A 143,855-nucleotide genomic window follows, 5' to 3' on the forward strand; every position below is an offset into this window, starting at 1 on the left:
AGGAGAATTTCTTCGTTGAAGCTCTGGTTTTGAAAGGAAGGGAAACCCCTCAGACAAATTCAAGTACACAGGATTTATTGAAGGGACACAGCAGTCCATCTCCCAGACAGCGTAGACATCTCCCAGGCAGGCCGTCTCGGGGGTGCGGGGTGGCGGGTGGGAGCGGCTCCCCGACCTCCCGCGGAGCCGTGTGGTCTCTGAGCTTCTTCTGCTCCTGCTCCTTCCTCTTTTCGGGGTTTCTTTGGGGAGAATCTTTGTTTTGTTTTTTCAGGTGTACAGCAAAGTGATTCAGTTATACATACATATATCTGTGTATCTTATTTTTAATTATAGGTTATTATAAGATATTGTATATAGTTCCCTGTGCTGTATAGTAGGTCCTTGTTGTTTATCTGTTTTGTATATAGTAGTGTGTACCTGCTGATCCCAAACTCCTGATTTATCCCTCTTCCCCCTTTTCCCCTTTGGTAACCGTACATTTGTTTTCTATGTCTGTGGGTCAATGTCTGGTTTGTAAATATGTTCCTTTGTATCATTTTTTTAGATTCCACATATAAGTGATGTCCTATGACATTTGTCTTCTCTGTCTGACTGACTTCACTTAGTATGATAATCTCTAGGTTCATCCATGCTGCTGCAAATGGCATTATTTTATTCTTTTTTATGGCTGAGTAATATTCCTGTGTGCGTGCGTGCGTGTGTACATACGTGTACGTACCACCTTTTCTTTATCCAGTCACCTGTTGATGGACAGGTTGCTTCTATGTCTTGGCTATTGTAAATAGTGCTGCTCTGAACATTGGGGTGCATATATCTTTTTGAATTAGAGTTTTCTTTGGATATATGCCTAAGAGTAGGATTGCTGGATCATAGGGTAAGCCTAATTTTAGTCTTTTAAGGAACCTCCATACTGTTCTCCATAATGGCTGCACCATTTTATATTCCCGCCAACAGTGAAGGAAGGTTCCAGAGAGTCTTTGCTTTGACGTCTTCTGATGGCTTTGGCTTTTAGCAGCTGTGCTACATGACCACAGTTTTGTTCAAGCATCATCATTTTTCTCCACTAAATCTCATCGTCTTGATCCCAAATTCCTAAGGGAGAAAATCCAGTTAGCGTAACTCGAGTCCCATGTGTGTCTCTGGTCCAGTTGGCAGTAGCTGGGGTAATTGTCAGCTTTCGGCGGGGAGCCCCCTCTGAGAGGGTGTGGCCGGGAGGCGATGCTACGGGGTCGGCTGCAGAAGGGAGCCGTGCACATTACTGGGAGAGGAGAAGGAAGCTATCACAGGCCTGTGTTTTTGTCCTAAGGATCTGGACCTTTCTGAGGGTGAGAATGTGATACCGCTCTTATGGATGCCTCTCCCTCTTTATTCTGCAAGAAGGGTAAGCATCCCACTGGGAAGATGAGACCCCCGGCAGGCACCTCTAATTCTCTCCTGGAGACATGCCCAGGAAGTGGGAAGTCATTATTATTTTTTCAATGAATGTATGGATTTTTATTCTAACTCCAGAAGAAGCACATCAGTGATGGCAGAAGATGCGGAAAATGGAAACGCACCAAAATAGGAGTAAAAAGCAGCCGCGATCCGAGATAACTGCCGTGAACATATTGGTGCGTTTCCTTCTATTCTTTTTTCTGTAAGTAGTAGCCTGAGGCTCCGTGAACAGTCTGGGCTGAAGAGCTATCTTTTGACTCTAATTATGTGTCTTCAGACTCTCAGACTTTAGGGTTGCGTTAAATTTATTCTCATAATTTTCCCTGAACATGCAGGGTTGTTTTTCCCTTGCTCTTTTACCTTCTCCTGGAGGTGGCAGCTCAAACAGAATCAGCGTGGACTAGTCCTCCTGCACTGCCCCCCAACTTCTGTGCAGATCACCCCGTACCCCCACCCCCAGTAGGTTTTTAGCTGCTTCTACTCTTGAGTCCCTTCCACTCCCTTCTTTGGGGATGCTCTTTTTAAAGCCCCAAATCTGATCTCATCTGATCTCATCTCATCGTCACTGAAGAGCCCTTCCAGGTTATCGCTTGCATTTAGAATAAGATAGACGAAATCTGTAACAGGGACCTTCAGCCTGCTCGCTCACTGCTTTGAGCCACGCTCCCCGTTTTTCCAGCTCTTGGACCGTCTCAGTCCTGTTCCCACCTCATCAACACTGTTCATGACGTTCTGAAGAGCTTCCCTCTACTCTTCAGCTGGTTTCCAGAGACTCAGCCTCCAGTTCCATGTGGCTTCCTCAGAGAAGCCTTTTCTGACAGTGGCCCCTTAGAGACCCCCAACACCCCCTTTACTTTTCCTTCACAGCAAGGATCGTAGTTTGCAGTTGTGCACTTACTTCTTTGGTTATTCCATAAGGTCTGTCTCCTGGATGGATATGAGTGCTCGCGGAGGCAGTGCAGACCTGTTTTGGTGGATGCTGTTTCCTCCTCCTGCTGTCACCACTCCCTCCCTCTCTTGCACCCTCCCCTCCCCTACCCCGTGACAGTGCCTGTCATGGATTAGGGGTTCCATGAATGCTTGTTGAATGAATGCATCCAGTGCTGATCTGGCGCACGTGCATAAGCGAAGGGTCCCCACTCAGTAACATATTGGATTTGGGGTCTAGGGAGAAAACATGGGTTTCAGTAAACCCTTGGCGTGAGCAGCTTTCATGGTTCCTGTCAGATGGCAGTTTGTGATTACGGTGCTGAACTTGAACCCTGCGTGCTGAGATGCTGTGTGTAAGGCAGGTTCCCGGGCTGCTGAGCGAGGTCGGTTTTCACAGAAGTATCTGCCCCTGGCTGTGGCTCTGCCACCCACTACTTCCTGCATCCTGTGGGGAGAGATCATTCTAGAGCATGAATTCTAGAGCGTTCACTCTGATGGCCGTGACGGCCTCTGGGATCGGATGCCTCGACGGCGCTGAGCTCGCGGTCCCCGCATCAGCCGGGCAGCCCGCTGCAGCCCAAGTGCAAGGCAGATTTTGCTTCTCTAGAACTCTTGACTACCTTCTGGAGCTGTTTCTGCTCTGGAGAAGCATTGAGTTCACTCAGCAACATGCATGGAAGAGGAATGTGGCCTGGTTATTCTCCTGGGCAATGAAACCAGTCGCTAAAGCGTAGGACCTTTTTTTCCCTGCAGCAATTCGGAAGGTGCCTTCCCAGGCAGATTGCACAGTGAAAGGTGACAGACGCAAGATTTCCAGGGCGATGTCTAACGCTTGGGGCGTCTTCTTAACGACATCCCTGTTAGGGCACCGTCTGACCCCAACAGTGCATGTGACAGGACACTCCCGGCCACCCGAGAACTTTCATCACACCTCCAGGCAGATCCACTCAATTCTGGGCACAACACAGAAGCTCCGTCTCTTTGTAGCTTCCACCTCCTGGTCTTGCTGAGGCCGGGAGGCATCAGCTCAGCCCTGCTCCCACGCGGCCGGGTGGCGCTCGCGACGTCTGCAGGGAGTTGCAGCCGAGCCTGGGCTGGTCAGGCATGTCTGAGCAGGTCTGTGCACCTCCGCGGAGGCCTGCTTGAATCTGTTTGCCCCAAAGACCTCGAGCCTCCTAGAAAGGAGCTGTCTTGGAGGAAGAAACGGGGCGCAAACAGTGGCCCGGTAACCGAGCTTTGCTGGCCGCAGGGTGGGAGCAGTTCTGAGCACTGCCTGGGGTATGGCTCACAGGTGGCTCTGGGCACAGCGCCACTCCCACCAGGCGTCTTTCAGCGACCTATGGAGAACGTATAAAAATGGGATGAGCCTGTTTAAACGCATGCATAGTAGTGACTGGGGAGCCAGTTTGGGACTTGTCTTCACTGTAAAACCCACAGGGGGAGGTTTTGCTGCTGGAGGCCTGTGGCCCTTCGTCCTCGGGGACCTCCAGCACCTCTGCGGTGGCAGGGACAGTGCTGCCAGCAAAAGGCGGCAGGGCTGGTGTCCTGGTAGACGGCTTGGAGCCCGCCAAGGGGAACCCAATGTTGGGTGCCAAGAAAACTGACTGTGTGTGTCTTGGGCATGCATGAGCCACTCCCTAGGGACTCCAGAAAGACTGCAGGGTAGTCAGAGAGGGGCGGACACCCGAGTGAACCGGTGAAAGTTAAGTAGTCGTTACCGTCGTGGTGGGATGCGAACGGGAGGACCCGCACGGCCCGGCCCACCGGCTTCTCCTTTCCTGGTGGCCCATCCCCAGCATCTCAGGAGTTTTTCAGAATCCCCAGTTCTGAGCCTTCTGCTGTTCTCATGACTCGCTTTTGGAACCACTCCAGGCTGTGAGCACTAAAACTGATTGCTCAAAGAATTTTAAGATGTCCTAGGATGAATATGACCTAACATTCTTTTTTTGACCTGGTGAAGTGAAGGCTCCCAGAGGCCAGAAGTGACTTGCCCAAACCCTAGGTGCCCAGTCAGTGGGAGAGTCAGGACCGTCCCCCAGTCACTGAGTCGTGTCTTCCTCTTTCTGTCAGCGGTTGCCTCCACCACTGGGTTCGAATCTGAGTGCAGACTTGGAATGCTGGACAGATGCACCGGTTTCCTTCTCGTGGTTGGCAGGACAGAGCTTTGGACTGTCTTAGAGTTGTGAGAGACGTTTGGATTTGACCTTCTGGCAGGAGGGGAAGCAGATACAGTTTTCCACCATGGAAACCAGTTTGATGGGGTGGCCTCAGCTGGCAGTGCAGGTAGAGGCAGCAGAGAGGAAGAGCGTTTCCGTCTCTGTTGGGAATCAGAGCTCTGCAGGCAGCTCTGGGCAGATTTGGGAAGTGGCTGGAGGAGGCGTGGTCCGATGCGAACCCTGAGACACATGGGCCACTTGTCCACATGGTCAACTCAGTGCTCAGACAGACACTCTCCAAGGAAAACTGAGCAAGAAAAAAATGTCCTGCTATCAACTGTGGTCCCAGATGGGGGGCTGGGAGGGGCTGCCGTAGCCAGCAGAGTTGCTTTGATGTCAGAAATGATAGAGTTCATCAGCCTATGAGGGTCTGTCTTCTGCAAGGATGACACCAGACTCTGAGATGAACTGTAAATACCAGCATTGCAGCAGCAACCCTGCCCTTATGCTAGAGTTGTCCGTTTGCAGTCAAGGTGAGCAAGTAGATTTTGCTTCTAGGCCAAGTCCATTTGATTGATGGCAACAGTGTTGAGAAGGATTCTGAGGCAGAAGTGAGTGTGTGATCAGCCAAGATCTTGTATCAACCTCAGAGAGGAGCATGAGGAGGAGGTTTGAGAATTTGGAAGGCAGGGGACTGGGTCCCTCACGGTGTTCATATCCTAGTGTCTGGAACCTGTGAGACTAGGATATGTTACCCGGCAAGGGGAAGTCAAGGTTGCAGGTGGGCTGCCCTTGAAATGGGAAGATTATCCTGATTACTGGGACGGTCCAATGTGATCACAAGGATCTCTGTAAGTAAAAGAGGGAGATGGGGGACTCAGAGCCAGTGATGTTACGTGAGAAAGAAATTGACCGGCCCTTGCTGGCGTTGAAGATGGAAGAAGCCATATACCAAGGAGTGCAGGCGGCCTCTTGGAGCTGGAGAAGGTAGGGAAACGGGTCTACCCTGGGGGCTCCAGAAAGGAAGCCAGTTCTGCCAACACGATGATTTTAGCCTTGTCAGAGCCATTGTAGACTTGTGATCCCCAGAAGTACAGATGACAGATTTGTGTTATTTTAAGCCTCTACATTGGTAGTATTTTTTTTTTTTTTTTACCGCAGCAAAGGGAAAGGAATACAGGTCTCATTATGTCCAGCCATGACCCATCAGGGAAGCTTTCCTTTGACCTAAAGCTCTGTCTCATTCAGCTGCTCCAGCCTTGTCTCAGGTCACCTGAAACGGGAGCTCTGAGGTTGTTAAGGCTCCAGAATGGTCTCCACGATGAGAAGCTATAAAAGCACCACCATCAGGAAATCTTTCAAAGGGAATCACGCAGGTTTGGCAACTTTTCTACACACTTGCTGTGGTCAGAGTATCCCCGACAGGCAGGCTCCGAGCTGGGCAGCAGGCTCTCGGCCGGCACTGCCCTCCACGCAGCATGGTGACGAGGACAAGCGTGGCCCTCAGTTTGCATGAGGCGAGCACTAGAGGACCCCAGGACATCCTTATAGCTATTTGATGGTTTTAAGAATTCGGAAATGATGGTGGAGAAACAAACAATAACTGGGTGTCTTCTGAATACCAAGCATTTTAGTCACATGATAGCATTTGTTCTCACAAAAGCTGTGTGAGGGATTCAGGTCAGACAAGACCCCATTTTACAGATGAGGACATAGAAGCCCAGAGAGGCAAGGTCATCTTCTAAGTCATCCAGCTAGTAAGCTGAGGAACTGCCAATCAAATCTTGACATCAGAAGCCTGTTCTCTTTCTATGACGTCATGACGCCTCCCAGTAAAGGTTCCTTCCTTTCTTCCAAGAAGGACTCTGGCCCTAGATTATGCTGAGGACACAATCCAAGTGGCCACCACCCCAGGCTGCATCCAGGAGCGATGCACTCGGGCTGAAGCTCTTTGGCATGCCTGGAGCCCAGTGGTGAGGCAAGAGTAATTCTTCTAGAACACAAAAATCTGTGATTGTGTTCCTTTTCCTGGCTGAGCTGGGAACCAGGTGTGTGATCTTGGGAAAGCCAGCTTTATCTGTCTGGGCCTCAGCTTCCTGGCCTGTGAAATGGGGATGATGAACCAGAATCAGGGTTTTCTAACCATTTCTATTTTGGATTCATGCCACCTCAGCTAGGAAGATTTTGTTGGGCATTACTTGCTGCAGTTTACATTACAAAAGCAATTGATTCATATTTTTTAGAAACTGGAAGTAAATCATAAAGTGTGTTTTTCAGACTGTACACACCAGTCTTCCTCCACCCCCTTTCTGGGCCACGAGCCCCTCCTTCCGTCCTTCCACTTTGCCCACAGTTGGAAATCCCTCCATCTGATGGTTTAGAATCTAGCTCTGGTTGTAAGAGGATTGGAGTCGAAGGATATAGATGTTCTGGAAGAGAGGAGACAAGACAGCCTTTCCGTGTTGCCCATCTCTCTTCCTGGAACCTCCCCACACCCATTTTTCTCTGCCTGGAACAGTTATCTCTCTGTGTCCCCCTCGGGCTGCCCCTTGACTCCCCCGTCTCTGAGGCAGCGGGCAGGCGGCCCTCCCGTCTGAGCAGGCCATCCCTCAGCGAGACTGCTGGCGCGGTTATCTTTTATGTCTGGCATGCGCTGTAACACAAGAGTGATCTTGACTTCAGAGATGATCACCTCTCATCTTTTATTCTCCCTTTTCTCCCCTCCTCTTTCTTCCTGCGAGATGATAAAATGACCAGACAAGCCCTCCCTTCCCCCAGGCCTAGTCAGAGCTCAGAGATACTTACTTCTTGGGTAAACAGCTGCAGTCTCCCTAACCAGGCTGCATCACGGTTAAGTAAGCTAAATTCCCCTGGTCTAGTCCCCCATGTGCTGTGGTTTTTTTGAGCATAAAGTGGTCGACATCTTTTGATATAATATGGCAGCTCTGGGCCACTGGACATGGTTAGGCATCAGGCAAAGAGGTTTCAGTTCAATCAAACTGGAAAAGAAGGGCCCTCTCAACAAAACGGCTTTGGGCAGGGGAAAAAAATGCACAGAAAAGTGCATTTGCTCACGGGAGGAACGGAAGAGGGGGATGAGGGGTGTCCCAGGGGCCCGGGGACCCTCCGCAGGCGGTCAGGTCCTTGGGGAAAGTTGAGTCGAGCCCCGAGTCCCTGTGTTTCAGTGCTGCCGCCAACCACGTGCCGACCACAGTAGACGCCAGGGCACCGTGCCTGAACTTGGAGGCCACGCCGTTTCTAGTGGGAGAAACGAGGCGTCCGGGCATCTCTAGGAAACAGTGGAAGGGCAGATTAAGAACAAAGCCTAAGTGGAGACGCCCGGGAGACTGGACGGCCATGTGTGTGCGGGCGGTGGCGCCGTCGGGGGGCAGGGAAGCTCCAAGCATCGGCTTCAGCAGAAACCAAGGCTGGGAGCAGGAAGGCACCTGGTGTCCTTCGTGTCCAGCAGGGAGACTGGGCTGCGTTCTTTGTGCCCAGAGGCGACCGTGGCAGCCGGGGAAGTTCTCGGAAAGCGCGTCTCCGGTCTCTGCATCTACGTCGGGCCCTGGCTTCTCTTTCTTGTCGATGTTCCAGTCACTCCTAAATTCGGTTCCCGTTCTCTGCCTCTCCCTGCCTGCCGGTGCCACCCATGCTCCCAGCCAAGCTGTGACATTTCCCCGAGCACCGCCTGTGCATTTTTAAAGCCTGAGCTGCACTCTGGGGCTCGACTCCTCCTGCCGCCCTCCTTCCTAGAATGTGTGTATGTGAGAGAGGGTGTATTTTTGGCCTTAAATCCCCATTAAAAAGAAACAGCAAGGAAATTGCCAGGGCTGGGGATTGAGGGGCAATTCGCAGCGCCTAAGAAACTGCCCTACTGTCCCTACTGCAGGCGACACTGGATGGAGGCAGATCCGCCAGCCATGTAGCTCTCCCTCTGAGAGCATCCCAAAACCCGGTTCCTTGTTTCTCGTGTTTTCCTCTTCCTGAGCTTCCCCCTCCCTGCAGCCAGGCCTGCTGGGGTCTCCGCTGGGCCGGGATGGTGAACAGCTACCCCGTCCAGACGGAACCTGGGGCTTGCTGCCAAGGGTCGGAAGCACCACACTGGCTGCAGAAGACCTCCAGGCCACCCTCGGCACACGCCCTGAATGTACTCCTTATAGCTTTTCCACTGCCTGCCCGAGCTCTTCACTCCTAGAGACCTCCACCTTGGTCCTTAAAAAAGTCTGCATCCCCACGTTTGTCCCATGCATAAGGCCCTTGTTGCATTGCCAGACTATGTGTGTATTTATAAATGAATAAAAAAGGGAGAGAAAGGAAAGAAAGAAAGAAAGAAAGAAAGAAAGAACGAAAAAATAAAATCAAGAGTAGGATGTTTGCTTTCAATACTTGCCACTGAAATACCAGCCCCTCTGCCCCCCAAACCCAGCCTGCCACCCAAACAATTCTCTCTTGACCTCTTTTCCGCATTGGTCATTGTGGGGGTGCTGGGGGTAAGGCTGTGCCTTCTTTCCCTATGGGGGTTTAATAAGCCATCAGGCATTAATACTCACTGGGGATTGTCATCTCCTTGGGGCAGCAGGTGGGAGCTGAGTTTGATGGGGCTGGGGGAGGCGAAGAGGAGGACACCAGACCGTCTTGTTGGGGAGGCTCTGAGCTGCCAAGGGGGCCCTGGACACCAGCCTTCCGGGTGGTGGAAAGGAAAGCAAGAGGACATGGGGGCCTGAGAAGGAGGAGATGGGCCACTGAGGCCACCGTGACCAAATTTCCAACCGTGGACCTGTTTCTCTTCCTCTTTCCGCACTTGCCCTCGAGGAGCGGACTTGGGGTGGGGCCAGTGGGGCAGTTTTCAGGGCAGGACCCTGATCCCACTGGGACCAGCTGAGCTGTCAGCAGGGCCAAGTCCTGTACCCCTGTGTTGGAAAAATAAGTTGGCTTCTCTTCCTGAGGGGAGGCTGAACATATCTTCTCTATGCCGTGGGTGCCTGGCCTGCTTCTGGAATTCCTGGCCCTGGTTTGGAGATGCCCTGTCTGCAGCGTGTCGTGACAGGAACCCTCACCCCACACATTGGTTTTAAGTGTGCTGAAATAAATGTAATGATTTTAAGACTCAAGTTATAAACAGTCCCCAACTGATGAGGATTCGATTTACGAGTTTTGGACTTTATGATGGTATGAAAGTGTTACATATTTAGTAGAAATCGTTATTTCAAATTCTGAATCTTGATCTTTTCCTAGGGTAGCGAAATTCTGTGTGGTCTTCTCTGGTGATGCTGGGCAGGGTGTCTGCAGCTCCTAGTCAGCCACACGATCTCGAGGGTAACCAACCAACACACTGACCACCATTCTGCACCCAGACAACCATCATGTTTTTCACTTTCAGGGCAAGAGTCAGTCAATTACACGAGCGCCCCTACACTTTAATACAAAACAGGCTTTGTGTTAGATGGTGTTGCCCAACTGTAGGCTAATGGAAGTGTTCTGAGCACATTTAAGTTAGGCTAAGACATGTCATTCTGTAGGTTCGGTGGTTTAAATGCCTTTTCAACTTATGGCATTTTCAACCTGTGATGGGTTTGTTGGGACGTGATGCCATCGTAAGTCGAGGAAGATCTGTAGTGAATCCTGAAATGTTGTATATAGCCGTTGAAATGATCAAGAAATCAAGTGGAAGAATATTCACGGAGCACCTATTGCCTCCAAAGCTTTGGACATAGCGTTGCCCATCCTGGGACTGTTGATGGAAATAGCAGTGATAATGCTGATGGGTACTGTTCAGCCACTGCCTTTTACGTGCCAGGCATTCTCTCATACAATCATGACAATAACCCTTTATCTCCAACTGACAGCGAAGGAAACAGATTTAGTGGTTGAATAACTTGCCCAAGGCTACATAACTCACGAAGGAGCAAGGCTGGGATTCAGGCTCAGCTCCAGGGCCAAGCCCTAAAGTCAAGAAATATGTGAACGTAGGATCCAAGTGGATAGAGAAAGGTGTGGAATTAGATGCTCCGGTGTGTGGTTCTGCCTGTGCACCTGCAGGAGGTGGTAGAGAAAGAAGGTCTTTGAAAGCTCAAGTGGTGAAAGAAGTTTCTGGAAGGAGTTGAGGTTTGATCTGGGCTTAGATGAGCGAAGCGGTGGGCAGAAGGGATTTTCGGATGGATTAAGGTACGCGAGTGAGCGTCAGTGAGGAGATAAGGAAGGGAGGATGGAGGCATGGTTTAGGGAGGGAGTGGGAGCAAAGGCAGCACTTTAATGTGGTTAAATGTTGGAGTCCCCAGCCTTTCTGTGTGTGAATTTGGGCAAATTAATAAACCCTCTAAGCCCCCAAACAGGGATAACGATGGTGAGGATTGGGAGATAATTCACGCAAAGTATTTAGTGTCTAGCACGTGCTAACTATGACATAAACGTCTTCTGCAGGTGAAAGTTTTCTTCCTCATTTGCTCTGTGTTTCTGTGTTATCTTAACTCCTCCCCTGTCTTCAGGGTCCTCCAGCCACCAAGTCCTCAAGTCCGGTTGATCTTACCTTCACAGTATTTGTTCTTTCTTTTCCTTTCTCACTGTCACTCCCCCTCTCCTAGACCCCTGTCATGACATGCCTAACATATTGCAACAGGTTCCTGCTGGCTTCCTGCCTTCAGCCTTTCTCCGCGTCAGCCGACCTTGTACATTAACGCTAGATTGTTTCCCCTAAATCACTGCCCCCTCCATCTTCCTTCCTTGCCCCGAACCCTCCAGTGACTCACTCTCACCTTTGTGATTAACTCCAGACTTCTTCGCTGAATCAACTACGACTTACTTTTCCATTTATTTGCCTCTGTTTCTCAATATGGTTGCTCTTGTTGCCCCATAAACATGCTAGGTTCTTCCCCATTGAAGAGTCTTCAGCCCTGGTTCCTCCTTCGGGCATAGACATCTTTCTCTCCATCTTGCCAAGCCCTTATTTTCCAGGCTGGTTCATTTGAAACCCGTCTGCTGACCAGCCCGGCTCATGAGCTCTCCCTTGTCGGGGGACCACTCTGCACTCTCCCTGTGCCTCGATCATTTGGCCAAAAGCTGTCTGCTGATCATAAACGCTCATGAAAAATGTAAAGTTTCCCCAATGGGGGGCAAATCCTTAAGAGAAGACATTTCACTACCTCTTTGGCCCCCTGTGGTCCTCAGCATAGGGTGGGGCTGAGTATATAGAAGGCACTTCATACATTTAAAAAAGTTTTTTAAAAATTTATTTATTTAAAAATTGGTTTGGGGGAGGTAATTAGGTTTATTTACTTACTTACTTATTTTAACGGAGGTACTAGGGGTTGAACCCAGAACCTCATACACGCTAAGCACACACTCTACCACTGAGCCATACCCTCCCCCCACCCCACTTCATATATTTAAAAATTAATTTTGTTGAATAAAGGTGGTAGTGACAATGATGATAATGAAGAATGGGAGGTGGGAGAGAAAAACCTCTTTTCCAGCAGAGAAAGGGTGTCTCCTGTGGCTTAGGTTGGCCAGTCATTCATACCCCTGGAAACCGGCCGTCTCTTTCTCCTGGTGCCTCTGGGCCATCCTCACTTTTTCCGGCTTTGCTTTCTGCCCTTGGAAGCTGCTCTCTGCCCACATGTCTCTTCCTGGGCTTCCTAGCAGAGCTCATAGCCCTTGCAGAAGGCAAGCTGGGATGGATTGGTGCTTAGATGTAAGTCTTGAATCTGATACCCCATCCGAGGCCCCAGTGGTGGTTCACAGTGGGTCAGCGGTGTTTGTTTAACTTCTGAGCAGATGAGTCTAGAGCGCATGAATGAAGAATGGCATACAGTAGAATACAGTGCGAAGCCTTTCACAATAATATGTGGCCATTTGTTGTATCCTTAATGACAATAACAGCAATTATGGTGATAATCTGGTGGGAACAGCAGAGCGAGGTGAGTGATGGGTGGAACACAAGGGAAACCTGTTTTCATCCTGGGGACTTGGGGTCTTAAGCCAGGCTTTCCATTTTGGGGGGTTTGTGCCCCATACCCAGCTGGCAAGACACGTCTCTCTGATTCAAAGAGGGGGGAGGAATCCCTCCCCAGGGGATCTTGGGGACGTCAAACTGCTCCTTACGCAACAGCCTCCTAATGAGTTAAGTGTAAATGAATCAGAAGCAGATGGATTGGATTGTTCTGGAAATACACCCGAGGTTTAAAAATTAAGGGAAAAAGCATTTGGCAAAAGGCATTTTGGGGTTTGCCAAGACCCAGAACATTTGAAAAACAGTTCAAGATTTTTTTTTTCTTTTTCTTTTTCTTTTCTCTTTGGTTGCAAAACCCACAATGCTGCCTGGAGGCTGTAGAAAGAGATGGGCCTAGATTCTCTTTTCAGAACTTAAGTTCTTCCTGCAGTGTGGGTAATGGACCCCAGACAGAAGACAATGGACTGTAGAATCAGGGACTGATTGTGGCCAGGGGCAAAGCGATCAGCCTCCATTGGCAGGGGAAGGAAGCCCCTTGGGCCTGGCAGCTCCCAGCCTGGGCCTCGACCCTCTGGGCCTGCTCTGGACTGCTACCTGTGGCTTGCAGAGTGCCTCCTGCCTTTCTTACAGCTTGACTCATCTTGTCCAAACTCAGGAAACTCATTATAAAAGGGGAGCGATCTCCAGTTTGCTAGGCGAGAAACCCTGGAAGTTAGCAAACACTAATCCAATAAAATATACAGTGAAATGTTTATTCTAGAAAAAAAACTCTTCAAACATTTTCTTTTTTTTTTTATTAGTCACATTTGGCATACTTGAGCCTTTCCCTGGAGGGGCCAGCTTGCCGAGGGAAAAAGGAAAAAAGCAACAATCTCAAAGGAAAACTCAAGCCGGCAGTTTCTAAATCTGCAGCTGGCTTTGCTGTGCGATTGCACACAAGATGGCAAAGCTCTCCCTGCTCTGGCTTCCCAATAACCACTTCGCAAGGGTTTGCCTGCTTAAATGCAAATGTATGAATCAGATCAGTCTGGGGGCTGATTCATGTTGATAGTGAATCCTATTGTCCCAGGAGCACTAGGTGTGCTCTGTGAATTTAACATGTGGCCCGCTTACTGAATTTCAGTAGAGCTGTCCCATTGTCCCTCTTTCCCCCAGGCATCTACCTGTGAAGCCTGACTCACCTGCATGCCTCTCAGAATCCTGTGTCTTCTAAATGTGGTGACCTTGGCCATTCCCCAGGCGGGGTGGTGCCTGGGAGGCAGTGGCTCAGTGGCCGGGGGCCCCACCCCAGGACTTCTAATTACCATCCCAGGGTCTCCCACTTCCGAAAAGCTGCATAGCTTTGCCACAGCCCTGTCTGGAAAAAGCAATATTGGGGTTTCTCCTGGCTCCTGCTGCTCTCACCCCCCCACCCCTCAGACTGCTGCCCGCCAGCCCCACCTGCCTCTGACTGGTACGGGCGAGGCCCCAGGGCTTGGCGCGGTGAGAGGCTGGGAGCTGCAGCTCAGGCTGTAGGTGGCACGGGCGGAGGGGGAGCGGAGAGCCACCGAATTCTACCCCTCCTCAGAGCCCCACCCGACCTGTTTCTTCGCCTGTTTGTTCATTTACTTCTTCATTTGCTCTGGGTGTTAGATCTTAACCTGACCATTCAGTGAAGACAGGCCTGTTCGCCCCAGCCCACGGAAACAGTGACAACCATTGCCTAAATGATTATCGCTTACAAAGAGCTTTCACATGTATACTCCTGCAACACCTCTTCTCAAAAGCCCACAGAAAGTGTCGGGGCCCTCATATCATCTGGCCACCAGATTGTCCTTACGGAGGGGACGTTCTTCCCAAGATCCCTCAGGGCTGGGTCCAGGGCCCCTTCACTCCTCATGCTTCTGCTTGAGCTCACTGTGTTCTTGATCACGATCTAGTTTGCCCTGAGTCATCTTGTTTACGTGACCCTCAGGTGGACTGTAACTCCTCTGGGACACGGATCCTGTCTTGTAGGTCTCCCTGCCTCACATGCTGCAGAGCAGAGCGTAGTAGGTGGAATCTGCTTCACAAACATCCCATGGACAGGGGAGGAGAGTGAGCTGGGCAGCCCCGGTTCCCAGCAGACAGATCGGCACTGTGTTGCCTGCCCCGAAAGAGCTGCTCGGGGGGGGGGTGGTGGCGGGGTCGGGGGAGGTCTGGGATCCTCCCTGATTGTCACATGACCCCACCCCCACCCCCGGAGTCCTGCCCCGGACTCAGTGCCATCCGTGGTAGCGTCAGCATCCTTCTCATCACGACTCTCCCAAAGCCAGCTCCTGGAGTGGGCTGAGACATAGAAGAGAAGATGCCTGCTTCTAGGTGTTGTCCTGCCCAAGTGAGTTTGAAGCAGAAGCTCGGGAATTGGAGGGCGGAAGCAGCCCCTGTGGGGAGGGCAAGGATGGACCACATGATCTGGGAGCTGGAGCCTGGCCCACCCTGGAGGACTGGGTGACCTCAGCCCCGCTGCCTCTAGTTGTAGTGAGAACAAAGATCCTCTCTGTCCTGCCTGCTTGCCTCCTAACCGGTTTGAGCGAGAGGGCAAATGAGATCCCATTTGGAACTCTCAGGAGGAAAGCCAGTAGTAACAGCAACGATTATGGAGAGGTTCTGGCTCGTGGAGGCTGCCATTGGACAGAAAACAGCTCACCCCTAGGGCAAGCCGAGGCCACCTCGAGGAGCTGGGAGGAGTTCACCCTCCTCTGTGACCCGGGGGTGGTGGAGGGATGGGGGAGCGCGGAGAACACAGCCAGGGGTTCTGTTTCACATGCCTTTCCTTGGATTTCCTAGGTGTGTGGGACCCTGAGAAACTCTCCTCCCTCCCCCTGGTTTCTTCCTCTCATCAGAGAATTCTGGCTTATCCATGTCTGACGTGATGATTCAGAGCAAAAGTGGACTTGTCAGAGACAGGAAGGGAAGATAAGATAAAAATAAAAAGTTAGCCAGTTGTATACGTTTTTCTTGCCTTACTTCCCTCACCCTCTACCCCACAACATTTGCATTCTTGGAAACAAAAATCCCACAGCCAAGCCCAGAGTAGGAGCCAGGGCTCAGGATCCCGGTCAAGGCCGGAGGGCAGTGGAGGAAGTGATTCAGCGCCCGCCTGGGGATGGATGGAGGAGCCGGAGGCCCGGTGGGAAGGCAGGGCTGCGGGCAGTGTGTCAGCCTCAGCCCTGCAGCGGCGCTCAGTCCCCACGCCCCGCTGCAGGCCGGCCCGGGAGCCGCTGTGTGATGGATGGGCCCCAGCTTGAATGGAAAGTCTAGGTTCCAGGGAGACAGCTTAAAAGGTAGGAGGAGAGACACTTCTCACATCTGCAACTAAATTAAAAATTAAATACGTCAAATTCGTTCGTTTACAAATAGAACTGTGACTTGTTACTCGGGGTATTAACAATCTCCTTTTTCGATTAAAAATTTTTTTTTTAATTTTTAATTTTTTTTTTCGGTAACGCCCGTGAAAGACGTTTGTTTCGGTTGCCAACATTTCTGCAGAACTAATGTGGGTGGATTGTGACAGATATAATTTCTCCATCCTACAGTTTCATCAACTTGAGTTCTGTTAAACTATACCCGCTGGGCTTAGCTCCTTTTAAAGTTTCCGCTTTGACAGGTAGATTTATTAGTCTTGAAATTTGTACAAATCAGATGTCACTCGTGGCAACTTGTCAAAATGTCAGTCTGGCGAGGCGGCATGAAAGGCTTTCTGGAGAGAGAGACAGACGCGAGGCAGGCTTTAAAGAACTCCAGCGTGAGCTGCAGGAAGGGATGGGGGCATTGCAGCCTCTCCATCCAGAGGGCTTGACTTTATTAAATATCTCGGGCCGCACCGCGGACGGGCCGTCGGATCCCAGGTCCTTGAGACTTCAGGGCTGACAGCTCCGGAACGATGCCTCCTGCCCGTTACAGTGTCAAGTTTCCTGCTGTGTTATGTTCACTTGGTGGGAGAAGGCTGGGCCTGCTTGCAGCAGGAAGGAGAACAAATCCAGGTCTCTTGGTTTCCAAGAACACTGGGTGGCTCCTTGGTGATGGATGGGTGTTCCAGGGTGGGCTCCCCTGGCCAGAACTCAGGGCCGCCTCCGGGCTCATCAGTGCAGATTCTGGTTCCAATGGGGAGAAAGAGCAGCAGGAGGGAGGGGATTGCACTCAGGTGGGGGGCTACAGGAGGGGGCAACCCCCTCTCAGGCCCAGGAAACCCAGGGCCCCACTTTCTCAATCTGCCGGCTTCCCAGACTTCTCTGGTCCCAGTCACTTAATCAAGGACCCTGTGCTTTGGTAAGCTCCATCATTATCTTAGTTTGACAGAGCAAGAACTGTTATTAATAGTCAGAAAGTTATCTGGATTTTTCGCCCTGGGGGAGTGGGCGGGAGTGCTGTTGAAAGAACTCAGCCAGGGTCTAGACGCGGTTTTCTCCAAGGCAGACTGTGGGAGCCCTGCGGGAAGGGGACACTCAGGGCTCTGCTCCAGGAGGTGCCCTCTCGCGGGGGCCCGGGGGTGGGGTGGGTGGTGGGGAAGAGGCGCTCCTGCTGCTGCAGTGGAGAGAAGATTCTGGTGGGGGAAGTTCTCACTAGATCGTTGCACCATTTGCCCATCTGTCTGTCTGTCTGTCTGTCTGTCCTGGGAAGTTGGAAGACACCCGGGAAAGCCGGAGTGCTGAGTGTTCCTGCAACCCATCTCTCCCACTTCCCCAGGAGCTCTGGGTGGTGGGTCTTAGAGAGGGGGTGGCCTCGGGCTCCCGTAGGGCGGGGCTGAGATCCAGTCCCCTCACTTGGCCCCAGCACGGGGGTTGGGGAGCGGCCAGGCTGACCTTCTCAGTGCTGCCTTCCCATCCTTTCTGGTCCCTCTGTCTGCCTCTAAGATGTGCTGTCTCAGCATCTGGCCGAGGCACGACCCGATTGCAGAGGTGGAGGCTCGCCCTCTCCCACCCCACCCCCTTCCTCATCTCCTTACCTGTTGAATGACTGAAGGCCCTTTTCCTTCACGAGTTCCCCAGAAACTCCTGCTCCCATGCAAACACCTCTTGGAGTGGGGAGACTCCTCCCTACTGGAGACTCGGTGACACACGGCTGAAAGCAAGGACGGATTTTGCGGGGACCCGGATGGGGAGAGAGGAAGTATGAGGACCCGAGGGGATCTGCCCCAGTTCGTGATATTTTCCAGGGTCCGACCTGCTAGGTGCATCCTTGTCCTGTCTCCAGAGCAGGGAGCAAGGCTTTTTAAAGAGAGATCAGAGGGGCAGCAGGGAGCCCCGAGGACCCTCCCCAGGCCTCTCACCTGCCTTGCTCTCTAGTGAAGGGGAGGGGACTTCACTCGGCCCTCTGTCCCCTTGACAGCACGGGTGCCGGTGTTCCTCGGCGGCCAAGTCTGTCTCTGCCAGCAGTGTGCAGTCTGAGGCAGCGAGTGTGTGTGTGTGTGTGAGTGTGAGGGGGGTGGTTTCCTCTCCCTGGGCCCAGGATGTAGTTCTGTTGATGTTTTTGGCTGAGAAGAAGAATCAAGTCCCCCGTTTATCTTCGCAGGTTGGCGCCCGGCAGGCTGCAGAGCTCCGCTGGCCTGCAAGTGAGTGAGATTATCCCAGGTGAAAAATCTCAGGCGTTAAGAGGCGTGATCATGATAATGGCCAAGATGATATAATAACAGGGGTAGCTAGCCTCATAATCCCTTAGGAGGCACCGCGCGTCTTTGAGAGCACTCCAAGCGCGTTCGCATCTGTGATCTCGCATCACCTCAGCCGACTGTGGCGGGGAGAGATGGGGTGGGACAGGCTCGTGGGGAAACTGAGGCACACAGCCCTTGCCTTTCCCTCTGGGCCCTTTGACTCAGCGACATGGCTCCTGCAAGAAGGAATGTTATGTTTGCTATCACCTGATTATTCTGAGCTGCCAGCCTGTCCCTGAGAGTGGCGCGCGCACACACACACACACACACACACATCTGTGGCTTCCAATCCCCAAATGGACCATTACTGAGAAGCGCTTCAGCTTAGAGAGTTGAAAGACTTAATCACCGAGCCTTCCCCCACCTAGCCCTCATTTCTCCTGCGCTGTGCGCTTGCCCCTCATCAAAAGGGAACAGGGAGGAGGCAGATCTAAGGAGGACTTCACAGGGGAAGCCTCTTTAAAAGAAATCACTTTGTGTCGTGGTGCAGGGTGACTTACTTTCATGTGGCAAATGTGTTTTGGCAGCTCCGTGCTCTCTGTTAGATAGATCATTAGAGTGGGGATGGGCAAGGGTGGGAGTGTCTTCCCAACCCCTCCTCCCAGACAGCTCTGCCAGTCCCAGGGAGGCGTCCTGGGGCCACTGTCAAAGGGAGAGCGTGGGGTCCTGAGAGGCTGGGGAGTGGAGTCCAGAGAAAAAGCAGTGGATGCTTGTTGCTTATTGGAGTCTCACAATCCCATGTAGTCGACTTGTCTCTGCTTGGTGATTTCGGGGCAGCCAGCAGGGAGAGAGAACGCTGGGTGCGGGGGGGGGGGGGGGGGGAGACAGGCAGGCGGGGAAAGGCAGGGAAAGAAGAAAGAAAGAAAAAAAAAACCCACCAGCTCGTCTGGCATTAGTTCAGAAAGCTCTCCAACTCACACATCTGGTTCTTATATTTCAAAGTTAATTAGTCATATTGAGGCTGTCTGAAGATAAATTTATCATCCAGAAAAAACACAAACAGTTTGAAAAATGAAAGGAAGTGGGGTGACATGGTTTGACGTTTAAATAAATCATTTTAACATGATTAAAAAACTTGTCCTGTCTGACACCCTGCACTTGGGTACTTTGTAAAGACTTTTTGACAAAGACAAGTCCCTGTTTGGTATACAAAACCCTTGCCATTCAATTACGCAGAATAATCTTGGGCCAATTACTTTTTCTGAGGGACTTCTTGGAGCAGGGGGGCGGCCACAGACGGGCCCCACTCTCTGGGATGATGGCAGGGAGCTTAGGGTAGCTGGTGATTATCCCAGTGGAAAAAAACGCAGATGTGAAGAGGTTGGGGTAACTGGCGGGTGTTTTTCTTTTCTTTTTTTTTTGGAAGAGGAGTGAGCGTAAAGCGAATTCTTAATCCAGCTCTCTCTGATGACGGTTGGGTTTGAACAGGAAATCCTTCCCCGGCCCAAAGAGGAAGGATCCTCTTCAAATGTCTAGGTAGAGGCTTCCACGAACCAGATGTGTCCTGTTCCTTACACCTCCCAGGGCTCAGCTGACAGTTTGAACTCTGGGATGACGGAATTAGGATTCAGGGCTCTCTCTGGCCTGGCTGTGTAGTAAGTGGTGGCCAGATCGGGGTGAGCACGGTATACATCGTGGCGAGTCTGACGCGCTGGTTTGTTCTAGGAACAGGTGCACGTGAGCTGGGGTCTCTATGAGCCCATTCGCACCACCGGCCGCTGGTCCCTCCCTCCCCCGCTGCCTGTCCCATGCGCCTGATGTACTTTGTAAAGGTCACTGGTTCCTGTTCCACGTGATGGCGAATAGCCCTTCCCAGCCCAGCTCAGCAACGGGGACAGACGTCTGGGGCAGTGGTGACGGAGGCGCTGGAGGCGTAAGTGGGTGTTCCTAGGTGTGACTGAGAAGTGTGCATTCCAGGGCCTCCCCCAAGTCTGTCCGGGGTAAACTGGCTCTCGGGAGATATCGATGCACTTTCTAGTCGGTCGCCCGCTCCACGCAGGGAAGGAGTGGTATAATGCAGCGTGAACGCTCTCTCCTGTTAGCAGTTTGGCCTCGTCAGTTTTGTTAATGGGGTAACAAGAGGTGCTGGTTATGGTGCAAAAGTCTCATCGTGTTGGTAATTTTCACTGTAACATGTTAGCAATCTGTCACTGTTTGTTTCCAGCAATACTGGCAAGAGTCTGCTTACATCAGGGGCTCTAATTCTCTCTCCGTACTCCCAGGCTGTTCTTCCTTTCTCTGGCCAGGTAGCTTCCCTGCTTCGCTCTGTCTCTGTCCATCTCACTGTGCCTTTGTGTCTGGCTTCCCCGTAGTGCCTCCCTCCCCGCTGATAACAGATGAAGTGTTTGTATGGGGTGGGGGACACTGTCCCAGGGCAGCCTGTAAGGACAGATTCCAGTCCCGGAGGCCCCAGACCATCATTACCCCTACGCTCTCATTTGTCAGATGGAGGAATGGAGGCCCAGAGAGCAGACGTGAGTTGCCCAGAATGTCACAGTCAGCTTATCACAGTCAGAGCAAGGCCAGGCCTGGGACTCTGGTTTCAGGATTTCAAGTCATGGTACCTTTTACTCTGTGATGAGCAGTGTCGAATGCAAAATTAGGTGGACCCAGACTTCAACTTTCTTGTACATGGGACACTCACCCTGGTGAAGCTAAGATCACACAGAGGGGAAAGTCTCCTTCACTGTCATAATGGAGCCTTTCTCAGCTCAGTCAGGATGGGACGTCAAACCAGGTGGGTTTTTTTTCTTTTGCAATGAGTCATCATCCTACCAGATGCAATGCCCCCATCTCAGGGTCCCCTGTCTGGAATCAGGAAGGGAGGTCTCTCCTTCATGAATCCCCGCCATCAGTGAGGTGGATGCAGCTTCCGGCCCCAGCCCTGGTCACCAGCTGCCCCCAACAGAAGCCCTGGCCATAAATAGCCTTTGCTGGGCCGGGCGAGATGCTCCTGCCTGCCTCCAGGCCCTGTAGCCCGGCTGCAGCTCTCAGAGACCTTCACCTTGCCCTTGTGCGTCAGCTGGGGAGGGGGCAAGATTCATTCCTGTTGGAAGTCTTCCTTTCCACAGCTGGTGCCTTGAGGTGTGGAAGCTGAGAAAAGCCAGAAAGAGCATCACCCTGTCCTGCAAAGATGCCAGATTTCAAGTCAGACGGACTAGGGTTTGAATCTTAGTCCTGCTACTTAGTGGCCGCATGACCTTCCCAGATACAGAAACTGCCGGTCTCGGTCTTCTTACACGCAAAATTGGGGGCTCCTTGTCTACAGATTTGTGGTGGGGAGTGGGGAAATTGTATACACAGACCCAGAATGCTCCAAGGCATCCAGTAAGCCCTGCCCCTCACTCACTGCACAGGCAGGTGGTGCAGAGACTTGCCTTGACCCTCTTTTGAATTTGCTAGTAGCTGCCCTCAAGGTCACAGTGTAGGGCAATGCCCCACTGTGTTCTGGAAGTATGAGGTTATTAAGTGGCCCTGGACCGTAGAGGAAGTGTTCTATTTTCAGGGTCAAGGAGAATTTCCAAGGCAGAGGGACCTAGGGCAGGAAGGAGGCATCTGTTGAGTGGAGGAGAGAACGTGACCACTGAGTCACCAGGGCTGTCGATGTTTAGGGAAAAGAATGACTCTCTGAGTTTCTGTGGAAAGGAAAAAAGGAAAGCGGTGTCCTGACTTGGGCGCTAGTGAGAGCTACCGGCCTGTGCACATTCACACACGTCCCACCAGTTGTCCAGATCTTCCTTGATCGCGTCTAATGAAACCGCCAGCTTTGAAGTCTCAGCACAGCCTCATCCTGCCCTGTTGAATCATAAACACGGTTCAGGGCAGGGACTTGGCTGCCATCCGGGGAAGGGGGCGTGTGCTCCTCCGAGGGGAGCCAGCCGGCCAGCCGGGGAGCAGAACCTGGGTGGGGCCGCCCCTCCCTCTGTTGTCCTTAAGTTGCTTTGGCGCTGCCATCTGCCCCCCTGCCTGCCTGTCTGGTGATTCCTTGGAATTGTGTGTGTGTGCATGTGTGTGTGTGCGCACACATGCACTTGCTTTCTCTGTGATCCAGGTCTCTATTTACAAAATGGGAGGGTCAGAGGGTGGGATCAGTTTATGAAAAAGGAGGTCTGGGCAGGTGTAGTCTGCAGACCTGCCAACCTCTGCTATGCGTGGAGAATCCTTCTTGGGTCTCCGTTTCTTTCTGTAGCTCTTTCCACCAGCTCACACTCATCGGGAACATCACATCATGCCGGTCCCTTCCTTGGGGAGATTTCCAGGAGCACACTGGCCAGAGTGCCTCTCTGTCTTTCCTCTGTGTTTCGCTTTCCTTCTTAGCATTGATCAGATCAGTAACTATCTTGTTATCTGTGTCCTCTCTGGAGCGTGTAAGCCAGGCGAGGGCGAGGCCCTTGCCATCCTGTCGGCCCCTGTGTTCCACTGCTGGAACACCTGAGTCCCTCCAGCACACCTGTTGAGCGAATGAGGGACCCGCACAGTGTGGCCGTTAATGACATCCTCCACCTGCCTCCCAGGGCTTCTGCCAGGGTCAGATGACGGCCGCTGTGAAAGCAATTTGGAAAAGGGAAGAAAATATGCCAAGTGTAAGCCATTAACATCCCTCTCCTGTGGGAGGCAGACGACGTTTCTTTGCCAAAATCTCTCAACCGCCTTGAGGTGAGCCTGGTGGAAACTGGACGCCAGACGAGGGCCTCACTCCCACCTACATAGGGGTCCCTAAAGTGAGACGTCAGGTCACAGAACAATTCAACTCGGCTTTGCTCCTGTGTGTCCAGCGCCTCCTGCGCTGTGATGGGTGCAGGCGTGCAAAGGACGGGATTCCACGTCTGTCCTCGGGAAACTCACAAACTAGGGGGCGAGGAAGACCTGAAAACCAGTGAGTCCTCTTCCAGGGACACGCGCCCTGGCACAGGCAGGTTTAGGTGCTTGTGTCCCTGCGGGGGAAGGAGTGGTTAACCCTAAGGAGATGGGGAGGTGACAGCAGGACCATTCGGAAGGAGAGATTCCGCCTTCTAGGGACCTTGACCCCAGGTTTCTTGAGTTTGACCTCTCCCTGCCCCCACCTCCCCCTAGACTTTTTAGACAGCATTTCCTGATCACCCCCAACATGAGCTTTTAATCCCGCAGACATATGGTGTATCTGTTTATCACTGCAATATCTCAGATATTTTGCCCCTAAAAAACCCCTGCTGAGAATGCGTGTGCCTTTCTGCCCTGCCAGTCCCTTCCGCTGACTCCCGTCAGCTTCTCCAACATGTCCCCATGGCTTGGTAAGGCTTCCCTTCTATGGACAGTCACCAAATATGCAGCCCTGGGGTGGACAAAGGCCAGAACTCAGTGCCCCAGGGTCCTTCCCAGGAGTCTGGTGTGCAGTCTCTAGATTTTAAGGATGCTCCTGGCTCCTGCACCTCCTTTCCTGCTGGGGCATTTGGGGCGCTTTACCCATCCTCCCCCTGCTGCCTCCCTGGCGTCCTTCTGTGTGGCCCTGACATGACAGAACACTCTCACCTCCCCCGCCCCGGCTGGTCTTGTAGGGCTGGGACTCCGTCATCTTCCTGTGGCCTCCCTCAGCTTCCCATTTTAGCAGTACTGGCTGCCCAGGCCACCCAGCCTGACGCTGACTGGCCCGGGATGGATGCAGGCTAGGTCACGTGCTTCCCACGAGTGGCTCTGGTCTCAGGACCATCAGTCTCCTGAGGGCAGGTGCTGCAGCCCGTTCCTTTCTGCTCCCCCCTCTGCCTAAAGCAGCGTTCCAGGCACACTTGTTGGTTGATTGCCCTGTTGTTTCTTTTCTTCGCCTGACTAGGGAAAGCAGGAACTGTTCCTTTTATAAATCTTCCCATTGAATACAGGGTAACGAGTAGGAACTTAAAATGTGTCAGTTGAATGAATTGAATTCAAGAGTGTTTTTGTTTCTCTTGGCACTGTTTAGACAACGTGACATACTCAGGCCCTGGCATCCTGGAAGTTGACTTTGAGAACAAGTGCTCCCAAGGCTTGAATCCATCACCAGCCTCCGGAAGTCACAGTTTCTCAGGAGCAGGGCACTGGCGAGGGGTCACATTCTGTCACAAAGGTGGTTTTCTCCTGGAGGAAGAGCCGTCAGATTTTGGCTCCATCACAAAACTAATTGTTGTTGCAAAGCAGTGCCTCCCAGATTCCGTCCTGGGTGTTCTCAACACCCTCTGCTGGGGCTGGAGCTCTTTTTCAGAGCTGCCTCTGGTTGGGCTGGATTAGCAGAGACATTTAGACATTCTGCTTTGCAAATTACCGGAGAAATTACATCTCTGTCATATTTGAACACTCCGAAATAGGAAAGAATTACTTTACTGGGTGTACCCCCACCCCCGTCCCTCCTTCTAAATGTCTGAAGCTAGCAAAATGTTTTCAAGCAATTTCTCGCCGCTGGATTTGGTGCAACTTGCTTCGAGTGTCTTTCCAGAACCTTTCATAGAAAAGTAATTGTGTAATTAGCTATAAATTAGTAAAAATTATGCTAATTACTTCCAGGTGTGACATACTTTGTGCTTAAAAACAAGGAGCTGTCACTGTAGTTCCCAAGTGAATGTTGGCCCAGGCAGCTTGACGGGCTCATGTGCACATTTACTTCATATTATTTTTTTTAATTATGTAATTTCTGAATAAGTACAAACAGATCCAAGAACAAAAGTACAACAGACAAAATCCAGGAGTGGTTCTTTCTGTGTGTGTGTGCGTAATAAAAAGGAACCTCAGTAGAAGGTTTTTCAGGACTTTTCAGACTCGTAATGAGGGGACCAGAGGTGGTGGGTGGGGAAGTGTTGGGGTCAGAAAGGTCACTGGGATTCCTGGGGTCCTGAAGCCAGGAGAGGTCCAATGGCCCTCTGGGGGTTTGCCCTGTCTTCCTACCCCCGTCACACTTTCAGTTCTGGTTATTAAGGTGATGTGAACCATGGCCCAGATAAAGCAGCCCTCATGTGCTAATGACATTGTCTTCATTTGCATACAGTTTTTTTTTTAAAGAAATTGAGGTCACGCTGGTTTGTAACATTATGTAAGTTTCACGTGTACAACATTCTGTTTTGACTTCCGTATACACTACACCGTACTCACCACTGGAAGTTCAGTTCCATCTGTCACCACACAGTTGACCTCCTTTGCCCATTTTGCACTCCTCCGCCCCCTTTCCTTCTGGTCACCACTATTCTGTTCTCTGTGTCTGTGTGTTTGTGTTTGTTTTTTGTTCCTTTATTATTATTTTTTTTAGATTCCACATATGAGTGAAATAATTTGGCATTTGTCTTTCTCTGTTTGACTTATTTCACTCAAATCCATCCATATTTTCGCAAAGGGCAAGCTTTCACCTTTTTTATGGCTGAGTAGTGTTCCATTGTATATATGTCCCACATCTTCTTTATCCAGTCATGGACAGTGGACACCTGGATTGTTTCCATATCTCAGCCATTGTAAGTAATGCTGCACTGAATATAGGGGTGCATATATCTTATTAAATTAATGTTTTCAGATTCTTTGGATAAATCTCCAGAAGTAGAGTAGGCTGGATCATATGGTAGCTCTATTTTCAATTTTTTTGAGCAGTCTCCATCCTGTTTTCCATAGCTGTACCACCAAGAGTGTGTATTCAGCCCTTAAATGGCACACTACTTTATTGCCCTTGTTTTTCTTGCATGTTTCTCCCCATAATCCTCTGAAGTATGGAGGACGGATGTTTGTAGTGTATGTGGAAGTCTGAAGGACCACATTCTCCTGGGATGAAGTCCAGGGAGACAGAAGGAGATGGTGGGATCTCCTTCCTCTTTTTCTGCTATCATTTTCTCCTCTTCTTCCTCCTCTTTCTTTTTAAAATTCATTCAACAATGATTGGTACCTCTCAACTGTGCACCCACTAGTGAGGTGGCAGACTGTAAATCAGTCAGTCCATCTGTCACTCAGCCATGCTGGGTCCTGTGGTGAGTGCTGGGCATCCAAAGACCAAGGTCATGTTAGAGTTCACTGGTGGAGGAGATGGGCATGAGGAAGTACTCTGTGGGACTATAGGCAGTGCTGTAATTACGGTGGCCACATGTCTTGGGTTTTCTAAGGATAATGCTGCTCAGGTATATATCTAGGCCTTCCTCTTAGATTTGTTTGGTGGGCGGGTTGGTTAAGTGAGTGTTCACCTCCCAGGTTGGCCTGACTGGGACTAGACAGGGCTCGTGCTGGCTGCCCGCAGGGAGTGTCTGCAGTGACACCAAAGCCCTGTTAACTCCAAGCAGTGTCTCCAACTCCCTGGTCAGGGAGCTTGGCCTCCTGACACGGAGTCTGGCCTCAGACCCCTCGGCCAGGTGAGAGATCTTTCCATACATGTCTTCCAGGCCATCACCGCTTGTGATAACTCCTGGAAGAGAGAACTGGAAAGAAGGCCACACATTCCGAAAATGTCTCTGTCGGGGAGGCCCTTCTAGATGTGGTAAAGACTGGCTGCATAATTTGCAGGGCCCAGGGCCAAATGAAAATGGAGGCGCCTTGGTCCACAATTATGAAGAATTTCAAGATGGCTAGGAGCAGAGTCTTAAATGAAACGCAGGCCTTTCTGATTTGGGAGAGAGCGGGAGGCTGTGGGGCCTACAGCTTGATGCCCGGGAAGCTGGCTCGCTGGCCTCTGTGTGGGGGCGTGGGCTGTGGCTGCCGGCGTGCTGGTAACACCACCATCAATGGTGGTGTTAGTGTCTGCTTTCTGCCCAGCGCAGTTTCCAAGTCAGATAATAGTAAGTTTCTACCATGTGACTGGTACTGTTTACAGCATCATGGGCACGAGGGTGGGGGTGGACTGGCTTTTACAAAATCCGTAGAAGATACAGGTTCTCCCTGTAATGTTATAAAGGAGACAAGAGACACAAGCATTCCGTTCCCATTTATTACCATCAGATGAAGGAGTGAAGGCTCAGAGAGGCTAAATGATTTGCCCAAAGTCACACAGCTACTCCAGAGCTGGAGTACTTTCTATGTAACCTGGCCCATGAAATATTGAAAGAACTGAAATATTGAACGAGGCCTGCTTGGTGCGGAGTCCTCGGTCAGAGAACCAGGGACCACTGGTCAGGGTCATGGACTTGGTGAGGGGGAAGAGTTCAGGTTGGGGTGGGGAGTCGGGGGGATCCTGGGGGGTTGCTCTACAGTCAGGGAGGCAGGTCTGACTCTATCAGAGGGGCTGGGAGGTCAAGGGTCTCTGTTTGCTCCCCACTTTCCTTCTAAATAAAGTACCTGTCCTCCAGGGCCATCTCTCCCTTAATCCTAGTTCAGTGTTTTTCAAGCTTTTTGGACCACAGCAACCCTTAGCAAGAAGCATATTTTCTGATGTGGCCCAGTACATACCTGTGTGTACGCGTGTATGCATGTGCTTTTGGGTGTTCACTTACCTTCACGGCTTCGGATGCAATCTGGTGTTTTCTGTTACGTTCTATTATGTAATTAAACACTCAGATTAATGGCACACCAAACGGAGGCACTGCCCTACTGTGAGAAACTGCTTTGACTCCCCTCTGCCCTGACTACGAGACAGAAAGAATTCTTTTGCGCTCAAAGTCCACGCGAAGGAAGGGAGGGCTGTGTCCACAGCGCTGAGAGCCTGTGGAACACTCTCCCTCTCTGTCTCTGGATGCCTAAAGCCCATCCCGCAGGCACCGTCCTGGGCTCTCAGCGCCTCCGACCTCGGGTTTAATTACATTTTGATGCAATTGCATCTTCTCTCCCCAGTGTGAAGGAGTACAAATTCCTTGCAGAGAAAACACCATCCTCCAAGGCTAAGTAAGCGTCAGCACACAGAAGGTGGTGAGCGCTTGTGCGTGCGTTTCCCAAGCTCCTGAAGCCCAGCCCCGGGCCTGCCTTGTGCATGGCAGCTCTTCAGCAGGTGTTTATCGATTGAAGAACTGGTTGAGAATCTCAGAAGCATTTGGACATTTTCCAAGGAGTTGATTTTTTTTTTATATTTGCCCGCATGTCAGAAAGAACCTTTATTATGTGTATAATAGCCTCTTATGGTCTCATGCTTTCTTGCCAGATGCCTTGGGAGTCTGCAGTCACCTCCGTATATCCCTGGTTTCAGTGGCCTCTTGGTGGGACTGGCATTTCGTTGTTCCCTGAACAGGCTCTTGGAACACCACCCCCTTCGTGGCTAGTCTCTGTCTTAGCACATTTCCCCTCTGACTCAGCCTTGCCTTCCAGCCTTAGGTAGCTCTTGGGCTCACACTCTATTGCTTTTTCCTGAGAGAAGCTAGATGGAATGGCAGTGAGTCTGACCCACAGACAGACACCCTCCAACACAACCCGCCCACCCCCACCCCCAGCATGGGAAGAACACGGGACTCAGGGTCAGAGAACCTCACTCAGGCGCCCCCTTCCCCAGGTGAATGACTTGGGGGGAATGGCTTAGTGTCCTGGAATTTCATTTCTCTTCACGTGTCACCCCCAGACTTGTTGAGATGATCCCGTTAACTAACCTGGGAAAACCTGAACTGTAAGGCAGTTTAGTGATACCCGCCTGCGTTTGTAACCTACGTGTGTACGGCCGCTTCACCTGCTCATCTCTGAATTATGTGAATTGTCTTATAACCAACCCTGGTCTACTGGGGAGCTGAGGTTTGTGATGCAGGATTACTCAGCTAACAAGTTATGGAGGTAGAATTTAAACTCAGGTTTTCTTTTCCCCAAGTCTGGATTCTTCTCCTTCTCATCATTACTAAATGTTATATATCAGCCCACTACGTTAATGATTACTTCCTCCAGCCCAGGGATGCTCTTAAGGGAGTGAATTTCTGTTGATGGAGGGATAGGATGGGGACGCAGTGGCTGGAGAATGAGGGGGAAGAAAGGAAGGGAGAGGGTGTGAGCAAAGGAGCTAAGGTAGGAACCACGCGAGGCCCGTGGTTGGAAGCTTCCGGGGTTGTTTCACTGCTGTTTCAGCATCGAGGGTCTCTTGGCAGCAGTGATGTTAATCAACAAACCAATGAACTCATCTTTACTTGGGGATTTAGAGGCTGACCCGGAAGACTCGTTGGCGGGCACTTTTCTCCGGGGTCATTTTGCATGGCCTCACAGTCCCAGACCGCCAGCGCTTGAGGTTGGAATGGGAGAGGTGGGGGACGTTCTTTGGAGAGTCTGTGAGTTTGTGGTAGTTTTCATCATGCTTTCATGTCAACGCAGACGGGGAGAGGGCAGGGTCAGTGTTGGAGTGGGACCATCTTCTCCCGTGACTCAGCCTCCTCCGTGGGTGATACCAGTCAGTGAATTCATTTCCTTCTGTCAGTTTCCAACCTGGTCTTTAAAATGTGCTTTGACATTCCTTGTTCTGGTGAACTGTCCCAGCAAGGCTATGAGGTGGGTTCTAGCACTGCCCTTGTTTCATGGATGAGGAAGTTTGGGCTCAAAGAGAGATTGTGACACCCCCCTCCCTGCCCCAACGTCCTGAAGCCAGGTTTGGATCCATGTGTTCTGATACCAAGCCCACCATCCCCTGCTTTTCCTCGGGTGCCTCAGCTCTTGCAGAAAGGACCAGTAAGAGTGCAGTGTGAGTTAACCTGGGCATTCGTGAATTACCATGGGTTCCTACCAAGGGCTTCAAATCCTGAGGCTCTGGGCTCCTTGGGGGCAGGTCCATGTGGAAGCGTTGGGTTTCCTGTTCTCTGTACTTCCTCTGAAGGCTTGCTCTCCAACAGGCGCAACTCAGTGACCTGCATACCTGTTACTGAAAACTTTTAATACAGGGTCTGTAGAAGCAAACCAGACAGTGTAGAAGCCTTCCTGGCCCCACTCCTTCTTTAGCAGTAGCTATTGTTAGCAGCTCGGTGTGTGTCTTGCAGACACTTTGAGCATGGATGTATGTATGAGTGTATCATATATAAAAGGCTTTTAAGTCAGCAGGATCATAGTATGCATACAACTGCAACTTGCTTTTGCTTTGGAGAACGTTTTGTGAACGTACATTCATGTTAGCACCCACAGTCCTCCCTCATTCTTTTTAATGCATGCCTAGTGTTAATATTTCACTTTACGGACGAGCCAGTTTATTTAACACATTACTGATTGATGGACACTTAGGTGCATTCCAGCTTGTTTCTATTACAAACGGTGCTTCGGCAAGCGTCCTTGTATAGTTGGATAAATTCATAAAAATGATATTTCTGGCACGCAGGATTGGTGCATTCAAAATTTTGGTCGATATGGCCACATTGCTCTCCAAAGAGGTTGTCCCTGTTTACAATATCAGTCTGAACATGGTGGGTTTTCTTGGCATGTGTTCAGTAAACGCGGCGGAGATCATCCCTGACAGTTTGTTCAATTATTATTGGGATTCAGCTCTCCCCTCTGCTCCTCAGGGGTGAGTCCATCACATTCCTGGGTGTTTGATTTAAATCCCTTCTCTGCCCTCCGTGGCTGGGGGACTGTGGGAAGTTTGTGTGATTTCTCTGAGCCATGATTTCCTCTTGGAGATAACACGACCTCTCCTGAAGACATCACGAGCATTTGTCAGACCGCCTGCCCCGGGGGCTGGCACAGCGTTGGTGCTCCTCAGATGTCATCTTTGTCCCCCACGAGAGGGGTCAACTCTAGGCATCGGGCCCTAATGAAAGAGAGTGTGTGGTTTGCCAAAAGGACTCAGAAGGGAAACTGAGGCACAGGCTGTGAATGATTTGTTTGTAGTGGCGGCATAAAAACTCCTTGTAGACCGTCAGTGTCCTGAGGGCGGTGGCTTTGTAGTCCATTTCTGGGTTTTCTCACAGGCCTGAACCCAGGGCCTGGGATGAGGCGGGTGGAATTAGATGTTTGGGGTGGGGGGTGAGCGACCGTCTTAATGGGGGGATGTGTGTACTGGGGGGACACCCTGGGGAGGCAGAGCATCCCTTTTTAGAATCCATGTCCATTAGGAGACATAAACGGTTCTTCTCACTTTTTCCTATTTAGAGAATTTCAGAAAGGAACATCAGTGGGAGTTGGGCAAAGGAAGAGGAAAAAAAAAAACCCAAACCAGCCTAGGCCCAGAAAACCCCTTTTAGACATTGTCTTTGGGACAGTGTTGTGAAGCCAGGAAGTGGGAATCCGGACGTTGTTTGGGAAGATGTGTTGGTAATTTACACTCGGGGCGGAGGCGTGCTTGTTGCCCAAGTGGTCCCCTGGTTGTGGCGCCTGGAGTCCCCACTCTCCCGTTGGGCTGGGGCTGGAAGGGCCACTGCCTGACTCTCCGTGTGACTTTACACCTACTCTTCTGGTCTTTCCTTGCTCTATTTTTAGAAAGGCTTTTGTCCTTCACTGCCCCCAACAGTTGCCCTCCCCACACCGCCGCCTGTCGGCTCCAAAGGCATCTGGTGTCAAGAACTCTATCTGGAGGGCTTGATCCCTGAAGCTGAGGGCTGTCAGTCATACCTCGGAGGTGGGAGGAGGGGAGGAGCGGGGTTGTGCCCTGGGGTGTGGGAGTGAGGCCGGCTAGGGGCCAGGTAACTGGAGCTGCGATCTCACTGTCTCCCATCTCTCTGCGCCTCAGCCTTCCCTTCTGTTAAATGCAGTTAAACTTGCCCTTGCCCCATCGTGAAGGAGCTACAAGGACTGCTCAGACGCTTGACACCAAAGCAGGAGAAATTATAGAGAGGAAATTCCTCCGTCAGTCATTCAAAAAGGGGGTGTGGCATTCATGGCACTCACGGGTCCTCTGGGATGGAGAAGACATGCCAGACTTCTACTCTTCCACCCAGGGGATGGAGCCTCCTGCCTGCCTGTGCCTCATTTATTCACAAAGGACTAAGTCTGAATTCCTTCTCTGCCTTTACTAGCTATATGATCTTGAGCAAGTTCTTTAACTAACCTCTCTGGGTCAGATTTCCTTGTCTGTAAAATGAACACAACACCAGCACCCCCTTAGGTTGTGAGGGGATTTGATATTACCACTGTCTTTGGCTGCATGTGACTATTCCATTTCAAGACAGATATTCCGCGGCCTACAGTCAAGGAGACCATAGATACTATGCTGTAGTCAATGCTATATGCTGTAGTATAGTATGCTACATTGTATATGCTACAGCAATAAACTAGGCTGGCGCAGGCTCCAGACTGCGGAAGCCTCTTTGCTTGCAGTGGGGAAGCTTCAGGAAAGGAAAGATCTTTTTGGATGGCGGGAGGGTTTTTCCAAACTATATTCCATCTGTTCCAGTCCATTGCATTCCATCCTGTGGCGTCAGTGCCATTCAGTATGCTTTCATTCAGCTCTTAGAGAAATCCAGTGACTTTCTCTGATTCAGCCTGAATCCTAAAAGCAAGAGACAGCGATGGAAAAGGCAACTCAGAACCAAGGCCCTGCTGAGGAGCTGCTAAAGAAAAGAGTAAAAGCCTCTGAGCTCTGGCTCCTAACCCAGCCCGCCGTGTCTGGGCTTGGACCACAGGCTGGGGTCCAGAGTTAAAAGAGAAGTCTGGTCTCTTAGCAACATGTTTATGTTGCTTTGGCTTTGAGATGAAAGTGAGGACACGGTTTCCACTCCCGGACAGCTGGGCACTGGATATCGGAGAGAGATGAGGTTAATTGTTCCTTTCTTTAAGTTGGCTGGGGTCCTTTTATTCCTACCTCAACTCTTTTAAAAAAAGGTACAGGCTTATGTGTTACACACACACACACACACACACACACGCACGCACGCACGCACGCACACAGATCCAGAGAAGAACAAGTTAGCAAATTTCCTAACCCGGTCCTCTCTGTAGGTCTGTCGTGAAGGAGTGAAGACCCCTGTGGCTTGAATGTCGGTGTCAGCACTATCAAGTGTTGATTGAGTTCTGGTCCCAGCAGTAAAAAGCATGTGTGAAATTCAAATACAGAATTTCAAACCCTTGAGCACTTCCTGAGCATCTCAATGGCTTTAATAAGGGAAGGGCATCTCTTTGATGGCAAATGATGATCCTTCACTGCGCAAGCACAAATTGGATCATAATTAATGAATTTGATGTACAGTCTTCCTTGCCATGGATAGGAGCTGGCATTTAGTGTCTCTTTATCTCCGTCTCCATCACTTTGTACTCCCCTCTACAAGGGGGGAGGTTGCCGCATGCACATGAAAGGTTATATATTTGTAAGTTCTGTAGCTTAGCGACCAGTTTGGAGAGATCATTTCTCTCTTTCTCCTTCTCTTCCTCCCTCCCCACTGCTAGTATCATTTTGCAAGGCCTGAAACATATGATGCTTAACGGGGCTTAAATGCCGGTGTTCCTGCTGTCAGGTGGGGAGGAGACTAGACGTGCTCAAGTGTGTTCTCACCATTCTCCATTCTTGGTTTCTCCTTTCTTAGCATCTTTCTTCTCTGTCTCCTTCTTTCCAAATGGGGCAGCCTAGGGATGCTGGTAGTTGGACTGATGCCCAAAGAGGGTTACGAACATATAATACTACGTTTTTCCAGAACTGAAGAGGCTGGGAGAGCCACGGTAGAACTTGACTCCTGTCCCTCCTTCATTCAGCAGAGATTTATTTATTTTTAATTCTTTAAAAAATTGTTATGTTTTAAAATTAAAAAAAAATTTGTGTGTGTGGTTGGTAATAATAATTATTATTTTTTTTTTACGGAGGTACTGGGGATTGAACCCATGACCTCATGCATCCCAGTACCTCATGCACGCGAAGCATGCGCTCTACCCTCCCCCTGTCTTAGGAGTCCCATATTACCAACACTCAGGTCGTCTCCTAGGCCAGTTGGGAGTTCCCTCCGCTAATAATCGCTTCTGGGCATCCCTGCCGGTGGGGATCAGGGATGCGGAAGGTGGACTCCTGGCCTGCGCTGGCCCCGGGCCACCTGCAGGGCGGGATGGAGAGGGCTGGCGGTCCCCGCTCTCCTCGGCGGCGAGGACTGCTCCCTTCTCTCCGCGTGGGGTGTGTGACAGGCTGGGAAGCAGCAGACGGCGGGGGCGGCGCCCAGGGCCTGTCTGGCGGCTGTGACAGGCCGGGTACCTGCCTGCCGGCCTCCGCCCGCCCCGCCGACAGGCTGCCTGTTAACTGGGGAGGCGCGGAGGGGAACCAGGGCCGGGATCCGCCGGCTGGGTCCTGGGCTCACCCCCTCCTCGGGAGCCGGGCTGTGCCCGCCGCCTGTCACCTCCTCTGACAAGCGGGGCCTGGCGGTGGGCTTCGTGTTTGGACTTCTTACTTGTAATTTTTTCCCTGAGAAAGGAAGGGCAGACGAATGCGGCCTGTAATTGGGCTTCGGAAGGTTAGGCTTGTCAGAGGAGATGGGAGCAGGGATGGAGGCTGGAGGAGAGCGGTCGTTAGCGTAAGTGTGTTCCACTGAGTGAGAGCAGGGCTTCTGGTCCTTTCCCAGGGCCCCCACTGGGCCGGGGGCAGCTCCCAGGGTGGTGTGTGTGGGTGCACCCCGGCTTCCCGGGGTGGGGCCACCAGCCCCCCTCGGATGCTGCCCCCTGGCCACGATTGTAGACTCTAGAAGAAAGGGGTGGGGTTGAGGAAAAACAGATACACAGGCACCCGGGTCAGGGATAGAATGTGTCTTCCCCACTCACCCCCTACACACACACACACACACACACACACACACACACACACACACACATGCCCGCACGGCAGGGTGAAAGAGGACCCGGCTCATCCATCACGGTTCTCCTCTGCAACTGGCCCAGAGGAGGAAGGGACTTACGGAGGGTCACACCTGCGGTTAGAAGCAGCACCTCAAATCTTAATCTTGGGCTCCGAATGATGTTGGGGATTCTGAGGGTGCCTTTTTTTTTTTTTAACTTCTTTCTTTTCCAGCCAGTACCGATTCCAGCCCACAGATGTGACTAAAATCACACCCTTAGAGATTTATTCATTTGGACTCCAGCTTAGCTCACAATTATCCAGCAAATTCTCCTGGGAGGACTTACATAGTAAGCTCTGTAATTTCTCCCTTAGCAAGAATGAGAAGGGAGATAAAGATATTGGATACCTGGGGGCTAGAGAGAGTGTGTGAGTGTGTGAGAGTGTGTGTGTGTGCGCCCGCGTGTTGCTTTGGAGGAAGGAAAGACTGGTGAGAGGGGAGACCTGGGGGCACAACCCAGGGAGCCAAGCGGCCCCTCCAGCTAATGTCATTGTCTGTAGAATTCAGTCCCACCCCGGCTTCTGGGCTTCTCCTCCCCACCCTGCGGGCAGGTGAGGCCACTGCTGGCCCCATGCTCACGTCCCCACATCCCCACCGAGGCAGCCCCACTGCTCCTGTAGCTGCCTTTCTCCTGGAGTCTGTGTGACAGAATGGGACCTGTGGGGAAAGCAGCCACGTCAGCACCCAGCCCGGGTTTTGCACGCCGGCAGCTAATTAAAGCCAGGAAGGTAATTTATGGCTGAGGGAGAATGTGTGGGAGGTTTGGCTTAGTTGAAATGGCCCCCAAAGAGTTATGGAAAGCTAAAGTGGGTTTTCAGAAGCAAAAGTTAATTGCTCTTCACTTAGCATTTCAGTGTCATGTGGCTCTGAGTTACACACATGCTGAGTGGAAGCCTTTACCCAGATGTAGGGACTGAGGTCGGGAGGTGTGCTGGGAGCCAGGGATTCTGGGGCGCTGGAGGTCCCCTGGCTGTGGATCAAAAGCAGCCCCCCCCCACCAAGGGTAAGGCTTTTACCCGCTCGGGAATCTCAGTCCCGCGTGGGAGTAGGACTAGTAAGCGTTTGTCTCTGTGGCAGAGTTATTGTGTGGGAGAAAGGGGGCTGCTCTGGGAATCAGGAGACTAGGGGAGGGGGGGTGCTCCCCGTTCTGTCCCAACAGCGCTGCCGCAGTCAGTGTTCCCCTCCGTCTAACCCTCCCCAGGGTACATCCTCACCTTCGGCATTTGGTCATTTCTGATTACTTCCCCTGGCTCTCGTGGTGGAAGCTGTTTGTGCCTGTGACCCATTTGGCAGAGGGGAAGACTGAGGGATAGGCTGTCCCAACAAAGGATAATGGAGGGTGTGGGAGTGACTTGCCTGAAAATGGATACAGTTGCCACCTAGAAATAAGAGCATCTCAGGCTCTAAAATGTCCCCTGGACTTTATGGGTATAGCATGGGGGGTGGTGGTGTTAAAAAGCATGAATCTGGGTCACTTCCTCCAGAAGGCATGAAAAATTCTTTCGATGAGAAAGGGGCCAAATAGAAATGGTGCAAAACTGCCTTGCATAGACTGTCTGTATCTCAAGGCTGTCATTATCCTAACTACGGGCATGGATGGTATTAGATGCTAAACATTTTAAATGACTTTTACTATTTCTGTTTAAGGAGGTGAGTGGAGAGGCTCCCACGTAATCTTCCCAGCTACATTTTGTAGGGGAGGGTATTGGGCAGCCGTGGGGCGGAAGAGGCACCACACTCAGGTATTCAGTCCAGGGTGGTTTCTAAATAGCAATGAATTCTGGAGATAGGATGGGGTCACGTCTCAGGTGGGTGTTGACTTCTCAAGTCAGTGGGGGCCAGGAGTCCAGGAGAGTCCAAATTGCTTCTGAAAATCCCTCTATTGGGGGCATCTCTTCTGGAAACTCAGAGGTGAAGAACTCTTGTTTTTCTTGGCATCCTTACTCTGTCATCTTTTTCCTGGGAGTCAGCACAGGGTGGGGTGGAGGAATGGAGATGGTGATGGAGTCAATAGAGAAACTCTCCCCCTCTCCAGTATGTTCCACTGAAGTCATGTAGAGTAAACAGGCATGTTTCACTGCTCATTCTGTTGCCCAACACCAGGACCAACAGAGCCAGAAAGGAAGATATCAGGCCAAAGTGTTTGCAGATAATACAAGCTTGGTGAGTACTTTTTGAATAAGCAAGTGAATCACAGTTCTTTAAAAAATGTTGTCTTGGGCTGTCCCTCCTAGCATGGACGTCAGCATTGTCTGATACATCCATTGTGGACCTGGTTGAGTACAGGGGTGCCTCTGGTTCAAGAACTGTATTGAAAATAATTAAGCTCCCTGGAGACAAGATTTGACACCCAACAGGAATGCCTTAGCACCTCACACATACAACATTAGGTCTCAGGAAGGAGTCACGGGAGCGTTAATCTGCGAGCCTTGGAAATGAGGTTGAATTCCCCGTGCACAAGCCGTCTTCGCAGTAATTTGCAGTAAATCCTGACACTGCTGAGCCTTCTTTTTAAAGGCTTTGCTCTTTTTTATTCAAAAACGTTTCTGAGTTCAGGAGTGTCGGGGCAAACAGTTCTCACTTCCTCTGAGAAGGCGCCAGCCAGCTCAGAAAGAGGTCAGGTTCCCAGGGAAGCTCTGGGATCCAGACCTGATGGGTCTGAACATCCACCAAGGATGGTACTCAGGTCACAGTGTCATCTGCAAACCCACACTGCCTGGGAGTCCGTTGTTTTGCCAAGGGCCAGGTTACCAGCCTGGATATAGACCTGAATAAAGGAGACGAAGTGGCCTTGGGTTTGGTGGATGTGTTTCTAGGGCATCGCCCACTTTCCTGCTGAATGATTGTGGGTGGGAACAGCATCCGCAGGACTCAGGTATCTTTCGCTCTGCCTAGTCGGGGAATGGGAGGATGCTCTCTGGTGATCGGGTCCCAAAGCTACGCTTTTGGGTGAAACGAGAAGCTGGTGTGGCCAGTGATTCTCCGTCTCTCCGGCTCCGTGACAGACCTAAACATGCTGGGTTTGCCAGTGAGGGATTGGGGCGTAGAGGAAGGCGTCAGGGTCCTCCTCGAAGGGATGGAGGCAGGAGGGTGGGAGCGCCTCTGAACAGTTCGGTTTCTGCCACAACGGAGTTAGCAAAGCTAAGAATCTGTTTATTCTTCTGCAACACGGAGATTCCAGTTCAGTCATCCTGGTGTGTGACTCTTCTGCCTCAAAGACTTCTGGCGAGAAAGTTCTAGAACCACATCTCTATAAACTATGTCCAGACTCAGAAGATTGTAGAATTTTATTCTACGATTCAGTGACTCAATTGACTCCCTTAGCCAGAGAGTGGACCAGCCTGGACAGAGCGCAACTCAGAGCGGAGCAGTGCGTCCTAAACCGTTTCCCTCAGGTAAAGACAGAGAGGGGTGGGTGAGAGGCTCTTGGTATGTGATGGCCTGAAACATCTCAGAGCACGTGCTAAATGTTTGAATTTTAGTGTTCAATATGAAAAATTCATCCACGTTTTTGTAGGTTCTATCATAACACACCTGCATTTTAGTATAAAAACCATGCTTTAAATGACCATTAGGAAAAATACCAAGACACACGCATGTTTCTGAGCTACGTCAATTAAAGGCAAAAACACGCTTGCAGTGTCCAGTGTTCTGGAACACTGCCTTAGAAGGGCTGGCCGCCTCTCACTGTCAGTGGCCAGATCATTTTGCCTTCTGAGAATCGATAAAAATGGTGACAGCTTTTCACTAATTTTTGAGCTGCATCGGGGTGGTAACTAAGGAGAGGTAGAAAACGCTCTCCTTCTTGCTGTGAATACTAGGAGATGGAGTACTCAGGGCGCGCCGGAGCCCGGGGTGGGGTCCTCAGGTTTGCCTGACTGCAGGTTGGCCTCCTCTGCCCCGAAAACTGCCCTGCGTTCACTGCAGGACCAACCGGGTTGGCCAGGGGTGCGGACCCTCCAGTACGAACATTCCCAGCGTTACTCCTTCTGACCTCCTCATCCAGCCTCTGTCAGTGGCAGATAGCATCTTTTAAGGAAAATAAATGTGCCGCATTTCCTTTTCCAGCCAATCTCAGCCCTCGACTTCCCTTGCGGGCTACGCCTTCCTGATGTTTCCAAAAACTCAGAATTAAGGTGCCCCAGCAAGTTCCAGAATGCTGTTAGCATTTTTTTTCCCTGACGACGCTCATGGTTAGGGTGCTTTTAGCCTTCCAGTACCGAAATGGCGTGAGAGTAGCCATCGCTGCTGTACCAGTTCTTCCACAGAGCTGAAGGATGCGACGGCAGGGATTCAGTCTCTGCCTGGGCCTGCGATGGGATGGGATTCTGTCCGACCTTCACCAGGTCCTCATTGCCCCAGGCTCCTTGGGGTTGGGTTTCCACTTAATTGTCTCTTCCTAGCCCCGTTGTTTCCCCTCATCTGCAGTTTTCATCTCCCCACCCCCACTTCCCTAACCAGGGTAATTGGAGAAAGCAGGGGTCAGGCCTCGACTGCACGGGAGCACCCTGCCAGCTGCCACATCGGGGGCTTCACGGACGTTCCGTGTTGGGATCTCATCCTTGGGTGGATTTGCCTTTGGAGAGTGACCCCAGCCAACTCTGAGAAAGACAGCATCAGCCCATTAGTGTCCGTTAGGAATGACTCTGAATGCAAGCTTGGCAGCAGCTGCGGATGGGACGGAGGGATGCAGGAAGAAGGAAGAGAATCACAGACAGTGCCAGCCTCTCTCTGCATGGAAATAGCTGGCCGTGGGTGTAGGGATTCAGGTCAGCTGTGTCTCCCAAACCCAGGGCTGCAGCGCACAGTAGGGATGGCTGCTGCTTTTCCTTCTTTCTTCTCCTTCTTCTATTTTTTCTTCCCCTTCCTTCTTCTCCCTTCCCTCACCTTCTTCCCTTTCACTTCCTCCTCCTCCCCTCCCCCCTCTACTTCTTCTCTCTCTCATTGCGCCAAGTGGCAAAGAGCCCACAGTTAACTGAGCTGTTCTTTGGAAATGGATCTGATGAGCCTTTTAATGGAAGAAAATCATCATTATTTCCCAAGAGTTCACATTCCCATAATATTTTTATTAGCAGCCTCTCTTCTAAATAAGGTTCAGTGGATTGATTTTGGTTGGGTTTTCTCATTTTAAATATTCCCTTAAGTTACGACCGTGGATATGGTCCTGTCACCACCATTGTTATTACTGTTACCAGCATCAGCGGCTCCTTTGTAATATTTATGTCGCACTTAGAAAGCTCTCAAAACACTTCAGGTAGATTACTTCATTTGTCCTCGTAGCATCCTTGTAAGAAAGGGAGGGGACCCCATTAGAGCTAAACACTGAGTACAGACCTCTCTTCTTTATGCCTCGGTGCGGACAGCCCCCCTTTGGGGTGTGGCAGGGAGTGAGCCCTCTGCCCCCGTCCTCTGTATATAGTTGTCTTGGTAATGCTGGGGGATTGATTCCAGGACCCTGGAGGATACCAAAATCTGTGGATGCTCTCTTAATGACTGAGCACAATCAGCCCTCCTGTGCTCAGTCCTCCATATCTATGAGCTTGACATCTGAGGATTCAACCAACTACAGAGGGAAGCCTCAGGGGTTGGCCCTGGGTCATTATCAAGGAACCTGGGAGATTATCAAGGAACGTAGCCCTGGGGGAGACACATGACCTCCGGGCTCTAAGGTGGCTGCTGCTCTCTCAGACTCAGCACCCACTTGCTGGTAAACCCAACCCCCCTCCTCCCTCCTGCCTTCCTTGTCTGCTCACTTGGTAGCCTTGAGGAGGAGAGGGGTACTGAGCCTGGACTGATGGCATCAAACGTTGCTGCTGTGCAGGGAAGCCCAGCCACTCTGATTCCTCGGGGCTTGGGAATGCTGCGGAGGGCTGGATGCCGGGCCCCCTGGCCGCTCTGCTGACCATACTGCCAGGCAGGCGCCACCGTCTCCTGAAGGGCTGTCATTGGCTGCTGTGCCCGTCCCTGCGGGTCGTGGCTCTCGGCAGAACCCGCACACTCCCCAGGGCGGTAAGAGTCTTCCCAGAAACCAAGCCTCCTTGAGAGCACACCTCACTGAGAGCTGCCTGACTCTAAAGAAGCAGGGGAGAGCCTTGGATGCACCGTTAGGGCATTTTCTCAGCCAGCTTCCCTGCACACAAATGCATCTGGAACAGTGTGAAACACAAAGAAGACTTTCCCTTGCATAATTCACCGCGCACTTTATTTTCTGTCTTGGGTTTATAAAACAAAACCAAACAGAGCCTAGCTGCCTTTTCAGTTTAATGCAGTGAATACTCACAAGGGCAGCTCACTTCGCTGGGTGAATACGATTCTGTCTCAACTCTCCAGAGGCTCATAGCTGGGGCGGGGGCAGAGGGGGTTAGGCAAACACACGATTAACGAGGATAACAAGGAGCTGGTCAGGAGTGCTTTTATAAAGTCACCAAGTATTATGGAAAAAATAACTCCAACTGGGAGTGTTAAGTCTTCTGTCAAGTCTTTTGTTTGGAGGTAGGTCTTATTTGGACCTTAAATGATTGGTAAGGTTACAATAAAAACACAGTGGAGGGTGGGTCGGGCACTTAGTATAGAAGGAATAGTTTCGGGGAAGGCAGGGTGCTGGGAAGTGAACACCTTTATTCACCTTGTAGTCCATCCTTGGGGACACACACAGGAAGAAGCTACAAAACCAATATCCCCATTCTGGTGTGGGGGAAGGGAAGGGCTGCTTGGTGTGTATGCTTCCATGGGATCCATTTAGAATTTTCTGTTCTTATTTCAGATTGCTTCCTACATTATCTGGACCACAGCTTCCTGAATACATCTTTAATTCAGTTAGGAAAAAATAAAAAGCAAGAATGGAAAACAAGTTCTCTACAGAAGTATGAATGGAAACTTTAAATGTAAACATTGCCCTTTAATCCATTTTGAATACTCCTCCTCTGGAAGGATAAGATACTTTGAAGCTGAGCTGGAAGGAAGTAACTTCTTATCTCACTTTCCCTTGACTGTACCCATGCCAGGCATCACTAATCGAACTCGACACATACTCTCCCTGAGCGGGGCTTCTCCTCAGAGCGCCCTGCTGTCCACACAGCCCCTGCCAATCAACTGGTTGCGCTCCACCACATGAATCCTACTTGCCATTTTCTGTTTTAAAGTATTAAATCTTTACTGCTATCTTAAATACTAAGTACATTTTTATGGAACCCAAAGACTGTCTGAAAGCAGGGAGAAATTTTTTATAACATTGAGTGTAGGGAGAATCTCAAAATATAAGTGGAAGTTGCTGATGGGGCCAGGAGGTCAGGATAAAGATATTCTCTGTCTTTTCTCTCAATTGCCCCATGATTTAACGGTATCAATATTAGATTCAAAGAGACAGAAAAAAAGGTGAGAAAGTATAAATAAAATTTATATAGAAAAATAACCCTTGGCTTAGATCAGTGGTTCTCAATCTGAATGTACATCTGAATCTCTTGCTTACTTATAATGCAGATTCCTGGGCCTCATTTCAGACTAAATCAGAATTTCTGGTCTGGAGCCTGGAAATCAACATGTCTACCAAACACTCTAAGGAATTCTTCCGCAGTACACCTGAGACCAGCCCACAATGCTATGCTTGAGAGCCAGACACTTAAATGATAGGAATGTTTTGCCCTTGTCTGCACCATTAGATGGCTGGCAGAAAATACCACATTCATTTCTCATGGCTGAGCTACCTGAAATTCCATGGCATTCCAGGTACTGGAAAATGGTAGTCATTTGGAAAATGGAAAAGAAGTCTCAGTTTCCAAAGGGATGGGTCATTTGGATGAGCAGCGGTCATGCTTTATGGAGGTCAGTTTTTAAGATGTGTCTGAATTATTATGCATCCATATTATCATTTGGGCTTGGTTTTAAGAAAAACTGAAAGAGAAGAAAGTAGTTTATGTTGACCGATTATCTTGAAATTTCTGGTTATGTGGTCAATGTTTGAATCTACTTGATTTCTGGACATTAGAGTCAAAATAACAAATACACATTGTCCATTTATTCTGTACTGGACACCTCACTAGGGCTTGTCAAACCTAGTCCTTAAAATAATTCTATGAAGAAGTTATCATTGTCCCCAGAAGAAGAAACTGAAGCTCAGAAAAGTTAAGCAACTTGCCTTGAGTAACACAGTGTGGGTCTTGACTCGAAGTGAAGAGACTGCCGGGGCCTTGACAAGGGGTATCACTACCAACTTCCTCGCCAGTCCAGGATGGGCAGAGGGTGGACCCGGCTGGGGACCAGTCTCCTGAGTCTTCTCCTGTCCCCCTGACCTCTTTGGCCTGCTCCTTCCTGGGCCCAAAGTTGCCAGAATCTTTTCTCCTCCTGTCCCCCTGACCTCTTTGGCCTGCTCCTTCCTGGGCCCAAAGTTGCCAGACTCTTTTCTCCTCCTGAGACAGTCCATAGTCTCAGATATTTCCTGTTGGGGGGAACTTTAACACCCAGATCTTCAAGCCAAAATTTAAGTCACCCCCTTCATGCATAATTTACTGTTCCTGGAAGTACTGATCACCCATTCACATCCCACACCTCCAATGGGCTAGGACGGCCGGGGCAGTGGATTTGAAGTTGAAGGGACCGTACTGAACATCCAGTCCAACTTCTTTATTTCCCGAATGAGACAAAAGACCACAAGCGGGAAAATGACTCAACTGAAGGACACCCAGCCAGAGAGTGAAGGAGTTGACACCAATGTTTTCAAATTTATACTCTGAGTATCCTAACAAAACTGACTCCACAGAATTTGTGTGAAGGGGTTGAACTGAGATAGCACAGTCCCTGGCATGGAGAACCGTCCGATGCAAGTTGTCCCCTCCCTTCCTAGAGCTGGGCCCTCCTGCTGCTCCTCATGCCCACATTCTCATTGAAGTCCTGTGCGTTAGGCTTCGTTACCCCTGTGCTCCCCGGCATACCAGGGCGTGCAGGAGTAAGCCGAGCTGACCCCGCTTAATCGTAGCAATAGGGGTGAAATCTGACTTGGCTCGCGTTATGTACTCAGGGAATATTTGGGATTGCCGCCTGCTAGAACCCACCCCACCTGACGCCTAATCCAGTGCTCTTTCCGTGGAAACATGCTGATGGATGTGTGGGGCGGGGACCAGCTACTTTGTAATGCTATGAATACCAGCATGGTGACAGACGCGTAGGAACACATGAGGCCACCGTCTCAGTAGATCTGAAGTTGGCCGGTGTGGTTTTATCATCAAGCATTTATCAAGGCTGCTATGTGCCAGGGGCCCTGCTTACTCTGCGGTGAATATAAAAATGAATAGGATACAAGCCCTGCCCTCAAGAAGCATTTAATTTGACCATCGAGACAGACTTAGACATAAATAATTCAAATGTGAGGCAGAGAGCAATCCACGACTACTCTATTCTACAAAAACCAAAAGGAAGTACAGAGACTTGCCTCATTTGTTGGCATGGTGGGAGGGGGCTGGGCTAGGACAAGGGCAGCCCCCAAATGTCTCCATCTGTTACTGAAGGCAAGTTCGTGTGCCCGACACACTGTGAGGACAAACAAACTGAAATGTCAGAGTTTAGAGCCGAGAAAGGTTGATTGCAGGGTTGAGCAAGGAGGATGGGGTGGCGCATGCCCGAGGAAACCTTGAACTCCCTGAAGGGATTCAGCAAAGCCTGTTTAAAGGCCAGGTGAGGGAGAGGGGTCGCAGGGTGCGTGATCAGCTCGTGTACAGTCCTCTGATTGGGTGATGTTGAGGTAACAGGGCGGTCAACACTGCCAAACCCTAGGTGCCCCTTCTGGGGGCCACGTGCTCTTGATTGTCAAGTAGTTAATTTCTCCCCTTGGGTGGTGGTTTTTAGCATCTGGAAAACTCAGGAAATATACATGAGGTACTGTTATCTGAGTACTTCAGAGAGGAGCTCCAGCAGAGGATTTGAGGGAGGGAATCTGACCCTGGAAAGCCCCACAGGGTCCTGCTCAGTTACAGAGAGACGCCACCACAGGGCCATGCTGTGTGTCCCCAGGAAGGTGGCTCTCCAGCCCTGCGCTCCTTGGCCCTGACTACTGGGCGACCGTAGCTGGGTCACTGTCTCGCTCTAAGCCTCGTTCCTCCAGCAGTTTTGCATAAGCAAGAAAACCTCTTTCAGGTGTGGAGTTTGATGGGGACTGGAGTGGTCCTTTGGTTTAGACGTCTGCTTCTGGAAGGGACTGTCCTCAGCCATGCAGACAGGTAAGAATCTGCAGTCCACGCAGAGAACAAGAAACCGTCGTTTTTTTTTTTTTTTTTTCTAGTCACCGTTTTGTGGCGCGGAGGGGAGCGGCAAGGTCCGGGGTGAGTGGGGCAAGTCGGGACGGGGAGGGGACTTGTAGGTCGGTGCCTGGCAGGGGGAGCTGGGTCACTCAGGGAAAATATGGCCTTGCTTTCCACTGGCAGATTCCCAGAGAAGCTCTAGCTGTTCCCCACCTGTCCCGTGCCCCCCCCGCCCCGTGCTGCTGTCCCCGCCTGCGCGGAGCAGGGAGGCGATGATGAATTTCCCCCAAACGGCATCACAGACAGTCATAAATAACGCTTTGCTCTTTGGTGACGGCACTTTCCATTAGAGCTGCCTGCGCTGGGCTGTTGCTACCCCCAGTCTTCTGCCGGGGACTTGCAGTAAAATTTATCAGCGAGCTTTCTGCACCTAATAAATCATTCCCTCCGGGAGCCATCTGGCAGATAAGGCCAGAACCCACATGCTCTGCAGAGGCGGAGTCGGGGTGAGAGCCACCCTCCGTGGGGCCCCAGGCCCTGTGGAGGGGGACTATCTCCCCACCAAGTCCAGGCCTGTCACACTCTTCCTGGCTTTTCTCAGCAGGCTCAGGGTGGCTGTTCAGACTCTCAGAACTGACTTCCCGCTCCGGGGACGGCCTGAAAATCACCTCCTCCTCATGCTCTCTGCCTGGCAGGTGTGCGTAAGGCCCTGGGGTCTGACGCCAGGCCAGGGAAGGGGTGCCCCAGGGCCAGGCAGGTGCTGCGATGGGAGAGCCTCTCACTTAAATCTTCCTTGACGTCTTCTAGCGTCTTGGCTATAGGCTACGTGGAAATAATCTTATCATGATAAGAAACTTCCTGCTTCGATACAAGACAGCTAGAAGCATCTGGTAATTCAAGGTCAACTTCCCAGGGTCATCCCCACTTTCTCTGAGCAAAACTACCATGATATTAGCGTTTTCCATCAAATATGGGTTCTTTTCATTAATAGACATGAAGGGAGGTTTTAAAACGCGCTGACCTAGAGGTAGAGACTCACAGATTTGCGAACACAGTTCTTTCTTTCTGGCTGGAGGGTCTGTTTTAACACCTGTCTCATAGGAAGCAGTGCCCACTCTCACAAGACCGGATGCAATCCTGCGGGTGAGGCATGCGGGACAGATTGGCTTTCTGGTTTTGGGGTCCGGTGCCTAGCAAGGTGCCGGGCGCACCTATAAGCAATCAGCACATGCGCTTTGAGTGTACAGGGTAGAATGTGGCAGCGGGCTAGAGTCCCTGACGCTGCCACCAACACCAGGTAGAATTAAATGATACACAGCAGTCTGGAGGCGGACCTCTCATCCCCAGCTCCTAGCAGAGTGGACCCTGCTCCTTAGGGTTAACTAGACCCTCTGTCCTGGGCCGGATGTAACCTTGTGTCCTGTCTCAGCTTGATCAAGGGATGCTCTGAGCCTCAGTGTTCTCATTTATAAGATGATAGGGAAAGGCCAGGTAATTTGGGGAGGTCGTTTTTAATATTGTTGCTACTAGAATCTTCTCTGATTTTTCCTTTGCTGAGGCCGAGTTTTTGAAAGGCAGGAAGCTGAATGGTAAAACCAGTCAAAACTCCTCTCTTCCTGCCCTACATGGCCACTTCCCAGCCGAGATAACCTAATATTTAAGGCTCAAAGGTGGGGGCCCCAGGCAGCCAGAGACCAGTTCCCCGAACTCTTCCCGGGGCGCTCTTTCAGCAGGAGGAGCCCTACCAGGCCGCGCCTGATTGCTGTGGTCACACCCCAGGAAGCCATTAAATGGAGCGCCCCAAAGACGCTTAGCTTCACTATGCATTTAATTTGGTGGTAATTGAATTTTGCCAACAAAGATTTGCATGTAATCCGTGATTTCATTTTTCAATTAAAATGGTTTCCTTCCTGTGGATGGGAGGCACTTGGCTCTTTTCCTTCTCACCGCACTTGGCAAACACCAATCCCTGATTTCTTCGGGGGCTGGAGTGAGAGGAGGGGAGGGGACAGGGAGGGGCAGGCCGAGGTCAAGAAGGGAGGTCGGGCAGGAGGGCAGGACCCTGCAGGAGGGCTAGGGGCTGGGTTGATGGGCGGCCAGGGAAGGGCGCCCCCTGTATCCTTGGGGGGCCTGGTAAACGACCTCCAGCTGGGATTTCTGGAGCTCAGTTTCTAGGGAGCTGACAAGGGTCGGGGGTAGAAGGTTTACAGAGAGGTAGGAAGAGCCAACCAGTTCTCCATGGCCAAGCAAGGAGCTGGGAGCAGACAATGTGCTGTGGTACTGGGGAGCAGGGCTGTAGCTGGCTTGATGGAGACCGTCTCTGGGTGAGTGTGGCCTCCGATAAAGGCAGGAAGCAACACAGCTTGCTGGAGAAGAGGGCCCAGAGGAAGGTGTGTTTACGGGGGACAAGGACAGAAAGCAGAGGGTCGGGATGCACCCTCCCACCGCCGACCCCTGAAGGTGCGTGGATTTAGCCGAGCGGTTCCTACGTATGGATTCTTTTACCTTGCTGGCTCTGTGCTTAATTTCCTTGAGTCCCAGTCTCCTCAGCCGTCCAATGGGCATAAATTAAATATCTCTGTGAGTCTGGAAGAGGCTGCCTGCTGGTCTGTGAGGGTCAGCCCGAGGGCAGGGGCCTGGTCTTCATAAGCCCAGTGCCCCACATGGTGCCTGGCATGTGGTCTAGAGTTCAGTAAATCCTGTAAAAATGGAAAATTGGTCAAATGAGATGATGTGAGGGAAAGCATTTTGTAAATCCCTATCCTGTTTTTGGTACTAGTACGGCCTTAGTATTTGTGAAAATGGGATAAGGTATTTGAATCAGGGCTGGGCCAGTCTTGGGCTGAGCCCCGGCTGGGGAAGGTCCGAGGACAAGTGTTCTGGACTGGGTGCACCTCTGGGAGTCAGGTCGTTGTGGGCCCCAGATTGGGGCTGTTTTCCCGGCCTGGGCCCATCCCCTCTGTGGCTGGTGCAAGAATTAGTCTGCTGCCTCGGGCCTGCAGTTTCGCGGCGGTGGGACAGGCATGGAGAGGGTTTGGCACGAAGAGAGCCGGGGCCAGTGCTAGAGAGAGAGAGAGAGAGACAGTGCGCAAGTGAGCAGGGTAGGTCTTTTTTTGGTGTGGTTTCTTTCAAGTAGAGATAATCCCTTCTACCTGGCTAGACAGCTGAACTATTTTCATTTTTATTTTTTCAAATTCTGTAATAAATCTGCCAACCCCGCAGAGCTCGAGCCAAGGGCTCTTGCTTGCTGCATCTGCACAGAGGTCTCGTAAAAATGGTGTCAAATGAAAGAGAAAAATGCATATTTGACACTTTGTCGGCTTCAGGTCATGGTGACTCTCAACTCATCCCCACTACAAACAGTGACCTTCCCCCGGAGTTCCAGTACCTTCTGCTGGCCTGGAAGAACCCTATCTCTGTCTCTCTCTCTCCCGCTCCCTCCTGTCTTCCCCCTAAACGTGCATATTTTGCCTGAGAGGCAGCAGGGCTATTTGTCAGCACACTACACTGGTCCATTGCTTTCCAGGAGGGAGAGGGTGTGAAAGACCCCAGTGCGCATGTGCAGGCAGGCTGCATCCTCCATCCTCCCCACGCAGCATCCTGATCTCATTCTCCCTGGGTGCAGATTTATGTAGAATGTATGGATACGCGCTTTCCTTCTATTGAAGGCTGCCTTGTGTCTATCACAGGTCATTTTCAACCACGGCCTTGGTTGATATTAGCTTTGTTATTACTCAGTAGAAACACCAGCCTTTCCAGTGTTAACCTGCCTCTAGTCTCCTATCCAAATCTGCATCTTGGTCAGAATGGTCCCATTAGGCTCCACCAGCACACCGGGTTCGTTCCCGCCCCTCGGTCTTTACCCCACACAGTTGTTCTGCATCCATTCCGCCTCTCTCTCTATCCTGCCCAGCTCAGTCCTGTCTGCCTTCAGAGCCCACCTCCTCCTTGAAGCCTTCCTGCATCACCCCAGTCTTCAGAGCTCCCTCTTCCCTTGGGACTTGTTCAGCACCTATAACTCCTGTTACTCTCTCCCTTGGTCAAGAATCACACACTGCTTTTTTAGACTTTTTTTTCCCCCTAAAAAGCTGTTCTCACTTTCCCATATACCCATCATTTTCTTATTTAGCAGTTCTTATTCCCTTGTTAGACAGTACTGTCTTACATATCTTTCTATCCTTTCCAGTGCCAAACACAAAGAAGGTGCTTAGTTAATGTTTATCCCCCCCCCCAAAAAAGTCCCCATGTTGGGTGGGGGTGTGGCTCTGGTACGGTGGCTTTATCTTTCTTGATTGGAGCAGTAAGCGAGACAGTCACACCCCGGGGGGAAGGGAGTCTTGACTTGTAGGGATGCTGCCGGTCAGATGTTCCCTCTTGTTTGGACGATGCTGGATATTATGTAGCTGTTGAGTGTCAGGAACAGCTGTGGGGCTCTCTGTATAGACCCTGAGATGCCCGTGTCTCTGATCACATAGACTGCTGAGATTTTTATGGTGATGAGAAAAACTAGCCTTTCTCACTGTGCCCCCTCCCTCTGTAGCCTCCCCTCCCCTTTACAGCCCTGTGTGTGCCCCACGTGCAGTCTGCACTGAATTCAGAGCGGGGAGTCACTAATTTAATTTTCCCCCATCTGTGTCGAGCACTGTCCGACCTGCCATCTTGCTATGCGTCTGCTTTGTGCGTCCCACCTCGAGGCCTCTTTGCGAAGGTGTCTGATTTGTGGTGGTGCTTTGTAGCTGTCACGGGTTTCTTTGTTGGTGGTGTCCCTGCTGCTGCTCCTGTTTCCTTGCAGCCTGGTTTTGAGCGGAGTGTTTGAGTAGTAAATATGGTTTACACCAACTCAGTGGGAAATAATGGCATTTATGTGCTGAAGTTATTTCCAAAACCTATGATATGTGTATCCAAATAGATCCACGGCAGGGCCCCGAGACTGGGGAGAGCAGACTCAATAAAACCTTCGCGATGGAGTATAAACAGGTGTCTGAGACTAGGGCTAGGCCAGGCGGTTCAGACAGAAGTACCTTCCCCCCCTGCTGTTGGCTCTGAACTGAAGCTGTACCGTCAATACTTTGCTTAGCGCTGGGGGACGTCGGAGATATTTTTGTGATCCTATTTATCGGCTAAATGTTCACTGACATCCTTTTGTGCATCTCACATTGAATTTCTCCCTTTTCTCTGTACCCACCCTCAATGGTTTTAAACCTTAATTGCCCTGGATTCGGGTATGGAAAAAAAATGTGCCAAGAAACCACGGGATTGGCCTATTAAATGGGCCGCCCTCTCCTCTTCCAAATGGCTTCCGGGTTGGGGGCCCATATTGGGTGAACTTTCTGAGCGATGCCTCTAAGCTCCGTCTTGGAGCTGTCGTCCTCCTGGTGGAGAGCCAGGAAAGAGAGAGAGAGTCGGGAATGCTCAGAGGGGAAAGCCGGATTGCTCCTGACAGATGTGGCTCTGGCCTGGGAATTTGGGAGGTGTAGGTTTCTTGGACTCCTCTACTCTTGACTCCCTCTCTGTCCTCATCTCTGGAGCTCGGAGAGCACTAGTCCCCACCTCTGACCTGTGTCGGGAAGTGGAGGTTGCACCTTGACCCTGGAGGGAGGTCTGGATCGCCAAGGGGTCAGGCAACCTTTTGCTTCTCTGAGCTGAACGCCACGTGACAAAGTCATGGGAAGGGGTTTGGATGGTTCTCCAGCTTGTAAATGCCAAGCAGAAATCTTGTTGCAGTTCCTAAATGCCACATTTCGGCGTGTTTATTGTTTCCCCCCCTAACGGGAAAGATGGTGAATGAACTAATAATTCAGGAGCCGAGAACATGTTTATTTGATTTTTAGAGCTTTAGCAAATACAGTGTGTACAAAACCTTGTGCCAACAGCATGCATAATTCCTCCAGGAACGGGGCTGATAGAAACACAAAGCTCGCATGCTTCAAAACGGTAACCAATATTTACACATCTGAGTGACTAATTCTCTCCTCCGAGCAGGAGAACAATGGGCATAATAGTCAGGTACATTAATGCAGAGCATGCCTGTCTGGTGACTTGGATATTTGACACATAAACAAAGTTGGAGGGTTGGGGGGGACGAGGAGGGAGAAGTGGAGGCTTTTTATCTACCTGTGTAACCATACACCAAACAGCAGGTTACAAGCGCGCTTGGAAAATGCTGACCCGATGGCGTGGGTACCTCCCGAGCAGGATCCGCACGTGATTTGCGGCGCTGCGGGAGTTCTGGAGCTGACCTCATTAGCGGCGCGTTTCCTGGCTTGTTAGCATCATATTTGTATAATTTACAGCACCTTCGTTTTTATGGAATGTGTTTCTTGTAGAGTGTAATGGCAGCAATATATTTAACCTATCGTGTTTAGGAATGCTTTTGCTGGAGGCGGCCTGCAGATATAAAGGGGACATTTTCCCCTCTCCTGCGTGGGCCTTTTAAAAAATTTTCATCTTGGCTCACTTGGCTGCCACATACGTGTGTGTGTTTGCATGTGTGTGCATGCTTATGCGTGTATAAATATATGCGTGAGAATGCCTGGAAGATGTAAAAGGGGCCCTGGAGGTGTGACTCTGTCTTCAAGGGTTATCCTTGGTCCCTTGGCTGTCTCCACGGCCGGTGGACTTAGCAGACCTTGAAGGCCTAGGGGCTTTTGTGCAAAAATGACAGGACAGAAAAATGGAAAGAATATGTCACTCGGGGAGAGATCCTCTCCAAATGCATTCTTATCTCCGAATAAAAATAAAGCCTATGGACAGAGTTGCGTACATGCTTTTCCTCCCTGACCTGTGTGAAAAAGATAGAAACAGCCGGGACCAAATGTTTGAAAAGGGGATAACGTCTCAATTTGGAGGGCACTAAGGGGAACGTGGGACTGGGAGCCTGGAGAGCTGATCCCATCACCTGCCCCGCTGCTGATCGCGACCTCGGGCAAGCTGCTTTCCCGTCTTTGGTCACAGGGTTCACTACAAAATGAAGCGACTGGACAACGGGGTCGTCTCTCTCTGGAGTCTGAGGTTTCTGTCACTTGTCTATTCTGTTCCTGAAGGCGGATGACGCCGAGGCTGGGGTTCTCAGCCACCGGATCATCTGAGTGGTGTTCTTGAGGGTGACTTGCAGTGACCCAGAAGAGAGAAACCCAGCTCTCCAGGAACTGTCAGTGTGTCTCAGTGACATCTGTCAGGGGGCCAAGAAGGTGAATAGACTAATAATTCAGGAACCGAGGACACGGTCGGGGGAGTTTCAGAGCTTTAGTGAAAAACTGGCGCCAGAGTGTGGAGAGCTGCATATTTTCTTCCCATAATCACTTGTTGGCCTAAAGAGAAACTGACCTCAGGGGCAAGATAAGTAGGTAGGCCCTGGACTTTGTCAACCCACGATAGAATGATAAGAAATTAAGTCTATTAAAATGACCCTGGGCCCAGGGACAAACTGTATCCAACTGGCCAGGCAGGTTAGGGCTCTTTCTAGCTCGACCTCCGACCCCCCACCTCCCAGCATCTGAAGTTTTTCTGCTACCGATGTCTCCTCCAGTGGCCCTCCCTCTTCTCACTGATTTGAGAGAATTTGGGTTTTTGATTTTACTCGCTAGCTGTGTCCCTACAATCCCGGAGTGGCTGGAGTCTACGGCAATCATTCAAAATGCCAAACGTGTTTAGAGCCAAAATTTGAATGTATGTTTCTATTCAGAATTTAAAGGCAGCTGGCTTACTGGGCTATTTGCAGGTACCTCGTGGTGAATCCGTTGGCAAACAAAAACAATTGTTTTGTAAAATCTAATTTGAACTTCCCTGAATCCTGGAATATTTACTGCACACTCATTAGACTGAGGCATCCAACCACAATTGTATAACATTCCTGCCTTCAAGGGGCTCCTCTTTGAGCTTCCTAATTTGGATTTGCATATGATTTGCATATGCATCTTAATACATATAATAAAATGTAGACGGTTTCAATACCCAGGATTCACTCATGAGTTTGGTTTCAAAACTCTGCAAAAATTAGATCTCTATTATAAACGTTTATTCAAAAACTCTTATATAAGTTGCTCTTGACTGATTTGGTGACTGGATTGTCTAATGTGATGATAAAAAAGGGTTGTGAACCTGGACTCAGATTAGTGGAACAGGTGTGTGGTGGCAGAAACTCTTTCTCTTCTGTTAAAATAGATGCCACATTTTTCCCTCCTCCTCTCTGCCTCTAGTTCCTCCACTTTCTCTAGCTCATCCCAACATGTCTCTCCTTCTTGGGATGTAGGACTGTGACTTAATGTTCATGCTTTCCTCCATCTGTAGTCCACCTGGACTTACGCATATCCAGATCTCCTCCGTCTTAAAAAAATGCTACCTCCGCCGTCATCTCTAGATTAGCTACCTCTTTCTTTCTCTTTCCAGTCACAACTTTCCGAAAGACCATGGTGTACTCATCATGTCTGTTGCCTTTCAGTCCGCTTGGGTGTGGCTTCTGCTCTCCTCCATGCCCTTGAAGCTTCTCCCCAAGGTCACCAATGAGCTCCAAGACACCAAACCAAACACTCAGCTTGAGTGCTTCCTGCCCAGCACTGCCCACTCCTTCCTGGAACATCACCATCTCCTGGGGGCTGCTCACCTTTCTGCTTGCTTCTTAATTTGCTTCACCAGCTTGAGTTTGGGTACCTGATCCTCCTGTTGGGATCCTTAGGGTTTTGGCCAAGTCCCTGTTCTCCCACTGTTTCCTCTCTTGCCCACACTGTTTTCTCTGTCACAGCTTCCATAGACTTATGTTCTGAAAGCTCTCCAGCTCTTCTGAGACTCTATTTCCAGCTTTCCACCAGACAGCTCCACTTGGCTACTTGGCTGTAACAGAGAGAATATGAAATCCGGTGGCTTAAGTAAGAGTGAAGTTTACTTCCCTTTCACACCATAGTCCAGAGCGTCTGGCCATTCCGGGGAGGGCAGGTGGGGCTGTTCCACGAAGCCGTCCAGGGACTTAGGGTTTTTTCTATCTTGTGACGTCACCATCTGGGGTGGTGTCCTCTTTCACAGGGTGCACATGTCTCCAAAGCACTGTGATCCCGCGTATAGGAAGGGGTAAGAGGAAGCTGAGGGCAACCAGCTCCTTTTCTGGAAGTGAGACAGTGGTTGCACATGGCACTTACACACCCAACCCACGTGCAAGTTGCAGGCTAAGCTGAGGAATGTGGTTCTGCGTCCACCCACCATAGAATGATAAGAAATTAAGCAAATCTATTAAACTGAGCTGAGGCCCAAGGACCAAGTTTATCCCACTGATCAAGGCTTTTTGCTCCTTCTCCTCCCTGACCCGCCCTAATGAGTACTGGGAGGACAGTTAGCAGTCTCTGCCACCAACCAGCACAGCAGACTTAACATCTCCCAAACTCCCCTTATCATCTGCAACTTCCTCTCTTGAAAAATACCATCGCCATAGCCAGTTGCTCCAATCAGAAACCTGGAAGCATTCTTGAGTTCCCTCTTGCCCTCACTGCTGCACAGCTAATATTTCTCTAATTCTAGTCCTTTCATCTGTAAAAAGAATAGTAGTTACTATGAGCCAGGATTTTCTTATCATTATGACAACTTTGAATGCTCAGTTTATACATAAGTTAGCTGAGGATCATAAGCATCAAGAAATTGGCCTTAGGATGTGGTCATTTACTCTGTGTCAAACTTAAGATTCAAACCCAGGCCTGTCTACCTCTAACACCTGATTATTTTCCACTTTGTAACCCCGCTCATGTAAAATAGAGATGACAAAAATGCTGAATCTTTGTAATGTTAATATTAGAGTCAGTGCCAGGTACACATTTGGTACTCAAAATAGTGTCTATTATTAATTATGCCTCTGGTAGTACAGAACATCGTATGGTATATTCCTATTAATCAGAGTTGGAAGAGCTTTGACATGTACTAACCATTAAGAGCCCTGTTTGGCACATAGTGATGCCCAGTAAATGCTTGTTGACATGTTAGAGATCCACTTAAAGTCTGCATTTATAGTTGAATTCAGTTCCTTCCACACCCCCACCACCAACACACCTCTCTCACCTTTGAAACTTTTGGGAAGGTCTGTGAAATGCAGTAGGACAAGGAGCTATGTGGGGTGGTTTTATTGGAATGGCTGGCTTTTTTTTTTTTTTCCCCTTCTCAAAGTACATTGGGAGAGATCAACTGGTATGGCCTGGTAGGCATCTATCAAACTAACCCTTGATAAACAGACAATAACTATAAGCCCTGGGCAAAATTAAAAAATAAAACAAAACAAAACAGCCTCCAGAAAGCACAAGTGACACTTGGAAGAAGGAACTAGTATGGGATAAGCTTCCCATTTATTCTTGCCATTAGCTGCAGTCAGCATCACACGGGTCAGCTAAAGCACCTGTAGGAAACTTGCAGTCTTTCTGGCCTAGGGAACTAGATGACAGAGTTTTGGGGGCAACTACAGTTGCTAAATATTAACTCCACCCAAATCTCTGGGTCAAGAATGCGTGGGGCTGAATCCAAGCAGCTTGGCTAAAAATAGAAGAACTGAGATTTCAGCTGTCCCCCAAGAGACAGAATTTGCAATTTGAGTTTGACCAGTTCTGTTGCCTTAATAGTTATTATAACAACAGCAACAACAACAACAACAACAACAACAAACAACAATAACAACTTCACACTCTTCAGCCGAATGTAACAATTCAGAGTGCCTGCAACCCAGCATTCACGTTATCCGGAACATAATCCAAAACTACTCAGCACAGAAAGAACTAGAAAAGTGCCACCTGTTTTCAAGAGAAAACACAAATCAATGAAGACAGACCTCTACTTGAACCCAATGTTGGAATTTTAAAGATAAAGACTTTTAACGTAGTTATTGTAACTATACTCATTATAAGAGAAAGTATGCTTGAAATAAATGACAAAATATAAAATTTCAGTGGAGAAATAGAAATTGTTAAAAAGGAGAAGTGAAAAATAGAAGTAAACAAATAAAATATCTAAAGTAAAAAAAATAAATTATCTGAAGTAAAATTCACTGAATGGACTTCAAAGCAGAATGGAGCTGACAGAGAAAGAATCAGTGAACTTGAAGACGGATCACAAAAATTATTCAATCTTAATAGAAAGGAAACAACAAACAAAAAGAATAGAACTTCAGGTACTTGTGAGACAATATCAAAATATCTAACATATGTTTGCTTGGAGTTTCGAAGGAGGAGAGAAAATGATGCAGAAGAAATATTTGAAGAAATAATGAGCAAATAAATTCCAAATTTGATGAAAGACACATTTATACATTCAAGAATCTCAGCAAACCCCAAACAGGATAAATAAGAAGAAAACCATGCCTTACCCCATCATAGTCAAACTGTGAAAAACTAGAGTATAAAGAGAAAATCTGGAAAGCAGACAGAGAAAAAGGACTCATTATACATAGGGAGACAGTGGTTTGATAGAGGCAAGAAAATAATAAATCATGGAAGGTCATGTTTGGAGTCATTAAAAAACAACAACAAAACCCTGTCCACCCCAAATTTTTGTTCAGTAAAAATTATCTTACAAGAATGAAGGCAAAACAAAGACATTAAGTGAGTTCATTGCCTGCACACCCACAATACAACAAATGCTAAATGAAGTTCTTTAGATTAAGAAGAAATGATATCAGATGGAAAAGCGGATCTTCAGGAAGGAATGAAGGGCATCAAATGGTAAATATCTGGAGTAAATAAAAAAAACATAATTTTTCCTTTCTTAATGTCTTTAAAATACAACATTTAAAGCATAAATTCTAACACTGTCTTGTGGGATTTATCACAGAGTAGATGGAATTTGCGTATCAACTGCCACATAAAAGATGCTAAGAGTTGGTAAACTGACCTATACAGTTGTGAAGTTTTTACATTTTGCATGAAAAATTTCAAAAATAATAGTTCAGTAAGTCATGCACAAAAGCCAATAGATGAATAGAAGAGACTTATTTTTCTTTGCCCCTCTCTACTGGAAAGTCACCCTGATTATTAGTCCTTGGTGGGAAAACAGGGAATGCTTTTATTCACTCATTCACGCATGCATCCGTCAATGGGATGTTTACTGCATAGCCATTAGATTTTCAGGTACTAGGCTAGGCTTAAGGATATAAATAAAATGGTATGTGGTTCTTGCCTTTGAGGAGCTTTGTCGTTCTCTCCCATGAATTGATGGTGAGGTCTCTCCTGACCTCTACATTACTGGGAGTCTTCCATTTTTTCACTTTTTGGGCCATTTAGGGAAAGGGAAAGTGGGCTCCTCAAAACACACAATTTCTAGATTCAGGTAATAACTAACAGGCGCCCTAAACATGGAGAGTATGATGGTTGCTGACATCATTTCCAGCTGTGGTGTGAAAAGCCCCAGTGAGGTCAATGGAGCGATGACGCCCTTGGAGTGGGAAGACTAGGTTCCAGTCCTGCCCGCTGCTCCTTTAGCTGTTTGACTTTAAGCAAACCACTTAACCTCTCTGAACCCAAGTTTCATCATTTGCAGAACTGGGTAGTAATTTCTGCCCTTACGCTTAAAGGCAGTGAATCCAGCTTTGCTTCCTGAGTTCCAGGGTCCTAGTGGCTCAGGGGGACCACATATCAGACTTAAAAAGCACTTTCAACTAGGTGTTCTAAAACCAATTCTCCAACTGGAGTCTTGGGGAAAGTGACTGTTTTCTTGAAAGTTTATGTTCCTGATTAGATTTCGCTTTCCTGTATGGTTTAATTTGGTGGAATAAACACAGGCTTTGGTGTAAGACAGATCTGGATTTAAATTCCAGCTCGGCATCTACTAGTCTTAGTAACCTTGGACATTATACTTCAGTTTCCTTATCTGTAAGATAGGGTAATAATGCTTGGATGGTGTGGCAGAGATGACCAGCAGTCCATCTGAGATTCTTGATTCTCTCCTAGAGTGCAGAGGGCATCTCTGGTTCTTATCCATCCCTTGTGAGCAGAAGCGATGCAGTCCGCTTTCAGAGCCAGCCCATAAGAAAAGCTCCCATGGATAAACTCCCATGTTGTTTCTCTTGCAGACTTGATGCAGGAGAGCACAGGGTTGAAGATGGTGGCGCCACAAGATGGAAGGATGCTGGGCCGTTCAATCACTGCTTGGGGGAGCATGACCTCACGCATTAGGGGGGCCACTCTAGACTTAGCTGAAGTGAGAAATAGACTTCTACTGTGTTGGGGCTATCATACATTTTGAGGGTTTATTTTTACAGCAGTACTGTAATTAATTGAGAAAGCACCAGTCCCATTAAGCGTCAGGTGGGTACTGTCTGTCACATGGTAGGGTTCAATAAATAAACATGCCCTTCTGCTTGACAACAATATTTTTATCAGATTGGATGAAAAGAGTCAACATCATTTTTGCTTCTGTTGTATTTTTGTCAACTAGGCATGTGACTCTCATTTTCTAAAGAAGCAAAGCAGTAATACTAACCTCCCTTCGGGGGTCACTGAGGAATAAGTAAGTTCCAAGCGGTGATGGGAAAGCGTCTGGCTGAGAACAGTTCAGAAATACCAGACAAGAACTGGATGGGCAGGTAAAACCAAATTAAACTCAAAACAAAACCTTTCTTTGAAGCAGCAGGTGTTCTCGAGCCCTTCTCAGGCAAGGAGCCCATGTTTGTGGATGCTCTTTTCCCTCAGAAGTCTTCCAGGGAAGTGTCCTCAGTGCTGGCTCTGAGAAACGTATGTCAGTCCTTTGACAAGAAAGGATGGACTTTGGCTTTTGGCTGTGATGTCAGCTCAGGCTGAGAACTGGGGGATGGAAGACTCCAGACCCAAACCCAGCAACCATCCTTGGATGGGAGCTCAGGGCAGTAAGAAAGGGCGCTCTCCCCTGCAGCCCATCTGGGTGGAGGCTTGCCTGTGGTGGGTGGACGGGGTGTTTCCACACTCACCACTGTCTGTCCAGACCCTGGCCAGTCGCCCCTGACCCTCCCTCCCCAGGACATACCCAGGGCTCCTTAGGTTGTCATGGCTACCACTGTTCGTCCGGGGCCTGCTCCCACCCCTGTGAAAGCTTGGAATCTGATTTGGCAGGAGCCACATGAGGGCCAGGCCCAGGGGCAGGCTCTGAGGTGGGCCTTGGAGAAGGCAGCAGGTTGTGAAGAGCAACAGAGAGTTGAGATCTCTCTGGTTTAAGAAGACTGAGTGTTAGACGTGAGCGAAAGAAGGGGAAGGAGGAGTTGCCCGCCGAGGGTGGTGCAGGAGACCAGTCCGCCTGGGGAGAAGGCTGGCGATGAGGAGCGTGGGGGCTGTGGTGGCCGAGTGGGTGTGTGTGCAGATTCCGAAGGCCAGGCAGAGAAGGTCCACGTCCGACAAGGGACAGGGATGCCTCCCAGCCCTGTGCGCTTATGTCCCCGCTGAGCCAGCGCCCACCTGGCAGGGATGCTGGGGGTGGAGCCCCGCCGCGGCTCCCGGACTCCAGGCCCCGCCCCCCCACCCGAGCCTGCGAGCGCGGGCTGGTCAGGGCATCCCCCGACGCCTCCCGGGGATGGCCAGTGCAGCCTGGCCGCCCCTTCTGCTCAGCACACTTTCCTCCCCCTCCACTCAGCGCGTCCTCCTTCCACTTCAGTTCAGCTCAGCCCGTCTCCGGGTCCCTCCCTCGCCTCCAGGCCAGCGCCAACCATCTCTCCAGGCAGAAAGGAGGTTGGGATTCAGGTAGCCTCCTCTCTGCTGCTGCTTCCGAACAGAGCACTGCCTCTCCTGCTTCCGGTCCTCCGAATGGAGCCCGTCACGGCTCCCCCATCTCTGCAACGATTGGACCAGCCCATCGCGCACTCAGTAGCCTCCCCTTCCGACGGTTCCGATAGTTCCGTCCTGAGCAGGAGAACTCAGCTTCCCCCACGCCTCCCAGTTCTAGCTCCCTTCTGCTCGATCACCTTGCTTTTGTTACCCCAAGTCTCTCTCCTCTCTCTCTCCTTACAAATGGCTTTGCAGCAGCCCTGGGAGTGTGCGGCGTCACCAATAATGTCTCCATGGTTCCTTGTTAGGCGCACTCTAAGCAGGAAAGTGACTGGGCCTGACAATATAATTTACATTGCTGTATAAAACTATCTGTGGAAGCCAAGCTAATTTGTGCCAGATTAGGCTATTTGTCTCAGCCACTGTCTAACAGCACAATCTATCAGAGGGCTGTTTTCAAATATCGCTCTTCAAGCGTGCCCTTGAGAGGCAGAAATTGATTGGGATCTTAGAGAGCAAAATTACAGCAATAACTTAAAAGAAACAATAATTACTGAATCATACCAGTGTCAGCACTCTGCAAAACACGAAATAGCCATCAAGCCCCCATCCAATATATTCTGAAGCGAATTTATTGAATGGAAAAAGCAGTTGAGTGAGGGCTTTTCCGCGCCCCCCTCCCCTCCCCCGGTACATATGGTTATCTCAAAACCGCAAGTGAATGAGTCGATAAGTCTTGTCATTGACTGCTCCATTTTCCCGGAGTCAGAGGCGATCCATTAGCAGCCTCCTGCTGCAGCCTCTCCCTCGCCTCCTCTCTCCTCCTCTTTCCCCATCGCCTCTATTCATTTGCTAGTCTCCCCTCTTCAAGCAAACAAACATGTATAACTAATCATCTGTTAAAATGCAGAGGGCCCCTAATATATCTCCGCAGCTGAAATCCTTTAATGGGTAATTAATTGATCCTGTTCCAGAGGAGTAATAAGATAATAAATTAGACAATATTTCACTCAGTCGTGTCAGGCTCCTAGCTAATGGCGCTGTAGGGCTCTGCTGAAGGATAATAAATTAGCCAGAAATTAACTGCTAAGAGCTTTCTGCAGAGAAATTGGCTGACGAGCGAGTCACACGTGATGCAGGGCCTGACTGGGGTGGGGCCATCCCTGTGAACGTGAACCTGGGCTTGGGGGGGTGCAGAGGGCGATGGGGTTATACTCCCGATCCCAGAGAGCCGGATGGGTAGCGCTGTGAGTGTGCCCTCTGACCTATGACTCTTGCCTTGCACACCTAGCCGGTCCCTCGGAGCTGTCGACTCATGCGCTTGTGAGCTCTTGAGCAACTGTATTCCACGTTGTTGGACTCATCAAGTTTTTATGGGTTTCACCCACTCTGAGCAGTATGTCCAGCAAACAACCATAGCCACCGGCTCCATCATCTGCTCTCTGAGCGAGAAGGCAGTTACGGAATGAGCCTTTGTGCAGAAGAGACTCACGCTCTGTCACAGCAAGGGTGTCATCAAAATTAAGCAGAAAAAAGAGTAGGGAGAGAAGGCGTGAATTCCATTTTTTAATAGGTAGGAAATATTTGTTATAGGATAGGATGGAGAACTTCTCTTGGTTTTGTAAAGGAAGTCAGAGAGGATGATGGCAATTAATAGCCAAGATAAGAACTTAGACCCAGAAGGTCAGGTGGGCCTTTGCTGGAGGACGTGGGAAGTCAGTTTGCCAAGTAGGAAGGGCATGGATTGGAGTGGGAGGCTGGAGGGAAGTCAGTATATAATGAAGCACTGGGGCTGTGAGGTCGTCTGAACTCTCCTCTGCTCTTTACCTGCTGTGTGACCTTGGATAGGTTACTTAACTACTCTGAACTTTGGTTTGCTCACCAGTAAAACAGTGTTAGAATGAGAAGCTTCTAGTTCTGTATCTCACCCCCAGGAGGTGCTATGTTAATGTTAGTTATCATGTGGTGGGCAGTGGGGAAGGTTATTATGGACAAGCAAAGGGGATGGCAGCCAAGGCAGTGGGAGGAGGAGTTGGCAGTGGGAGAAAGTGGGCTGCTCCCCTTCATCCAGAATAAGGACCAGATCACCCCCACCCTACCCCTACCCTAAAGGTTGTCCAAACTGAAGAGTGCTCACCTTCTGCCAGACCACTTCTGATTGCTATGGGGAATGTGGGTGGATCCATCTTCTGAGGCACAGTGAAGATGGCACTGGGGGTTGAAGGCACAGCAGAGCTTGATTATTTAAATGAGAAAATGCATGTAAAACATGCCACCATTCTGCTCACCATTATCAATGGCAGTGTTACCGAGTCCAGGCTTGTACTGCTCACCGCATGACAGGCCAGTAAATCAAGAGATGAGTTGTTGGGGCAAGAAATAGCGACTTTATTCAGAAGGCATCAGACCAAGAAGATGACTAGTGTCCCAAAGACCCATCTCACCCGAGTTAGAATTCAGTCTTCCTTTATTCTAAAAGAGAAAGGTGTGTGGCTGGCTGTTGCAAACTTTTTGGTGCCAAAATCCTGTATTCTTGCAGCTGCCCACATAGGTCAGGTCACAATGTTTCTGTAAATCACCATCAAGATGAATGTTACTCTCTGTTCTGCAACTTTGAGGATGGGCTGTCTTGTATATGTCAGGCTACAGGCAACGTTCTTATAGCAAAGGCAATAGAATACAAAGGTTAAAGTAAAAGAAATGGACCCGATATGGAGTCAGATTTGTTCTTTCCTGTTACAGTGGTACTCCTCGCCTGCATCTCCCTGCTCTGCATCTTCCTGGATGATGATCCAAGTGGGGACGTGCTCGGAGGACAAGGCCCTGCACAGTCCCTGGTGGACTTGGGGCAGCTGGAACCACCTTAGGCAGCCCCCCTGCCGTTCTCTTTTGGAGGGAGACGCTGGGCCTCTCCCAGGACCTAGAGCCTGGGGGGCCATAAGCAGAACAGGTCCAGCTGGAAGCTGTACTCCGTGTGAAAGCAGGCGTTTCCCTGGGTACAAATGGCAGAGTAAGTCAGCTCACACAGTGGGAGTCCATTAACTGACATTTGTTTTAAAAATAAACATGTGCTCATTCATTCTTTATTCCTTTATGTGCAGTGGCTTCCTGGCTCCTGCCAGCCTGTGCGCTTCCCTACTTCCCTAGCAAGGCCTGGTTCTTTGTCCCTCAGACATCATCGCTGGAAGAGGCGCCTGGGTCACCTGGTCTACCCTCTGTCCCAGATTACTCATCCTCGGTCTAGGACTAACGGGCCCAGGGAACAGCTGAACGTATTTCCCGGCCCAGTGGGACAGCTCTTTAGATCATCAGTGACCTTTATATGACCCCTAAGCCTTCTCTGTTTTTCAGGCCAAACTTGCCCAGCTCCTTGGACCCGCGTCCTTTTGTTTTTATTGTGAAGTAGAACATATAAAAAGAGAAGTACCCTGAATCTATATGTGCAGCTTGATTAAGAATTATAAAGCCAGCACCCACTGATGGCGGAAATGTTGGTTACTGTCCCTGGTGCTGTCACCCTAATCAGAACTCGCCCTCCCTCTGAAGTAACCAGTCCTCTGACTTCTGTGAAAACCCTTTCTTTGCTTCCTACATAGATTTAGAATTTATTTATTCATTTATTCCCAAGCTATAGGGTTTAGTTTTGCCAGCTTGAACTCTCTACCTGGAGGAAATCATACGATACGTATTCTTTTGTGCTCTCATTACGTTAATAAGATTCACCCATGTGAACCTTATTTTTCTTGATCTATAGGTTGCATGCATTTTATATATACCTGTTGATACAATCTTATCCATCTATTATAACTTACTGACTATTCCAGTCTATGGATATACCATAATTTACTTGTGTGGTCTGCCAGGGACGGACTTTTGAGTTGTTTCCAGTTTGGGGCAATGACAAACAGGGCCGCGCTGGGCATGGTTCTCAGGATGCACATCCAGGAGCTCAGTGCTGGATCCCAGGGCAGGTGCATCTCCTGCTTTGCCCAACTGGTGTCCAAATGATTGCCTTAGGTCGCCACACAATCAAGGGGTGCTCCGGTTCCCATGGTAGACCAGAAGGTGGGCTGCAGGAGTTCCCCCTTCCAGAAACTCTTGCAGCCCAGGTCAGCCCCCTGAAGGTGGCCCCCATGCAGAGCCGCCCTGGCTCTAGGACACGCCCTCCCGGGACAGTGTGGATCTGAGGGCGGTGGGTGGGGCCAAAGGCGTGGCCCGTCTGGACCTCTTCCTGGCAGCTCTGATGGGCTCCAGAGCTCACCCTCCAGGCTTTGAGTCAGGCTGACTCCTCTGCTCTTCCTGCTCCTTCCCGCCCCTTTATTAGAGGCTGATCCCCTGTAAACTTCTCCCACCCTAGGCTCCCTCTCAGAATCAGCTTCCTGAGCGCCAGTCTCTGACTGCCCTGCGGCTCCGCCTCCTGGCCAGCCTTTGATACCAACAGACTCAAACTTTTGTCAATCTGATCGCTATTTAAGGATATCTCATTGTGGACACGCACACGTGTTTCCTTGGCTAAAATTTCAGGAAGTCAGATCTATTGAGTATAATTTACATACAATGAAGTCCCTCCTTCAGAAGTGCGCAGTTCGATGACTTTTGACAACGGTGTACTGTCATACAGTCACCATCACAATCAACACGTGAGCGTTTCCATCCCCCACAAGTTCCCTCATGCCTCTGCAGTCGGTCCTCCATCCCATTGCCTACACATCATTAATACGCTTTCTGTCACTGCAAATTTGCCTTTTCCAGGTGTTTGATACATGGAATCATCCAGAAAATACTCGTTTGTGTCTGGCTTCTTTTACTTACCAGGCTGCTTATGAGATTCATCTGTGTTTTTGGCTGTATCAGTACTTGGTTCCTTTTTTACTGCTGTGTAGTATTCTGTTGTATGAATATGTCACAATTTATCCATTCTTCCGTTGAAGGGCGTTTGGAATATTTCCAGTTTTTGGCAATTACGAATAAAGCTTTTGAGACATATTGTACAAGTCTTTTTTTTTTTTTGTGGGTACATGCTTTCATTTCTCTTAAATAAATACATAGGGGTGGCATTGCTAGGTCATAAGGGAGGTGCAATTTTGACTTTAGAAGAAACCATGAAACAGTTTTCCAAAGTGGTTTCACCATTTTACACTTTACATACCAGTGGTCTGTGGGAATTCTTGTTGCTTCCCAGCCTTGCCAACACTTGATATATTCCGTCTTTTAAATTTCAGCAGTTCTAATGTTTGGTGTGATACTGCATTTTAATTTATATGTCCCTGGTAGCCAATGATGTTGAACATCTTTTCATATGCTTATTGGCCATTTCTGTGTTGACTTTGGTAAAGCATATGTTTAAATCTTTTACCTGTTTAAAAATTTACTTGTTTTCTTACATTGGAGTTGTCAAGATAGATTCTTAATAGATATGTGTTTTGCAAATATTTTCTCCCAGTCTTTATACCTTATTTCCGTAAGAGTATCTTTTCAAGAGAAGCTTTTAATTTTGATGAAGTCCAATTTATCAATTTTTTAATGGTTTGAACTTTTTGTACCCGAAGACTTTTTTTTGTCTACCCCGAATCATAAAGATTTTTCTTATGTTTTCATCTAGAGGTTTTATAGTTTTATCTTCTTATTGTGCATTAGTTTGTATTTTGCTGATTTCTAGTGAGAGTGAACACTTTTTCGTAAGTTTGTTTGCCATATGAATTTCCTGTTTTGTGATATATCTAAGCCTTTTGCCCATTTTTCTATAAAGTTTTTATCTTATTGACTTGAAGGGAATTTTACATATTCTGGAAAGTGTCTTTTGTTAGCTTCATTCATTATTTATATCTTCCCCCACTCTGTGAGTTGCCTTTTCAATATCTTTATGGTGTCATTTGATGAATAGAAGTCCTTAATATTAAGGGATTTGAATTTATGTTTTATTTCCTTTATGATTAGTGCTTTATGTCTCCCATTTAAGAAAGTCTTTCCTACTCTGAGGTCACATTTTATTATCCTATACCAGAGGTTCTTAACTTTCTCAGTTTATGGCACCCTTAACATCTCAGTTAGTTTTTCATGGTATGCTTAGAACAAAAGAATTCCCAGCACTTCCATTTATTTGGTAGTTAGATCCAAACAACTTGCCAAGCATTTATGTTCTAACTACTTTTAGTCATATGAAAAGATAATACACATACGAAGAAAAAATAGTATATTTTTCATTTTTCAATAATTGCAATCATTTCTAAGGGGATATGTGAAACTGGTGGTCATTATACAACTTCTCAAACCTTGGAATAAGGTTTCCTCATTCATGCTGATTTTTAGGGGGGCATTTGCTTTTAATTACAGCAGCTACTGAAAACCCAGCTTCGTAAAGAAATGATGCCATTGAAGGCACTGCAGGTTGATCTAACGTTGAAACCATGCAGAGCTAATCATTTGTGTCGTGTCTGACAGGTGTCAAGTCTCCCTGTGTTTCCCTCAAAAATTTAAAATATCCCATGGCACCACTGTGAATTCGATGCAGTGTCCTAGGCTACCTTGGTGAATAGTTTGGGACTCATGGTCTACATTCTGTTTGAAAATCTCTGTTGTTTTGCTTTTCATGGTTATGTCTTAATGCATCCTGATTTGGTTTTTGTGCATGGTGTGAGTTAGAGATCCAATTTAATTTTTTCCAGATGGATATGTAGTTATCTCAGGTCATTTGTTGACAAGTCCTGCCCAATTTCTCAATGATCTACAGTGGCATCCCCGTCACAGATAAAGCATCCATATGTGTGGAGGTCTCTCCTGTACCATCACTACATTATCTTAATTACTATAGATTTATAATAAGTTGTTATCTGGTAGAGCATTTTCTCCTACTGTTTATTCCTCTTCTACAGTATTTTGCTTAATCTGGGCCTTTTCCATTTCCATATGAATTTTAGAATCAACTTAAGTTCCAAAATAAAAAAAATCCCCTTGGAAGTTTTATTTAAATAGTACTAAATCCACAAAAAAATTTGGGAGTATTTAAAACTTTATAATATTGAGTCTCATAATGAATGAATATTGTATAACTCTGTTTATTTAGATCTTCTTTGATGTAGTTTAGCAAAGTTTTATAATTCTCCCTGTAAAGACTTATTTTTAGATACTTTGTTGTAAATTGTATCTTTTAAAATATTTTATTTCTTGTTTGCTGGAACATAGGGATACTAAAATTTTTTTCTTGTCTTTCTTAATTTTTAATTAACTAAGTAATTAATTATTTTTATTGAAGTATAGTTGATTTACAGTATTATATTAGCAAAGTGTACAGTAAAGTGATTTGATTATACACATTTACACGTATGTATATATCCATATTCTTTTTTCAGTTTTTTCCATTATACTTTATTACAAGATATTGAATATAGTTCCCTGTGCTATGCAGTAGATCTTTGTTGTTTACCTATTTTATGTGTGGTATCATTTTTTTTTTATAATTTCAAACTTACAGATAAGGTATAAGAGCTCCCATATATCTTTACACCAGATTCACCAATTGTTTACATTTTGCCCTATTTGCTTTATCAAATAAAAATATACACATATTTGTAAATATATATGTATAGTCAGAAATTATTGCATTAAGTTACAATCCAATGATAGTGTATTCATATCCCTCTTGTAGACCTGAAAGTAGCCTACATAGATCCCCTTTCATTTTTCTGAAATGTATTGATCCTTGATTTATGGACCTGTATATAGTCTAGGTTGGTGAATGTTCCATGTGGCATTTGAAATAGTTTGCTGTCATTGGGTGGAGTGTTCAATGGATGACAGTTTGGTGAAGGTGGCTGATAGTGTTGTTCATCCCTTCTATATTATTTATTATTTTGTTTAGTTCTACAGTTACTGCGAGGGTGGTATTAACCTTCAATTATCATGACTGTCTATTTCTTCCTTTATTTTGTGTTTTTCCTTCATGTAGTTTGAAATTCTGTACTAAGTACATAGGGATTTATGATTGTCACATCTTCCTGATAATTGAGCTTTTAATCATTATGAAAAATCACTCTATTTCTGGTAATGCTTCCTCTCTTGAAATCCATTCTGTTTGTTATTAATACAGCCTCTCCAGGTTCCTTATAATTAGTGTTTGCAATGGTATATCTTCTTCTGTCAGCCTACTTTCAATTCATCTGTGTCTTTTGATTTAAAGCACATTTCTTATGCACAACGGATAGTTGGATCTTGCTTTTACAATCCAGTCTGACAATCTCTGCCTTTTAATTGGTGTGTTTAGTCAGTTAACATTTAATGTTATTATTGATAATGATTTGATTTAGGTCTACCATTTCAACATCTATTTTCTGTTTATCCCTTCTGCTTTTTCTTTCCTTTTTTCTTCTTTTTTGCCTTCTTTTGTGAAAAATCAAAGCCAAGTCTTCCTTCCTCCCTCCCTCCTTCAGTTTCTTCCTGACTCCCTCCCCAACCTTTATGTCTTTTGCATCCTTAAGATATACCATTTGTATTATTTTTCAGAAGTTTCTCTAAGGATTACAAAATGCCTCCTCAATTTATCAGAGTATTTTTAGAATTAATGTTTTATCACATAAAACTTCAGAATCTTGCAAGAATATAGTTCTATTAACTTCCTCTCTCTTGAGTCTTTTCTGCTATTGACGTTGTCCTGCAGGTTACTGAAGTTCTGTTCCTTTCTCAAAAACGTTTTCTCCTTTTCCCTTCAGATTGGATACTTTCTAATGATTTACCAGTAAGCTCACTGACTCTTACCTTCTACTGTCTCTAGGATGCTATTAAGGTTGTCTAGTCATCTTTTTGTTTCAGATATTGTAATTTTTAATTTAAAGTTTTCCATTTGGGTCTTTTCTGTAGTTTTCATTTCTCTACTGAGACTTCTATCTTTTTTCATTATAGCATTAGCTGTTTAAAGACTTTGAACATATTTATGGTGGTTTCCTTAAATTTTTGTCTGCTAATGCTAACATCTGGGTCATCTAGACATTAGTTTATACTGACAAGATTTCTTCTCTTGACTCTAGGTCACATTTTTTTTTTGTTTATTTCCCCCTGCCCCTCCCCTGTATAATAATTAAAAAAAATTTATCAACTAGACATTGTTGATGGTAAGTTGTAGAGACTCTGGATTTGGTTACTGTTCTTTGAAGAATGTTTATTTTTCTTCTAGCAAGTAGTTAACTTGGTTAGGCTCAAACGCCAAACTATTTCCCCTGGAGCAGGCAAGGGTTGAGATCACAGTCTTTTAGCCTTACAACTACTGTTTCCCATTGGTTTCCTTAGAATCTCTCCTATAGATGTGCAGTTCAAGGACTGATCAAGGATTTGGGTGGAATTACATGTCGATTTGGAGGCTGTCCTCATGCCTCACTCTTTTTGACAATTTCTCCTCTTATCATTCAGCTGTTCTGGAAGTCCATTTCCTGACTCTTTTAAGCCAGTAAGTCAGAAGCTTTCTGTTTGACGTCTAGATGTCTCATGCTTTATGGACCATAGAATGTGCTTGGGCAAAAACACACCCAGGGGAGTTCCCTTCTTTTGAGATTTGACTCTTTACCAGTGTCTGATCGCTTTTGATTGCCCCCTAGTACCCTCAGTAGCTGGTTTAAAAATATTTTATAATTATCTGTGGGAGTGTTAGTTCAGTGCAAATGACTGTCTTGTCTTGAAGTGGTTTCTATGATTGATTTTTGTGTGCTGATTATATATAGAGGAATTTAAAATTTGGGGGGCATTAATTCTAAGAATTCATCTGTAGCTTCTTCTAGATGTTTATGTGCATAATTATTATCACATATAGTGACAGTACATTTTCTTCTTTTACATTCAATACCCCTTTTATTTCTGTGTTTCATCTCACTGCATTGGCTGGCACCTCTAATACAATGTTGAAAAGAAACAGTGATAGAAGAATCTTTTATTTGGCTTATATATCAAAGGGAACATTTTAAAAGTTTAACCCTTAAATACTATATTATTTATACTTTTTAAAATAAACTGTCATTTTAAATCAGTGATTTCTATTCCTTATGAATGGACATTCAGTTTTGTCAAGTACATTTTTCTCCATCTATTGTGATGTTTGAATGTTGTTTTCCTTAATATGTTAATGTGTTGAATTACACTAATTGGTTTTCTAACATTTAATCAACTTTGCATCCTTGGAATGAATCCAGTTTGGTAAGATTTATTATCCAGTTTAATATAGTGCTTGATTCATTTTATTAGTGTTTTGTTTATAATGTTTGCATCTATGTTCATGAATGAAGTAGAAATATAATTTTTCTTTTGTATTATCTTGTTAAGTTTGATATAAAGGTTATGCTAGCCTCATATAATGAGTTAGGAGGAGGTTGGTTATGATTGGAATTATTTTTTCCTTGACTAATTGGTCAGACCTGCTGATGACACCATCTGGGTTTTTTGGTTGCTTTGTGGAGAAATTTTTGACTTCTGCTTACATTCACTTTAATGGTCAGAACATACAGGTTCTGGCATTTCTTGGATCGGTTTTAATAAGACATACTTGTACTGGTTATTAATCTGCTGCCTTTTATTTCCAAGGCACTCTTGTGGTTTCTGCTCTGTGATGCCAGTGCCAGGACCCGACTCTGTAAACAAACTTTCCTCTTTGTCACCTGGGTTCCTGTTAGCTTCTCCATTCAGTAGGAAATTCTGGAAGGAGCTTGGAAGGCAGGAAGAAAGAAGGTACTTCCACTTTCTTAGTTACTTCTGTACTGTCAGCAGTGCTGAGCAAGAACATGTTACCCTGGAGGCAGCAATTAATTCTGTTCTTCAGCTGCTTCCAGTTAATCCTAGAACCAGGCTTACTGTCACCCTTCAGAGGTACTACCAGTAGCTGAGATCTAAGTCCCAGCTGTCCAGCCCACTGGGTTCCTCTCCTGAACTCAGGAGGAGCCCGCAGCATCCAATTGTGCCCTCTCCTTAAGTGGCAGGAGCCCAGGACTTGTGAGGGTCCTACTTCAAACTTCTAATTTTGATAACCACCGCCTCTTCCTTCTCCCCAGCCTTAGTGGTGTTAGCTTTTTCCTCCAGTTATTATCCAGATGACAGCTTAATATTTCCTCCAGTACCCTATAATCAATTACATTTTCGTCCTGTTGATATACCTACTGTGGTCTGTTTTCCCGATTGGACACTGGCTGGTACAATACTTGCTAATGGAAGTGATCACAGGAAGAGGACCCCCCAAAATGTCTGGGCCTGATTTCTTTCTTTCTTTCTAGCCTTAAACGCAATGCTGATCTCCTTGCCAATGGCAGACGGTTACTACTAATCCACAGCATGCAGTGGTAGTATGATAAAGTTGTCACCCATAGCTGATTGTGATCACAAGCTTATGCACCAAGTGCCTTGGGGACTTCGTAGCTACTGGACTTGATGAATCTGGCAATCATGACAACAGCGACCCCGGGTGTGGAATAGCTGCCTCCAGCTGCACTGGAGAATCATGTACAGACAATGACAAGTTTAAAGTCTCAGCTCAAGTGTTCAGAAAACCAGGGTGTTTTTATAGATACCCAAGAAGAATCTCTTACTGCACAGTACATCTTGATGAAAATTAGACTTGGAATTTGGTTGTGTGGACTGTAGAATGATATCATAAGTTGAAGTCACAGATCCACCAAGTTTCTACCTGGGTTGACTTGTTTGAAACTGAGATTTGACCCCCAGGTCTCTCTAAGTCTCTCTTGTTAGCGGAAGCAGCCTGCTCTTCTAGGGCCAGTGTGACCAGCTTTCCCTTTGTTTCTAAGACTGGGTCATAACCTCACCTAGAGTGGGCATCTTGCAAAGGATGCCTGTTCTCAAGCCTCCCAGACCCCACCTCTGTTGTCTCTATCTGACCTGAAAAAAATAGCTAATACTCCAAAACAAATGCAAGATGTTGTTAATTTATATCGGCATAAATCTGGGTGGAACACATGTGAGGATGGATGCTAAGGGTGTGAAGACAAGGAGAATAGAATAAGGAACTGGATCAAATCAAATTCAGTATATAGGCGTACCTACCAGAGATGATGGATCTAATGTTAGAAGTGCCTCTGAAAATTAGTTTACCTGATTGATGGCTGACATTTTGAATCAACAGTGGCGCATACTCAGAGACGTTGAAGCATCATGTGTAAGGTTGACCCTAAATGTTTGATGAGATAGAAACATGGGAATGGATTTGTCATATGAAAACTGCAGACCCTTCCTCCCCACTGCCACTCTATCCCATCCCCCAAGAGGCCCTAGGCCTTCCCTCTATTAAGGGGAGAAGTTAAGCGTGGTGTTCTCACCACTGTATTAGTGGTAAGAACACCAACATATTTGAAAAGTATTATTATGGTGGCTTCCTCTGTACACATGAGGAGATGCAGCTACTAGATGTGTTCCCTGGTTTCCATGGAGATCCTGGAAAATGACTGGCCAAGGAGTAGCTTTTAACTGCTAGAGACAAGGTAGACACAACTACTGTAACGTTCAGGAGGAACAGAGAGGCAAACGGAGTGACCTGCTGGTGTCTTAGGCCATGCCTCATTGATGACTGTGTCCCTAGGAGTGAAGTCGGTGTCTGGGCAGCCTACTAAAGTATTGCTTTCTCTAGGTAACGGAAACAGTCTAGCTCTGATGTCCAGGAACTTAATTTGACTGCGCACAGTGGAGAGTCTTAGCTGCTTACCTAAGTGTGGAGGCATAAGCCAGCTTGCAGAGCCTGAGCCCCTGGATTGAAGGGGAGGCTGGCCCCCTTGAGGACATCAGCCCCGATGCACGCACACTCTGCTGTATACAACGCGGCTACAACCATCGTCTGTAAATACTCCTCCAAGCCGCCCCCACGGGGGTCTTTGGCCACTTACTAGGCTCACTGTGCACTGGCTGGGGAGCGGGGGTATGGAGGTCTTCAGACTTTCAGGGATTTACTAGACCCTGAATTGGCTCTGAATCGACACTAGTAACTGGATGCCCCAGTGCTCCTGGGACCCACTTGTCAAAAGTGAGAAGTTCCTGTGATCAGGTGATTAAAGGACGTTTTGGCATAAACCCATCTCACAGAGGGCTCTGGACCCTCTCTGAAGTTTTCCTCTTTGTTCCTGAACGTATAGATGGAATAGACACACTCAGTAATTGGGCAGAAACCTCACATTGGCTCCCTAACCCTTGGAATGAGGATCATTGCGTGCTGACTCTTCCTGGTGGTTTTGTCTTGTCTCCCCAGATAAACGCTAAGCTCCTGAATACGGTAAATTTCACTCAACTGACTCTCCACCCCACCGAATGCTCGCGAGGGTGCTTCAGTATTAGGTACCCAGTATGACTTTATTGAGAGTAGTTTTCTGAAATCCAGTCAGTATCTCGAAGTATTTAGCAGACATTACTAATTTGTGGGGTGGATGGAAGAGGATAGAGGGGGAAATACCAGCTTTAGGAAAGAAAAGTCAGAGTCTTTGCCCTTCCAGGGTCTGAGTCAGGTTCCGAAAAGCATTTACAGACACCTTCTCTAATGCAAGACATGCTATTCACATTTACAGTCTAAAATCTCATTTAACCTTTACAACATCTCTGTTTTATAGTTGGAGAAACTGAGGCTCGGGAAGGTTAAGTACCTGGTTCTGGGTCACTCAGGAAGTGGCAGGACAGGGGTCCAAACCTAGGTTTTCCTACTCAAAATATTAGGTCTTTTCCATGGTACCCGAGTGAGTTCTTTGGCAGGCCATTTTGTCTTACTTTTTTATGCTATAGAATATCACCACTCCTAGGAAAAGTAAATACTTTTTGTCTTTTCAGTAATTATATTTAAACCACTACCTTGACCTGGGGGGATGAGAAGGAGGAAGAAGAAAGTATTTTCGCTTTCCCCCTGGGCCAAGTTTTGACCTGAGATTGCTCCCTTTACACTGGATAGCCCGCAAGATAAGCAAGGAACATTCAAACATGACTTGCAAAAAGACTGAGCATAATAAAAGGGAGAGAAACCTAGAAATTGATCTGAAATTTGATAATCTGCCTTGTAAGAAGTGGTTTGCCCTTTGTCACTCGGGCCTGGCTCTCAGGGAATTGTCCCTTCATGCCTTTTGGCCTTTCTTCCCGGCGTGCTTGCAGCTCACTGTGGTCACCTGGAAAGCTCGTCCACACGTCTGCCGCCCTGCCCCTACCCTGCCAAAGACCACAGCTGAGATGTAAAGCCCAGAAGACAAGCAGGGACCTTTGGGTCCAGAAGGGCTGATGGAAAAGAAGGCCTGTGTCCCAGCTGCTCTTTCCTGAGTGAAGTCTTCCCTGTTCCTTGGTGATCTCTCTTAACTGTGGCCTGGAAGGTCCTGTTAAGAAAAGCTATCTCAATATGACTTGAGAGCTCCTACAACTCACAGGAAATCTACATGCACTCTGCAAAGGATGCGTTTTTGTGGTACTTTGCCACACTTTTCGTCCTGGTACCCTAAGAGGAACTCTGCCACTTCTTAGGATCAAGGGCATAGAAATGGCATAGCTTGGACCAGATTCTCCTAGAGTGTGAACTATTTCCTAAGACAGCTTTGGGAGCTGTACTGACTTTTTTTTCAGCCCATTAGCAATCCATTTCTAGCTTTGAAGCTTTGATCTCATAGGTTCAGCAGATCTGGTCTGCTGTGAAAGTAGGAAGCCCTGGTCTGTTGTTTATTTCTTGAGAGGCAGGATTTGCTAGCTACCACCTCAGCTTGCTGATGCCAGGTTCCACCAGCCCTGTGACTTCTTTGCTGGGGAAGGAGAGCCTTACCAGCTCTCCATCCTCGGTATCTTTTTTGGTTCAAGGAAAAGACCTGGGCATCAGGTCTGGAAGGCTGTCCAAGGGCTACTGGCAAACTCACTTGGCATTCATTCTTCCCTTATTCCTGCTTCCATTCTCAGGGTACTGGTGTTTAAGTGTTGCCTTCTCAGGGACGTTTTCTTTGTCCACCCTGAGATGTCCACCCAGACCTGCTGACACTGCAAATTCCCTTCCCTCTGTATTCTCCATAGTGTGCATGAACATTCGATGTAAAAACATACGTCACCTACTAACTTTATTGTGAAGACTCCCTTAGCTAGAATGTCCTCCCTGCCTAGGACAATGCCTGCCACATAATAGGCACTCAACAAATGTTTGCTGAATGAATAAATGGATGAACGAGTGAACATCCCATAGTTCTCAGCTGTCTATTGGCAAAAGTATTGGTTAATTGCTATTTTATCAGGAACCTTATTATGAGGCTTCAGAAGAAAAAAAAATCTTTTAACATCTAAAAGAACATTAAGAACATGTTATGGGTGAGAGGAACCTGGAGTGAGTGTCAAGAGATTTAGGATCATGTTCGGACCACGCAGAGAACTAGTTGAGGACCTTGAATGCCTGGTTTAATTCAGTGCACCCTTGGCATTCACAGATTTATTGTTCGTGAGCAATCTTGAAGGTCAATGCTGTGTGATAATTTGTACTTTTGTTGAGGTGTGAATTTGAGTTGCCTTGAGTCTTAGACACATGTTTCTTCATAAGGATCGTTAGGCTAAAAAGTAACAGAAATTGGTTGGAACAAGTTTAAATTAAAAAGTGGCTTAAGGGGAAAAGGGAGGTGTGACAAGATACAGCTGGACATCAGGAAGACTGGAGGAGCAAGGACATACAGGTTTTCTAGATGCTCAAACAGAATCTGTTACGTGAGACTTAAGAATTGGACCTATGCTATCATTTCTTCAGTGAATGTTGACTGAGTGCATTTTATGAGTTCAGTGCTGGCTAAGAGGTAGTGAGATTTAAAAGGAAGCATCAGACTCTGTCTTTGCTCTCAAGAAGTTCACTGGCTAGTTAAGAGACGAGATGTTCCCCAACGCAGAACACCAAGTGTGTGTGGCAGACGGAGTTTACTCATCCTGGAAGCATTTCACATGATTCAGAGATCCCCGTGCCCTGGGCGTAAACTCAGGAAGGCTTTGTGTAGGGGAAAATGGTTTATTTATTTATTTTTCTTCCAGGAACCATAGAGGTTGCATCATAGACAGAAGGAAACTTGGGGGAGGACAGAGTGAACAAAGTCTTGGAGATGTGAATTAATCTGGTAGCAGCAATGAAGAACAGAAGGAAGGCAATGGGGAATCCTCACGAGAGGAAGGACCCCAGGTTGGGCAGGAGTGAGAGAGAAGTTGTGCCTAGCTAAGGAAGGGCTTAAAAAGCCAGGCTGACCAGTTGAATCTTAATAGAGCAACGTGGAGACCCTGTAGATCCTTTGACATTTTTTTTAAACTTTTAATGAAATATTTCACTTAAACAAATACACACACGTGTTATAAAGGTGTTTGTGTAAAGTATAAAGAATGAAACCAAAAAAAAAAAAGGAATGAAACCAAAATCTGTATTTGCTTTATTCCACTTAAGAGTTAGAACACAACCAATATCTTTGAAGCCCTTTTGGGTCCTCCTTCTCCGTAGTTACCTTCCCTATTCCCCGAAAGTGATCATTATTCTGAATTTTATATTAAGTATCCTCCTTGCCTTTGGGTTTAATTTTTTATCATATATACATCAAGTTTCATATGATCTTCAAATTACATAACTAAACTTCTACTTTATTTTGTGCTATTAATCTTCTTTTTCTTTGCTTCCTTCCCCTCCTTATTTCTTGCCTTTCGAATTGTTGGTTCTTAATGTTTTTCCTCCAGTGGTTTTGGAAATTACTCACTCTGTATTCATTTAAAGGTTAGCCTTTAAATTTTACTTTGTGCACTGAACAGTCTAAAATATATCAGCATCTTAAGCACACTTCCCTCAAGAATGAGAATATTGGAATGCTTTATCTCCCACCAACCCCACCTCTCCAGAACCGCCCATACATTTTAGTTCTTGTTTTTAAGCACAGAGGATTATTACTTTTATTTTGTTGGTATGCTATCATTTTCATTACTCACAATTCCTTCTTGCTTTACTGCCATTTTTTTCCCTAGGATTATTTTACTTCTTAAAGTAAGTCTTTTAATGAGGATATCTTGGCAGTAAAATACTTCTTGTTTTTTAAAATCTGAAAGCAACTTGAAATTCAGATTTTCTGGATGCACTGTTCAAGGTAACAGCTAATTTTTTCCCAGCATAGTGAAGATACTATTCCATTATATGCTGACTTCCATTGTCACAAGTGAGGAGTCTGTTGTTAGCCTAATTATTATTATTTTTTTTATTGTATTTACATGTTTGGTGATCAATCTTTTCTTTTGGATGTTTAAAAAGATTTTTTCATTGTCTTTGCTGTTCGACAGCTTGTTCCTCCTTGTGTTAGAAAACTTTTTACTTGCGCTCTTGTTTGTGTGAACATAATCTTTGGGAGTCTGGCTGGAAGCATTTTATTCCAGAAATGTTTGTATTTGCTTCTGTTTGGAATTGAGGGCACTACCAAACTAGGATCACTTTAATTTAATTTCTCAGCTGGAGGTTTCCTTTTCGTGGGGATACTGTGAATTCAGACTCCTGACCCCCAGGGAGAACAGATCTAGGTTACAAATTCTAAAGGAAATTTAAGTTATGTGTGTATATATAATATATATATATGTATATATATATATAGCCACCAGAGAGACAGTTTTCCTATGTTGGAAGGCTGCATTTATCCTCTGTTTGCCCTTCCAGTGAGAATGTAGCTATCTGTGGCGTTTACCTACTGAACCTTGCATGAGGCCAAGGTGTGACCTCCCGTTTCTAATTCACAGCTAAGCCACGTTAATCTCTAAAACTCTAGGCCTTGGCATTTGCCTGTGGCCATCACTTACCCTTCTTGTTTCAGCTCACTCTGTGTTTGTTTGTGTAAGTAATGTAGGTGGCCCTTGGAGATGGCCTTTTTTTTAAGAACACATAAATACATTTAAAAGCGTGTTTGCTGTAATTTATCCAGGATCTAAGTGTTAGGATCAGAAGATATTTTTAGAATGCTTAGTCCGCTATGTTTATAGAAGCAAAGTGCCATTGTAGACTCTTATGAAGGGAATGAAAATGGAAACAAAAAGTCCTGGACCAGGAGTCAGAAGCTGTCTTAGTTTCATTTTCCTGAATTCTAACTCTAAGACTAAGATCCCAGGAAGCAATTGAAGGAGTGGGGAAAAGGGGGCAGCAATGGAAGAAAAGCCAATGAAGACACATTAAGCAGTGGGTTATTGCTGTGGGCAACTGGCTTGCAATCCTGCTGGGACCCTCTGTGGATCCATGTGGAATGCCCCTCAGAGCTGTCTTCCTAAGGGATAAGGAAGTGTAATATTTCTACATCTGTGCACATCCCCCTTTGGTGAGTTATATGCCCAGCATTTCTGTCCTTCTTTGCAGCTCAGGAAGCTCCCAGGGCACTAGAGAGAGCCCTCAGGCAGTGAAGGAGAGCTGTGGTCCCAGGTGGGGAGCTATCAGTGCTCCTGGGGACTGTCCCCTGAGGTGGCAGGTAAACTCAGAAGTATGCTAAGGAGATATGTGGTGGGTCATCGACAGTGTCTGCTACAGAGATGAGAATTCAAGTCTTATTTCTGGATCTCATTACGTGTCTTCTGCAAAACACTACAAAAACGGCAAGAGCTATGATGTTTAAGGAAGATTAATACAAGAACAATAAAGAACAGGAGTTGGCAAACTGCAGCCCATGGGCCAAATCCAGCTGGCCACCTGTTTTGTAAATAAAGTTTTATTAGAACACAGCCCATGCATTTATATTTGTCTGTGACTGCTTTTACACGAGGACAAGCAGGGTTGAGTCACTGCAACAGAGACCGCGAGACCCACCAAGCCTAAAATATTTGCTATTTTGTGCTCTCAGAAGAAGTCTGCTGACCCCTGACTTAGAAGGATTAACCAACGAGGACTCCACTGCCAGGGAGGCGAATTTGGGAAGTGCTATAGATTTCCAGACGTGAGATGTGGAGGGCGATGACCAAGGTCTGCTCTGAGTACCTAGTCAACGCCTCCCCTTTGCATGGAGAACTCTTTGAATTTGGAGAACTGCAGTGAAGGGATTTTCAAAACAACTGCAGGGTCCTGAGTTTGGGATCATCATTAGACACGAGGATGGTAGGACATTGCCGAGAGGGGCAGGAGGGAGTGAGGGAAGGGGATGCTGATGAGTTTGCTTCAAGAAGGCGTCTTAAGGGCAACTGAGATGTTCAGTTTCTGAGTCAAAATATAGCACTGAGGTGAATGTTGGAACTGCGAGGCAGTTGCGACCGGGCTGCCCGGGGACCTCAGCAGGGGGACAGCCCCCGAGAGCACCGGGAGGCAGCGCGGTTCAACTGCGTCACGGCTTCTACCCGCAGGGCCTAGAGCCGCCCGCCCGCTCTTTTTGGGGAGCTCCAGATGTGGGGACTCTCCGGAGAGGGAACTGTTTAGTTTCAGCTACTTCACAGCTTAACAGCAGCAAGATCCGTGACTGTCAAACAAGCTTGTTTTTTCCCCGAGCTTCTGTGACTTGAGAACTTGCCACCTGACACATGAACACACAAACAGCCATGAGGGCGACGGGAGGCATCCCCGCTGCTGCCTTTGGTCCAGCACAGCCTGCTTCCCCCGTTTTTCAGGAGATGCTGCATTGATGGATCATTTCTGGGGCAAGGTGCTTGGCAGAAAGGCCTAAAGGATGTAGAAAATGTAGTCAGTGCGCACACATCTGGCCCGTCTTTATCAGTCATAGGGAAAGTGGGTTTTTTTTTGGATCCAAGGCTTTGAAAACTAGGGCATCTTATTAGAGAGGGCCACAGGTGGTGGGGCATGGAAGGGACTCAGGAATGCACCAGAATTTCAAAATTCAAAAATAATTTTAAAGTGTAATTAAAACAGTAGGGCTTGTGTTTTTTCTTTTTATTTAAGTTTATAGATAGGAGAATATTTTATAAAGGGGGACAGTAGACTATGGGAGAAGACCTGGATTTGAGTCCCAACTTTGTTCATAATAAAGTTTGGTCATAATAACTTTGTGACCATGAGAAAGTGGCTGTATCTGTTTGTTCCCAGTTTCCTTCTCTGTTAGGTGGGAATGGCTGTCACTGGGAAGTAAGATAACACATAGGAAAGGGCTCTATAAATATATTGTTCAAATTGTAAGAATGAGAAAAGAATATGGGAGGTAGAGTTGCTATTAATTGCTCTTAGAGCTAAGAATGGTGGTGCGAGGCAGTGGTCTATTTCTTTCTGTTCGTTATCTCATCCAGTCTTCATGGTCATCCGTTTGATGCAAGTGGTACTACATTTTCCCTGTTTTACAGATGAGGAAATTTAAGAGATTTGAAGCAACTTGCTTAAAGAGGTTACGCAATGAGCCTAACGTATGATGTGGCCTTGCTGGCCTTACACACCGGGCTCCTATAGGTACAGAGCATAGAACTAGATGGGGAGGGGGCGGGAGATAAATAAGATACAGTTCTTGCCCTCCAGAGGGCATCCATCCAGGAGGGACAGAAAGACCAGAATGCCTGCTCCTTGGGGTGGGTAGGGTGACTTCTTTCTTGTTTTTAAAATTCTCTTAGAGCAGAGTGCCTGGCACCCTGAACGCTCATCTGTTGTTCGTTGAACCAATCAGTGGACATAAATAATTTTCATAGACCACAGAGACAAATAAATGCTCAACGAAGGTGAACACAAAGGGAGTGGTGGCCTGCGCAGATGAGGGAAATCTGAGAGTTCAGATTTGGGGGCTACGTGGGGGAATGCCTGGCTCCTCCTGGGGTGAGCCCGGGGAAGGGGCCGTCCCCTCCCAGCGTCCCTGTCTGCTCGCCCTTGGCTTCTCCTCACCCGTCCTTACCCTTTCTCTCGGAAGTGGCCTGGGACTAAAAATCAGCCTGGCCAGCAGCAGAAGAGCTTTGCAGACGAGATTAAAAGCAAATCAAAGAAGAAAAATTGTGGCTTGGTTTATGTCTTCCTAATTAAAACCCCGCCAGTCTCCCTTCTTTTTCTTTCCAGCTAATGTTACACTAACGAGCTGAGTTTAGTGGCATTTATGTAGATAAAAGTCCCAATGATTGATCTCAATGGCTTGTTAAAATTAGTTTCAGTCCACCATATTGATTTAATTCCATTGCTTGAAAGTGCTAATTAATAATGATAATAAAAGTGTCTCGGCCCATTATTATCAGTGGGCAGGCGGTGGAGGGGTGGTGGAGTCGGGGGGAGAATTGCTGTCTTTAGTGTCACTTACTCTGTCGAGGGGTGGCCTTTTGAAAGCTGTCAGAGAGGACAGGAGGCTGGTGGTGGGGGCAGAAGCACGTGCTTCTGTCTCTTTCTGGTAGATTCCTCCTGGTGAGGCTAGAGAGGCTGCTGGGAGGGGCCAGAGCTCCCCGGAGGATGCTCGGGTCCTGGGTGAGCCCTGGGTGAGCCCTGGGTCTTGCTTGTTCTCTAAGCCTCTTGGCTCCCTGCCGAGCTGGGGGTGCTAGTTGCCTGCTGGTTCTTGAAGGAGGTCAAGGGTTCAGACTTTAGACTGTTCCAGAGGGTGATGAAGCTGAAGGGGACAGGGTCAGAGGGTCATTGTTTTGCATACTGGTGAGCAGCTTCCAGGGATGTGAGCTGGGAACCTCAGCCACGCAGACCCCGAGTTGCAGGGAGCCCAAGATGGGAGGGAGGGATCTGGGGCAAAGAGGTCACTGGAGGATGAGTTTGTGGTTGGGGTGGGGAGAAGGGATTTAGAGAGCAAGGAGAGAAAGGGTCCAGGGAAGTAAAGTCAAGACTGTAGAGTTAGCAGTCTCTCCTAAATGAATGAATGCGTTTGGCATAAAAGAAGTGTGCTCTCCTGAGATAAAACCCCGTGCCCCTGGGAAGGGTTCTGCCAGCCACTCCGGGCAATAAGGGCTCGGGGTGAGGGAAGGGTAGTGCCAGGAATGAAAACAGCGCCTGGAGAAACGAGCAGATATTTTAAGACAACGGTAATGGCCTTCCCAGCACTGATGGGAAGACATGGGGTGGGGGCAAGGGGGAAATGGCTCTGCATTTGGCCAGCCCTGCCTGCAACCCAAACCTTCCTGATTCGCTGCAGACCACCTACTGGACCTCAGTCTCTCTCCCCCCCTGCCGCCTCTCCCCAACAAAGACTGCATCGCATAGAAGCCCAAGTTCCATTAACAACATATGATGTTCCTGTTTGAGCAGTTGGAGGCCTGTCATTCCTCCTCTGTTGAACTTTATGACCATCAGTGGTTCATGGTTTGTACTTTGAGAGCCAAGAAAGGAGTGGAAAGAGCTTTTCAGTCCCTGGGGATGTGGTGGGGAAAGTGGGATGAGAGAGATAACAGGTCAGAGACCTGCAGCCTCTGGAGGGGAGGGGCCAGGGACCCACGGAATCAGCGGAGAGAGCCAGCAACCGGGGGACCAAGAAATGACCTTAATTCCGAGGCAGGTTCTGGATCAGCTGGTAGCTACCCCTTCTCTGGGCTGGGCTACTGGGTAGGAATTAATGCGCTTAAGGAAGAAGTCTGTAAGGAATGCAGCTGTTGGGTCTGGCCATTCTAAGCATCATCGTCTTGAACGTAATATCCAAAGATCCACCTGAGGGAGATGGATGTATGTCCCTGGAGGTGTTCTGTGTCAAAAGACCTTAGGAAACACCCTCCTCACCCCCAGAAAGATTAATTGAAAGCTCACACTATAGAATATATGAGAGCAAACCATATATGATTTACTCTAGAGTTAACTCAGGCATAATTATATGCAATAATTACATGGTGTAGTTCTGATATTAATTACAATCCATCCTCATTAAGGAATTAACCAAACTGTGTGTGGCTGCCGGGGGCGGGGGGGGGAGGAGGGGAGAGTTTTCATTATGATTTACTCTCTATTTTTCTTTTTCCAGATTATGCTTTTTTTTTTTTTTTTCCCTCCTGCGTTTTGTGTTATGCTTGTTCCCCTAGCGGTTTGGGTTGGGACACTGTGTTTCTTCTATTGAAGTCCTTATTAGTAACCAGAGAAAGTCGTGTGTCTCTGTGATGCAATTCCTCCAGGTTCACTTAAGACTCTTTATCAGGGACACTCTTAAGGAAGGATGCTTCCTCCAATGCGATCAGCCACATGACAACTGCTAGCTTTGCTTTCTGTGGGATTTCGATTTGAGTGATCCTGGCTTTCTGTTTCTCACTGTCTCCTCCTTGCCTTCTGCCCCTGTATTCAGCCTAGCACCCCTCCCTATGATAGGGCGAAGGGGGTTGAGCTCAACTCATTTTGGGGGAAGAGGAACTTCCAGATTGCTTCCAAGCTTAGAATAGATTGTCTTTGGAAAAAACGTGGGGGTCCATATGCCTCCTAGTAACACAGCTCGGCATCCTCCCCGCTTCAGCTCAGGATGGTGACTGTTAGCTAGTACGTACACTGTGCTTGGATGGGGTAACAACGCACTTGGCTGAAATGGGGATGCTGTGGGGATCTTAAAATTAATTTTTCCACTTCTCTGTCTTTAGGTAGAAGCCATTATTTATGTTTTCCAGGGTCTGGAAATCCCAGTGGGATGATGGAGAACATGAAGCATTCTGTCATCTCCCGGTACCCTCTACTGTTCCTTTCCACTTTGCTGCATCATCTTTCCCTTTTCCTCTTATGTTTTTCACTTTTGCCCTCTTTTTGCACAATCCTCGCTTACACATCCTCGCTGAGGCTGGCATGGGAATGGTCGGGTGGTCCACACGCAGCCCACGTGCAGAACGAGGTTGTCCATATGCAGCAGGGCTGGGGCTGGGGGACATTAACCAGGAGGATGGGATGCGTGCTGCAGTGGGTTGGGTGCTTTCTTGTTGTGACTTCTGACCTAAGGAAAGGCAGACTCACTTGTCCCTCTTGGCAAGGTTCGGGCGGCAGCTGGGGACGAAGTGGTTTCCAGTTGTAATTTTGAAATAGCCCGTCATGGGTTCTCCAGTCAGTGGGGTAGGACACAGAGCAAGGTGTTCCAGCTGAGAGCTCAGTTTGTAAGTTGACTGGCCTCAAGCCTGGAAGTTGAGACTCTCTGACCATACGCGGTTGAGGACACGGTGGAGGGAGTCTGGTCCTGTTCTCGCCGGCTTTAGGCGCCTTTCAATCCTCAGTGGGCACATAGATGGTCATGGGGCGGGGAGGGGAGAGGGAATTCACAGAGAGAGAATAACTTAGACATCTCATCCAATTTGGTTCATAAACGTGAAAACTGAACTTGTCACCGGATCCATGGAGTAGTAAATCCTGGCTGGAAAACTGGAAGCAGAGAAGGCGGTCAGAGCTCGATGGTCCTCAAGTAGAGTCAGAGGTGAGGAGCTGGCTGTGGGCGTGAGGCAGGACAGCCCAAGAGAGTCCAGAGTGGAGTGGATGGGGCACACAGCTACCCAGTGGGCTCAGGCTGGGCTGATGGCATAGGGGTAAGCATCCTCTTAGACCAGGGTTCTTGGCCATTGAAACCGTTGGACTTGTGTAGTGAATCAGGCTCAAGTCCCAGTGCAGGGTGACTGCAGCTCAGGGGGCTTAGGGAGACCCTGGTGTGGTTGGACGTGGAGGGGAATCCAGACAGGGGTGGGGCCTGGAGCTGCCCTCCAGACTCCCTGGAGCCTGTGGGGTACATCTCTTCCCAACTCCAAGTCCAGTGGCGTTGTATGCCAGAAGGTCATTAGCTGGAAATCAACCAGGGTGAGAGTCTGTACGCCGCAGAAAGCAGCAAAGGCCACACCCCAGGGCTCTTCGCCCTGGAGCGCTGGTCCTGAGTGTTTACCTACCAGAAGGAGAAGCTCTTTTATGCCTCCCTAGTGTCAGGGGAGTGGGTATCATTGTGAGCTTGATTCTGTGCAGTTAGCTCTACAAATGCACAACTGGAGGCATGTCTGAGTCCGCTTGAGGAGCTGGGAGGGGGAGAAGCCGGAGAAGGAGAGACGAGGGGCTGGCACCAGATCTGACAGCTGCAAAGGCTGTCACCCGAGGTGGTGCTAATGAAGGCTGCTGAAAGTAACCGTCAGCAACCCTGCTTTTAGCATCTTGGCCAATCGCCTCACTCTCGGTGTGGCGTGTGGGCACCGGCACACGCTGCTGGGTAGTGAAAATGGATACAGGCCTGTTGAAAAACAAATTGGCACCATGCACGGGAACTTAAAACACGCATGCCCTTTGACCCAGTAATTCTCCTTCTGGGAATCTGTCCTAAGACATTAATCCTGAACACATTCTCATTGTTTTGGAAAATCTACAGTGCAAAAAGATGTTAGTTGCAGCTTTATTTAGGTTACCAAAAGGTTGAAATGAATCTAAATGTCTAACCAGAGCAGAATGGTTAAGTCATTTAGGGTGTATCAGTAGATTTTTATGCACTGATTTAGAAGGAGATGAAGAAAGTTTATGAACAATATGGAAATGCTGATGATAAGCAGAGTACAAAGCTGGACAGCAGCATTTTTCCAAAGTGTCTTTTTTGGGAATATGACCCCTGTCTCACATATACTGGGGAAATGCTTGGTACCCTATGTTCCTCTCAGGACCTCCCTGTGCATGTCAACACTGAAGGTTCGGAGAAGTTCTGTGGTTTAACCTACTGCCTCTTGAACTTATTTCACCCCGGAGTCCTTTATCCAACCAACATCTCTTACCATCCTCAAGCAGTAGAGCACTACAGAGCAGGTTTGAGACATCATGACACTCTGAATGGTTATAATTCCATCAAAGTGGCCATCAGGATACAGAGGAAGAAAAGAAAGGAAACAAACGACAAAATGCATGTCGGGACCAGGGATAGGAATGAGTGTGAAAGAGTTTTAAAAATCTTCTTTGTGTGTGTGTGTGTGTGTCTTTGCCAGAAAACCTTTAATATGCATATATTTTATTAAAGAATTGGATAAAAGCCTCTCTCCAAGCAAGTTTGTGTCTTTCTGCAGTTTATAACATGTAAGATTCAGAACTGATGCATCCTGACTAGTGGATAAAATGTCCGTATAATCCAGTAGGATATTTGATAAATAAAGAGTCTCACGGCCGGCATTTATTATAGCACGGTGACAACGTGAGAGTACGAATGTGGATTTGAAATCAATGTAGCTCATCACAAGTAAAAAGAAACAATCTTAAAAAAAACACAAGTGAACACCTACCTAATAGTTAAAGGTGTGCAAGGCACAATTAGAGCACTTTCCACGTATTAACTTATTTAATCTTCACAGCAACTCCACGAAGTAGGTAGTACGCTCATCCCCATTTTACAGATAAGCAAACTGAGCCATGGAGAGGTTCAGTGGCTTGCCTGCGGTTCCAAGCCTTCTGTCTCCAGAAACCGGATTCTTTCTCAGTACCCAGAGCTGCCTCCTGCTGAGGGACCAGTGAGGACACTGTATCTGCAGACAGGATTTCACGGCTGCTGATTGAACTTAGCCACAAAACCATTCCTGCTGTGAGAGCGATGGGGCCCTTTCCTCTTCGGTTGGCAAGCTGGGACCACACCAGCCGTTCACTTCCTCTGGCCGCCTCCTCTGGGATGTGAAGGTCAGACAAGAGGAGGAGGGGGAGCACGAATCTCCAGTTCTGGTCCCCACGGGCCTGGAAGCTGGCCTGGCTCCTGTAGCTCTTCCTGTGGACTCTGGGAAGGACCCCGTGTCTTCCTTCTCACACATCTTCCATTCCATCCACTTTATTTTTCAAATTTTCTTTAAAAGGGTGTTAGGATGTGATTGTATGTCTCTCTGTGCTGATGTTTTTGGACCAGATTCCACCCATAGATGGGTTGAACAGAGAGAAGCCCATATTGACTTAAGTTTAGAGACCGGTTTCAGATGGTTGAGATGCCCAGAGGCAGAGGGATGGGCTGAATGCCCTTTCAAGGTCACTTCCATTCTCCGTATCCTGGGGACTTTTGGATCCCAGGTCTTTGGGGAATCTGGCTGACCAGAGTTGCCACCTAGAATCCAGTGTTGTCCTGCCTGGATGGGTGAGACAGAGGGGATGAAACAGGAGAAAAGAACCCTGTTCTGCACAGATTTTAGAGTCAGCCATTCCAAGGAGACACATTTGGGGTTGGTGCATCCATGCCCTTTTCTCCTTAGATGACTGGAGAGGACCAGCGGGGCATTGTTCTCTCAGAGTAGAAGCCTCTCATTGGCTCGAAGCCCATTGCTAAATCAGTGTGGCCCCGCCCATCCCTTTCTCACCCTTTCTATGATTTCTTCCATGTTTCCCTTTAGCTGATCAGCGCCAAACGGAATGCAGTGCCCAGCTGGGGCTGGGTCCAGATTCTCTTGGGATGGCTGCTTGCTAGACTGGTGTTGTTTCATCCATATTGTCTCATCCTACCCTCATATTTACTGTCCTCAACGGATGCATACCTCCCAGCGGGCGTGGTCCGCCCCCAGCAGAGCAGCAGACCTTTCCTGACCGCTCACATTCACTCTGCAGGTGCTGCTCTTTTCCGGGGAGATTTTATTCTCTCATCCTTTTCCCCGTTTTTGAATTCTCCCCCACTTACTTGATGGTATCATTTTTCCCCCTTTCTCATAGGTTTAAAATTTTACGATGATGACTCCTGAACTTCATTTGATCTGTTTTGAACCAAGTACCCAGTTTGTCAAATCAAACTTTGGATTAATTTAAAATTTGTCCCCTATTTCTGGCTCCTGGACCATTGATGACTTTGATAAAGACCGTTTGGAAAAGGGTCTTCCCTAGAGCAAAACTTCTCTGCAGGCAGAACTTTGTCTAGATTGTTGGCTTGACAAGAAAAACGGGACCAATAGCATGATGACCCCAAATGACTCTCTTCCCTGTAAGCAGAGTGGGTGAGACAGAGGGAGACTGAGGCACACAGACGTGAGAGAGAGGGGAAGACAGCCTTGCACAGAGTCTTTCTTGAATGGACCCTTGAATGAAACCCAGGCCTTTGGTGCTCAATCTGCAATTTTCTTGGGTTTGCTTAAATAAGTCAGCCCAAGATTCTCAGAGAGTTGGGAGAAATGGCCAATAGCAGAGTAGCTAGAGCGTGCTGCAAAGAAATTGTGTGGTCCCCATTACGGTTAGGAACAATAATAACAATTATGATAATGATGATGGTGATGCCGCTGATGGTAATGACGGCTGCGATGACAATCTAATGATCAGACAGCAGCCCCGACTAAGCCTGTCTTCCCCCAGTAAGCAGGAATCTGTTTCCTTTTACTGTTGGAAGCAGGTCTCCCACTGGCTGCATTGCCCGTGACCCCAGGCTCCCTAAGCCACCAGGGCCGGGAGGGACAGGTCAGGGAAGGCTGGCCAACAGGCTTTTGGCCGGTAGAGGGGAGGCAAGTCATTTCCAGTCCCGTTAGTCTTGACTGAAAACAAAGTGAGGGTCCCCGAGTTCTCCTATAAACGGTAATGATAACACAATTATCATGCAAAACAAAAATTAAGTTTAATGGTGCAAAGCCAGGGTGTACTGGGGAGGTAATTCATATTAATTATGTTTGGATTAAAAGCTTATTTCTTTTGTTAGCATCTGCAAGTAGAAACTTAGCTGTTAGGGGGAAAAAATCCCGCATATAATTACGGCCTTTTCTGGAGGAGCAGAGTGTTGGACTTAATGGAGCGTCCCTGTTCTCTTCAGGCTCCCGGAGAACGGTAATATTTCACATTTTATGAAACACAGAAGAAATAAATTACAGGTTTAATGATAAGAACTACTTGGGCTCATAATGAAATCTGATTGGCCAGTTAATCCACTGAGACCCTCAGATGTGAACCATCCAAAAGGGGCAAAAATGATGAAAAATGAAATTAAATGGAAAAAGCTTCACCCGCAGCCTCTTTCGTGGAGGCTGGGGAAGCAAAGAGCACGAGGGAAGCCCTGGGGCCTAAGGGGAAAAATCACCATCCTGGGGTCGGGGGGAAGTGGAAGGAGTGGGGGAGTTTCCCTCCTGCCTCTGGTGATTCCTACAGAAACAGAGCCAGGAGGCTTCCGGCAGGAGGAGGAGGAGACCAGAGGGAGGAAGGCGATTTCTCCTGGTGGAAAGCTCCCAGGCCCCCAGCCCCGCCTTAAACAAGAAAAAGGCAGAATGAAGGCTAATTGGAGTCGGCTGAATTGATAACACTTTTTCACACCCAGGAAATATTTTGCTCAGGGAGGAAGGTCAAGGTCTCTCGTTCCAAGTTCAGGGGGTTAAGTTCTTCTGGGCTTGAGGTGTGTTCCCATGAGGCACTTGACACAAAGCTTTCCCACTGGGCCAGCCTGGTCTCTGCCCCGCCTTGGGGGACAGACCCACTTGCGTGGGGTCGAGCTCTGTGAAGGCTTTTAATTATGTTCTGAGAGGCAGCCGCGGCACAGCAGAAAGAATTTACGCTTTGGAATAGGACCGGCCTGGGTTCCAGCTCCTGCTCTGGCATTTATTTGCTTGATGACCTTGGACAGAACACTTCTCAATCTCAAGTTCCTCACCTGCAACTGGTTATTATCTGAAGCTTCAACGAGAATACTGTGCGTGAGAATTAAATATGCGCAGGGCTTGTGACACTCAAGATGCTCAGAAAATGAGAACCGTGAGCATTACTACTGTGACTGTTGTAAAGATGAGAAAAGCTTCTTGTCCTGGGCAAGGCCCGTAAATCAGCACATGCCTGCAGGCCCAGGGGGCAATCAAGGAAATAACTTTATAGGAACTTAAACGATCGTTCTAAGGCCTCTGAATCCTCGGTCACTGACAGTACCATCTTCCAGCCAAGGCACGGTCTCCCTGGATTTCATACATGCAGGAAGTCCATGAAAGACTCATTTTTTGATGTCAGGAGGATGGAACTGCATGCAAACTGGAGCCAAAGATGGCATCTTCCTCTCGCAGGTGTCAGATTACTAGCTGTCCTCATCAGCACGCTCACCGCTGGTGCTCGCTGTAGCTACTGCCTCTGGGGTGAAAATACATGGGTGTGGAATGGAGGTGACAGTGCAGAGAGGGAGGAGCACTCAGGGTGCTCGCTTCCCCGCGTCTTTGCCATCTGGTCCTAATGCCAAGACCACACAGAGTACCAAGGTGGCGGGTGAAGATTCTGAGGACTAGCAGTGGTGGTTTGCTGAGTGCTTCAGATGTGGCATATTGGCAGAGGTGGGGGTGAGTCACGGGAACTTTGTGGAGGGAGATGGAAAAGTAAATTCCTGGAGCATCATATTATTAGACAGGTGGGTCTCAGCTCAGAACTTGGCACTGTGCACCATGACATAACGCTGGGCTCCAGGGACCTCTGGGAGGCGTGGGAGGGTCCCGTGGATTTCTGGGGGACATTTGTAGGGCCCTGTGCCTCAGGCCCTCTCTGGTGCTGCTCTTGCCCTGAGTCTCCTTGGAATGATTTGTGTCTGCCCTGGCTTGGTGGTCTCAGCATAGCCCCTCTGAATGGCAGACATCCAAGCTGGACAGACCTTGAGTATCACCTGGTCCCGGCCCCTCACTGCACAAATGGGGAAGCAGCTGTAACCCGTGGACAATGCCCACACAGGCCTGCCACATGCAGGGACTCAGTAAGTGATAGGTGTCTCTTTTTTCTTAAGAAACTTGCCCAGGATTCCATAATGGCCAGGTTAGAAGTACCATTAGCCCAGTATTTTTCTCTTTTTTCCCCCCCTTCTTTTTAAGACTCTTTCTTTAGAGCAGTTTCAGGTTCACGGCCAAATTGAAAGGAACGCACAGAGATTTCCCATATTCCCCTCTGCTCTTACCAGAGTAGAATCTGTGTTACAGCCGATGAACCTACATTGACTTGTCGTTATCACCCAAAGTCCACAGTTCACATTAGCATTCACTCTTTAAAAAGTTTTTTTATTTTTAATTTTTTTGGAGGGGGCAATCATTAGGTCTATTTTTATTTATTAGTAGTTTTTGTTTTATATGGAGGTACTGGGGATGGAACCCAAGACCTCGTGCATGCTAAGCACGCGCTCTGCCATTTGAGCTATACCCTCCCCCTGCTAGTGTTCACTCTCGGTGGTGTACATTCTGTGGGTTTGGGCAAATGTATAATGACAGGGATTCATCATTATAGTATTATACAGAGTAGTTTCATTGCCCTAAGAATCCTCTGTGCTCTGCCTGTTCGTCCTTCCCTGTCCCCAACCCCTGGCCACCATTGGATCATTTTGCTGTCTTCATCGTTTTTCCTTTCCCAGAATGTCAAATGGTTGGAACCATAAAGTATGTTGCCTTTTCAGATTTTCTTTCACTTAGTAATAGGCATCTAAGTTTCCTCTTTGTGTTTTTATGGCTTGATATCTCATTTCCTATTTTTTTTAAATTGAAGTATAGTCAGTTACAATGTGTTAATTTCTGGTGCGCAGCACAATATATATATATATATATATGCATGACTGGGACAATATATATATATTTATACATACAAATATATACACATATATTTGTTTTTTCATTAAAGGTTATTACAAGATATTGAATATAGTTCCCTGTGCTGTACAGAAGAAATTTGTTTTTTTACCCATTTTTATATATAGTGGTTAGCATTTGCAAATCTCAAACTCCTAAATTTATTCCTTCCCACCCCTTTCCTCCCCGGTAAAACCATAAGACTGTTTACTATGCCTGTGAGTCTGTTTCTGTTTTGTAGATGAGTTCACTAGTGTCTGCTTTTCTCTCTTTTTTTTTAAGATTATACATATGAATGATATTATATGGTATTTTTCTTTCCCTTTCTGGCTTACTTCAGCTCATTTCTTTTCAGTGCTGAGTAATATATCCCACTGTCTGGATGCACCAAAGTTGATTTATCATTCACATACTGAAGGACATCTTGGTTGCTTTTAGGTTTTGGCAGTTACGGATAAAGGTGCTTTTAAATATCCTTGTTTTTGTGTGGACATAAGTTTTCCACTCCTGTGGGCAAATACCAAAGAGCATGATTGCTGGATTGTGTGGTCAGAGTATGTTTAGTTTTGTAGGAAACTGCCAAACAGTTTTCCTAAGTGGCTGGACCATTTTGCACTCCCACCAGCCACGTATGGGAGTTCCCATTGCTCCACAACCTCACCAGCATTTGCTGTTGTCTGTGTGCAGGATTCGGGCCATTCTCACAGGGGTGCAGTGTACCTCATTGTTGTAGCGCCCCCGGGGCTGGCTGAGCACCCAGAGTGCTGGTGTTTCATGTACACTGTCACATTGAACTCTCTTCAAAACCCTTAAAATAGGGGTCATTTTCCCACTTCGCTGGTGAGAAAAGGAAGGCTCAAAGAAGTTAAATCATCTGAACATCTCCCAACTCCCAGTTTAGAATTCTCTCTACTACATTAACTTCAGGGTTGAGGACAATTGTTTTATTTTTCAATATAAATTGTTTACCAAAAGGCCTCTGATGCTGTCAAGTGGACATCTGATCTCATCATCTATGACTCTCCCACCTCGTTCACTAAACTAGTTACAAACCCTAGTCTCTTCTAGTTCTTCCACACTCGGTGTAATGCACCTCACTCCTCCACTCCAGGGTTTTTGCACTGTGTTCCTGCTGCCTGGCACACTCTTCCCCCAGGTCCCCACATGGCCGCCTCCCTCAGTAAAGAAACACCCAGCACCTCTCCAGTGACTCCCTGTCCGGTGCTCTGCTTTACTGACTTCACCGCACTTACCTCTACCTGAAATGCCCTTAGTTGTTTAAGAAGATAAACTCCAAGAGAGGGGAGCCCTCCTACACTGTTGGAGGGAATGTAAGTTGGTACAGCCCTCATGGAGAACAGTATGGAGGTTCCTGAAAAAACTAAAAATAGACTTATCATATGATCCAGTCACCCCACTCCTGCACATATATCTAGAGAAAACTGTAACTCAAAAAGATAGATGCACCGCAGTGTTCATAGCAGCACTAGTTGCAATAGTCAAGACATGGAAGCAACCTAAATATCCATCAACAGCTGACTGGATAAAGAAGATGTGAGATATATATATAGATAATGGAATGCTACTCAGCCATAAAAAAGAATGAAATGATGCCATTTGCAGCAACATGGATGGACCTAGAGATTATCATCCTATTAAGTGAAGAAAGTCAGACAGAGAAAGTCAAATACCATATGACATCACTTATATGTAGAATCTAAAAAAATGATACAAAGGAATTTATTTACAAATCAGAAACAGACTCACAGACATAGGAAACAAACTTACAATTACCAAAGGGGAAAGGGGCGGTGGGATAAACTAGGGGTTTGGGATTAACAGATACACACTACTATATAAGATAAACAACCAGGTCCTACTGTAGAGCACAGGGAACTAGGTTCAATATCTTGTAACTATAATGGAAGAGAATCCAAAAGAAAAAAATATATGTATATGTATATATATAACTGAGTCACGTCGTGTTCACCTGTATCATTGCAAATCAACTGTAATTCAATTAAAAAAAAGAACACAAACTCCAAGAAGGCGAGGAGTGTGTTTTGATAACTGCTGTGTCCACAGTGTTGAATGAGGGCTTGGCACAGAGTAGAGACTCAGTAGATCTTTGCAGATGAGTAAATGAATGAATGAAAGAGAGCCAGTTCTGTCTCCGCTTCCATTGTCGGTTGCGCTTCCCCGTCCTCCTCTTGAGTTAGGTCCTCTTCCCGCAGCTGCACAGCTCCTGTGTGTGCAGGAGCCCACATCTTTGCACGGAGGGAAGTAACAGGCAAATAGTTACAGGCACTGCCCCCTGCCCTTCCTGCTTGCGTGGCAGAGGGCTGGGGACACGGTCTTCGGCTGCAGTAAGAAGCGATGATCGACATGCCTGTGACAAATACACTGCTTTTCCCTTTTGGTCCTGATGTTGGCAGGCATCAGTCACTTTTTCCACGCTGTGCTCTGGCTGAGGAGGGACGAGGCAGGGCTGGCGGGCTGGACCCCGCCCCCTTCTCCCGCTCTCTTCCCTCCTGCTGCCCACCTGACAGTGGTGCAAGGTCAGGGATTTCTCCCTGCAGATGGCTCCCTTGTTCCCGGAGGAGAGCCTGAGGGTGAGTGAGGGGGAGATCTTCCTTGGTGAAGCGACCCTCACCCCCAGATCTCCCTCAGGGACACAGACCATGGGATCAAGCAGTCACACTTCTGCACGTGGCCACCTTCTGGGGCTGATGGAGGTGGAGGGAGGGAAGGCAGGGAACTATGCCGCTCTCAGGACCCATGGAAAAGCAGACATGTCATTAATGAGGGGAGAGGCATCTGTGAAATAACCACTCCACACACTGAACGCTGAATGTGAGGTTACTGGAGCCTGTGATGGGGTGGGGTTTTACTGCACTGGGGAGGCTAGAAAGAGCTTCCCTAAGGAAGTGACAACTGAGTTGAGATCTCAAGGACCAGTTGGGAACTAAACAGGGACAAAGGGAGGGTGAGAGTTCCTAGTGGAGGGAGCAGCCTATGCAGATGGACAAAAAGAGGAGGATGAAGGCAGGCCAGGAGGGCGGGACCGAGAGAGAAAGAGAGAGAGAGAGAGACTGACTCAGAGAAGTTGGGGATGGGCAGACGGGGGTAGTAGATCATGCCAATGAGGAGCCATTTTAAGTTTGGACTTGAAGCAAACTTTAGTCAGGAAGGTAGTAGGAAAAAAATCTCTTCTGGTAAAAAGGGCTTAAAAACTCTCCTCCCATAGCCCAGTATTCAGAACCCTTTGGCTCAGAAAGAAAATGCAGCTTGCAGGGGTTTTGAGGACAGCTTGACCCTCACAAAGTGCACAGTCAGCATTTTGCTGAGCACAGGGGAAGTGAAACCACTCGCGGAAGTCAAGTGACTGTCCCACTGAGGGACGGGGCAGCTGGGGGTGGCAGGTGGAAGTGAGCCTGCACTGAGGCTGGCAGACCACGGGAGGTCTGTGTGTGCTGGAGTCAGACGGAGCCCCACAGTGGGGGGAGGAAAGGAAAGCGACCTCCGAAAGAAGCAGATAGAGCAGAAGGAGGGAGGGAGGGAGCACGGGGGACAGAGAGAGAGAAGGAGAAACAAAGACATTTCCTCTCCTTTCACGTCTTGATTTTCCTGCCAGTTTGGCAAAAGCTAACAGGAAGTCCACAGCTAAAGGAGCCTGGGAAATGTAGCTTGCAGACTTCCAGCCCCATCATCCTAGCGGGCAGCTGTGGGACTGAGCAGTAAGTAGCAAAAAAGGTCCACACTAAAAGCTCAGTTTTGTTTGGGTTCCGTCTTGCAGTGAGCTTCGCAATGACTAGTTATTATTATGAGGCTATTGTTCTAGTCTCAATGGATCTTTCAAATAATCACTTGGACCCATACTTTCCTCTAAATCAATCAGTAGCTTGACTAGTCAGTGGGATTATTTAAGTCCAAAGTACTGTTAAAGAGAACATGTACAAATCAGATTTCTTGAATTATTCCAATGAAAGAAAAACGCATGTGTACTATGTAGCAGTAAACCATATTGGAGGAAAAGAAAAGAAAAAACGTGAGATCAATCTAAGTGTTTAATAATAGGTCATGCGCTGAGAGAATGAGTATATTATTTTGACTACTGTGTATCTATGAAAAATAATAAATGTCGGCATTATGGAACAAAACCCCCATTCTTTCAGCCAATATATATTGAGCACCTAGTATGTGCCAGGCACCTTAAGTAATGACAGGCATAAAAAGACAAATGGGACCTGGTCACTTGTTCTTATGGCGCCCATAATCCCATGGAGGAGATGGTCTTATAAACATGAAAAAGCGTTTACAAATTACATGAGAAATTAGAATGGCAAATTTTTATGTCTCCAAATTTTCTATAATGAACATGTATTATATGTAAAATGAAAGTAGTAAATTCTTGTAATACGGTCTTTTACAACTATGTAAAAAAATATAATTATTGGAAGAGAACACAAAACAGTGAAAATAGTTGTGTTAGGGTAATCCTTCTGTGATGGTTAGTTTTATATGTCTACTTGGCCAGACTACATCACCCAAGGATTTCATCAAACACTAACTGTGAGGTTGCTGTGGAGGTATTTTGTAGATGTGGTTCACATCTGCAATCAGTAGACTTTATGTAAAGAGATGACCCTTGATAATATGGGTGGGCCACTTCCAATCAGTTGAAGGCCTCAAGAGCAAAAACTGAGGTTTCCCCGAGGGGCTTTGCCTCAAGACTGTAGTATCGACTCCTGCTGGCTTTCTAGCCTACTGGTTGGCCTTATAGATTTCAGACTTGCCAGCCTCCATGGTTGTGTCAACCAATTCCTTAAAATGTACTTCTTTATTTCATACATGTTATTATTATTATTATTATATATTATTTAATATATTCATATATTATATATTATTATTATATGTTTATCTATTACATTTATTATTTCATATATATGAAAATTTTCATATATGAAATTATACATATTATTTCCTGTATGAAAAATGCACACACACATGTAAATATCTCCCATTGGCTCTGTTTCTTTGCAGAACCCAGACTAATACACTCACTAAACTGTTTCTTTTAACCAAGCCTCAATTTAATGTTGGTTTTACCCTCCATCATTCCTTTGTAGCCTCTGCTGTCCTTACTGTAACTAGACTCCTCTTTGGTTATCTTTCCTCAGCCCACCACCAACTTCTACCTCTAGTTGGCCCACGGATTCCCAAAGGCTGCAGGGGCAGAATTTAATGGCATTGAAAGTGGGAACGTAGTAGCTTGCACCGTGTCTTTTTTCCCTTCCAACTGGCTACCGAGCAATATCAATGGCTGCTCTCAGTCTCAAGGCCGGAGCAGCCCGTGACCTCCTCCATCAACCCTTCATTAGGTCCCGAGAGCTGGGCTCCCATCAAGACAGCCTTTTAGGTGACATGGCGCAGTGTGGCTGAGACGAGCCCGGAAGTCCCAGCAGCGCTGGTGACTGTGCCGCTTTTGTGGTCTTTTCGTCTCCATCTTGCCTAAACGGGGGCTGGAGAGTGACCCCTAACAGTTCCGTTCTCCAGCCCAAAGCATAGTTTGTATTTCTTGAGAGGCATGGGCTCTGTCCAAAGGTACAGGGTCCAGGGACAGAACATTGAATTTCGGTCTCAACTCAACTACTTTCTGGCTGTGCGACTATATCCAAATTACCTACCCTCTCTGTGACTCCGTTTCCTCACCTGTAAAAAGGGGATGTTTATTCAACCGAACTTGTGAGGTTGCGGTGATGGTGTCAGAATGTGAATTTTCTAGTGCATAGCAGGGGTCCCCCCAAATGGCCCTCACTATTGCTAGATCCCTGAGGGCGAGGGTGGACTTTGGAAAAGATTTTCAACGCATATCAACACTCTAAGAATAGAGATCCTGGTCCAGCCCCATCTTCCGGGTCTGACTGAAGGTAAAGAGTTTATGCTGGCCAAGCACACTCAACCCTCAAAAGAAACATGAATTTTATTGTCATTTGAGATCACTACCATGTTAGCAGAGACAAGAGATTAATCAGCTCTACAAGTAAGTAGATGAAATTCACCAGCACACAGAAATTTTGTTTTTGCAGCTTTCCTCTTTGGTCAGAAGGTGTGCAGTCCGTAAATAAATAGCCCTTCCCTGCCCTCTCTATTCAGCACCCCATTTATAATTATTGTGGGCAGGTGGGCAGGTGCCTCTTGGTACTATGACAGCCAGGTTCTCCTAGGCCAACGACTCAGTCCCGGCCACCTTTCACATACCTGCATGTGGATTGTCCACTTAACGAAGCATCTGCCAGGAAAGTTTTAGTCCCAACCTGGCTTTCTCCTAGCACCCTGCTCTCTCTCCCTCTTCTCCCTCCCAGCTGATGTATGCTTAGGAAATGCAAACTAATTTTAAAATTCGCTGGAGCAAAACATGATTAGAGTGGTTAAGACTGCTGCCCAAAATAAAAATCAGCTAATGCATTTCATATATTTAGATTTCCAAAATTAAGTAGAAATGATGCTTAGTTCATCTAAGGTGTGGGTTTTATACACATCGCCCCCATATCTCTGTGAATTGACCTTGCTTTTCCTGGCAGCAGTAAATTTGGTTTGCCCATAAATGGCCTCACCTTTTCCATATCCCAGGGTGATGTTCACGCTCATCCTGCCGAACCGAGGTCACAAGCCCTGTTGAAGTTGGTGGAAAGGAAACTCCTCTGTATTGGGGAGAAGACAGGAGACACTGTGGCTCTGTGTAAACCAAGGCTCCCCCATTCGTTGGTCCCTCTACCAAGCCTGGCCAGACAGTGAGGGATCCAGCTGGGGAAAGGTGCCCCAGTAAAACCAGGTGCTGGCATCCAAAGAGATACAGTCAAGTCTCCAAAGATACGCTGCTGCCTTCAAGGAGCTCACAGTCTCTTTGGGGAGATGAGATTAGCATAGCAGCCTAACACATATTACAGAATAAAATTAATTGCTAAATGGTGTGGCATAGATTCTAAGGAGAAACTCCAGGGAGCGATGATCAGTGAGGACTGGGTTTGCTCTCATGATGGAGGAGGCACCTGAGTTAGGAGCAGGCCAGATCATGGGAAAAGGGAGGGCATTTCCGGTGAAAGAATCAACCAGAACAAATATCGCGATGCAGAAATGAGCAAGGCATGGTGCGTATGACGAGAGAGGTCAGTCTGGCCGGACTGGCAGCGCTGTAGATGGGCATGGTTGGAAAGACCGGTGTATTAGACTCTTTTGGTTGCAAGCAACAGAGAATAATCTGATCTACTTTAAGCAAAAAGGGGAAAATTTTTTTTTAAGGATACAAGGATAGAATATAAGGATTGAAGGAAATTTATTTTAGGGGTACAAGGGAGTCTCATGGGACTTGAGACTTTAGTCCAGCTCACCACAATTTGAACTTGGATATATTAATATATTTCATGGTGAATTTTTACCCTTATACTTTTAGTTCTCCATCTTTCCCAACTTTTTTTTCCTAAAATTTTTTTCTCCCTAAGAAAGAGGCCCATTAGGGGGTGGGGGTATAGCTCAACTTTAGAGTGTGTGCTTAGTAAAAAAAAAGCTAATAAAACAAAACAAAACAAAACAAAACAAAACAAAACAAAACAAGAGAGGCTCATTCAGATAACACATTTTATATCTTTGTATTTTCTTTCTTTCTCCTTCTGTTAACCAACCTTGGTACTTACCACTCCACCCCCTTTTTTTTTTTAAATTGAACTGCAGTCAGTTACAATGTGTCCATTTCTGGTGTTCAGCACAATGTCCCAGTCATACATATACATACATATTTTCATCTTCATATTTCTCTTTTAGTATAGTAGGAGAATACCCCAAGCATCTTATCTTCTGGTCAACACAAGAATTCCTTTATGTGGTATTGAAATCCAGCCTTTGTTTGAATCCTGGGGAGCTCACTGCTCTGTAAGGCATCTCATCTCATTGTTAGCTTAGTTGTTAGAAAGATGATAGCGGTTTAATTGCGGGACCCCCACTTGATTATATTTTACATCAGAAGAGAGCTTTAAGTTTGTCACTTTCTTGCTCAAACTCCCCAAATGGTGCTCAACCATCTTGTAAGTTAAAAAAAAAAAAAAAGGAAAGAGGGGAATTTGTTTTAAGGCTACAAGGGAGTCTCATGGGACTGAAGTGGCTGGTGCTTGGAAAGTCACACCAGGATCCAGGAGGCTCTGACTGTGCCCTTTGTCTCCACATCTCTGAATCTGTTTTTCCATCCTTGTGGCATGTTGTCACTGCCCTCAGCATCCTGGGCTCTCTGATTCCCTTCTAGCCTACAGGCTGTTATTCTATCTCGATTCCAAATTCCTGGGAGAGAGGGAACCCAAGTGGTCTAAGTTTTGTCCAGTCAGTTATGATGGCGCGGGGGGTTACGTGGTGTGAGAGGAAACAGGGCGGCTGGTGCCCCTCCTAGGGTTAGGGGTGGGGCAGCCCTAGAAAAAGAGGAAAGAATTGATTGGCTAAGTGAAGAAGGTTGGTCAAGGTAGACCTCCTGCAACTGTTCCTGCCAGTCTTTGAGAAAAACTAAGTGAAACTATTTTGGTTGTCTGGGATTCGTGACGGTTAACCTCACTTTCAGAGAATATTGAAAAATTCAGATTTTTAAAGCAGGGGAATTGAGTTGTGATCACTCACTCCATAAAGAGGATTATTCCCTTTTGGGAGGACATATCAGGATTCCTTCCCACATCAAATGATCTTTTCCCATTACGCCTCTAATTTCTCTCTTCTTCTCTGCAATGCATCTGCTTCCCTTGATTTGGGGACCGTCCTTCAGTGGAGTCCAGGATCCCTTCCCCAGCACCCTCCATGCTGGCAGGACCTAGGAGGGAGTGATGTTCATGGCGTGTGGCCAACGGCTGCCCACTGGCTGGAACCTGAGCTTCCTGAGGGCAGGGATGGACCCCCCATTACTTTGTGACCATCCAGTGTCTGGCGCGTGCCATTCACCTGCCCAGGCTCACCAATGCTTATTGAGCTGATGGGTAGAACCAGTTTCCAGAGAGAAGCAATTCTTAGCCAAGAAGTAGCTTAGGGAGAACATAGCTTTATTGTAAGTAAGGAAAATAATAGTAAGAACTCCTTTTCTGCCAAAATGTTATATATGACACTGCTTCTTGTGGTCCTGCCAGCAGTGTCTCTGAGGGGCTGGATGACTCCAACTCCTGTTGGGTCTCAGGGCACCCTTGAACTTGATCCACCTCAAACAGCATTGCCCCGAGATCTTATTTACATTCCCTTCCCAAAGGGGAGCCCTGAGCCAAGCAGACCCAGGTGCCGCCTCCTCCCTTTGGGAAAGACAAGGACGGCTCCGGGCACCAGAGAGAAAAACCTCCTCCCTTTCACGGCAGCCTTGAGGAGCCTGGGTGTCAAGGAGGAGGACTGGCCGCCCTCCACCTGCCGGGCCCCGGGCTCAGCCCTCCAAACAGAGGCCCGGGGTGAAAGGCTGCCCACCCTGGCGAACTCCTTGCCTTGGATGAGAAGAAGGCGACAAATGAGACAAAATGAAAAATATAATGATGCATATTATATTAATCATCCTCCCTTTTTCTGACACCATAAATCTTCTCTTTAAACTCCTGGTGGCGATTGCATCATCCCCCTCTCTCCTCGAAACAGCACAGATTAAGATAAAGTGATGGTGCTGTGTCAAAGAGAGCTTTACTGCCACACTTGGGATACAAAGAGAGAGGTTAATTTATCATCACTGGGGAGAACTGACAGAAGAGAGATATACTACCGAAAGGGGATTTAGCACAGGGCCAAGAAACTTCACACTATTTTTACCATCTGTCACATGCTCTAATAAAGCAGGGCAAAATATGAAGAAAGGAAAAATGAACTATCAAACACTGATGTAATGCAGCCCATAAATCTAATTTAATTACTTTGCATGGAGACAGGTCCTCGAGTCTGTGTGAATATACTGGATTTTCTTGGCAACTTAACAACTAAGTGTTTTAATAACATCACACTATAATTTATTCTGCTTGAAACACAAAACCCCTTTTGTGAGAGTTTCATTTTTGAGAACTGTTAATTTTTTCGGCTAATGTCAAAACTGGCATAAATTCACATGTGAACTTGAAGCCTGACTGTGAAAAAGGCTTAGGTTACTGTCTGCCTTTTTATTGCTGGCACTCTTCCCCCCTTCTGCATGCATTAGAAATAATTGGCCTTTGTTGATGACTTAGGTGAGGAGAGTTGTCTTGCAATTAGATTTTAATATAATGACAAAGGGTGTGGGAGAGGGAAATCTTTGTAAAATACAAGGAGGTAAGAGAATGCAGCGGGGATAAAAAATAAATGCCTCATTTTCCAGCAGAACAGCCAATTCCCAAATGCAGCATCCCGGGAACCAGGCTGTCCCCAGGACCAGGAGAATCTCACTCCGGAGGATGTAAGATCTCTCAGGGCAGAAGAGACGCTGGGAAGGCAGGTCTGCCCTAGAGGGAGCCACCGGGAGCAGAAAATAAATCAAAAATAAAATTAATATTCATCGGGTGTCTTCCCGAATTTGGATGCAGTTACAGAAATTATTGTTAATAATGAAAGCCATATATCAAAGGTTATAAAATTCATCTGTGCTAGGACACTATTTTTTTAGGCTTTGTTCTGAACCATTAAAGATGACATATTGCATTTGTGTGCCTCTGTGTATAATAAGATACATTTAAGCGTGATTCTAACCTAAACTGGCAATTTTGGCATTGAACCCGAGTTCTTAAATGGGGGCTATGACACTCCCGTCCAGAGGAGGTCATCTGAACCCATCCATTCTCTCCTGACCTCGCTTGGGAGGGAGGGCAGGATGGATGGGTAATTAATTTGTTAGATCATAAGCGATTCATGTTGGGAAGATAAAACTCTGAGTCTCTTGACAACTTCAATTGAAATATAATGGGGGGTAAAATGGGGGAAAAAAACCCTATTCCGCCGACCCCTCCCCAAACCCCAAGCTCTCACACTAAAAGAAAACCAAAATGTTGAGATATACAGTCTGCTGAAGTTCATTTCTTTATGCCTTCAGTCACACTTAATAAATCCTTACTCTGTGGAAATCTCTGTAGGACGCACTTTGGGGGTATTTGCAGTCTGGCAGGAGATGCATTGGACAGAAAAAGGCCTACAGTTTAGCACATTCTAAGAAAGTTTAAACTGGTGGGCAGTATCGCTGGAGTTCATGGGAAGGGCAGGTAGAGCGCTGGCCATGGTGTGGACTTTGGATAAAACAGAAGTGATTCATCTGGAAAACTCTAACAAGTATGAGAGCCATCAGGAAATGGACCACATATGCATACTGTTGAATATTTATTGAATGCCACTGGTGATTTGGTATATGTTAAATATCTAGATGGATTCAAGGGCCTTGAAGCCAGGAAACTGAGGTGCAAAGTTTTTCAGAGAAGTGCTTTCAAATACATTTCTCCTCATGCTTTTTTTCTTTTTTTTTTTTAAACCCTGAGGTTCATATTCCCCTGTTCAGACTTGGAAAACGCTCAATTCTTGTGGTTTCTTGTTCTGTTGAATTTGCGTGGGAGAAAAACGTACAGCCTTGAACTCTGAATGAAGCCCAGTGTGAAGACTGGTGATTTTCAGCTGTGCTATTTCAAATGCTCTCATCGGTATTTTTAAAGACTTCCCACATATTCGGTTACTGACCTGGGGCCTGGAAGAGAGAACATTAAAAATTACAAAAAAAAAAAAATCAAACCACCAGTATTTACTTATGAAATGACTTGGTTAGAACCCAGCAATCCAACGGCCTTAAAATTAGTGTACAAATTGAGAGTTTGAAGGGTTTCTCTTCTGGCATTTTGATTTCCTCATCTGAAAAATGGGGATATTAATACCCACCCCTCCTGGGCTGGTTGTGAGAATTAAACACGCCTGTGTGGGTGAAGCATACACCACACTAAAATGATGGCTGCAATTATTATTTTATTATTATTATTTTGAATCTGCTCCCCCTCCTTCTCTTCCTTGCTGCATGTCGAACCGCCCACTCCCTGGCCCCTCCCCTCCCCGGCGCCCCCTCCCCACCCCCCACCCACTCTGTTAAGTACTTTCTTTGCAGACCTGCTGGCATCCACTTCATTCAGCCTCCCCCTTCTGGCCCAGCTGCAGACTGCAGCCATGTCACTTAAAAAAAAAATTTTTTTTTAATACCTTCAAAATAGGAAATGTAAAAAAAAAAAAAAAATCACATGGGGTGGACCGAGGTTGTTTTCTGGAAATGAACTTTTCAATGGAAGCACTGGCGGAAACAAAACTCTGTTATGCTCTGGGGCAAAAGACGAAATTACAAGGGAGTCTGGGTTCTCAGGAGCCAAGGAAAGACTTTCCAATCAAGGCAGGTGGAGAGAGGGGAGCATCACAGTGTGTTAAAAGGCCAGCAAAATTTATGGTATTGCCTCCTTTAATTGGTAACCGTTAGCCCAAGTGCCCGACGCAAGGTGAACTTGACCTTTCCTATAAAACAATTGTACTTGAACTCTCCCTGCCGCTCCGAGGCTCTTCATATTCTTCTTGTAACAGGTACCTTGCTTTAACCTTGCTGGTCAAGATGACAGATCATTTACATTAACAGATTCTGCGGGAGCGCTCTGGGTTGGAGCTGGCAGTGCATTAGCCCCAGGTGACCCTGGCCACCAAGAGTGAGGACCCGAGGAGAAGCCCAAACAGCCAACACTGCCACCTGGAAGGAACAAATTTCCAGCAAACACCTGAATACCCCCCTGGTCCCTGTTGTGGCACCAAGAGAGGCCAAGCCACGCTGAATCTTAAAAACTTGTCTGCACATCTTCCCAGTTGCTTGCTAATGTATGTTTTGTTCATTCTTTTATTCAGTTAGGCATCAAACATTTGGTGCATCCTTATTGTGTGCCAAGCATCATGGCAGGTGCTGAGAAGGCGAAGAAGGGACAGATTGGCTCTGCCCTTGAGATGCACGGAGCAGAGGGAAGGACACAGACACAGACTCCCTTAATTGCAATACGACGTGAAAACCACAATATGCTAAGAGTCTGAGCAAAGTTCTGCGGGCGTGGAGGAGACCCTCAGAGAGGAGTCAGGGAAGGTTCCTAAGGGAACCGTTGGAGCTGGGAATAGAAAAATGAGCAGTATTTGTCCCGGGATTGGGAGGAATTGCACTTCTGATGGAGGGCACAGCATAAGGAAAGTGACTAGTCTGCAGGGGAGCCAACCTGGTCGTGATCGCTTAGAGGCCACCGTCGTCTGCGACTTGCTGTTATGTGAGGTCACAGGCAGGCAGTGGGTGAGTAAAAGAGCCAGTAAACGTGGAGCTGCCCAGTTGCCTAGACCTCATTCTTCAAGACCAAGGGTCCGAGGAGCAGAGAGGATGAGAAGCTCTTTGCGTTCTGCCCATCTGCACAAGCACTGGCACCCGAAGGTCTTGTGAATGTCATCTGACCTCCAGAAGGAGACCCCGAGGATTGGTGGCCCAGCCTGGCAGTGTCCCTCTGGACAAGGAGGAGTTTGTTTTGATGTATCTGGGAGGGGCTGAAAGTCCCCACTTGTGGCCAGCGCATTCCTGCTAACTGGAGCAAAGCACATCATCTAGGTACCCCAGGGGGAGGTCATGGTCATGATGGACACTTACTGAACACTCTCCCTGGGCCCCCCACTGTTCTAAGTGCCTCACCGAGTCCTCACAACAAACCAAGAGAGCAGGTCTGTTGTTGTTTTACCGTTTCACCCAGGAAGAAACTGTGGCATAGACAGGTGGGGTGACTGGCCGCCCACACAGCTAGTAGCAGAGTACCATTCTGACTGGCCCAGAGCCCGTCCTCTTAACCAACTTCCGGTACCCACCCAAGAGAGTGAAAGCACCACGACGCACGTCCCATGTGAGGTGCTTCATTATGTGCATCATCTCACCGTGTCATCCGCACGTCACCTGTGAGACAGCCATCATTTTACCCATGAGGAAACTGAGGCTCAGAAAGATGAAGTAACTTACTGCCAAACAGCTGGTAACTGACAGGGGTGGCATTTAACCCTAGGTGTGCTGGACTGCACAGCTGTTGTCCTTGCCATGCTTCCATGATGAACGTCCCAGAAAGCATCTCAGTAGACGCCGTTCCTTTTCTGGCCAAGAAGGCAGACACTGACGGTGCATTTCACTGAACAACCACTTCCCTCATGAACAACCATCCAGGAAACCCCTCTCCGCTCCCTGCTGGACTTCAAGGCTGCTCTTCACGGCTAAGATGGTATATTCTGGACATGGGGGATTTTTGCCTCCCAAATTTTTCCCAGTAGGGTGGAGGCAAACTCCATGCAGTTACGGTGGGTAGAAAGTGAGTCATATATACGAGAGGAACCTTATTTTAACAGAACTCAAGAGCCAAAGTGAGCTAGAGTTGTTCACCTTTAGAGAAGGAATAGTTACAGACTTCCGTTAAGTAGGCAACTCCAATAGCGTGTTTAGAGATAGGATCGGCAAACGTTTTCTGCAAATGGCCAGATACCAAATTCTTTACTCTTTGCTGGGCGTATGTACTTCTCACACTTAACGTCATGTGTCTCTGCCACATTACACTTAATGTCATGTGTCCTGCACAGTAGTGCAGAAGTAGCCATGGATAATTCGTAAATGAATTCTCATGGCAATGTTCCAATAAACTCTTATCTATGGACACTGGTGTGTGAATTTCATGTAATTTTCACATGTCATGAAGTATTCTTCTTTTTCATTTTATTTCATTTAAAAAACTTTTTTATTGAAGTATATAGTCGGTTTACAATGTGTCAGTTTCTGGTGTACAGTATAATATTTCAGTCATACATATACATACATATATTCCTTTTCATATTCTTTTTCATTATAGGTTACTATAAGATATTGAATGTAGTTCCCTGTTTCTTCTTTTGATACTTTCCAACCACTAACAAGTGTAAATACTATGTTCAGGTCACAGGCCAGTACAGAAGCTCACAGTGGACCGGGTTTGACCCAGGGGTTGTAGTTTGTATGGTTTGGTTTACGAAATTGTATTAGGTACGTGTTAGAGAATCCAGCGTGTGAATCAAAACACAAGCTGCATCTCTTATAAACCCTTTAGATAGTCACCTACGTTTTGGGAAAATCAGTGCTTCATCAATTGAGTCCTTTGAATACACTTGCATGCCGGAGTGCACAGAAAGACAGAATCATACTCTGCTGAAGTTAAATTGACATTTTCCACACAAGACAGACTGAAGATGGATTTACGGGGATGCTTGATAACTCTCCTGGGTTTGACGTTTGACGTTTGGTATGACCATTTGCTTTTGAGTTTTTATTCTTTGGAAAAAACATTCTACATGGAGTGTTCATGACTCCAGATAAAGTGTTGTCTGGCCAATCTTTAGATGGATGAGCAGTACCCCCCTTGGTATCTGAGCTCTTGTCTTCTCATTAAGGACCTCACACTCATTTTCAGGGTTTTCCTCTATCTTTTTCAATCAAGATTGGAAAGATGCCATTTCTGAACGCCATTCAGTAGCTCTCGGGGGAGCAGCGGTAGCTCTCTGGACCGTGTCCAACAAGGAGCTCCATTAGCTGAAGGACTCGGGTCTTGATTAGCTCAAAGAAGGAGGAAAATTTGGGATTTGGGGGCGTATGCTGGAGAACAGTCCCCCTGACGTCCTTTCCAGTGACGTGTTCTTCCTTCTAGTCTTTGGTTTGCTGTGATGGTTGACATTTTCTCTAGAATTCAGGGTGAACTGGGGTCCAGATTCTACAGCAGTGGTTTTGTTGGACCACCTGCCCCCCTGACCCCTCTTACATCACTGTTTTTGCATTACCTTAAAAGAGTAGAGAGAATGAACTTTCTTGGTCTTTGGTGTCCCTGGTAAGACTTGCCCTGTCCTGCTGGTATGTGTGGGCTGGGCCCAAAGGGTTGAGGGAGACTCTGGGGCTCAGACGTGCCCTGACCCGGGAGGACAAGGACACTGGCAGGGGGGCTGTGCTGCTCTGGGATTCTGCCTACCCACCTCTTACTTTCGTGCCTCCTGCCCAAAGAGAAGACCTGTCGTAACTCACCGGCCACAGGTGGAAGAGGTACCACGTGGGCCTGCTCTCTTGGCATCTCACTGCCGTAGGAAACTCAGTCGAGGCCTTTCACAAGGATGGCAGCGTGGATTTGTTTCTGCCAACCCCCCTACCCTACCCACTCAGGGAGGGCTGGCCAGGGGAGTAACCTCAGGTCAGAATTTGACTTTGTAACTGGAGCTTTTCCTTCTTCTGGGCCCCTCTCCTGTCTCTGTCTTGAGGTGGACAGTGTGGAGGGACAGGCAGGTGGGGTTGGATGCTCCAGGACCAAGTGATGGAGAATCCAAGCCACTGGTGCAGACTCAGGGGTGTGGCTCACACAGTGCGGGAAGGAGGTCACCCCCTGGCTTCAGGAGCCATACACACCGATGGGCGTGGGGGTGGGGGTATGTGAAGTTCCAGATCCTGGCTACTCATGGGTCACGGCTGAAGCAGAAAATAAGGGAGAAATGGCTGCGTCTTGCTACATGCCCTGCCCTAGTTCCTTACGTCCCTGTAGCAGTAGGGCTGCCCAGGCCCGATTTCTGTCTCTGTTTCTTCCCCCTGCAGGACTCCACTGGCTCTTCTGGGCTGATCCCATTTGTAGGAAAGTGAATTCCATCTTTGGGGTATGTTTTCAGAAGTACCTGAGGGCTCCTGCGTCAGTTAGTCATTGTCACAGAGACACTGTGTAACAATTACGCCAAACTGAAAGTAACATTCATTGGTTCTCACGACTCTGCAGGTCAGCTGGAGCTGACCGAAGCTGGGTGGCCCTAAGTTGCACTTTGGTGGGTCTGTCTGGTTCCCATCCTTGTGTTTCTCGTCCTCTTCAGGGGACCAGTTGACTGGCCTGGACATGTTCCTTGCATGGCAATGCCCGATGTGCAAGGGCACAGGTGGACATACTCAAGGTTTACTGGCCAAAGCAAATCAATCACATGGCCAAACTCAAAGTCAAGAGGCTAGGAAATAAGACTGGCCCCAAAGGGGGGGCGGGTACTGACAAGTTACACTGATACAGTGGTGGTTGCAGAATAGGGCCCCAAATATAATCTATCATAGGCCCCCATCAAAATATCTCCCCCCAAATACCTTTGACATGGCTTAAAATCCCTCCGATTCAAATTACTCCTTTGCTTTAAAATATTATCTGCATAAGGCCCTTGTGAGAGGTAGGACATTTATACATAGCGCCTTAACTTTTCAGCAGCTTTAGGCAATTAATCAGTAGACATAGGGGTTCAGAGGGACTGGGTATCAGGACAGAAATATTCTGCAGGGAAGTCGGACCACACGAGATAGGGTGTTCAGGAGTCACCCTGCCCTGTCCCTTCCAGTCCTTGGTACCTTCTCCCTCTTATATTCTCCTTCACCAGGTGAGGAGAGAGCGACAGAAATTCTTCATCTGCCCAGAGACGCATACATCATTGCAGGTGGCTAGCACAGTCCTAGGTTGGAAACCTTCAGAAAACAGCAGTTAACTCTGTAGGAGCCACATCCTGGGCTTTTCCGTGATGTCAGACTGTGTGTCTCTTTTTGTTTTCTGTTTGGGCACATGGAACACGTGAGGGTGGGTGGGCGGCGGCGTGGGAGTGTGGAGGTCTGTGTTTGTATGCGTGCGCTTGTGTTCATGTTTCTGCCAATATGCCTGTCTCAGTCACGCTCCAAAATCTGTCTTCTTAGGCTGGGAACAGAAAGAGGTTTTCACTATTAGACAATATTATCATCAAATAGGTTTTTTTTTTTTTAAATGTGAGTTAAGAAGATCTGACTCCTTCTGAATACACTTAAGATGAGTGTGTGTGTTGTGTACTGTGTGCCATGTATCAGGGGTAAGGTATAAATAGAGAGAGATCTTCCTGCTACAAGCCCTCAGGTTCTATTTCTGCTTCTACCAAAATGAATTTAGTAAATTATCTTAGAAATTATGCAGTTGTGGAAAAACTGCATATCCTAATTAATTACATATTACTTCTAATAGTAAGGGCTTTCTGTCTACATATCCATCCACATGTAATTTTTAGTCTGTTTAGTACTTTGTATGGCTGATCTTTTTTTTTTTCCCCACAGGTGGGGGATGGGGAGGGAGGATGGGCTGATGTTCCTTTGCTTGCTCGGATACAATGAATCTTTCCATATTTAAATTCAGTTGTAGTTCGCAGCTGGGTAGATTGGTTCCTAGTGAATACACCACCCTCCGTGCTATCCCCTAAAAAACCTCAGAGCGTGTATGCATAAAGGAGATGGTAGATTAGGTTACCGGGAGAGGAAATGTACAAATGTACCTTTGCAAGAAGATGAACTGATGGTAGCAGCAAGTTGCTGATGGAGGCAGTTTGTGTAAGAGCAGGGCCCTCGCTGCGGGGCCCATCTGTCTCCGCTGTCACTGTCTCCCTGGCTGCCTGTGCAGCAGGCGAGCGGCCCTGGGCTCCCTGCTTCCTCCTCCCTGCACATGAATCCTGCTTCACTGGGCCCCAGAGGCATGAGCTCCAGGGGAGGGAAATTAGGAAGGAGCTGATAAGGTGGCTAAGGATCACCTTTCCAGAGTCCTTTTGTGGTCATTGGAGATCCGGCAGGCACCTTCCTCCGGGCAGGTGGCATCGCTTCTTGGCCACTGCTCATCTTTGGCCAACATCATGGCCAAAAGCCCCTCCCAGGAAATCACGGTCTTCCCCATGCCTCTGGGAGCTGGTGAACGCAGGATGCAGGGGTGTTAAGACTCACTCGCATTTTAGACCTTTTCAGATTGTAGTTCTCTGTCTTGAGACAGCGTTAACAATGTACACGGTACTAGTAAATATACAGCAGTGGGGGCTGGCAGCTAAGAAGCAGTTCTTTTCTCCTCCTGAATCTTCCCCTCCGGGTGCTTCTCAGTTCTTTGGTTTTGCTTCTATTTAACTCTCTCTCTCTCCACACACACACACACACACACACACACACACGCACCACACACACACTCCAAAGTCTCATTCCACAGTTCCACCTCCTCCCCGTCTCTATCCCATTAAAAGCAACACCAACCACCCTCTCCCAGCCCTCTCCAAGGTAAAGTACCAGAGTCCAGCTCTTATGCCATATTGTGTGTAATTATAAATTCTTGTAAGGTGGACACATTATGATGAAGTTGTGTCCGTGCTGAGTGTGAAATTCGCCTTTACCTTCTCACTTAGGAAGTGGGAGCACTGATACCTAGAAAGGATGTGGGCATTCCACAGAGGTGAGATTTAGCCCTGTGGCTTTCACAGTTCTTGGGAAAAACTCTACTCCTTGAGGTGGTTGTAAACTTTCCGATGATCCGGGTTACTGGCTAAATAAGCACATTTATTTTTATAGGCGAGTCACTGTCCTTACTCACTCCTCTGAGTTCAGCTGCTTAAGAAGAGGCCCCCTGTCATGCTGTGTGGGTTCAGGGAAGGGCTGTCTTAAGGCTGATCTTCCTCTGCTGTTCCTAGTTTTACTGGGTCCCAGTCTCAAGGCATCATAGCATGAAAGGGCTCCAGAGGAATTTGTGAAATTGTGCTGTTGAGGGAACATTTCAGTTAGCTCAGAAGCCAGGAAATCTGGGGCGGGGGACCAAGCTGATGGGGAGTGGGGCAGGAATGGGTCCAGGTCGGTTGCATTTCAGAAAGTCCCTTCTGCCGGAGCACCCTGCCTTAAGGCAGTGGCTCTATACTGGACACAATGACCTTTCTTCAGCTTTGCAGATGGGTAGAGTGAAACCTGGTGGTTGGGATGCTGGGGTCAGAAGGCCCTGTGACCAGCATGCAGAGGACAGAGCCACGACTTCTGCTCCCAGCCTGGGCTCTGGTCCCTGGGCTCAGCAGGCTGGGATGTGCACCCCTTTGGGTGAAAGCATCACCTGGGCAGTGTTTGCTGTCGTCTTGGTCTTTTTCTACCTTTCTTCAACACGGGGCCGGCACATAAACCACAGTTGCCATCCCACCACCTGCAAGACTTAAGTCGTTGAACGTACCCCAGGAAGCGCATGCGCGCATCGAAGCGCACGCGCATCGAAGCTCCCGCGCACGCGCACCAGACACACACGCGCGCGCGCGCGTACACACACACACACACACACACACACACACACACACACAGACAGAAGTTTTCATATTAGTTTCCTGAGTTCATGGATAAAGTCCAGAGCTGCCAAAGCTCCCACTACTTTGCCATGTCACACTAATAGCTTCCAGATCCCATCACATATTAAATTCATGCGGCTTCAGCGAAGCCATCTATTTAATGCAATTCGCTAAATGCCTGCGCAGCCCCGCTGACAGTGACATATTAGTTTTGCTGCCTTTTGCAATCTGATATCTCTGAATTTGCCACCGTACTAAAGATTTGATTAATGTGGTTCCATTTGGATGCAGTAATTGGCTGCGACTGTTGTAGAAAATAATCAGGCTTTCATTCCTTACAAGTGCACGGACATGCTAATGAGAGAGTGGGTTAATTAAGCCCGCGGCAGAAAGCGACAGTTACTGATGACTGTTATGACAAACCACCGACTCGGCATTTGGGAGCAGGACAGCAAATTTGCACTTTATGAAATTACAGGAAAACTAGGACATAAGGAATAAATAGTTACATCTGTTTGGTGAAGGGGTGGGGGGAAGAAAGAGGGGCTCAGGGGGAAAGAGAAAAGAACAAGCAAAAGACGTTCTCCCCAAGAACGGGGCTTGGTGGCAGAGTTCAGGAGCCGGTGGGAGAGGTCCCCGGTGCTTCAGTGGGTGCTGTTGATCGTCCTTGAGTGACGCACCCAGGCCAGCTCTTGGATGAGGGACTTTTGGCAAAAGGACTGCCCAGTAGCTCAGTTGCCTAGAAACAGAAAGAGATTTGGGGAAAGAGAGGGAGAGGTGAAGGGAGGGGCAGAGCACACCTGCTCGGAGCCCTCTCACCTGTGCTTGCACCTGGATGGAGCTGGGGTCCCGGGGAGGTCACGTGGCTCTTTCCTCTTTCCCCAGAAAGTTGGTCTCTCCACGTTTAGGGTGAATCAAATGCCCGGAATCTCTTTTGTTAAGCTTTCAAGTCGCTTTCTCTCCCCACATGAACTCTGGCTTCTGGGTTTGACACTCAGAGCCAAACCCCAGCTCCCTTCTTTGCCCTGGGAAGGAGTCCTTCAGCTCTGCTGGCCTCCTTGCCTCTCTGTTGTCCCTTTTTTTTTGTCTCTCTAAGCCATTAAGTTCTCAAGGAACTGAGATTTCTGGTCACCCTCTGGGGTTCTGCTTGGTACATGGACTTTAAATGCTTCATCTCCCCTCAGCCAGCTTGGGGGGCCCAGGATTTCTCTGCTGAAACCTAGCATTGTCTTCTTTATTTCAGTTGACATTCATCTGTTTCCAAGCATTATTTATTGAGCACCTAGTAGATATAAAGCACTGTGCTGAGTATGAGGATGAAACAGAGATGAATCTAATTTGCACCCTGCCTTTCAGGAGCTTATAGACAAGTTGGGGAGAAAAAAACCACATCACCGAGGCAGTAATGGTGATGAGCTGTGAGAACAGAATAAATGATGACTCTGTGGAAATCTGCAGGAAGGAGATCACGTGTCCAGGCACACGGAAAGGTTTACAGAAAAGGAGGCTGTGAACCTGGGCAGTGTCAGAAAGGGCACAGCAGGCAGAGAATACACCAGAGCTAAATGATGATGGAAACAACCAGAAAAAATGGGAGAAAAGGGAGATAGAGCTGGGCAGTCATCTGAGGACAAGTGGCAAAGAGTCTTCAAGGTCTCTAAGGAGTTCCAGTTTATTCTGCAAGTGATTGGATATTTTTTGAGTCCAGAATGTCATCATCAGAGCTGTGCTTAAGAGAGATGCTTTCAGAAGCAGGGGTGTGGTGGAAGGCATAGGGTGGAGAGGCGTGGGAAATCACAGGAAACCAGAGGTCATCAGGGAGGCTGGCTGGTTGTGCACAGGAGCAGGGTTGGAGACTGAGTGGGAGCGAGCCTTCTCAGTGTGGCGGGCCACACTGTTAGAGGCATTGTCCTTTCAGGCTTCTCTTGAGCTCAGAGCTGGAGAAGAAGGATTTCTGGAGGAAATTCTGAGCAGAGCCAGCTAATTATCACAGTTGAAATTTTCTCTGATGGAGAGCATCCTCCCATACGTGAAAAGAGGAATATTCATGGAAGACACAGGAATTCATATCTGCTCCTGTGTTTAAGAAAGGGTGCAGTGGAAGGCTCAGGTGGCAAACTTGTTGAATCCCTTTGCAAAAATCCAAATTCACAAACACCCAGTTTATGGATGACAGTTCCAGAAACTCCACTGAGGTGCCACGGGAGGGCATGTAGCCATTGGTCAGCCATTCTTTAGGTGGTCAGGTCATCAACTGTCCCACCTCCCCATCACCACCCTCTGCTATCCCACCAAAAAATACTAACAGTTTACATACATGAAATACATTATCCAACACTGATAGCTGCCGGGAAAGAAGGACATTCTGTTTGTTGAGGGTCGACTCCTGCTAACACCTCACATACTTTATTTGTTATGATCCTTTACCGATGAGGATACTAAGGTTCAGAGATGTTAAAACAGAAGCCCAAATGTGCATAACTAGTAAGGGGCAGGCAGGGCCAGGTATAAAGACTGGATCTGTCTGATGCAAATACTACGCTTTCTCTTGATCCCCGAGAATGCTTATTACATGGGAACTTGGTCAATTTCTTGAGTGGGACCAGCTTAGACTCAAGTGCAGCATATGTTTATCCTCAGGCTCTGGTAGGAGCCTGCCCTGCCCCTACCCGCCTCTCATACCCTCCAGCACAACAGGTACACGCTCTCTAAAGAGGTGCTTAGACGCTTGAAGCCCAGGAGTTTTGCAGGGCGCCATGTTCTAGGTGCTTAACGTTGGTTGGTGTGTGGAAGGGGTTCTCCTGTTCCAGCCACATATTATTTAGAAAGACTTTCACAGAGGTCTTTGCTCTTGGCTGGAAGGAGACTGGAAAGTACAGAGCCAAAGAAGCAGACTTTGGCCAGCAAGGTGGGATATGTCATTGGCGAGGCTTTTCTCGTGTTTCCTGAGACTGAGCCACCCTTCTGGGAAAAAGCCCCAAGAAAGCGGGGGGCAAGTACCAGAAATCAGTCTCTAAGTAGAGCAGGTGCCTAAGAAATGGAAAGGAGCTCGTCCCCAATCATCAGGAGGAGTCAGCCCTCGTTTGCTGTGTTAGCTGGAGCCTCCCAGACCTGCCAGCCTGCATCTGGGGGAGCTGCTGCAGCCTGGGCACCGGGGCCTGCCTGGGCGCCTGTGATTGAGACCAGAGGATTTTATGGTCTGAAAATGGCTTGAAAGTTTGTTTGGAATTACCCAGAGCACATTTTCGACACCTAAATTGCCGGCTTCCTATTCGTTAGTATCTGCAGTTTACCTCAGTACCAGTCTGCTCTCTCCCTCAGCACTTCCCGCACGCCTTGGAGTTTCCTCTTGCTTTTGGAAAGGCTCCCGGGCTTTTCTCAGATGCCACTCCCTCTGTGCTGGCGTTTCACCCTCTTTATTTATTCTGGATTGAATAGTGTTCTCCTGAAAATTTCTGTCTGCCTGGACCCTCAGAATATAACCTTTTCTGAAAATAGGGTCTTTGTAGGTGTGATTAGTGGAGATGAGGTCATGCTGGATGAGGGTGGTCCCCACATCCAATGGCTGGTGTCTTTATAAGAAGAGGAGAGGACACAGAGGAAGGGGGCCACGTGACGACAGAGGCAGAGATGGGCTGGTGCAGCTGTAAGCCAAGGCACACCAAGGCTTGCTGGGAGCCGCCGGAAGCTGGAAAAGGCAAGGAGGAGCACCTCCCTAGCGTCTTCAGCGGGACTGCTGATGTGTGGACAACTTGATTTTGGACTTCTGGCCTCTAGAGCTGGGAGAGAATACATTTCTGTTATTTTAAGCCACCCAGCATGTGGTCATTTGCTACTACAGCCGTAGGAAATTAATCCCGCCGTCGGAACAAATATTTCCTTTTCAGTGTAGAAGCATCACTTCACGAATGGAAACCCAGGAAAGTCTGTTCTCTCTCTTCCCTGAGCCAGGAACTTGGGGTTTGTTGGGTTGAAGATCCATCCATTTCTCATTTCTTCCTTTGTTCTGTTGTTCAGTTCCCAAGTCCAAGTTCCCCCCCTTCCACAAGGCTGCAGAGAGGATGTCCTGGAGGTGTGGTACCAGGAGCAGAACCATGTTGTGTACAGGAAATGAACATATTCTAAGTTCCAGGCCTCTTCCGAATCTATATTATCATTTATCCTTCTTAAAAAATTGGTCTTTTTGGAGGGGATAATTCGGCTTATTTATTTTTAATGGAGGGACTGGGGATTGAATCCAGGACCTCATGCATGCTAAGCACATACTCTACCACTGAGCTATCCCCTCCCTGCCCCCCATATTATCATTTATTCTTACACAAAATGGTCACCTAACAAATGTTTGATGCCTGACTCGGACTTTGGATGACACTTCCCTTTGTGTTGGGTGTGGGAGGTGACTGGCTGTGTTTTCTGCCAATCGCAGCTCTTCCTCCTGCCCTTCTTTTTTTTTTTTTTTTTTTTTTTCCCTCCTGCCCTTCTTAACACCAGCGGGAGATGCTCCAGAAAGTCCTGTGTGGTCCTCCCCAGGCAAGGTCCTCCCTGACTCCCTTTGTGCACCTTCAAGCCTGCCCCTTCCACCAGGCCTTCCCTCCTCCCTGCCTTGTGCCCCTTTTTTTTAAAATTGTGAAGGTCTCGCTCCTGTGGGCCGTCAGAGGGGCTCTGCACATTTTATACCTGACAGGACCTCTCCCAGAAACCCCGGAGGGAGAAACACCGTTAAAGTGTTTTATGTTGGGGAATAGGTTGGTTTCTGTGCAATAAAAACCAAAGCATTGAACAAGCAAGCTCCTGGTAATTTCTGGGACGGAGGAGATCGCTTCCATATGCCGGGTGGGCGCTTGCAGGCCAAACCGACATCTGTTCCCTTTGTTCTGTCAGAGAGCAGAGCCAGGAGGGGGTCTGACCTCCCGATAAACCTTCAACCAGAACCTTCTGCTGAGCTTCAGGGAGCAGAGGGGGCTGGGGGAGGTCAGAGGGCAGCAACATCTGGCAGAAGGAGGGGTCAGCGTGGAGGCGGGCGAAAGTGTAGGGGAGAGGAGTTGGGGCCAGGGCCATCCCTCTATAATCAATAAAGCCAGCTACCAGAGGAGATCAGAGAACCATTCATTAACGAGCTCGTTAAGTGATTGATAGGCTTAATTTTCCTGTCAAATGTGGACTTCCCTTGTAAACATGTCAATTGAGGAAAGTTCAAGCTTGTCACTTGGATTTATGGCTGGAATAACATGTAGGTGGAAAAGAGAGGGCAGGTCCCCAGTGACCCACACTGGCTGCTAGGAGATGGAAAGGCCAGTGTATCCAGGTGCCTCCGAGACCCTCGGCTTTTCTTCCTACAGCTGAGATAACAAATCACAGCCTTGGTTCTCACTCTCTCATCCTCCAAGGAAGGAAGACGTGGCGATCCTGCCACTACCAGCCCGACCCCCACCTCCGCACGGGCTGTCCCCTGGGTTATTTGCTGATTTGCCTGGACGTCCCGAGGGACATCTCAGTGTTGGAAAGACTCACCCAGGCTGTGCTCTTGGAAAACGTTTTTCCTTTTCCTCTCTGGTTCTCCTGGAAGATCAAGACTAAATGAAAATAGAAGCTGAAAGCCTGAGTCGTGTGACACAAACAAGCCATCAGCTCCTCAGTGATCTGGAAAATTGCTGGCGGCACTCGGGGGGCAGGTTGGAGGGGAGGTGGGCACAGGGGGAGTGGCCTGCTTGGAGCCAGTAGACGGCGGGTGGAGGGCAGCTGCAGCCAGCAGCCTGATGTGTGGTCCTGTGGGGAGCCCACTTCTAACAGGCTCCGTTTACTGCTCCGTGTTAAATCGGCCAAGCACAGCCGCCCTCCCCAGACGTATAAGAAATGCAGGCATGAGACAAGTGAGCATTTTCGGATAATTGAAAATATAGTTCAACATCCACTAGAACCCATTAGGGTTATGACCACAAAGCACTGGATATAGCAGACAGGCTGTCTGGGACCTGGCTGGAGTCTGCGTTCACCAGCCCGGTGATGGAATTTGGTCTTGGAGATGTTCTGTCCTCTTCAGTGTTAAAACATCCTTGGTCATATCCAGATGGCCAATAGGCATATGAAAGAAGATGCCCAACATTGCTAATTATCAGAGAAATGCAAATCAAAACTACAATGAGGTATCACCTCACACCAGTCAGAATCGCCAGCATTAGAGGTCTTCACACAATAAATGCTGGAGAGGATGTGGAGAAAAAGGAACCCTCCTACACTGTTGGTGGGAATGTAAATTGGTGCAGCCACAATGGAGAACAGTATGGAGGTTCCTTAAAAAACTAAAAATAGACTTACCATATGATCCAGCCATCCCACTCCTGGGCATACATCCGGAGGGAACTCTAATTTGAAAAGATACATGTACCCCCAAGTGCATAACAGCACTATTCACAATAGCCCAGACATGGAAACAACCTAAATGGCCTCTGACAGATGACTGGATAAAGAAGATGTGGGGTGTGTGTGTGTGTGTGTGTGTGTGTGTGTGTGTGTGTGAGTGTGATGGAGTACTACTAAGCTATGAAAAAGAATGAAATAATGCCATGTGCAACAACGTGGATGGATCTAAAGATTATCCTATTAAGTAAAGTAAGTCAGACAAAGACAAGTATCATATGATATCACTTACATGTGGAATCTAAAAAAAGATACGAATTTAATTTACAAATCAGAAATCAACTCATGAACATAGAAAGCAAACTGTGGTTACCAAAGAGAAAAGGAAAGGAGGGATAAATTAGGAGTTTGGGATTAGCAGACACACACTACTATATATAAAATAGATAAGCAACAGGATTCCGCTGTATAGCACAAGGAACTTTACTCAATTCCTTGTAATAAGCTATAATGGAAAAGAATCTGAAAAAATACATATGTGTACATATATGTATAAATGAATCGCTTTGCTGTGCACTTGAGACTAACATTGTAAATCAACTACACTTCAATCAAAATAAAATTGAAAAAAATTTAAAAAATCATATACTTGGTCTTGTGTAATGTGCTTCCCTCTCTGGCCTGGCTGTGGATCCCCCGAGGGCAGGGACCTCTGTCTCTCTCGCCTTTGTATCTCCCCCCAGCATCCGGTAGAGGGCCTGAGTGCAGAGCTGTTGCCCCACCAGCTACACATGTGCCCGGGAGCGCACCCCTGCTGGGCTGGACCCCATCAGCCCTCACAGCCTGTGTTCTGGGACACCAGGGGCTTCATCCCTGGGTGCAGGGAGAGTGGGAGGCAATTATCTGTGGAAGTCTTGCCCCTGCAGCACGTAGCAAATTAGTGTCCCTGTGTGTGTGCGCGTGTGTGTGTATGGAGGTGGGGGGTCAGCCAGGTTCTTACAAACGACAGGCCCTCTGTAGGCCCTCCTGGCCATTGTATCATCATGTATCATTCTTCATCCGGAAATGTGCTACGCCCGGAAGTACATACCAAAGTACAACTTCCTGCAGTGACATCAAATGTGTTAGGCTTTCGATCCTCAGGCAAGGAATCAGGAGGGACCCCGGCTCCTCTGGTCGCTGGCTCCCCTTTGATGTTCCCCTAGTTCTTCTTCTTCCCGAGCTGCCGGTTTGGTTTATTCGTCTAGGCTTGCTCGGCCTTCGGCATCCTGGAGGTGGGGCAGCAACAGTGGGGACCACGCTAACAGCAGAGCTCTTCTGTTCCCTTTCACCTGCTCCCTGATCAGCGCTCTGCAAACACGGCCCCTAATTCCGTGACAAACCCACAGCACCCCCCCCGCCCCGCCCCCCCTCCCAAGGCCGTGCAGGGGGATGTGTGTCAGGATGGAGCCTGGCCAGTCCCGGCCTCCGGAGGCCAGGCTTGTAGATAACTCTGCTGCTCTGTTACTTCAGAGCGTCCACGGCCGCGCTCATTTTCTGCAGCTGGAACATGTAGGGCATATTGGTCAGAAGTCTGTATGTTTGCTTTTGTGGTGGGATCTCTGGGCACTTAATGGCAGGGATTTTCTGAAATATTTTTAGGTGCAGACCCGCAGGGCCATTTTTCTTCCTTATCTCCGTGCTAGTGTATAATAGGAGCTGTATTATGGCTCTAATGTACTCGAATTGAGCTTCTGGAGGGATGCCAGGACCACGTTTGGACAAAAAGCCCTGTTGGAAAGACTTGGGTGGGGGTGGGGGCTGGGAGGCCCATCGGTCACAGAGCCGTCTCTTGGCAGGGACCCGACCCTCACTTTCCTTTAACGCAGTCAAGGCCCTGGAACTCAGGCTTCGATGGCCTCCCTCCATCTAATACTGCATCCCAGTCCATAATTAGTAATGATTATTATTAAAGTTATCTCTGCTACTTACTGAGCATCTACTACGTGTCAAGGACAGCCCAAGCTACTTTGCAAATGCTCTTGCATTAATCATCACAGTAACACTGTCCTGTAGGGAGTCTTGCTGTCTCTGTTTACAAAGAAACTGAGGCTCAGAAGGTGGAGGTACCTTCCCCAGGGTTGCGAGGGTGAGGGGGGCTCACCTCTAGAGCCTCGTTGGCAGGCAGACAGCTTCCCATACGCTCTCCTGTCTCCTCAGTCCTCTCAGCTGAACCTCCCGTACACAATCCATTTCCAAATTGAGGGGAGCACAGCACAGAGCCACGCCCCCAACTCCCGTCCCACCGGCTGCTCCCCTCTGCCCACTCCCAGCCCAGGTGTCCTCTTGTTTTCTGACCTGGTGTCTGGTCAGGATAGACCGCAGATTCTTTGCACTGTGATGGGACAGGAGGAACGGGACCCTGAGCTTTGCCTGTGTGTCTGTGGGGCGCCGGCAGCGGGCTCTGCCCAGGGCATTGAGGGATTCCTTCTGTCTCTAGAGATCAAGGCCAGAGGAAGCAGACATGCCTCATTAACTAGTTTTCTCAGCCTATAAAAAGCAGTGAAACCTCTTGAGGCTTCCAGACCCCGCCGCCCCCACCCACGAGGCTGCTCTGCAGCACCTTTCCGAAGCCCTGGTACTGCTCTGGGGGCCTGCTGATACTCAGATGTAGTGCCCAGTTTTGGGTACCAGTTTCCTCTCTCCCAGGACGTTTCCTTTTGGGGAAGGAAGCAGGAAGATTTGCCCTGTGTTTAGTAAAACACATCCTTCAGCCTTACTCAGCCCTCTGTGTCCTTGAACCAAGGCATTTTCATGGTAAAGGAGACTTTGATCAACGGCCCCATTTCCAAGGGACAGGGATGTTCTTTAACTTGCACGAAGCACAATCCCTGTCTGTGCCGGAAAGTCCCAAGCTCCGCGGTGCTGGCACTGGCCCCTGGGAAGTAGCAAGTGAGATGAATAGGGAGCCTAGAGCGAAATCTTTGCTTTCATGCAATTTAGTTTCTCTCTACTACTTGCTTAAAATTCTGCGGAACAATTAAATCTTAAAAGTGTCTTGTGAATGCCTTGGGCTCCCTTCTTCAGTTTTATTGATTGTATTTGATATCACTCACAAGAGCGAGAATTTTTTTTTTAAACATTTAATAAAACCGTTTGGTTGCAACCCAGAAAGAGAAAAATCCACAAAGCGAAATAGCATCTAAACTCCAGGAGCAGGCTCAGCTCAGCAAGCGGAAAAACCTCAGGTTGTTCCATCCACAACCTTCCTCGGGTCATCTTTGATCAAGGCCTTGGTTGGACTGAGTGAGGAAATAATCTATGAATGAAGGCTGGGTATTCCTGCCTCTGAGTAATGTAGAGTATCTTTGGGGATAAAGCAGAGAATAAATACTCCAGACAGAAAAAGGCTCAAGGGCCCTTTAAGAAGACAGATGAGCGAAAACGAATGAATATAAGGACCTTCTTTCTCTTCTCTCCACCCAAGCAGGTTACTGATAACTGATTTCCAGGTAACACTGGGAACACACCCTGAATTGGACTTATAACTTCCTGTACCAGGGGATCAAACTGAGTGACTTAATTCCACGTAATTCAGGGGCAAAGGTCTCATGGAAGGTAGAAAACCATCATTAGCAAGCATTTATTTCATTTTTATCTGGTCCCCTCTTAGCAAGTGGTTCACTCATTCTTTTTTCCAAAGGCTTCTAGACGGCTCAGCTGAGGAGGACCCGAGTGAATCCACAGCCTCGGGATGGCTGATTCAGCCAGGAAGTGCTGTCTGAGCTTCTTTTTAAAAACCTAGATGAAAAGGTGTTTGAGAATAACAAAATGTAAGAGCTGCCTCCTGTCTGTCTTGGAAGATGGGCCACCTGCCCACTCCATTTCAGCATGGAGGTGTCACGAGAAGCTTCTAACGCCAGGCCCCTGCAATGATGGAAATGATGGTTTCTCAGCAAAGGCGGAAATGGAGGAGCGAGGAGGAGGTGGAGGAGGAAGGCGATCGCTCCGGGCTTTGATGGCCTTGTGCTTTCAAGTCCCGAGAAAGAAGGATCCGAGCTGTAGCATTCAATACAGAGCTGCAATCTCTGGTGGGGGGTGGGGGGATGTGGCACATCTGCCTTTTATAGGTTTGGAATGAAAAATGCTTTTAATTAAGGAGTGGAATTGGGGCTTTCAGTCTTGCCGCATGCTCCGTACCTGTCAGACCTGCTGGATGGAAGTGGCATTCTGACCTCTCACCCACACCTACTGCAACCAAAGGACTCCAGGGAGGAACTGTGAGCACCTGAGAAAGTCTGAGGGAGCTTGTGGGGCCACAGAATACACCCGCTCTCCCGCCCCATGCAGAGAACCCCTCTTCGCCCGCATCATGGGTGACTTACAGCCTGATGCCAGATGCCCGACTGGAGGAGGAAGGGTGGGTCCGTGTCACTGTTGCCTGTGGACAAGGCTGAGAGCCAGGAAGGCTAGGGGGACTCAACAAAGCTAGAAAAACAAAGATGAAAAATCAGGACAATAAAAATAGAGCATTTAAAAAAAATGACAGTAAAAATTTAGAAATAAAAAATTCAAAAGTGAAACAAAACTAAAAGGTAACACCCTGCCACAGTATTCCCATTTGGTATAAGCCCCCCCACCCCCTCCCCAAAGAACCCCCACCGCAAGGAAAAAACCTCTGTAAAGGGAATGGAAATTATTCTGTGGCAGTGACAGCTCTCGTGGGCGACACCAGCCGCGAGGTTAGGTGGCATCTCTGAAATTTCAGGAGCCAGCCAAGGCAAGGAGCTACCATAAGAAACCACCACTCTCTCCTGGTGATAAAAGATAGATGGTTGCCTGAGCTCAGCTTCTCTTTTTATCCCTATTTTTTTTCCCCTCCGAATGCCTCTTAGCTATAAGGTACTTCCGTATGAGATGTGAGTCCTTCTGTAAAGTACTGGAAGGAGCTCCTGGGAGTTAAGTCACGAGCTAGTAATCCTTTTGGCTAGTTGGAGCCAGGCCTCAGAGCAGCAGAACAGCCCGTGTACCATCTTCATGCTTTTCAGGCCCAAACATTGTACACATTTCTAAGTGCAGTCCCTTTGGTTGACTCATCTTCCTTTCTGCCTTGGAAAATCTCATTTCAATCCTTGAAGATCCAATGAGGGCTGCATTAATTCCTTTCTGGGCCCTAAGTATTCACTACCCCCATCCCCTTATAGGTTAATAAAAGTTGAAAACAATTTTTTTGAAAACAATACGACCTTAAACACATGCACGCTGAAATTAACTCCCCTCCCCATTTCTAATGAAAGTTTTGAACTGTTTTTTCCTGCCCCCTCCTTTCGCGCTCCCTCCCTCTCTCCTGTGTTTCTGCTTTGCTGGATTTTAAATGTTTAACCCGCATATCGGTACTAGCTCTAGATTTGGTTCTAATGTGACCTGCTGGGTAGAGGTTCCCCCTTTGCTAGGCAGAAACAATTGCTCCTCTGTTGTGCCTGCGAATTGCAGCCCTCCCACCCCTCCCTCCTCTTCCCTTCCATCTTTCATTCACAATCTAGAGGATGTAGCACTTATCACATTGTATTACATTGAGCTCTGTCTGTCTACCTTGATCTGCCAGCTGCTTCAGGGCACAAATGTTACCCTTCTTTGCATCTCTAAGTTTAGCACAGTTCTTGGCTCCTGCAAAATGCACAATAATTGTTGAAAGGGACCGAATTCAGAGCAAGGAATGAAAAGAGTCAGAGGAAAACCATGGTAGGTTTCTGAAGTCTTTAAAAAAAATTTTTTTTTAAGGCACCGTCAAAAACGGCTTCCTCCTAATGTATTTGTTTATTTTTTTTGGAGGGGGTGATTAGGTTTATTTCTTTGTTTGTTTGTTTATTTATTTACTTAATGGAAGTGCTGGGGATTGAACCCAGGACCTCATGCTTGTGAAGCATGCACTCTACCTCTGAGCTAGACCCACCCCCACCATCCCTACCACCCCTACCCTCCTCATGCCCTGGGTTTTGAAGTCTTGGTGGAGAAAATTGATGGACTCATGGACTGAAGTTTTATTGTTGTTTGTAAAATTATTTATTCATTTACTTATTTATATTGAAGCATAGTTAATTTACAATACTGTGTTTGTTTCAGGTGTACAGCAAAATGATTTAGTTACATATATATTATTTTTCAGATTCTTTTCCATTATAGGCTATTACAATATATTGAATATAGTTTTGTGTGCTATACAGTAGGTCCTTGTTGTTTATCTATTTTATATATGGGGGTGTGTATCTGCTAATCCCAAACATCTAACTTATCCCTCCCTGACTTTCCCCTTTGATAACCAGAAGCTTGTGTTTTATGTCTGTGAGTCTGTTTCTGTTTTGTAAATAAGCTCATTTGTATAATTTTTTATATTTCATATATAAGTGATGTCATATGATATTTGTCTTTCTCTGTCTGACTTACTTTACTTAATATGATATTGTCTAGGTCCATCCATGTTGTTGCAAATGGCATTATTTCATTCTTTTTTGTGGCTGAGTAGTATTCCATTGTACATATATATATTTATCACACTGAAGATCTATTCTTGATATTCTGCCACCGTTGAAGACAAGGATGGTGTAACTGATCAAATATATCCCCTTATGTAAATTATCATATCATGTCATTGATACTTACATGTAGATATACCCCCATAGTACATTGTTCACCATGCAGAGAGTTAATGAATAAATTAAATTATATTGGTTTCATTTTCATCATTAGACTTACTGTTTTTTTATGATTATGTACAGAAGATTGTTGACTGATTTTTTATCACATTTTGTATCAGGTACTGCATTACAGCCAACAGAAAAAACTGCTAACATTTATTGAGCCCTCATCATGTGCCAGACATTCTTTGAAGCACTTTGCAGATATTAACTTACTTACTGGATGCAACAAACCTGTATGCAGCTCAGACATGATCTGTAATTGGTGCTATATCTTGCGTGGCTGCAAATAAAAATTTCATAATATCCTATAAGCATATGGTGAGCAATACAGTTAGGAATATGGGTAGAAGAGATTTAACTATTGTGATGTAGTGAGAGTATTTATCGAATCCACACCATCACGAATTCAGTTTGGTGGCTTAAGAAAAAAAAAGTTGCTATTTGGGCCCATACACTTTATAACTTGGGGAAAATGGGGTCCAACGTCATTGCCGTGGGGTCAATCTTGGGTGGAGTCTCAGCAAGAGAGCGGGAGAAGGAAGAGGGCCCCACCCTTTGTCATCCACACGTTCTACTCGTCTGTTGGGAGGGGAGGGAGCCGTTCAGCCCCTTTGGTTCATCTGGCTGCCATGATGATCATGGGTCCACATGTTAAAAGAATAGGAGGAGCCACGACTCAACGTGGACTTCCTTCACTGAGCCCTTGGGAGGGATGTTTACCTTGCCCTTTGCCATTATCTCTCGGTGATAGTTCTTGCTGTTAAGTCAAAACGTGGAGGTTGAAAGATCCACAGTCTCAAGGAGGCTGTGATGCCTCACTTTTTGTTTTTGCAGTTGGACACACAACAGGACCTTAATTCATGTTCATTGAGTGAATCAGCAGATTTCTCTCCAGCCTACACTGGCCCTGTGATGGCAATTTGCGGTCTTATTATGTTAGGTTCACACCCTATTAGTATTTATTTTGGTTAATAGAATGCAATTAGGGTGTAATCATATCAGCAGCTTTCAGATCATGTCAAAAAAATAAAAGCTATTGAAATACCAGTGCTAATGTAAAGTGATGGAAAATAGTTACTGTACTGAAAGGCTTGCGTTGCGTTAGGCATGGGGAGAAAGTTGGGGAGTGGGAGGAGTGGGGGATAGGGTCTTTGGCTTCTTCGCAGACTGCTGTCTGAAGGGCTCCTGGGCTCAGGGATGCCTCTGTGTTCTCTCCCTGATGGGGCCATGACACTTTTAAACTTCCTTGAGACAAAGTTCTCTGTTTGGGCGTGACCTAGAAGGTGGTCTTGAGATTGGTAATGGGAAGACAGAGATGGAAAGCTAATTCCAATTTTTCTCTAAGTGGCTGTGTGTCTTAGGCGAGCCTCCTACCCTCTCTGGGTCCTTAGTTCTCACCTGTCGAACAAGGAGAGTGTCCTAGATAATAATAAGGTCCCCTGGCTCTGTTATTATATTTAATGATACTGTGACTTCTCCAAGCCTAAGCTGAGCTATGGTGCATGTTAAGCTGAGCCCATTTTTTTTTTTCTTACTGGCTGGTGCAAATCCCAAAGCACTTCAGCCCCATGAGAAGTGTTGGGTACCATTCAGTGCTTGCAGCTCTGTCTAACAGATCTTCTAGAACCTGGGTGGTCAAGTGTGGGCAAATATTTGCTTCAGAGGGTATTAAAACTATGATGCCTGGGTTGGTCACGCTTTCCCATGCTGCAGCCCTTTCCTCAGCCCCTTGGCTGACCCTGATTCCTCCACCCATTGAGGTTGGGCAGGTAGAAGATTCTGGAAATGAAGCCAAGTGAAGAGGAAAGAGTGGTCCAAGAGCCAGGTACCATTTTCCAGTGGTCCTTTCGTTTGGGCGTCTCTGGCTCCTTCGTGGAAGGGTGCAGTGACATCTCCAGGCCCTGGTCCAACTTCCGGATTCCTGGGTGTCTCTGAAGCCTGGCCACAAGAAGACAATTGTTTGGGGTTTGCAGGGGATGGGGCCGGTGGTGCAACCCCGAGGAAATAATTAACACACATTTTAGAGGAGAAACTTGCAGCCGGAGCCACACTTGTGGTGGTGCATACATCTCGCAAAGAATTGTTATTTAAGCAATAATCCTTGAGAAATTGGTCGTTACCCGCATTAAACGACTCAGCCCATTGCCAAGGATGGTTAACGCTCTAATAAACTGGTCATTAACTGCAGTAACAATGAATTTCGAGGGGATTATTGCTATTATAAACCTTAATCAATGGTTTATAACAGCAGTAATGTGGTCCTTTCTCTTAATGGTAAGTAGGGCAGCTTGCGCCATCGCCTTGAAAATGTTTTTGTGGTGGTTGATGAGTCAGAGGGGAGGTCTTCCCAGGACTGCCCACCCTTCCGGAACACAGCAGGGAAGGCAAAAGACACCCCAGGGGCTCTTGACTGCCCACGCTCTGTACTGCAAGGATCAGGTGTGGAGTCAGGAGCGAGAGGTTCTCTTCCAACCCCCGTGGTCCTTCCCCATCCCAGACCCAGCAGGGCTCAGGGTGTGGGGATGCTGGGGTGGGCCTGTCTGGCGAGAGACTCAGAACTGAGATTGTGATTCAAAGTGGGTCTCCTCATGGGTGGGTAGTGATAAGGAAGGAGAAATGACCACGGACTTAGGGGCAAGGAGTCTGCTCCAGGTTCAGTTCTGTCGCTAACTGGTGATGTGACGCCAGAAAAAATGGTACCACTTTCATGAGCCTCTGAAGGGTGGCGCTTGGAATCAATCCCCTCTCAAGTCCCTTTCTGGGATAGCACTCTGTGGTTCTCGTAATGTTGGCATCTTATATGAGTTTGCCATTATTAACTTACATAACCCTGGGTATTGTTCTTAGTTGTTTGCATATATTAACTCATCCAGTTCTCACAACAACCCTGATTCTGTTATCAAGGACCCTGAGGCAGAAGAGACTGAGAAACTTGTCTGAGCCCATAGCCAACCCCAGGTGGAGCTGGGGTTTGAACACAGGAAATCTTCCACCTTACACTCTACCATCTCTCTAGAAGTCGCCCTTCATTATTTAATTTGACCCTCACATCCTTTGAGGTAGGCTGGTTGGGGCTACCATATTGGTTTTACAAATGAGGACATTCAAGGATCTGAGAAATAAAGGGACTTGCTCAAGTTGATGCAGAGGGTCTGGGTCCTACCCAGGTGGACCTTCTGCTTCTGGCTGTGGATGGGCCAGGATGCTGCGCCAGGAGCTTCCAGACCAGGAGTGTCTCTCTCCAGTGATGTGGGCTGGGTACATGTGGCACATCCGATGCCAGGCTGCTTGTCATTGGGATCGCCTCCAACAAAAGGAAGGGGCAAAGCTCATCCCCTCCCACATCGTTGGAAGCATGCCGAAGGAGACAGGAGTTCTGATCTTTTTTCCAGTCTGGCTTAGAATGCATGGGAAAGTGGACTTGCAGTAGACTTTGGGTACTAAAATTTTTTTCTTTATTATAGAAAATAGAAAATATACATCAAAGGAGAGTATAATGCGTCCCCATCTAATCATCACTGACATCAAATCATGACCTGTCTTGTTCCATCCAACCAGCTCCCCCATCCCTTCTCACTCTGGATTATTTTTGAGTAAACCACAGGTAGCACACCATCTCATCTGTTATCACTTCAGCATGCATCTCTAAAAGTTAAGGATTCTTTAAAACCATAATCACCATACTGCTGTTGAATCTTAAAAATTAACAGTAATTTCTTAGTATCATCAACTATGCAGTCAGACTTCAGATCTCCCAGCTCATCTTGTAAATGTATTGGGTTTTATTCTTGCTCCAGCTTCTCACGCGCTCTGTGACCTAAGACAAATGCCTTCCCGGGTTTGTTTCTGTTTACACATTCTGTAGTTCAGGGTGTGTAGTTGGTGCCCCTTCTCTTCCATCCCTGGGCGCTGAGTGGCTGAAAGGAGGCTCTCACTGGAAGGTCCTTCAGTGGCAGAACCTCTTATGAAGCCACATTGTCATGCCTGGGTCTTCTCTGCAGACCCAGGGAGAACCTTTGAGAAGATGTCCTCTTTTGAACTTGACCTTCCTCTCTTCTGGCACACTCCAGAGGGCAGACTGGTTCTGGGGATGGAGGCAAGGAGAGAGCAATCATTCACGCCAGCCCTGCCTCCCTGCCAGGCAGCGTGTCTGCAGAGGAAACAGGAGCATCTTTGTGAATTTTCTCTGGGAGAGGAGCAGAGTTGATGCTGGCTGCAGAGAGACCATCAGTAAAGTGATGCTGCCCGTTCACAGCTGGCTTGGGGTAATCTGGCCCCACTGAGTGAAAGATACTCCATTCTCCTCTTATCCTTGGTCTTGTGGGTTGTAACCACAGTCTTGCCACTGCCCCACTGAGACTCCACTTCTTCATGGGCAAAGTGGGAGGTGCCCTGGAAGGGTGTAGAGGGACACCTGGGGGCTTTTCCAAACCTCATCTTTTCTTCTGGAATTTACATGGCTGGGAGTGAAACCTCTTCCCCTGCGTTTTCTCTCCCCACCTCCCTCCGTCTCTACCCACCGTGAGAATTTCAGGACTAGAGGATGGCTGGGGTCACTTGATGTGCTAACATCCTAGGAAACAAGGTTTTGCTGGACTGAGCAATGTGTTTCCTGACCTGTAGGCTAAGGGCCGTGTTTGCTGGGCAGTGCCTCCTGGGGCAGGAGGTTGCCCTAAGTGACCTTTGATGGAGCTCTTTCTTCTAGATTTTTTTCCTGGTGCTTCAAGTTCTTTCCTGCGAGATGTATTTACCTACAGTGAAGGGCACTTGGGGATGCTGAGCAAGGATAAGTCATAAATACAATAGACAGACCAGGGCATTGAAGTAGGGGTGCTTCAACAATGGGAAAACCCACCAAATACCTGCTTGCCCTTTTCTCTTCTGGACTGAATGGGGCTGTGGGCCAGGACAGTTGGCCCAGTTCATGTGCCATTCTCCCATGTATGGTGCAGCCTGCCTCCGCTCCCCCCACAACCCTGGAGCCTCACCCGTCTGGGTCTTGGCCACAGATGCTCTGCTGGGTGGTTCAGCCTCGGCGCCCAGCTACCAGCAGGCGGGGTTCTCTGGAGGGTCTGCAGTTCCCACAAAGTGTCTTTCCTTCCCCAGGTGGGGAACGTTAGAGGGTTTATTCCAGGCACACATCTAGAACCCCTACCCTGGGCTGACTCCCCCTCTCCAGCCCCTGGGCCACATCTGGTGGGGTCAGTCTTGCCTGGCTGCCCCTTCAGGCCCTCCCTAGGGTCACCAGGCTCCTGTTGTTCCCTTGTCCCCAGACGTTACAGAGAGAAGCCAGTTAGGCCAGGGGCGGAGGGTAGGGGTATAAAAAGACTGATCGGAATATAAACTGAAAAGTTTACTCTGTGCAGCACTGAAATAAAAAAGCTCATTCAGAAAGTTAATGATTTATTTTATAGTTTCATTATCAGGGTCACATTACTCAATAGCATTTCAAACATGTCATTTGTACAAACTATGGTAATTAAAATTTATAACATACTTCATCAGCAGCATATGAATCTTTTAGCCAGCACTCTGCTGTCATATAAACAGTGTAATTTCAGCTGCAATTCACCCTTTATTGGCTCTCATTTGTGATTTAACAGCCATCAATGACTGTGCTATAAAGAATAAATTAACCATCCGTAAACCTTACGATGACAGGGACAGTCAAATAGACTTAAACGCCTTCCGCCCAGCTCTTGGGGCCAACGGAGAGCAGGTGAAGGCCAGGTGGCACCAGGCCCTCCGCTCAAAGGACTTTCCCGCCTCCTGCGGCCTCCTCTCACTGGGATGCCTCCTGCCTGGCAGTCTAGCTGCCATTCGCTGGAGTGTCAGCTTTTCTGCTCCCAGAAAGGGGAGGTGGAGGGAGAAGTGGTCCCTCCTCGGACCCATTTTGGGAGGTCTGTGCACATGTTCGGGCCAGAAGTATCATCTACTTGTAACTGTCAAGTGAGAACATTTGGAAATGTCGGGGGGCCTTTTTGGTCGCCCTGATGACTGGGGCGGGGAACCACTGGCACGTGTGGGTTGGGAATCAGAGATATGAAAGCCTGCAGAGAGCAGGATTTGACCTCCTCCAAATGCCTCTAGTGCTAGAAACCCTGGCAGGCCAACGAGGAGACAGGCCCGGGGACGGCAAAGGCCGGCTGTCCGGGCGCTCAGGGCAGAACCAGAAGGAGAGCCCAGGACGGGCAGCCTGAAGGTGACAGCTCCTCCTGGGGCAGGTCCGGCTGGCGCCCAGGGAGTGACCGTCAGGATGGATCGGGAACATTTCCTCCCTGAGGGCCATGCTCCTTGGCGCCCTCTTGGGGTGGGGGTGGGGGGGTGGTCAGGGCGCTCCTACCAGGCCCCACGGGCGACACCACACGCAGCTCATAAATGAAGTGGATTGGATTTGTTACCGAGACGTCTCCAAGGAGCCTGGGTCATGCAGGCCAATAAAATTGGCCTCATAAATTCATCCTGACAAGCAGGATTACTCCAGCCCGCTGAGGTCACCTTCCTGCCCTGATTTATCGCCAGCCTATGGGTTAATGATACTGTTTACTGAGCGTTCCCTTCTGGTTTCTCGACTTCTCCTCCCTTTCTGGGAGCAGATACTGATCAAAGCGTCCCTTTGGAAGGGTGTGGCGGAAACCGGAGAGGAGGGGAAGGAGGACAGGGGTGGGGCATTTTATTCTGTGCTGTTTTAAAGCAATAGATGCATTTTCTCTTTCTGAGGAGCTCCCTACAATGCGTCCCCTCCAGGGCCCCTGTTTGGAGGGAGCTTTACCTGCAAAGGGGGGTCTGGGGAGGAGTGGATGCCCTCCCACTGGCACAGGTGTGTTTAGGACATTAGAGAAGTGACAATTTTGTTCTTCCTCTGGCCAAGCCGAAGGCTACTCCCCCATGGGACAGTATGTGTCAACTGCTTAGACACGTCATGGAGTCTAGTGTTGCTATGGAAAAGCTGGTAGAGAGCGCGTGCCTGTGATTTCTCTTGTCATGACCAGAGGGTGTAAGGTGGTAACAACACGGAAAATCCTCACCTGGATTTTAAAGTCCCTCCCAATTTATCCCTTCCCACCCCCTTTGCAGATACTAACTACTATCTATAAAAGAGATAAACGACAAGGTTCTTCTGTAGAGCACAGGGAACTATAGTCAATATCTTATACTTACCTATAATGAAAAAGAATATGAAAAGGAATATATGTGTGTATATGTATGGCTGACACATGATGCTGTACACCAGAAATTGACATAACATTGTAAATTGACTCTACTTCAATTAAAAAAAAAATAAAGTCCCTCCCAAACCTGAAATTCTCTGATGCCACTTTTTTCCCCCATTGAGAACTTTCACGTGTTAACTTCTAGGCTCACTGGCTACAGCTGGAATGATCAAAACCAAACCCAAACAATACAATGTAAAAATTCACTTGGTGGCTCTTTAAATGTTTCCCTTCATATAGCAAGTAGGCTGGATGGGGGAGTCAGCCTGAGTTTCCTCCTCTGTCTTGTATCAGCACTCCTGACGGGCTGGGGACTGAGCACTTGACCCTGGCACCAGAAATAAACAAATGAAATCGGAAGCCCTCAAGCATGTGACTTCAGGGCTTCAAGGCTGACTTCAATCAGGAGGCCTGGGAAAACTCGGTGGCGGAGCTCCCGGTGGGACATAGTATATTTAAATAAATTAGCAAATGATTATTGAGCGATTTCTCTGTGAGTTTCAAACCTCCGGAACTAGACATTTTCTGCTCCCAAGGTACCTACACTACTGAGAGATCAGGATGAATGACTAGTCAGCGAATTTGGGGGTGTTGATGGAGGTACAAAGGATAACAGGCAGACCTCGTTTAATTGTGCCTCAAGGATACTGCATTTTTTTTAACAAATTGAAAATTTTTGGCCACCTTGCATTGAGCAAATTCACCAGTGCCATCTTTCCAACAGCATATGTTCACTTCATGTCTCTGTGTCACATTTTGGTAATCTTTGCAATATTTCAAACTCTTTGATTATTATTAAGTGGATTGGATTATAAGGATCTGTGATCAGTGAATTTTGATGTTACTACTACGACTCGATTAATGCTCAGGGGACAGGTAGCGTGTTTTAGCAATTTTTTTAAGTTAAGGGATGTACGCTGTTTTCTTAGACATAATGCTGTCATACACTTAAGAGACTACAGTATAGTATAAACATAACTTCTAATGCGCTGGGGAACCAAAACGTTTGTGTGACTTGCTTTATTGGAATATTCGCTTTATTGGGGGGGCAGTCTGGACCCAAACCTGCAGCATCTGCTTGTGTTGTGAAATTGTCTATATGTGTGTGTGTAGTGAAATAGAGGAGGGAGAGAGCGATTCCAACTGGGGCAAATCCTGGATGTGTGGTTTGGGGCCGGGCATATATTTATTCAATCACCAAACCCTTCGGAAATCCTGCTTCCAACCAGGCGCTGGCTCCCCAGGGTTGGAAAACTTTTCTTGGCTGGTGCTTTGATGGCCGTGTGAGTCCTAACCCTTCTGGGTTCAGGTGACCTTCCTCTGCCCCCTCTCCGCAGTCTCCTTTCCCACTCTGGGCGCTCATCCAGCCCTGCTGATGTGCCCTGGGAGAGCCTTCAGAAGACAGAATCGCTTTCAGAGAGCCTGGGCCTGCGTCCACCATGTGAGGGCTGAGGAGGGCGGGGCTGTGCATCCTCGAGGCAGGGAAGGGATGCTGCTGGTATCGGCCAGAACTGCCCCCGTGTGACCCTGCCTTGCCACAGCCCCAAGCATGCATCTGGTGACCTCAGAGGAGGGAGGGAGGGAGGAGAAGAAATGGGGAGATGGGGTTTTTACTGTGTGGAGAGTGAGCTGGACTGGCACAAAGAGCCCATCAATTGGCTTCTAATGATGATCAGCCCTCCCCGCTGCTCCTCCTCCCTCCCTCTGCCAGGGTGCCAGGTGATGGCCAGGTGATGCTGTAGGTACTTTCACAACTGCTTCCTCACTTCTTGCACAGCACTCTGACATTTTTAGTTTTTTGTTTTTGTTTTTAAACCGTTGGGGAGGTCCACTTAGAGAAGCTAAGCGGTGGGATCAAGGTCACATGTCTAGTAAGAGATTTGGGCCAGGGCAGGTCTGACGCTGAAGCTCCTGCTTTTTGGGGATGATCGCGTGGCTTTTGCCTCTGGTTTCTGAGCACCGTGGGAGGAGGCGTTCTCATTTATCTCTTTTACTGAACCCATGTATTAACTCTGTGAAGTTGGGGTTACCATTTCGAACGTACCAGTGCAGAAACAGAAGCCCGGCGGCTCATATGGCTTGACCCCAGCCCCACCGTAATTTCAGTAGAACCAGGAGTTCTGGAAGTTGAATTGCTTCAACACTTGGGCCCAGCCCAGCAAACGGAACACGAGGCCTGCCCCCAGCTACAAAGGTGACCTGCTGGAGGAGCAATTTGGAAGAAATAAAGGAGGTGAGCCACAAGGAAGAATTTCAAAGGCTTCCCCTAATCAGGACAAATGGCTCTGAGCCTGAGGTTTGCACAGATAGTCTGCCACCTCTCCACACGCAGCTTTTGCCACAAGCCAATGCCTCACTGGCTCCGAAATTTATGCTGGAATTTAGACAGAGAACACAAATCATCCTAATCTCCCGATGAAAGATCACTGTCTCTGCAAATGCATTACCTGCTTGGAAAGCGACATGTTAAAAAATACTGATAATATATGGGCACAGGGAGAGCGATTTCCATGCCTGGGCTCCTCCGGCTGAAATACGCACACCTGCGTGAGAGGCGGCAGATGACAAAGGAAGTCACCGGGCCCCCAGAGCAGCGTCTGTGTCGGCTGTGACGCCGACATTCCAAACAAAAGACTGTGCAAGCTCACCCCGCGGTCCCCTCCCCGACGTGGGGTGTCTTGGAGGCAGGAAACCTGAGTGGGGGTGTTTGATCCCATGCTTTTCACCCCCCCCCCCAATCAGATGTCCTTGGGGTTTACAGACTGAGGGAAAGATGGGGAGGACAGATTAAGCCAACCGAGTGGGACTCAGAGGAAGTCAAATTATGAGGTAGGGGAACAACCCGTCCTCTCCTACCCCATTTCCTCTCCTGGACCTGCAGTCCCTCCCTACACGCTCCGCCAGCAGCCCTCCGCCGGCCTCTCTCACATGGAGGCAAGATACAAAAACAGACCTCAGCATGCTCATGGGGCATGGACCCCCCACTTTCCACAAGGCTTCCTGCTCAGTCCCCACCCCTCTCTGTCCTTGGCAGCCCCAAGATGTAACAAGGTGCGGGAGATGTGGGCTTGGAGCCAGAAAGACCAGCTTTCTGTGGCTGTCACTCCAGCTTCATGACTAATGAGCAACGTGACCTTGGGCAAGTTCCTGCTCTCTCTACGCCTCAGCCTGTTCCAGGCACTGCCTACTTCCCTCTGTCTGCCCCGAGCCTCTTCGTGTTATGGCTCGAGGCTCCATCCTGGTCTTCCCGGCACTGCTCGCTGTCTTGACTGTAGTGTGCGCTGGGTGCCAAGGCCACTTTCCTACGTGCCTCCGCTCAGGAGAGAAGCAATTCGGAGTCTAATGGGCCCGTGGAACAGGTGCATCCCTCTTGCTGTAACGATTACTGGATAAACAAAGCAAAAAGAACCCAAGCCCAAGTACATTGTCCTAAAGGGGGAAATAACACCTCAAAATGGCCAGGATGTTTACCGACCCAATGAAAGGGAAGCAGCCACGTGGCACTGAGACTAGCTCTCTCCCGTTGGGGTGGTGAGTGAACCTCTGCTGGCTGGGCCGCGGTTCCCAGGGCCAGTGATTGTCCTCCAGAGGGGTGTCCGGCAGAAAAGGAGTTCAAGGATATCTTCTCTGCCATTTTTCTTCTCTTGATGGCGGAGGAAGAGAACCAAGCATTGCTGTCTGTGGAGAGTCCAGCTTGGAAGTGCCCATGTTTATACAAAGGAGGGATGGGTGGCTGTCAGAAGATGGCCCTGTAGGGTCCCTAATGGGCCTGTTTGGAGGACCTCATGGGAACAGGTCTGCGGTGAGGGCCTGGAAGGCAGGGCTTCAGCATCACTGTCTGGTGGAACATTCTGGGCTTTCTAAGCACCGTGCTGGAAAGGAGCAATTCTTCCTCATGAAATCATGCAACAGGTGCACTGCTCCCCCACCCCTTCCTGGAGCCCCTTCCTCATTCAGCATCCTTCTCCAAAATGGGTTTTGGCTTCATAAAACTAAAGGCATTTGGAGCATACAACCAAGTGCCTTTTGTGTAACGGCCTCCTTAGCGTGAGGGAATAAGACACAGAATTAATGAGCACGGCTACTGCACTCCTAGCCCCCTATAAACTGGTGACTGAGTGGGAGAGTCATTATTACCAACCCTCTAGGTTATCTTTTATGTCTTTCAGATCTGGTCCCTTCTCATCTTACTTTTTCCTTCTAAGGAATGAAAAAAATTTCTTCAAACAGGCATGAAGATACAAAATTCCCTCTTTGAGTCTGGTAGCACTTACAAGGAAACAGGGAAGAGAGAAGGAAGCAAGAAAAGTGTGGATAAAGGTAGTGAGTGAAGGGTGGAGGGGGTGGGAAGGGTCAAACAGCATGACCAGGACTGCACCTTGAGCTGGTGCGAGAACATGTAAAGATTAGACCTGTAGAAACTCTAAGAAGAAGTGTTTCCTCATCCCATGAGGCCATAAAATAGTAGCATTTGATCAAGTCAGGGAAATCAGGGAAGGCTTCCCTGAGGAAGTGATGGTCGAGATGCGACCTGAAGGATCAATAGGAGTTCACCAGGTGAAATGAAGAAGGCAGGGCATCCAGTTAGACCAGTGAGTGTAAGGCCTGGGGCTTGAGGACGTATTCATAATAGACATAGATAACAGAGGGTTAGAATGAAGAGTATGTAAAGGACTCTTGAAAATCAATTAGAAGACCCCCCCCCAAAAAAAACCTCATAAAAATAGGCAAAAGATACAAAAGACATTTGCTAGGGAAGAAAACATGCTTTGGCTAATAAACACAGATGGAGATATTCAATGTGATTAGTGATCAGGGAGCTGTAGACAAAACAACAAGAAACCCAAGGTCAAAATCACAGATACAGAGAACAGCTTGGTAGTTGCCAGAGGTGGGGAATGAGGGGTGGGCAAAATGGGTGAAGGGGCCTAAGCAAATAAGTCATGAAGGTGTAATGTACAGCATGGCGTTGTAATAATATTGTGTCATGTTTGAGAGTTAAGAGAGTAGATCTTTAAAGTTCTCATCACAAGAAAGAAAAGTTTTGTTATCTGTGTGTGGTCATAGATGTTGACTAGACTTACTGTAGTGATCAATTTGCAATATATGCAAACATCAAATAGTTATGTTGTGCACCTAAAACTAATATAACGTTATATGTCAATTATACCTCAATAAAATAAACTATGGTGCGTCCACCAATGGAATATTGTGCTTTAGTCAAAAATAGATGGGCTACCATGACATGCAACAGTATGAATAAACTTTAGTCACAGTACGATATAAAATTTAAAAAGCAAAAAAAAAAAATTAAAAAGCAAGACCCAAATAGTACCTATAGTATGAATCTATTATTATAAAGTCAAAACAAGTAAAAATTATTTTTAGGAATATGTGTATATATATATATATATATATGCACACACACACATATGTATACACACACACACATGTATACACACACACACACACACGCCAAGTCATGCACAACCAATTAGGACCATGAATCATTAAGAAAAGATTATAACTGATCCAGTTCTATGTCTCTGAGATTAGAAAAACGTCTTGCACTTGGAGAGGGGATTATTCTCCCAGAGACTGGAAGCTAGCCGTGTGCCTGGGTTGCAGAGAGACATGGGGTGTGTGATGTGAGATGAGGTTGGGAGGAGAGGTAGGGAGTAGACCATGAGGGATCTCAGAGGTCCTGTTAATGATTTTGGATTTAATGGGGTGGTATGATGACATGATGATAGGTATATTTCAAAAATACGATTCTGGCTGCACTATGGATATTTTATTAGTGTTGGTCAGAGAGAATGTTGGGAAGGCTGGTTGGGAGGCTGTTGTCAACAAAGTGAGAGTAGCTTAAATTAAGATGAGATGATAAGAGAAGTAGATGAATTTAAAGAAAACTACTTTATGCTGTACACCAGAAATTGACACAACATTGTAAAATGACTATACTTCAATACAAATATATATATATATAATATATATATATATATACACACATACACACACACTACAGAAAAAAAAGAAAAGTAAGCAAAATTGATGTTGTTGGGTTGGATATGGAGCACAAGGAAGAGGATATTACATTTTATTTGTTAAGTAAGTGGTTGGAGGACCACGTACTGAAAACAGGAAGAAAGTGAGTTTGGTTTTGACTATGTTGTGCTTGGGATGCTTTCGAGATCTCTGATGGGCAGCTGGACGTAAGGCTCTGTGACCTGGGTGTGATGTGCGTTAGCTGAGCATGTGCAAGGAAGTCGTGAATAGGCAGATGGTGATTGAAGTTGTGGGAGTTCATGAGATTTCTTAGAAAGAAAGAGTGACGTGAGAAAAGAGCCATTATAAAAACAGAGCAAAACAACCTAAGTAGTTAAATAAAGGAGGCCACACATATCCCGTGATGTGAGAATGTCATGAATCAAGGATTAAGATGAATCTGTGTTAAAAAGATAATAAAGTGCTGGCAATTTGAGAGCTCTTGACTTCTCCAGAAGGGAAAGAAAGCCAGCATGCTGGGGATGCAGAGGAGTGTGGATGCTGGGAGGTGAAGTGTGCTGTAGGGGAGATGGGAGGAGACCAGCCAGCATCTCACGGAGCACATTCCGGATTTGGTCTTTAATCTGAAAGTATTAAGAAAGCTTCAGAGCTTAAAATTTTTAAATTAAAAAATGTTATTTTTATTTTTACTTTTAAGTCTTTATTAAGGTAGGATGTAATTTACATACAATAAAATGTACCCATTTTAACGTACATGATGAGATTTGACAAAAGCCACCACCACAATCAAAATATAAAACATTTCCGCCACCTCCAAATTTCTCTCATGCCCCATTTGGAGTCAGCCAGTGTGCTTCCCCCATGCTAGCCCCAGGTAACCACTGATCTGCTTTCTGTTATTAAACACTAGTTTTGCTTATTCTAGAATTCACACAAATGGAATCATGCAGCATGCACTCTTTTATGCATGGCTTTTTCCACTTAAAATGTTTTTCATTTCATCCACACTATTAAAAGTATCAGAAATTCATTCTTTCATTGCTAGAATTTCATTGTGTGGATATGCTACAGATTGAGTAAACCACTTACCTATTGATGAACATTTGCATTTTCTCCAGGTTTTGCTATTATGTAAAAAGCTGCTATGAATATTCATGTGCAAGTCTTTGTGTGGACATATGTTTTCATTTATCTCAGATAAATACCTAGGACTGACATTTCTGGGTACTTTAGTAAATGCAAACTTTACAAGGAACTGCCAGAAATTTGCCAAAGTGGTTGCATCATTTTCCACCCCATCAGCAATATATGAGGTTTCCAGCTGCCACATATCCTTGCCAATAGTAGACATTGTCAATCTTCTGAATTTTAGCCTTTCTACTTGGTGTGTGGTGGTATATTTTAGTGGTTCTAATCTGTATTGCTTTGAAAACTAGTAATGTTAAGAGTCCTTTATGATGTGTCTGCTCAATCATTCAGTTAATTATTTCATTGAAGTTTTCGCCTTTTTTTTTCATTATTGTGTTCTAGGAGTTTTCTATATATTCTCCATGTCATGTTTATCTATGGTTTTCTGCCAATCTGTGGCTAGTCTTCATTTTGCATTTTTTGATAGTGCCCACCTAAGAACAGAAATGTATCATTTTGATGAAGCCAAATTGATTAAGATTTTTTTTTAAGAGCTTTGTAGTTTCCGCTTTTACATTTAGGTTTATGACACCTGTTGAGTTAATGTTTGTGAATAGTGTAAGGGCTGAGGTTCATGAAAATAAATATGCATGTTTAGTTGTTCCAGCACCATTGTTGAAAAAACTATCCTTTCTCTACTCAGTTATATTTCTATCTGTGAGAAAAACTAATGGACCATATATGAGTAGGTCTATTTTTAAATTTTCTCTTCTGTACCATTGACCCTTATGTATATCATTAATATAGGTCACACTATTTAGATTTTTGTATCTTTATAGTAAGTCTCGAAATCAGGTAGTGTATGTAAGTCTTCTAAATGTTTCCTTTTTTGATAAATTGGTTTGGTTATTCCTTTGAATAATCTTTGGGTCATTTTAATTTTCATATGTTTTAAAGTAAGTTCTCCAATTTTTTTTATAAGAAAAGCCAGCTTCAATAGTATTGGGGTTTGCTTTGCATCTGCAGATTAAAATGGAGAAAAATTCATATCTTAAAAATGTATTTCTACATTTATATGGGTCTTCTTTAATCTATCTCAGCCATGTTTTAGAGTTTTCAGCATATAGGGCTTGCACACACTTTGTTAAATTTATCCCTAAATATTTCATATCTTTATGCTGTTGAAAATGGTATTTTTAAAATATCATTTTCATATTGTTCTTCCTACCATAAAACATACAACTGGTTTTTGTATGTTGACTTTCTGTCTTGTAACTTTGCTAAAATGATTAGTTAATGATTTGAAATATTTTAAACATTTATTTAAATTGAATTTCCTCTGGGTTGCCAAGTATTGACATAAAGTTGTTCAAAATATTTTCTTATTATACTTGTAATGTCTGCAGAATCTGTAATGATGTCCTTTCTTTAAAAAATCTTATTGGTTATTTTTATCTTTTATATTTACCCATATTTCTTTATCACTGGTTTTTATTAATTAGATTATGATGTACTTTTGTGTTGTTTTCTTTGTGTTTATCCTTCTTTGTGTTATTGAGTCTCTTGGATTTGTGGGTTCATACTTTTCATCAAATTTGGAAAAAATTAACCATTATTTCTTCAAATATTTTTTTTCTACCATCCACATCCTTCTGGGTCTTTAGTGACTGCTTGATCCTGGTCAAACAAGCTCTGTTTATTATTTCTAGACTTGTTTTTCCTCTTTCTATCCATTAGTTTGGATAGTTTTTATTGTTATTTTTTAAGTTCACTGATCTTTTCTTCTACAGTGTCTAGTCTTTGGACCAATCTCTAGTGAAATTTTTAAAGTATCGCATTTTTCCTTTTTACAAGTTACATTTAGTTCTCGTTTTAATTTCCTTTGTCCTCACTGAGTTCATGTTGTCCTTAAAAATCTTGTGCATTTTCATACAGCTATTTATAAATCTTCGTCAGCTTGTTCTATCATTTTATAATTTCTAGGTCTGTTTCTATGGTCTGATTTTCCTCCTGAATATTCTCCTCACGTATAGTAATTCTTGATCAAATGCTGGACATTTAGTATAATGTCACATGTCTAGATTTTGTTGTTTTCATTTGGAGAGTGTGAAATCTGTTTTGGCTTGCAGTTAAATTCCTTGTGGATCAGTCCAACCCATTAAAGCTTGTTTTTAAGCTTTATAATGCTAGGTTGGGAGCAGTCTTTACTCTAGGGCTAGTGTATTTATGCTTATTTTGTGTGACCTTTGGGAGTCTCTGTTGAGTGCCCTGAGTGTTCGACAAGGTCTTGCCAGTCTGGTTCATTGGAACGTGAACGTATTTCAGCTTTTGGTAAGCTCTGCGGATTCTTTAGCTTACAGAACTCTGATAGTTATTCTTTGTCCACGTTGTGGAGCCTCCCCTTAGAATCCAGCCAAAGACTCAAGAGGATCCCCTTTTCCATCTTGGTTCCTCTCTCTGATGGCCTCCCCTGCAAGTTCAAGTCACCCTGGCTGTCCTAGCTTTGATTTCTGTCTCATCAACTCAGTGAAACCAGTTTACTTTGCTATTATTTTCCTTTCCTGTGATGCAATCCGGCAGGTTCCTTCTGGCCAAAGTTGGGGTGATTGTAGGCTCACCCCATGTATTTCCCTTCTCTCAGAGGTCATGTCCTAAGCTGCCTATTTTCAAATGTCTGAAATTAGTTCTAAACGCAACATTTCCAATTGTCTGGTTGTTTACGGCAGGCAGGCAAGTCCAGCTCCTGTTAATTCAACATGGTTAGGAGCGGAAGGCAAGTTTTTAGAGTTCTGAGCGTATGTCGTAGAGTCTGAGCCTGTGAAGGAGACTGAAAATAGTACCCATTGAATTCAGTAACCTGGGAATCACTGGTGGCTTTATAGAGATCTGTTTGCAAGAAACAGAAAGGAAACTAGATTGTCAGGGACTGAGGGGTGGGTTTATTGGTTAAAACTGATAAAAATAAAAATGTCAGCATCTTCACTAAACAGAAGTTAATGTATTGCTCTTATAACAGTTGTGTTTCTGGATGTTCCTGGTCATTGGGTAGCTTTCTCTCTTGATATGATCAAGGGGACCAGCCTCCTTCCTTTGTGTGGTTGCATCATTCCCCAGTGGCACCGCATCACTGCAGCTGTCTGCATCTAACCGGCCAAAGGGAAAGCAGCACGGAGAAGGCTGCATCCTAAAGCCTTTGCCTAGAAGTTACACACAACTTTTGCTCCAATTTCATTGGTAGAGCTAATAACGTGGCCATACCTAGATGAAAGACAGGCTGGCAATATTGTCTCTGGGCAGCCACTGTCTTGCTGCAGTTGGAAGAGGGGTATGACATATTTTGGGCAACAAGCCATCTCTGTCACAATAGAGATAATGCTTTAGAGAAGTCTGAACGGCAGGAGACTGATTGGGTTAAAGCTGGATAGAGGTGAGGGGTTGAGGGCATTTTTCCTTTTAATCTGAGAGACGGGTGCATGTTTTCAAGCCATTGGGAGTGATCCAATTCAAGAGAGAGGTTAAATATACAAGAAAGGAAGGGATAAAGAGAATGAAAATGAAAAAAAAAAGACAAGGTGGGAGAGCATGATATGCAAAGCCCGAGTACAGGAATTGGCCTCAGCGGGGATGGGCAGCTAGTCTGTTGTATCAGGAGGAAAGGAGGAGCATGTGGGGCATACGTAGGTTTTATGTTTAGTAACCAGAACACAGGGAGTTCCCCTCTGCTGGTGTCTAGCTTTTCTAGGAAATAGGAGGTACATTAATCAGGAGGTGTGGGCCATGGGGCAGTTGAGGAGAGTGAAGATTTAAAATCATTGTTGCCTAATAGGGAATACACGTGTGTGTATGCATGACTGGGACATTGTGCCGTACACCAGAAATTGACACATTGTAATTGACTGTACTTCAATTAAAAAAAATCATCATTGCCTAATAGAAATTAAAGCAACAATAAACAAATGGGACCCAATTACACTTACAAGCTTCTGCGCAGCAAAGGAAACCATAAGCAAAACAAAATGACAACCTATAGAATGGGAGAAAATATTTGCAAGTGATGTGACTGACAAAGGTTTAATTTCCAGAATATATAAATAGCTCATACCACTTAATAACAGAGAAAACCAAATAACTTAATCCAAAAATAGGCAGAAGACCTAAATAAGCAATTCTCCAATGAAAACATACAAATGCCCAATAAGCACATGATAAAATGTTCAATATTGCTAATTATCAGAGAAATCCAAATGAAAACTACAATGACGTATCACCTCATACCAGTCAGAATGGCCATCATTCAGAAGTTCACAAATGATACATTCTGGAGAGGGTGTGGAGAAAAGGAACCTCCTACACTGCTGGTGGGAATGTAGTTTAGTGCAGTCGTTACGGAAAACAGTATGGAGATTCCTCAAAAGACTGAAAACAGACTTACCATATGACCCAGGAATCCTGCTCCTGGGCATATATCCAGAGGGAACCTTAATTCAAAGAGATACATGCACCCCAATGTTCAGAGCAGCACTATTTACAATAGCCAAGACATGGAAACAACCTAAACGTCCATCGACAGATGACTGGATAAAGAAGCTGAGGTATGTTTATACAATGGAGTACTACTCAGCCTTAAAAAATAATTAAATAATGCCATTTTCAGCAACGTGGATGGACCTGGAGATTGTCATTCTAAGTGAAGTAAGTCAGAAAGAGAAAGAAAAATACCACATGATATCACTTATATTTGGAATCTTAAAAAAAAACAACCACCAAACAAACTTATTTACAAAACAGAAACAGACTCACAGACATAGAAGACAAACTTATGGTTAGCAGTGGGGAAAGGGGGTGGAAAGGAATAAAGTGGGGGTTTGAGATTTGCAGATACTAATATGTATATAAAATAGGTGAACAACAAGTTCATACTGTATAGTGCAGGGAAATATATTCAATATCATGTAGTAACTTATGGTGAAAAAGAATATGAAAATGAAAATATGTATGTTCATGTATGACTGAAGCATTGTGCTGTACACCAGAAATTGATGCAACATTGTAAACTGACTATACTTCAATAAAAGTATATATACAAAAAAAATCATTGTTGCCTAGCTTGATACTAACTACACAGTAGGTGCTCTATAAATGTTTTTTCCGTCTGTTGATATGTGCATTGCCTTTTTCCAGATTTGGGGGGCAGCATCTGGGGATTGTTACGAATAAGCTCTTTCCTTCTGCCTCTGAGCAGGCATCACACGCTCGCTGTGAATCCGGGTACCACTGGTTGGAATCCATTACATAAGGCCAGTCCATCTTCTGCCACACCTGGAGGAGCTTGGCCGCTGCAAGCCTAAAGAATCCTGGTCTAAAAAAGTGCTCCTCTGACCTGGAGTCTATGGAACTATTTTCACC

The 143,855-nt window shown here is 47.2% G+C and overlaps 2 long non-coding RNA genes and 1 other non-coding gene across 3 annotated transcripts; 1 reads left to right on the top strand and 2 right to left on the bottom strand.

Annotated features, from left to right (window-relative positions):
• The first annotated feature begins 15,430 nt into the window (after positions 1 to 15,430).
• Positions 15,431 to 71,004, top strand: LOC140689441 (uncharacterized). Its single transcript, XR_012064379.1, has 3 exons — positions 15,431 to 15,770; positions 70,208 to 70,351; positions 70,891 to 71,004. It is a non-coding gene; the product is annotated as an uncharacterized lncRNA (long non-coding RNA).
• On the bottom strand, positions 15,934 to 18,029 carry LOC140689440 (uncharacterized). The gene is made up of 3 exons (XR_012064378.1): positions 17,756 to 18,029; positions 17,432 to 17,547; positions 15,934 to 16,580 (listed from the first exon to the last, which is right to left on the bottom strand). It is a non-coding gene; the product is annotated as an uncharacterized lncRNA (long non-coding RNA).
• Positions 71,005 to 123,281: 52,277 nt separating the features above from the next.
• On the bottom strand, positions 123,282 to 123,357 carry TRNAV-CAC (transfer RNA valine (anticodon CAC)). The gene has a single exon. It is a non-coding gene; the product is annotated as a tRNA-Val (tRNA).
• Between the last annotated feature and the right edge of the window lie 20,498 nt (positions 123,358 to 143,855).

The sequence above is a fragment of the Vicugna pacos genome, chromosome 26 (genome assembly GCF_048564905.1).
Source record: "Vicugna pacos chromosome 26, VicPac4, whole genome shotgun sequence".
In the NCBI taxonomy this organism is placed as follows: Eukaryota; Metazoa; Chordata; class Mammalia; order Artiodactyla; family Camelidae; genus Vicugna; species Vicugna pacos.